Genomic DNA, 144,179 nt, shown 5'->3' on the forward strand with positions numbered 1-144,179 from the left:
ATTTTCGTGACTCTAATTTCCTCTGTCATTTGATTATTCAACGCAACTGTAGTTTTAAAATAAAATATAATAAAACAATATTTTAAAATATTTTTAATTTTTAACATGTTTCCCTTTAAACACACGTTTGGCTTTTGAAGCGGTGTGGATAAATTAAACGAACATTTACAATTTCATTGCTTTCGAGTAATTTAAGTAATGAAATAGAATATTAATTGCTAAGGAATTAAAATGTGCATTCATATGGGAATAGATAAAACTACACTGACTTTTTAAATTATAAATTTAATACAGTTAAAATTCAACAATACAAAACATTACAAAAAGAAACTATACAAGTTATAGATAGAACAGTAACGAACCATAAAACTATTGAAAAGCAAGATATTTGATCACAAATAAATAAAAATCAATTATATTTAAGTACACGAGATGTTAAATATAAAAATAATAACATGAAGTTATTAAAATAGACAATATATCATAAATCTAATAATAAAAGCGTCTTTGTGCTGAGTTTAGTAAACGTCATGAAATGTTCTTATTCTAAAATCTACTGTATCATAAAAACAATATGGCCATGATTTATATCATATAATAATATTAGCAAGACTGCAATTATGTATAAGGTGATAAAGAGGCAGTTTCGTCAATAAATATCCTATAGATTAGAAGTACTAAAATGTTTTTAAATTTACACTTAAAGATTCATCACTCAGAACAGCACATAACACTAAGAGATCTATTTATTGTTCCTCGTACATTACACCATAATTCTAAATTTCTACAGCGTCTGGGAACACATGATCCAAATAAGCTTGATCGTAGCTCTGTATAGGCTTTGGTCTCTCAACTTTTTCTTTCACCGATTGTCTCAAATTTTCACTACTGTTCCTATTAAATCTTGATGCAATCTCTTTAACCTTTCCAGGTCGAGGCATCGAGTTTGTTTTTGTGTCTTGTACTTTTTGCTCCGCTTTAAGTTCCTCAAAAGAACGTTCTTTTTCATTCTCTTGCACTGGTTCATTGTGGACTTCGAAATTTTTAACTTTTTTACTTCCATTTGGAGCTCTTTTAGAGTCAATCCTTTTAAAATCATTATCTTTATCTTGGGTTTTCCTGACAACTTTATTCTTTCTTCCCGAATTATTTCGTTCGTATATTCGACCCTTATTATAAAAACTATTACGAGGGTTGTTTTTATTTTGTGCATCAGTTATGTGATTATTCTCAGAAGCTCTAACCACTCCGAATTGTGGGTTAATGGAATACTTAACATCTTGGTTGCTCTGACATGAGTAACTTTGTTCATTTTTGTTATTTCGTCGATTACTTCTATCAGACTTTCTATGTCTTGGGTCAGATTTAAATGTAGATAAATTATTATCGTTATAGTAATTGTTATTAATTTCATTAAATTTAAAATGTTGCGGATCAAAAGCGTGCGTCCTTTGGTGTGTTAGAGGCTTAGACAGCGATAAGTATTTAGGCGGTTCCCCGTGATTATTTATAGTTAACTCGTACTGAATATGCGGATCGTGTACCGCATAAACGTTTTCTTTGGCTTCTTTTTCCAACGACGAAATTGCTGCCTATTAATCAAAAAAAAAAAAAACTACATTTAATTTTATATATACGACGAAAGAACATTTAAGTAACATCTGAATAACAAAAAAATTACACGTAAGCTTGTCGATTTCGTAGAAGTTATATTTTACGTAATGAAAGTATAATTGGTTGAAAATATCCTTGTGGGGAAAATATGTTATTGCAAAATGTACTTAGTTATAGTGATCTAAATACATAAGCGTGACGGTGCTCATATTGCTCATTGTTATGTTAATACCTTAAAATGCCAAGTTGATTTACATGTCTGCACTCACAGTAATTAAACGTCGTTTGGATGTGAATCATGGTGACAGGTGAATAAACGAAAGCTTGTTTAATAAAAGTTACGATAATGGAATACATAAAGGAAACGACGAATACCAATAATTGCGAATATTATTTGACGAAATTACACTTAATTCGTGAATTTGTTTTTAATCACTCTCTGTTTCTGTTGACGTAAAATAAATAAGATAAAATAATAAAATGTTAAATGATATTTTAAGGATAAAGATTAATATTTGAATCGCATCACAAATTTTTCTATGTATAAAAAGCGAAATACCACTCACTGATTAATCACGAAATCTCAGAAACTATAAAATTTACAAACTTGAAATTTGGCAGATAGGTTCCCTATGTGTAGAAATTCGGATTTTACGAAACTCCACCCCTAAGGGGGTAAAACGGGGTTGGAAGTTTGTGATTTATTAATTTCGCGGGGTTAAAGCCGCAGGTTCAGCTAGTTATTTCATAAATACTTTCAAAGCCCATGTGAGTGTATGGTATGAGTTTATTTATCATAGTTTAGTTATTAATTTGTCATATTTTACTTTATTTGTTATCTGTCGACCATTTTGCCAATGAAAATGCTAATGCATTAATCCCAATCCTCATTTAAATTTATGATATGTTACTGCAAAACCAAGTTCAGAGTCAAAGTGGGATTACAAGAATTTAAACGGTAGGTTAGACAACATGATTAATATTTGAGCGATGGTACCACGAAAACTTGTGTGAAAACAATAGGAAAAAATGTATTAAAATCTACCATAAGGCTGAACTCCCGTGAAGCATCTTTTGATCTCCCAGGAAAGATTTGAGGTATTTTCAACGCAGCAACGTTCGTTTAAATATGTCATGTATTTCCTACGCTACGACTAAGTACTGTTTGATTGCATTAAATTTATTGCGACAGTGGTATTTAGTGGTGCCGTATTATATCACACAAACAGTCAAAATCAGTTAATAGTGAAGTGCATCACACCTGTGCAGCTCACACGGTGGTGGGGGGTTGCAGCACGACGGCTGCACGACGCACTTGTAGCGCGCCAGGGGAGTACCGCGCCCCCGTTCCCCCCATTCCCCCGACGCCTCGCTCCGGACCCCCAGCTCCTACCCGCGAAACTGCAGCGGTCCTTGGCTGGTCGCGCGGCGAGTACACTGCATCAGCGGGTAGCACTGTCTTTTCACTGTTTTTGAAAAAAAAAACTTATGTTATGGATCCTCCATTACGAAAGATTGATGACCTCATACTAGACCGAGTCCGGTCGTGGTGGATTTTCTAAGGAAAACTAGCTATTAGCACATATTATTGTACACAAGTTTGTGCGCAAACACTATTGCTTTATTCTATGCATAATCCGATGCGACGGGAGTCAAGCCTCGAACAGAAATAAATCAGGCGCAGAGCCAGCAACTTCACGTGCTTTCCAAGGCAACAATAAAATTTGAGTTTCCCTTCTGGCGCAGAGTCATTTTTATGGACCGTGGTAGCCACTTATTGTAAATCTGCCAGCCTTCTTACACCTAACGAATTCGGGAAAAGTTTTGGCAGAGTTAAAATAACTATATATAAAAGAAGAACTCACCTATCTAAATCATCAGTCTTGTATTCGACGCTTTCTGTAAGGAAATAAAGAATAATATGTATCTACAAATGAATAAAAGAAACTGTTATGATCATCAAACATCACATCACAAATGAATTAACAATCAAACAATTGGTGTATTTCCCATCCACCTCGACGTCTGTATAATGTCTAATTGTGTTCTCACCTCTCCTTCTCCTGCAGCGCACGACGAGACACAGTATGAGAACGAGCAGTGCGGCTACGAGCAGCGCAGCAGCGATTAACGGCGCCACGTGTGCTGTCTCTGTTAGCGAAAAATTCTCTGCGTGAAGAAATTATACATGGTCATGATATTTCCTTGTATTCCAAATGCTGTCACACATTGAAAAAAACATAAATAAATTAAAAAAAAAAACCCTAACTTTTAATGCTGATAACATAATTATTAGGAGGTAACATAAAAAATTCAAAATAAAATGTATCACATATTTTCCATAATAATGTTTTGCAGCACCACCACCACAAGCACCACCATCATTGTCACCGCTACTCACCATGCACGGTAAGAGCAACCGAATGAGAGGAGAATCCACGTTCATTTTCAACGTGTAGCACATAAACACGTGCGTCCGACATACTCGTACTAGTGATCAGCAGCGTGTACCGATAGCAGCCATTGATGTTCGTAGGCTCCAGAGTTTTGTAACGACCTGGATAGACAGGTATAATAAAATCAGATTAGGACATATTAATATCATCGGTATCTATGATAATTTGCCGAATGGTATGTCTGGAGATATAACAAATAATAATAATCTTATTAACCAATATGTGAGGGAACATCGAGCCTCAAGCTGCCCCAGAGCCATGCAGCGCGGCGAGGAGGCGGGTCAGCGCAGACGGACGCTTGTACACGACCCTCCGCACCGCTCCAAGCGTGCGCCGCACTAGTGTCTGCACCCACAGGTGGGCCCAACACGTTGAGGGTGACGGCTTCCGACTGGTGGCTCCTGACAACGAGTAAAAATTAAATTTGGCGAAATAAGTAGGTAAATCAACAAAAAAAATGTCTATTTTGCAGTTTTTCAAGTGTATATTCAGTGTCCGAAACAACTCCATAATAAGTGCTATTGGAAATATCGTACAAACCTTTCTTCAAGTCCGATGTGGTTGGTAGCGATACACGTGTAACGACCATGCTGAGTGTACGACACGTTGTGAAGCAATAGTTGGGGGGTCGACGATATTGGGTACCCATCATCGAGATGGCCGCTCATTGATGATAAGTTAGGACTGTAAAGTTTACAATTCTTTTAATTCATACCTTTTAATGTAAACGAACTAAGGGAACCGTAATATAGTCACTTCTTGCTACATAACCACTACTTTACATTGTGTGCTAGTCGTTATAATATTTTTGACATCATGCAGTGATTAGTTATATATCGTTATTTACTTATATTTAATTTAAAAATAATATCACGAAAACTTTCGAAGCTATCTTGCTTAAAAGTTAAGCAGAAGTAATTTGACATTATGATACGAAACGACTAGAATTTTGGAACTTTATCAAGAATCAATTTTGAGGAATTTGTTAATAGAATGTAATAATATACTTACTTATGGTACCATTGGTAAGATGGTGACGGGTTTCCTTCCGCTTTACACTCCAATGTAACTTCCGAAAATAGATTTGCTTCCACGACTGTGTCTGGTCCAACCCACGTCACCCTTGGAGGAACTACGAAATTTTTATTATAATTATTTAACACATCCTAATAGTTTGTAAAAATGATTATGAGGACTTTTTCGAGAACCCGAGATATATATAGAAATATAAAGTCTAACTATTATCTAAATATGTTATAAAGATAGTTGAGGCAATAGTAATTTGCTTATCGATAACAATATCGAAAGTTAATTTTTCAGACTGTTCAGGTTTGTTTTTGAAGTACGCCGTAAAATTATTGGAAAAACATTTGGTATTTTCATGAATGTGACAATGAATAAACAAAATTATAAGACACCAAAGAAAACTCTTACAGATAGAATACGCATTTTACAAAATTAAAGAGAACGTGAGGCTTCAAAAAAGATCAAAATAAAGATTCCATTAAGATGGGCATCAAGATCGTTATTTTATTGTCTTAATTACATATTCTGTTACTTACATTTAACGTCAACTTCTATTTTAACAGAATCAGATGTTCCCAGTGAATTTCTTGCTTGACATCCATATATACCTGAAAAAAATATCGTTCTATTAACTTCTTAAAGCAATTATATTTGCGATGTAGAACAAGATCATTTTCTGGTTTCATGATTAAGTAAAATAGTACAACTATTGTCACGATATATAACTTAGACTTCACGGTTGAGAGAACTTGAAATAACAACATTATTTTCCAATCTTCTATATGGTGTAGAGTTTTGTAGATAGTCCCGATGGGTTCAACTTTCTCATCAGTTATGTTGTTGTCAAAAATCAATAATTTGTATTGCTGTGTTCTGGCTTAGAGCGTGAATGGTTCAATGAGTTTATTATCGTCAATTGGCTTGTACTGGTATGTGATCGTTTTTATGACAGTGCCAGGGCATATAGGCAACACTTAACACCAGTTGGTCTTTCGCTTCCTTAAAAGAAATAAAAAATCAAAAAGTATGTACCTGAATCATTCCTAGTTATTGGAGCTCTTATAAGCTTGGCCCCATTAGTGGCGATAACTTGTCCATCTCTAGTCCACCATACGTAAGGACTAGGATTCCCATCAGCTCTGCATTCAAGGGTCAATGCACTGGAACCTTCTTCCAGACTCGCAAGAGAACTTGCATCTGCTCCAACAATGGATACTTCTGGAACAACTACATTGAAAATATTGTTAATAATTTCGATATACTATAACTTTGCACCAGAAAATAATATTATTTAAATATTTTAATCCTATTATTCAGTTAAGTTTAAATTCTTTAAACTTCGATAATAATCGAACAAAAGGCAACTTTGGAAGAAGCCAAGTAAAGTCGCAAAGAATTAGTTTACTTTTAAATTTATATAGCGTCGTCTCATTTAAAACATCGCACAGTCGTCTAATGTTATTTGACAGTAAGTTATGTAAATTGAAGCCTCGGAATAACTAGTTTTATATAACATTAACTTTGTTTTCTGCAACAGACGATCACTAAGTTTTGTTAAAACTTCTCTTTTCACTTAGTTTCTTTACAAAATAATATCTGGCGTTTTGAGTTGACAATATCATATTATCTGCCTCGTTGGTCGATGGTCGAAGCCTGATTTTTCTTAACGTGTCAGAATTGCCATTTCATCGGATTATGTGAGTGAGATAATACAGAGTGCGTGACTTGTGACGCACTCACTTTTGCATTGATTTAATTGGTTGGTTAATCTCTCTTATTTATGATCATTGTTGTCAAAAAACATTTTTATTATTTTGCTATATTTTTATTTTCAAGGTCTCGTAATGTATTATTTCTTTATCATTTACTGGAATAATCAAACGTCATAAAGTAAGCGAGTTGCTGGCGTCACCAAAAACTGTATTGTTGATAGAGAAATTTACAACTGCAAATATAAATTTTCAACATTTTAATTTTAATTTACGCAATTATTGAAACACTTACATGTCACGTCTAACATTGTGTATGAATCTCTATAATAAGGCGATGGGTAGGATGGATGATGAGCTCTACAAGACAGTTGCCTGCCGTGTGCAGATCTCGTCGCTCCCAGCTCGAGCACCGACCGTGCCGCCCACACACGGGGACGTTCCACTTCTGATGAGTTGGTTTGACTCCATGCTGTCAATCGTTCTTTCTCTAGAATTATAAATATTTATAAAATAAATACTAGCTGTACAGATTTTGCACAATATTTTATTTATGTCGCAATTATTTTTAAAAAAAAGAACTACCTCAAAGGATATGCTTTGAACAAATTGAGTTCTATTTTTAAAATTATTTTGAATTTATTGAAGTGTAATAAAGTGTCAGATGGCTGTTTATTTCTCAAACTCATTTCTGGATGGCGCAAAGTCAATTTTAAACGAGCTATCGTTTCAAGAATATGTCTTAATATATGTTTTATTTTTCACCCAGATAATCGCAAATGCAATTAAACGAGAAGATTATTGTTAGTTTCAAGTTTATTTATATTACATATTGGAACAATCTTTTGAAACTTTAAACTAATGAACCTAAAATTGTTTAATATAAAATATATATATTTTTTTAAACTTACCTAAATACCATTCAATATAAGCTGGTGGATTTCCATATCTAGCTTCACAGACGACAGTTGCACGGCCACCAGATGGCACAGTAATATTCTGACCGGGCAACACGTGGGATCCATTGTAAAGTATTCTTGGTGTTTGGGGAGGAACTCGTACGGCGAGAGCTGCAGGTGGACTGGAAAGAGCGTCCTGGAATGTAGAATATTTAATGATTAGATACATGAAGCCTCATTGGTTTAGATTCTAGTGCTTAGCATAAATTTGGCCGAGGATCCTGAGGTTTTGGGTCCAAACCTTGGTTAGGTGCATTAAAAAGTAATTATCTCATTCTGTCCAGAAATAAGTAGTAGTACGTACCTCGGAAAACACGAAAAGCCTTAAATTTACATCACATTCGATTATCAGAGTTTAGTTGTGTTGGTGCACACACTTGTTCATAAGTACAAGAGGTCATGCTATCTCAAGTGCATTGTTTTAAGCGGGACTTAGAATAGGTCCACTGTATCAAATTGGTGTATAATTAGACAACTTGTCTGTGTGTATTTATGTGAGTGTACGTAAATTAAGGATGAGTGTGTGTAATTTAAGGATATCCGAAATCCATAACTGTGATTAATAGATCTGTATTTTCAAGTGGAATAAAATTCTTCTATATTTAAATATATTAGTTGCATAATAGTTATTTTTTTTACCTGAACATCATAATTGCTGGCGGTGACTTGGCATTGCCACTGGCCATCATCTAGCTGCAATGTAGCCGCTCGTACCCATAATGAACAGTCACCACCCATGGGACTGTCTTCGTTGGCCCATTCGTATTTTCCGCGGTATATACCAACGGGCTGTGAACAATACAAATTAAACACTTAATTTATAATTATCTCATTTTTAGATTTCTATTAATTTTATTGTTATCGTTAGTTTTAACATTATCGGCATATTTGTTATTTTTTTGGTAAAGATAATCTATACTAATATTAAAAACGCAAAGGTAATTTTGTCTGAACCAACCACCATACGATGAAATTTGGTGGAAAGGACTTACACTCCAAGGAAGGACGTAGCCTAACTGACGACCAACTCTAAAATACGAGCAAAGCCGTAGGCGACAACTATTATGTATAAAAATGAAAATCATGAAGTATAATAACATTATTGAAACAAAGGTAAGCCAGCTCAAAGAACTCCTCTACTCAAATAACAGTTCGAACTTATCAAGGTGTTGCCTTCGTAAATGTTGCAAGGAACGATAAAACGCTAATACATAATAGTATCAGTAGAAAAGAATAAAAGCTAAAGCGCCAAAATTATAACTTTTGAGAAATGAAGTTTAATTTTAAGTTAATAAAGGTCACTCTCCAAAAGTTGAATACTTCTTTGTATCCGCTGACGATATTATTTAAAAAAAAAAGTCTGCGAGTCTTGCTGGACTCGCAGATTTTTTCTAACATTGTTAACATATTTCCAATCACCTTTTCTAACCACAGGGCCATGTCAGTTCCCTCCTGTTTTAATATTAAGTTATTAAAAACAAATAACAAATAAAGCTCGTAATTGAAGCATCAGATTTAGCCGATATCACTACAATCATGTTGAGTGCACCGCTTTCCAGCAAGCGATTAGGTATATTACATGTTATATTTAAACGCTTGTTGTCAAAGTCAAATAGACCGCAATTTCATGGAATGTTCAAAGCGCATTTCTGTGTCGACTTTGCAAGTCGATTGTGTCAGACTTCTGAATTGAAAAAGCGAGTTAGCAAAGGAAGCGTGTTCTTTGTAGGGATGAATTCGTTTGAGTTGATGCTCGTTTGATATAAAACTTTTGCATGTTCCTTTATTATAAAAAAAAAGTGTCGCAAATTAGATATTGGTGTGACGTATTTATACAGGCTGTTCGAAAATCCCAAGAAATTAATAAATATGTTTTTTAATATGAATGTCTAGAATATTATATCTAGCAAACTTTAACTGTTGTATTTCAGTTTTTAAGTTTCATACATTATGAGCTGGTTTGTGAACCCCTGTATTATTATACGTATTATATTTTGGACAGCTAGTGTCATATATTATAAATTTTAATTTAATTATAGTCAATTACTACGCATTATCGTGCATAAACCTCCGGACTTCAAAACAATTACATAAACGATCCGTATAAACTTTATACGCCCGACATAAAGTTTAAATTACGTATTATATACGTATTTTATATACACAGATTCAACTTATATATATAATTCAGTCTTTATAAATTGCTAATCAATATAATTTTAAAACTATGTCGCATTTAATTTATTGTAACTTATATGCAGAATTATATAAAATATATTTTGTAAATATTCCTAAAATATTTATAATAAATAACCAAAAAATAACCTAGTAAGTGTACGTAAATGAGCCACGGTGCTGGGAAGAGTCCACTCGTGTTAACGAGGCGGCTTGGAACTACTTCCATGATGCGGGTTTCTAGATATACATTATACATATTACACAATGTGATATGAAAGTAAGCTAATAATATATTTTACTCGTCCTGGCATCATAGGGGAATAGTGATAACCAAATTGTAAAATAGACTTTAAAAATAAAATTAGACCCGTAAGGTTCTTATTAAAATCGTGATTTATACTCAAAATCCAAATAGTTAAGTAATCTATGATTGGTATTAAGACTTAGTATTTAAAAATTAAAAATGAATCGTGATTTTAGAGAACTATGTTAAACGTAAATCAACTACCGGTTCGGAATGTAGATTCTACAGAGAAGAACAGGCAATAAATTAAGTAGTTACTCTTTTACAACATTTGAAATACAAAAAGTAAAAAAATATTAAGTTTTATTTTATGGAAAATTAATTTTCATTCATTTTCATTTTGGAATTATTATGATTCTTTTTTCGTAAACAATTATGTATGTTAAAGTTTTGTGTGGTTAGTATTTATATTTATAAATAGCAATACAAATTTGTTTTCGATTCATGCTTTGTGAGCATCTAAATATATTTGCTTTACTGCGTTAACAGTTTACGTGTCTAATAAATATAATTTTTTTAATTATTTTTTATGAGTACTTTGTAATAGGCCTTTATGCAAGCCCCTTCTGGGTAGGTACCATTGACGTATCATATATTCTAAAGCTAAGTAACAATGCTTAGAATTGTTGTGTAAGTCAAGGGTAAGTGAACCAATTTAACTAAATGCATAAGGAACATATTATCTTAGTCTCTTAGGTTGGTGGTGCATTGGCATGCATGAGGAGTGATAAATATTTCTACCAACGTCTATGGATAGTGGTGACCACTTGCCAGCAGATGACTGATTTGCCAGCCCTCCTAATTTTATAGAATATAAAAATAATAAACCTAAATTAAGCACGGCGAAACATAGCCCAGTTACGCGGATATAAACCCGTGATCTTAGTTTAAATTCCACGTGTTCTATTCAATGGAATCTGGCCCAGCTCATTTGAATTAAATATATTCAAATTCCTTTAGCCATTGTTGTGTATTTCTATTCATATAAAATCAATAAAAAAATATACCATTTCGATCTATTATACCAAATATAGAACGGCCTAGTTGACACGTATATTCGACTTAGAAACGAGTGTTACAGCCAAATTATGTACGACATAAAAACGAGAATGGGACTACATAACAATAAATACATTCATAAAGGATTTCTGTGAATAGAGAAGTATTGTAAAGAACAGGAAGCCATAGCAAGAGGTCATGGGTTTGTTTAGTAGATCTTTGAAAAGAGTGCTAAGAATACTTGGTTTAATTATACGTTTGTATAATGAGGTTTAGTTTGAGGTTCATTTATAAAATGGTAAACAATGTTTTGAAAAGTACACCAGGAACGGGATTTACCGCGTCCCCGTTATAATAATACTACTTGATATTAATATTATACAGAGGCGCGATTTGGTTATTTCTATGTGGGGATAATCGTCGTAACTAATACCAACAATTCTAAATACACCCGTACTGTATAAATTGCACCCGTGCGAGGCCGGGGCGAGTCGCTTGTATTATTATAAAGACAATACTAACTATAGCTATTAAATATTTAATAACGCACATACATACGTTAGCAACATATATTTTTGGTGTATATTATTTTCTAAATCAAACATAATAACGTTTACGCCCGTTGAGGGGAGGGGGGTGATTGGTTTCGGTGTGCGCTCAGCTAAGTTTGCAGGTTGTTATATCGTATTATTATATGATCATTTCCGTACACCTTATAAGTTGTAAGCAAAATTTCATGACGATCGATTGAGTAGTTACGACACATAAACGTAACAAACAAACGAACAATCTCACTCTCGTTTTATAATATTAGTAATAATTTCGTCTAATTTTTGGTTCCTTAATTTTTACCAAATTATAAAACTAAACAACAGTTATAGCGAACCCGTGTATTCAACGTGTTTAGAATATAGTAATATTTTATACTAAGACATTCTTGACTATTACAATGTTTTAATATGATTATTGTAAACATTAAAATCAACCCTGTAAGATGTGCTTTTACGAGCCTACTTGTATAAAGAATTATTTGATTTGATGATACGTTTAAGTTCTCATTGTTTGATAAAATATTCACTACAACACGCAATCCCGAATGAATATGAATATATTTCGAGTTAATTCATACTTATTTAGCAGAGGAAACTCAAATGACAAAACTGTACGTCCAATTATGACAGATGCTTTTTTATTTTTGTATTATTAAAGTGAAACTTTATGGTTACGTGTTACGAGTAATAGGCGAAGGTGTGGGCGTTTTATTCATGTTATATATTCTTTTATTATTATATATAATATGTTTTCCATAAAATTATTATACTCGTATATAAGAGTATTCAACTCGCAGAAGTTACATTACTTTTGCTAACACAACCAGTGTTTACATGTATATATTTTATTCGTAATATAATTTGGTTAAAGTAATAAATATTTATCATGATAAGTTTTACGAGCGTATCCCTACCGAGGAGGATATCCTATTTAAAACATGTCGTTAAGTACAAAGTACTGGACTTTTTTCTTTGCTGGCTAACATCAAAGGCAAGGTAATTTATAAACTCCACATTGCTTATATGATCTAATTCATAAAGCTCTAACACTGGCAGAGTCCGACAGTGTGACACGGTCTTAACCTAGGTACTTAACCATGTTTCGTCACGGTAGCATGCGAAAGCAATCCCGTGGCGGAGTGGGTACTGCTGCTTTTTTTAGTAGGTATTTCGGTGAATCAGGGCACACTAGGCGTCCCGGGCACCGGCGAGTCCCATATATGGGGCATAAGGCCACTTTCACGTGGGGGAAACGCGTAACGAGATTTACCAGCGAGATAAAAAAAAGGTACCTAAACATAGATGGTTTTAGTATATCTAACAGGATAACTTGATATAAAAGTTCCTAATAGAACTTATGTGATATATAATAGGAATTTCGAAATTAAAATGGCAAGGATGTTTAAATAAAGTATTTAAGTTTGTCCTTGCTTGCTTACTCGATGTATATTTCTCGGTAAAAAAGAGATTACAAAGAGAATATGGGAACGCCACGCTACCCAATATCTCTATCGAATCTTTCGGTTCACGAGATGTTGTCGATGTAAAATCCAATTGTGAACGTAATTTTATATCAAGACCACAGATAATTATATGTTATTTGTCTCGTTTTGATTAAATCTACCCACACTATCGACTTCTAATTTGAAGCCCCGAATATGATAAGGCGATTAAATAATAAAATTATAAATTAAATCATGTTTCTTGAGCAATTACATCAGACGAAATTAGTATGGAGTCAATGTCTTTATTGACTATATTTAATGTACTACATTTGGCACAAGAGACACCGTAAACAAAACAGAGAATAAGAATTAAAGAAAGAAAAAAATTAACCTTTTTATTGCCACAGATTATAAAAGTAAATATATATATAATTAAGCCTTAAATTTCACGTTCAATGATGTATAGCAAGTGTTCCAACCACTGACCCGTCTTGGCGTAGTAATTATTACGAATTAATTAGTAGGCAAGTAATATTTAACTGGAAAAAATGTTTTGAAAGGAATGAATATTTGAATTTAAAGCAAAACTGCTACTGAAAATGGTTATAAGTCGAGTGCTATTCGCGTTTCTCAGTATTCAGACATAGTACACGAGCAGTATAAGCAAACTGTTGATTTACCAAACATAGCAGGGGTTTAACGAACCTCAAAGTCAGCACCGAATTAGCTTTTCAATCAATGTTCGGCTTTCGGATGATATTATGCGAATCTTAAAGCATGGTATAAAGAGTTTAGTAATTAGTATATTCCTATAAAGTTAATCATACACACACATTAACAGCCGGTTTCCCACTGCTGGGCTAAGGCCTCCTCTCCCTTTGAGGAAAAGGTTTCGGAGCATATTCCACCACGCTGCTCCAATGCGGGTTGGATATACATGTGGCAAAATTTCGTTGAAATAAGACACAAGCAGGTTTCCTCACGATGTTTTCCTTCACCGCCGAGCGCGAGATGAATTATAAACACATAAATAAGCACATGAAAATTCAGTGGTGCTTGCCTGAGTTTGATCCCGCAATGATCGGTTAAGATGCACGCGTTCTAACCACTGGGCCATCTCGGCTCTTAAAGTTGATCATATTCTGATCTATTAAATACATTAATGTCAAATGAAAACAGATTGTAATCATTGATGGGCAAAGATCTCGTCTCCTTACCAGGTTATTATAAGATTTCAATCTTATTCCAGGAATAGAGATTACATTTCTGCACTAAAATTTATGTCCTGCGCAGTTGGGTAGTCATCCAGACAATGATCACTGTGACAGCAATCGGTCAGAAAAACATCAGAAAGCGGGTAAACTGAGGCTCCTATTAAGTTCAAGGTGTGTTAGCTTAATTTCCTAAGCTGTTTCTTTGTGAATTTCCTTAACCGTCGTGCATGAAATGAATTGTAAACACAATTTCCGCACATTAAAAAATCAGCAGTCAGTCAGTTCTTGTCCGGATTTAAATCTTTTAGGAGCTTTGTATTATCAGCGTTCTCTTCACTTTATTATCTCAGATACAAATAAAACTCTATAAATACATAATTAATATGAAACCGTCGTGTCTGCGTATGAAATATTTATTGAAGATATTTTTTGAAATTTATCGTACCGTCTGTTAATAGACGCATCTTGTGGAAACTACTCTGGATTCCAATACAACATCAATATTGTATACTAAAAATACTTTTTTTCCCATACGACTGGAAAATACTTTTATCACCAATTCCAAAGTTATCAAAAACTTTGTATGTATAGAGTTATTGGTAACCATGTTCTATACGTACGCCTAAATTGTTACCTTAATATAAATATGACAGTTCACATTTTATACCGAATCTATTCTTATAAAATCGTTTGTCCTGATCAAAACCAGCCAAATCTAGTGAGTCCCGAATTTCGGAGAATAGTTTATTTTGTAAAAGCAAAAATGGTGGAAAATGGGAGTTTATATGAATATCTCGTAACTCGTACGAAGTCAGGTATGGTAACGTGTACCCATAATAGCCACATATTATGAGAAAACCAGGTATCCATTGAATCACTTTGACAGTAATTTTACTGCCATCATCATATGCCATGAAGAATGTATTATGTTGGCATACTATATATGCCTATTTATGCCTGTAATTGGCATAATATTGGCTCACCCTTCAAAATAGAACAGAGAAGTGATGGTACCTTCCCAGACGTTACACAAAGCATTAAAAAGATAATTACATTTAAGAGAGTACGGTGAGAATTGTTTTCTTATTTACAAAAGATTGTCAAATATGACAAGGCTAGTTCCTGTTTCAATCAGGAAAGGTATTATGTTTTATATTTAGGCAGAAGTAATGATAACCATGACGTATAAAGAGCCCTATAGGGACTACATTCAAACCGAATGTTGATGTGTCCTAAATAATAAATGATGACCTTGGAAATGAAACTAACGGCTCCTGTTTATTTGTTTATTAGGTATATTGAAAATAAGCTGTTACTGACAACAGCGCAGACGTCGAAGCGAACATTGTTAAACATTTCATTGGTTTAATTTTGTAGCACGAAAGCCTAATTATTATTCTAGAATAAGATTAGACTAATTTAATTTTCACAACATCAGCTATCTGCCTGTTAAAATCCTGTCAAAGTCCAGTACGGAAGAAGCAGAAAGACAATTTTTTTTTTTTAAAGATTTTACATATTAACTTTTATAGTACGTAAAAACTGTTATTTTGACATAGCAAACAGACACTTAAATTTTATAAATATCATAGGTTATAACCAATTAGCAAATTGGAACAAAACAAACCTTTCTTTTCCGGGTTCTTTTCAGATAGTTTGTGCTTTATCTATAAAGGGATAAATAATTCTTCTGTAATGAATATTAATTTGAATAAATATCCCCAACGAGATTCAAAATTCGTATCCGAAACACACGTAGTAAGTTGCTAACTGCTTGTGTCATGTTTTAATTAATTACCGAATGGGATGGTCCAAGGTTTTATCTCGAAATCTTAACAATTTAATCACGTAATATAACCGAAATTACTTCAGCTCTTTAAAGGGTTGTGTCACCCCTATATTTACACTGACTGCGAGAGACTGATTACATTAAATCACGCGAGATGTATTTTTACTTTAATAATATATTTATTTTGACTGACCTTTAGCTGATAATCGTAATTTTATTTTGCACGTACAATAAATTATATAAAACTTATGTTTTCGGAACATTTATTGGTCAATGTTAGACATATTCGTTTTTACATAAATGTACTTATTCGGATTCCATTTTTAAGTCAAACATGACATTCCAGTCCAAGTTGGTCCAATAATAGTTAATGGGTTTTTCTATCCACCAAGTGTCTTGTACCAGATTCGGATTTCGGAAGATGACAGTTGATAACGTAAGCATTGCAATGTCTTGAAAGACACATATCGTTGACCCTGCTCCTTATTTCTCCTCGGCCGTGTCCTATTGCCGTTTCATCGGATTATGAAAGTGCACCTGTATTCTATAATATTCCCTGCGAACTTGTCTAGTCATCGTAAATGATCGCTGTAGCCGATATTGGCCGACGACGTTCGTATTTTTTGTTATTAACACGAAAAATACGAAATTAATACGAAAAATATATTTCCATTGTACTGCGTATTTCACTTACGATTTATAATTACGTCAACAAACATATCAATTATTCCTAAAAATGAAATCAATTTAATTGAAAACGAATCCTTAAAAAAAATCTTTCAGAAATCAGATTCTATTTTCAACAACTCCAAAAGTGGTTGCGTAATTTCATCGAACATTCGAGATTTTTAAAGTGACGGTTAAATTATAAATTAATTATGAAACCTGTGTAATTTGGTTCTTTGTTTCGATAATATTGTATATAAACGGGTGATTAATTAAAAAATTATTTCTCTACAGCGAAGTGTAAAACAGCGAAACAGCGTACTGTTATTATTTTGAAACAGCGGCTGTTTACCGAACCTTCCCGTTGTTTCTTAATTAGCCTCCGCCATTCCTATTTTTGCTGAATAATGTCAGAAAAAAAGGGTCGATATTTTTTGTTAAGCAAGTTGGAGTCAAAATTAGGTCGACATGATGCAGACAAGTCATTTATACTCGTATATTAAAACATATAACTTTGATACATTAAAAACACCTCTTAATATTACATAAGTGAAATAAAACGTAACGAATGAACTGAAATAAATAAGAAAATAGAATAGAATTTCGTTAACTGGAAGACAACGAATGTTAAAAAATTAAATTTGTAGTCGTCATCAATCCTGAGATGGCCCCGTAGTCAGAACTCGGGCATCTTAACTGATGATTGCGGATTGACACCCAGACATTAATTACTAAATTATCATGTGCTTAATTTATGTGTTTATAATTCATCTCATGTTTATGCTTGCAAGGGAACATTATTAGGGAACCTACTTGTGTCGAATTTCAATGAAATTGACATGGACGCGTGTCTATCAACAGGTATTAGAGCAGGCTGGTGAAATAGGCTCCTTAACAGGAAAATAGCCCTTAGCCCAGCAGAGGGACGAATACAGGATGCTACTACATTATTTACTTCAATAATTCCTTAAATTGGTAATGGATTCTTGGTAAATGGTTAATATCATAAATCTTAGTCTTACTGTGCTAATGTCTATGGGTGGTGATCACGTATCATGATGGTGCATCTGCCAAACCACTGAACTGTTATAAAAAATAAATAAAAATAAATGTACAACGTTTTATCTACATTTATTTTTTTCATAATCGAAAACTACGAACTGTCACTAGGAACATTTTCATTGCATTTTACTGCAACAAGTTCATTTGACAGATGACAGAACTTATTTGGGCATCGGTATTTTTGGATGGACAATAGCCAGTTGATTAACGTGTTGAAATAAAATCAGCGCGGACAGTCCAGGACACGACTGAATCTGATATTTATAATAGCTGACTTTTATTTCGACTGCGGTTTTACACAGATATATATAAAAGTAATACTTAAGATTTACTTGAATTGCCAAATCTAGGACCTTTTACTTGGTGACAGTGCTTTGTGCCAGCTCCATCAAGCAATCATCAGATATACTAAGGTCAAACAGCAATCTTAAAGTTGTTGTGTTCCAGTTTGAAGGGTGAGTGAGTCAGTGTAATTACAGATACAATGGATATAATATTTTACATTGGTTGTGTGGGTCTTACTGCTCTAATCATCAATTCAGGTGGCCCATTTGTCCGTCCGACAAATTGGGTGCTGCAAAGAATCCTGGATGTGGCAATTCATCTATGAAAATTGTAATTATGGATATTTTCCAGATTCTTAACACAAGATATAGTAAGGCATTCTATAAGCAGTGTTAAGTATATTAAATTTCATTTAAATTTAAATCTTAATACATTTTAACTAAGCTAAAGCAATTATTGATCGATACTTTTTCGATCAATAATTGTATTATTTTGGTATCAGTTTAATTTTTTAACGTTCTCGTTTGATATCTGGACAACAATCAACTTAGGTTAGGTTAGGTTAAAAATGTATATGATCTATATTTTAGGATCCCACGAAGACAAATATCTATCCAAGGACACATTCTGAGTTAATCAAAAGGTCGCCTGGAATCTATGACTTCTAATGCAGACTCATATTTATGTTGCAAATGAATACACATGTAGAAATTAAAAAAATATATCCGTTAACTTCAATTGTAATATTGCCTGGCAACAAAAACACAGAAGTGCACTAAAATAAAACAAAAAAAGATAAGATACATCAATTTTAATAGATCAATGAATTAGAGAATGTAAAAAAAAAACTAAAAAGCACTTCATCGCAATTTTCGTATTACACCGGACAGTAGTTAGTATAAACAAAAAAAAAAACAATTTTTTACCTTTCTTCAAGATGGCGGATAAAGCTCATAGGAAATCTTGGTCGACAATAAGAACGTTAAGTTATTCTAAACTATTATCCAAAAAATCATCCTTCACCAAGCATTTTGAAATTTTTATATAATGACTGGACTATTTATCTTTTAAAGAACGCATTATCTATGATTGCTGATAACGAATTATCACGTTTTGTTTTACGAATAATAAAACGTATTTATTGCTTATCTACTCTTACAATACAGGTAGCATTGACTAAAAAAGAAAAAAAAATAGCATTTATGTTTCGCAATATCACAACGTTTTCGTTTGTAATACCTTTAATTTATAGTCTAAAATATGTAGGTATAATACATATACAATATAACTTAAAGAACAATGGCTACCGCAAACTATATTTTCTTTTCAGCATTTTTATTCAAAGTCGGGTTATAAGTTGATAAAACTTTTAGACACTAACGCTATGACCTATTTCGGCGCTAACTTTAAAAAACTGCGCGCTAGCCAATACTTTATACTCTATACTGGCGTTACGAGCTATCCGGAACACATTTTTTATTTGACATATCACCCAATATGTATTGCATATCAATGTTTATTTTGGATAAAACAGACAGTTGATTAACTGGAATGAACAATGGCGACCCAACATCCTGGGCGAGGCCTGGATGTGCTTTATGAGCCATTGAATATCGATATTTGATACAGTCTAATTTTATTTATCATAAGTTATACAGAAACGTATTGAGATGAGTGAATGGTTGTTTTAAGCACAATCAAATGCTTTACGAGAGAGCATAGAATGAAACATGATTCCTTGTAAAAGATTACATACATACATGTTCATTATACATATATAGTGTTATATTTATATGATGATTTTACCCGCGTTTAATTTGTTATATAATGTGAAATAACTTATAAAAATCATAAACCTTATAACATTAATTGAAGCAACATAACGCTTTTGATTATATTTTGGTATGTCGGAAAACTCTGATAATAATTTTTCGTTATTATATTTATATAAAGAATAATATATTTTTATATCTGTTTTGAAGATTGATTCTGTGTACCTGTTTGTTCCGGGAACAAACAGATACACAGAAAATATGCCATTTTATTAAAAAGGCATATTTTCAAAAGTTTTTTTTTATCTGGTAGACAGTTAAATTTTACTTATTTGTATATCTGTACTTCTAAACTAATATGAATGCGAAAGTAACTATGTCTATCCGTCTAAAGCAAGCTTGAACTCCAACGTTCTAACACCTGGTGATCAACTCAAAAAACACGAGCGCAGCCGCGCTCTAGTAATGTATAAAATATACTAAAAAAAAAAGAAATTGTTTATTGTTTTAATAAAAAAAAAAATGCTTATTAAGTCGTGTGAGAAGAAATATTGAATTCTTAAACGAGCTCATCTTATAACGCCTTAAATAATGATACATAATTATATGTTCTTTGAATCACGCCGTGAAGTCGTGAACATGAAATATGCAATCCTAACTAATAATATAATGAATCGAAAGTAAGTTTGTTCGTTATGGTTTCATGTCATAACTGGTTAACCGATCATTATGAAATTTAACATACACATTAACAGGGATACATACTCGTAAAAGGCGACCTAACACCGCATGCCACACGAAAGTTAAACCACGGACAGAAAATAGTTAAAAAAATTCGATAGTCGTGGCAAATTCTGTATTACAATAAATAAAGGCGGTGTTGACATGTTCGTCACTGAGATTGTATGCGAATGGAAACGAAAATCGTCCCCTTTACGATATTAATTGCTTTTCGAAATACAATGGGAATATTTAAATCGTGTGGTGTATAATAATAATTGATTAAAACGTACTCATTAGAGTCACTATTATTATGCATAATGGCGGATAAATATTGTTTCATATTTGCTATGTGTCAAGTTTATTAACTGGTCAATATAAGATCTTTTATTTTTAATTGTTTAAGCATTCTTTTTCGATTATTATTTGTTAATTTATTTTTAATAATATACCTAGATGATAAAAAAGTTTTGAGCTAATACTTGTTGACTTCTAGGCAGGATATATTGTATACATACATAATTGTATTTAACTAACATAACTTTGTAACTACTGAGTTTATTGCCGATTCTTCTTGGTACATATATTTGTATTTTGATTTTTTCAATCATTTCGCTGTTTTTTATATTTACTTTTTTTTTTTAATTTGGAACAGAGAAACAAATTGGTAACATAGAATAAAATTGTACTCTCTAACTGATTAGTCTGTCCATATTGTCTTATATTTCTTCTTTTATCTCAGATACATGAGTCAATTTTTATTGAATTGTATATCCAACAAACCGTATTGGAGTAGTGTGGTCGCCTTTGCCCAGCGAGACATTTACAGGGATGCTACTGTTGAATAATTGTGTTATTATATGAAAAACTTCAAACACATTTTTATAAGATCTGTCTCAAATTTATACCCTTTTTAAGGTTTTTTTTATGTATGTGCACCGGCAAATGGGCCATGGTTAAGTGGTCATCACCGCCCATACACATTGGCGCTGTTGGAAATATTAACCATCCATTACTTCTCCAATGCGCCACCAAACTTGGGATCTAAGATGTTATGTCCCTTGTGCCTGTAGTAGTGTAATCAAAAATCGAAATATATTATTTAAATCCATTCGTAAAACATCTTTGATTTGTAATTTTTCAAGATTTAACTAAGTGTACGGCTTACCAAAATCGATTCTAAGTCGAAGCTTAAGGAAATGATAAGTGTTGTCAAGTTAACATAACAGCGTCGTATTATTGCGGATTAAACGTTCATTAAAATTAGAAAGTGTAATAAATATCGGCTTAAGTTATGTTAATACGACCCATATTAAGTTTATTCTGTGGATTACTTGATAAAACCTATTGACAGGTTTTAATCCCTAATTTAAAACGAGGAGGTCCTAATCCTTATGATTGAAAATGGGCTGAATACATTTCTTTTCAAACACATTAATTGGGGTATGTTTTTTTAATGAGGTACCATTTTGTATTCAAATCTAAATAAACATATTTATTTATGAAGATACAAGAGGACCAAACGTAATTTTCCACACAAAATACAAATATAATATAATTAGAAAATGTAACAGGAATTCGTTTATATTTCAATGAAAAATTAAACTTATTAATTTCAAATGTATATATTTTTTTTATTAACAGTAATGTCAGTATTGTGTATAATACTTGATTAAAAAAATCATAAAAATTAACAATTAAATCATTTAACATTTTCTACGTTTAAAATTCATTCGTGTTCAATGTATCTAGATCAATAAATAACAAATTATAGGATCGTTAGTTATCCCCTACACGAGCAACGTTATGGTGTCCCTACACGTGGAGTACAATAGTGGGATAGGCCATACGCCAATTCCTCGTGAATTCACAATACCCATTGAATGCTTTACGATGCAATACAAGGACGTGGGCCTGAGTTTGTGAACTCCCAAGTGTTCGAATATACCACTGCATATTAAAGCCAGTTTAGAATTGTTTGGTATTTCACGATAGGTATTTGGTTCATGTAGCTTATGGGTAATGGGTAATTCGGGATTATTGGGGTGGGGTGCTGCATTGCTATGCCTTAGGAAATAACAAGGATGTCTTGAACGTATTAATTGTAAACCTATGCGCATATTATATAATAGGAATGAAAGTTTGAATGAAAATGAATGTTATGTTGTTCGCGGCGATGTTGGATATGTTTCCTTATTTTTATTGCTAATTTATTTTCTATTGCGATTATTGGTTTACGAATTTTATATTATAAAAGATAAAAACAGAGATTCAATATTTGCAAAAGAAATATTTAATAACGCCTGTAACAATAAAAAGTATCTTTCCTTCTTTATAAAAAGTATCTTATCTCCACATCTATTCCAATATTATATCCGGGTAAATTTGTTTGTTATATGCAGGGAGTAATCTCGGGAACTTATGATCAAATCATTATTTTTGTACTAGTATATAGCTTAATTATTCCTATATATTGTATATAGCTTACATATATATTCCTATATAAGTGCTATAGGGTATAAATTCTATTAATATCATATAATCTTTTTACTAATGAATATTCCCGTGCGAAGCCGGGGCTCGCTAGTAAAAAATATTAATCGATTCAGCGACTGCATATTTTTTATTCGTAAACAAATTGATATAACCAGAGGTAAAGCAAATCACGTGAAAATTACGTTGAAAAGTTATATTCTTTTATGAGCAACGTCTAAATATATCTATGTTTGCTTTCTATCTTTTATTCAGATGCAATCTCGTAATATTATTGCTCAAGTCAACAATAACACAAAGCGACGTATGAGGTTTATTATAAGGAATAATATGACACGGGTTTCTTTGTTCGGGATTATTTTATTTTTTAAATAAAAAGAAATTGTTGAAAGTAAGACACGTAAATATATGGGCATGCAGTGTGTTGGATAGATGGAATAGAGACTCAGAAGCGGTGAAACGCGATTTACTGGGTGGTAGAGGTTTGTTTAAGCCCGTCTTGGTAGGTACCATCCACTCATCGTATAGTCTACCATCTAACAGAAATACTTAGTATTTCTGTGGCCCAATTTTCCATGCTGAATAACTATTAAAAAAAAACGGCAAAAACCATTCTTTGGTTTGAAATTTTAGAACTATTTTAAACAAGATCTATATTAATATTAAGAAACTCGGTCTGTCTGTTACGCGTTTACTGCCAAAACACTGAATCGAATTTGATGAAATTTGTTATGAAACAAGCTTTAACTCCATGGAAGGTCAATTGGTCAATTATTTTTTGGCACTAACACCTCCAGCTCCTTAACACATACGGGCAAAGCCGCCGTCGGCAACAAGTATGTATATTATACTCATATGAGTATATATGGTAATAACGAAAGTACCACACTAGGATTCTACAGCGTTTTATTCCAAGCTTTAATTGCTTATATGAATGTACCCCTATAATCCGTTCAACGAGGGTGCGACTCATTATAAACTCTGAGCACCTTGTTCAATCGCGTGTTTTATCTCAACAGACATTCAATTCCTTACAAGTATATATAATCGATGAAACGCAATCCATTCAAATGATTCTCATCGTAAACGTCTCGAGCGCATAAAGAGCTACCCATTCATACTTTACAAAGAGGCTTTGAGTCGATGATCAAGTTGAATATTAACACCGCTAAAGCAACTACCAGACGAAATAACGCATCGCCGCGGTTAACTCATTTCAAAAGATCGACGGCGTTACACGATACCACATCTAGTATTAAACGACGATTGATGTATGAAACGGTGGTTCATAGCGTAACCGTGTAACCGTGTGATACGCTCTTAATATTACAACACTAATGCTTAAGTAAAAAGATCTTTTATTCGGTTGTCGATGAAAGTATACTCTACTATGATAGAAGGGCGCAGCAGAGCTTTTGTTAGGGGACGATTCATATTTTTATGCATTCATACGTAAGGCGATTATGATATTGATTTCCTTTCATATCTCTTGTAATGGATATTATATTCAGTCGTACTTCTTATATTAATTAAACGTAAATTAAATTTACTTATACAACAGAAATAAATACAATAACCGAATTATTAGTGATGTATCCAAGTAATTGATATTGCGGAACTAATCGCGGTTTAAATCCGATCATCACTAATGTAAATACTACTTCCTACTATATAATATGTATATCAGGTAGTTGGTATTCTAACAATTCCAAATCAAAGTGCGGCTGTGTTTAAACTATTTGTATTTTCGAATTACCTACAGATCATTATAGTGGAACTCATGAAAATAGACCTTAATTTTGTGTCTTAAAATACTTTCAAATTATTAAGATTTAAAAGTAAATACGTTTTAAAATGTAAAGATGAACATTATACTCGATAATCCTCCCTTAAAGTAGGTTATAATAATCCCAGAATGAAGCAGGATACTATTCAATATTGATGTATCAAGTCATAGCAACGCGACGAGTTTTGAATATTAAAACGTATAGTCACGAATGCCGAATTAGAAATTATAGCAACGCGTACGAAACGGTTAGTGTAACCCGATGGGAGGTCCTTTAAGCGTGATTATATTATATTTAAATATGAATAGCTCATGCCATTACAGAGGAGAGCTGATAACACATGTGTATTACGACAAAATGTTTTATACAAAGCTGTATTGAATCAATTGTAAATAAATAAATAAATATTGGACAACATCACATACATTACTCTGATCCCAATGTGAGTAGCTAAATCACTTGTGTTATGGAAAATCAGAAGTAACGACGGTACCACAAACACCCAGACCCAAGACAACATAGAAAACTAATGAACTTTTTCTAGATCGATTCGGCCGGGAATCGTACCCGGGACCTCGGAGTGGCGTACCCATGAAAACCGGTGTAAAAAAAAAACTAACTAATCTCGACCACGGAGGTCGTCAGGTGAATTGTATCATTCATTCGAGCTTAAATTGAAGTTCAGTCTTTGGGTACTATTCAAATATTGTCGAAATAGTACGAATTAAGGACTGGCTAAAGTACTCTATTCTATTAAATAGATTTACAGCTTATTCCACCTTACTACGGAACTTTACCTGAGTGGGTGTAAACGTGGTGAAAGTAAATACTTTCACTAGACTCATGATTAATTATGAACCACCAAATGATCTAAACACTCAGTGGTCCTTGCTCGGAATTGAATTGATAGAATCAATATCAAAATATTTTTAGTTACATATTGAATTAAATGTTCGTAAATTAGATTATACCGAGAAGAACCGTCAAGATAATCAATAGTTACTGTTTCCTACGTTTTTAATTACAGTTACCTGGAGGTCAACGATTACTTAGTAAATCCAAGGTCTTTAGATTTATTTAGAACTCAACCAAAGATGTAATCTTTGGATTAGTTCTTCCTCGTCTTCTGTTCTTTTTCATTAGATACTATTATTTTCCAGATTTACTTTAAAGTATATTTAAACATTTACAAAGTATTTTTGTTAGTTTTAAAGTATTTCGTATGAAAGCATTCAATTTTATATAATTATAATATAAAATTATATATAAATATAATATAATTTTACATTGTATACTTACGGGATTTAAAAATAAAAACGTAAAAGACAATTGAATGTTTGAAGGTTGAACGGTTACAATTATAATTACATTGTTCATTTTAAGTATCCCTGCAATTATTTATTTCCCAAAGAAGATTCTCAGCGCTTAAATCACTAGGCTATTATATCTTGCAAAATGCTATTTATCATTAGAACGCGCGGATAAACAGTAAAATACCGATAATTCGCGTGTATAATGACTAGACGCAGTGATCGTGTGTCATGATTGGTCAATCGTGACCACGATGCGTTTGTAACACAAACGATCCATTGCCACATCGTACGATTGATGTACTTGTATTTATATTTATATCTACAAGCGAAATAATACCGACTGACTCACCACGAGATCTCCAAAACTATGTGTCCTTGAAATTTAGCATTACTTTTTTCGCAACGTAGACGATCACTAAGAAAGGATTTCACCTTCAATTAGGGATGTGAATTTTACCTATGTGAATTCGGGACGGACAACTAATTTATAATATACCGGTAATTTTTAATAATCGATTATACACATACAGTATACGTATAACCGTTTACTGTAAACTATAGATTTTCTATTTCTTTCTCTTTACTTGAGTAAATTGACCTGATGAAAAGTGATACCACCCTTTTTACCAGGTGGGTGTGGTGGTAAATAACACTTATACCAGAAAATGAAGAGTGTTTCAAAGTAACTGCGCTTCGTAGTTCCACCAGCTTTTTTTACTATTGACGTGATAAGTGATCATGTCATGTTCGCGTGTTCACTATTTGTAATTCTTTCTAACTTCAAAACGCCGCCCACGATACTAAGATACTCCCCTTGTCTGTTATACTGGAACATTCACTTTCAAAATAAACCAATAAAATGTTTCATATTAATTCAGTGACATACAAAACATATAGCATATTATATATAACGTTCAGTGTCGTACCAATCGATTAATATGATCGAGCGAACCTTTCGCCCGTGATACGGAAAGTGTTAAATTTATCATCTCATTTATGTTGAAAGGGATTAATAGTGTGTTACAAATAAATCCAGCTTACGCCACTGTTTTACTTTATATATATTTCAATTATATTTACATTGTATATGTTGTTTATCGACATAAATGTGGTTACCGTGATCCAATCTATCCATTTAAATATACTTTCTTTTTTAATCCTGGGAGCACTTTTGAATCGTCATTTTACATGATAAAATAAATATAATGCTACTACAGTTATGGAATGTAGATTCTACCGATACCGACAAGAAACTCAGTATATACTATTTTCCGACAGTTTTTCTCTTTGGGGTGGAGTTACGTAAAAACGTTCCCAGCGTATATCTAAACCCTATAAGGAACTTAACTGCCAATTCTCAAGTTTGTAGTTGAGATTTCATGATCAATCAGAGTGGTATTTCGCTTTTATGTAACCCTCATGAAAATCAACGACTACTAACTCCAATTTTTTTATCATCTTCATAATTCATTATCGAGTAATAGGTACGCCATATTATTTAAATACTTTTTAACGTGTGATTAAAAATGATTAATTTACAAAGGCGATTAGTCACCGTAATTTCCTTTATAGATTTGAATTAAAAGATAAAATAAATAAATCTGTATTCGAATAAGTTTTTGTGATAACTCTTTAAATACAAAGATTATACCGAAGAACCGATAAGATTCAGTAGTTACTCTTTTCCTCAAAACGGATCAACGAATTCCGATTCCTAGCTTTGTTTTCCTCAAAAGGCGTATTTATAATATAAAATTGATGACATAACTTCATCCTAGCAAATTATATACCATTCAAAGAAATACGTTCTATATAGTAACAAATGTTGACATATTGACAAGATTGAATCAACTGGAAAGCCATTTCGGTGATAGAATAAATTGAAAAAATAAGCATAATGTTGGCACTTTGAGTGTTATTTGAAGAAAATAACTGATACCTAAGTATTTTTCTTGGTGATTGTCAATAAACTATATATCAACTGATCTCCGAGTAACATTCCGGATATACCCAGATGGTAAAAAACATAGATAGACTTAGTCATACACTATTTATTTAAATAGTATGATAAATATCTTAATGACTTCTGATTAAAATACATTGTATTATCGATAAGATTATTTTTTAAGCTGTATTTGCAAGACTGAACAATGAGTTAAGTATTTTAATTATATATATTTTTTAAATGTTTAATTTCTTTAAATTTTTTTCATGATTCAATAGATTTGAAAATAATCTATACTAATATTGTAAATGCTTGATCTGTCTGTGAATTCGATGAAATTTGGTATAGCTTGACCTCCATGGAAAAACATAGACTTTTTTCATGCCTAACACCTGACTACCAAAACTTGAATCAACCCAAACCGCAGGCGACAACTATTTTTTAATAAACTCAAAACATCACGTGATTGAACGGATGATGTAGAAAGAAAAATAAAAACTAAAACGCAAGTAGGTCACGAGTGTATATTTTAATGTTTACATGTGCTCTGATTTATCTAAAAATGTCAATGCAAAAAGTTACTTTTCGAACAACAAGACCGTAACAAGAAAACTTTGCGATTTATATAGGGTCGTCATAAATTTTAACGTGTGTGTTGCGATATCACAAAAAACGAGGCTTATTGCGGCAATCTCATATTATGTGTAACACCTGACCTCTCACCTTCGTAATAAGCAACATTAACATTATGGGCTCATAGCAAATGACTGGTATGATGATGGTACCATTTGAAGGCGACTCTAGCACCGCGTGCGTTCAATTGTCAAATCAAAAATCGCGCGCTTCCTCTGCTTCCTGTTACACACTTCCGGTCCTTTTCACGAAATTACTCCTAAGGATTCCGGGAAAGTAAGAGGAAAGATGTTACACATGAATATACCATTTATTTACCTCTGAGGTATAAACAGAAGGCTAAATAATGTCTTATAGGGAACCCCGAATATTTTCCTACGAAGCGTTAACGATAAAAATTAATATTGATTCTAAAAACGTAATTCGATAACTCATCTCACTTAATAGAAATAAGTAATACGTTAATATTTTATGTTGGTACGTATTTAATCACCCATGATACTAGACAAGATTGTTCCGCAGCATTGTCGGTTAACTCGGTGTTTTCATTGCCTTGGATTAAGTTACTAGAGTATACGTTAAGTAAATATACTCTGCGTTTACGCTTCTCATATGATGTATATTAACAAAATTTATCGTGTGATACTCTTGTGCATCGACACACATAAAATTGAACGCTGCATCTTTTTAAATGCTAAAAACTTTTGTTACATTTCTGTTATTTAGCATGTTACTTGTCTCCTTAATTTTCTGATGGCGTACACAATGTCTGTTTGTCCAACTATCCTTCTCAGAATAATGTATTGTAAAAGAGCATTCATTTTTATTAACAGATGTTGCATGTACCAGATGTTGGATTAATAAGTACCACTGTACCCCTTTCAAAACAACGTAATGGCTATTTCCATTTACTAGTGATCGGTCAGCGGTCGGAGTTCTATCCTAATTATTATTATTGCAAGATTTGATTTATAATTACAGAAAAAAAAAATTCATGAGCAAATAAAATTGTAACTTTTTGTTTAAATCATTTTTTCTACTCATTTCATAACCTCACAATTTTTTTTTAAATAAACGGCAAATGCATACACCTTTTTTTTCTATCGACTGTAAAGAGACAAAGGAGCGTGACATAAAACGCACGATTTACTAAAAATTAAATGAACTTAGAAATGAAACTGACGTACGCAAGTTTGCATAATTTTCCTGGCAGCTCCGATGCATATGAAAAGGAAAAAGTGCGGAAAAAACACTGCTTTTAACACCTGAGCTGAGTACGGACGTGCGAGGCCCGAAATGTCAGACACATTGCAACGAAAGCGCTAAATCTGTAAAGGCGTGAGGCAAAGGCGACTGTCCTTGTCATAATAATGAAATAAAAAAAAATGCTGGGTTTATTTTTTTTCATTAAAAACTTCGGTGTATTTAGTGAATGACGTATGAATATGATATCTATGATATTTCATACTATGGAAGAACTCACAAATGGAAATAAAAATAAATTTTATTAAAGAAGGCTCTTACCAGCATCTTTGAATCACCATTTAACATTATTGAATTTAAAGTTACCACAGCTTCGACAAGAATGGATGAATAATTCAATTACTCTTTCCCCCGATTAAGTTATACAGGGATGCTAGTTAAACGCAACGTTAATTATTACCTATAGAATTATTTTTGAAATGTACACCAAATTTATAAGCATTTTAAGATATTATGTCAATGTATTTATTGGCGGAGTTAAATTAGGGAGACCTACTAGTTGACATATAATTTTTTCCCAAATATCAATTTTATCGCTATAATTAAATCGTTTTAAGAAATTTATAATTATATATAATGAATATTTCTAAATAAAATTTAGTTAGTAGCTCACAAAAATATGTCACATAGTTTGTCCGATAGTTCCCCGAAGACTTAATTCATTATATAATTCCGGGCTTAAGTCCACTTGGCACAATCGTTGCCACTTGGTATTCTTACTACATATAACATCAATATATCTTATCTCGACTAAAAAACCTCGTTCATTCCTCCATCATACGTGACTATAACAAATAAAATATAAATACTATGACAAATATAAAAAAAAAAGCGAAAGGTCTCAGGGCGTTTCTCCTTTGTACCACACAGCGTACAGTATAATGTGCTCGCACAGCGTGACCGCGAAGCATGACCGACTGCCTGCCGTGGCTCCGTTGTTTACAGCCTAGTGCGATATTGGAGTCGACACGTTTGTACGCCGACATGACGTTCGGTGCCACATTTTTTAATGATTAATGTGAGAAAGTCAAAATACGTGAAATTCTGCCAGAGTCATTGTTTAAACAAAGCCATGTTCCGATTTTAAAAATGACTATAATATTTATTAATGATCTAAAGTGTCATCGGGTCAAGTTAGCTTTAAGTTTAAAATTACTCTCAACGTGATAAACTTCGTCCGTTTAATATTATCGTTGAAATTTCTTTACACCTTCTATCACAAAATCATAAAATCAAAAATCAATATATTCTATATTATTATACTATATTTAGCTTTACATTTAATTCGGTTCGGAAAGTAGATTCTACCGAGAAGAACCGGCCGGAAACTCAGTAGTTATTCTTTTCCAACATTTGAATTACAGAGTATGTCAGTAAAACACAATTAAATTTTTATATGTCCTGCCTAGAAGTCGACAAATACTAAATACACGCTTTTTTATCTTTAACATAATCTTGAATTTAGTAATAGGTCTTATTTATCAATGTTTTTTTGACATGAGCTTTAATTTTTTTAATAGGCCAAGTTAGAAATAATTGTGGAATATTATTACAGAAACGAATACCCCAGGAAATTGATACAACTTTATAACGATACCTATTCATAATAGAAAGTAGGAAATGAGGAACTAATGTTCGATACACTTCTAACAGTTGCAAATCAATGGCAATCTACGATAGGTTCATATCATCTGCCTGTAATTACACTGACCCACTCACCCTTCAAATCGGACCACTGCAACACAAAGCAATATCGCTCAACAGATCTTTTTAATACCAGTAGTTCAATGTTTAATTGTCACTACGAAATCAGACTAGCTATTTATAAATGAAGCCGGAGACGAAATCGAGGCAGGCAAGTTGACACGTAAATCCAAAGATCGATGGTTAAAATCTGGGCAAAGAATACTATATTTTTTTAATTGTATCTCGTTGCGTGAAGTAACGATCGTTAGAAATTGTATCTGATTAAAATTTGTATTTGACTAGTGAAATAAAAGTACCACTGCTGGGCAAGATTTTTTGTCTCTTTGAGGAATGGCTTGAAGGTTAATCCACCATACTGCTTCAATGCTGGTTGAATGTACATGTCGTAGAATTTGTTCGATACGTGCATGATTGCGTGATATAACAAGGCATAAGGGAAAGCATTAGCCCAGCTGGGAAATATTTACTGCCCGTTGTAGCATTTTATATTATACATCCCAATTGAATATTTTATCAAAACAGCGCTTTAATAGCAATAGCAATATATAATGTTTTTTAACATGTAATATTTTATCAGTAATTCAAGCTTGCGTTAAACAATTTAAATAAATTAGATAGGTAATAATAGCTCACGTTAATATATTCATGATAAACTTACGTTATTTGAGCTAAATTATATGGTTGTAAATGGTTAAAATTAATTTCCGTAGTCCAAATAATTGCGTAAACCCACTTTGTATTTAAAAAGCTAGTCGACCATTTCAATGGAATGTCTTTATGTTAACTAATCAAACCTTTTACTTGCATGTTCGTCACGATGGTAATACACACTCATCATATATAATTGCGTCAAACAACAATACTTAGTGTTTTTGTTGTTGTTGTTGTTAGTGATAAAACATCTTAGTTTCCATTGATAGTGAATTGACGTTGTTAGGAATGTTTAAAAATTCTTATGGCGCCAATGTATATGGGCAAAGGTTGATCACTTACAATCAAGTGGCGAATTTCCCCGTCTAGTTATCTATGATTAAAAAACCTTTTGACAGTTTTGTTTCATTTGTGCCACCTATATGAACCCAACATAAAAAGAACCATTGAAATTGGTTCATAAACAAATTTATATCTTGACATAAATAATATCTAATAATATATTTTAAAAACTGCATATTCTTTGACTTTCTTTTATAATGTTATGTAGTGGGTGACTGGTTAATCAATGCTTTGTGTTCTTCTATCGAATGTTAAATTATTAATGACAGAAAAAGACAGAGCAACTTAAAAAATCGAATATGAATCAAATCAGGCTGCCAGTTATATTATGATCTCGTTCAAGTGCTCTTAAGCGTTATTTTTAGATTAAATAGTTTCAATAGCATAACGTTTTTGTAATCATTGATTACATACGTCACAATCGAGTCCACACAACAAAGCGAATTCGTAATATGTGAAATGTAATATTCCCAGTTTCATTTGAATATTAAGGGTAAGCTACAAATGACAAATAAATGTTGAAATTAAATTATATATAAAAAAGTTGCCATTATAAAAAATATGAATGATCGTAAAATCGCTTATTCATTTTGATTACCTTTTGCCAATAAAAATATTATAAATAAATATTATAATATATTTATTAATATGTTTTTAATAAACGGTGTTTGAAATAAATTGTTTAAACAAATTCCTACGTAAATAAAATTTTGTTTTGCAAAAGATAAATGTCAATAAAGAATTCAAAGAACTTATTTTAACTGTGAAAGATCTTGCATTATTTTGTTAGGTATGCTAATTTTGTGAAGACGTCTTTGTTATACGGCGTATCATTTATTAAAAGTCTTCATACAAATAGCAACCTATTTATATATTTCTGAAGCAATGCCAGTGGAAGTGTAAGAACAGTATTTGCAGCATTTGCCTTTAAGAAACTGTTAAGCAGTTGATCATATGAAAATATTATTTGATTTTTAAATTATGATACACTAATTTATGCTGGCAACATCGCGCGAATGTGTGTGTCGGGAGCGGGGATAGGGGGTAGGCAGTTACGGTTGAATAGTTTAGATATGAAAGCGTAATAAACAAGAAAACAAACTCACTTTCACATTTATAATATTAATAATGTTTTTATTTAGTTTTAGTATTTAGATGTCATTTCATTTATATATTTTTATTGTCGTACCCTTGTTCCCCACATATATTTACATACTTATATTACAATTGGTTCTCTACCCGAACTCTGCCTGGATAAGATCGCTGTTTAAGCGATAAGGCCCCTTTTTGTATCATATACAACATTATACATTCAATAGTTTACTGTGGAAATATTTTGTTAATTGGAATGCAATAAAATATAAATAAATAAATAGATTTTAAGCAAAATGTTTGTAACTTCGTGTGTTTGTAGCGTGTTTCCTTAACGCCCCTTAGGGTGTCAACGGTAACACTAGCGTGATCGTTCTGTCATTTAATTAATTGAACTCATAACAAATATTTGATGTGATTACAAATCACAACACTATTCGTAACGATACGATAGTCACGGCTTATCGGTTTCACCGTTTATAAAGGTAACCTAACCTGACTTAGCCTGGTATGTCTGGGTTTTTTTATTTGTAGAATAGAACTAAATAAAAATATCATTAAATCATATAAATATTTAATGATTTTTTTTATCTGTGCGTCTGTCACCTGTCGTATGTATGAACGTATAACGATAGTACGAAATTATGGCTAATTAGCGCGAAATCGTCCGTAGATAGTTATAGACTATTTTTTTTTCCGTTTATTTTTTCCACTTTTTTCATATATTTAGTGGGCTAACAACTAGTAGGTACATATTATATAAAAATAAATAAACATAAATTATCAAGTAATTTTATGGTTAAGTTCACTAACGAAACATAAAAAGTAAAATTCATACAATTTCAACTTTCGCGTTTGCAAATAAAAAACAAAACACACAGTTACTTATTAACTTAAACTTAACTTAAAGAATAACGAAAACTATGCTGGCTATGTGCTCGTACACAAAGAAATTGCAAGTTTCTAATTAACACCTTTAAATAACATAGTACAACCTTTTACTCGTAACTTAATAAATACACACTTTTTATTTTTTTAAATATAAGTAGGTAGGACCGCCTGATGGTACTTACCATCTATATATAATCTAATATATCTAAATATATATATATATATATCTATAATTAACGTTAATCTGAATCAATTCTTCAGATTAGTTACAGTTTTCTTATAATAAAATCTTATAATAATATTATATACTAGCCTAAGCCTATAAAAGCACTTTTAATTCGTTATATTACGGCAACCAACTCAGTAGTTAGTCTTTTCCATTATTTTAATTACACAGTAATATTTCAATAAAGTACTACAAAAAATGTATATATCCGATGCAAATGTATATATGTCTAGACTTCAACAAATGCTAAATGTTTTTTATTAACAATATAACCTTGTATTAAGTTATATGAAAATACCCCTTCTGAAGTTCATTCCAAATGTTGGTAAAAAAATTTAAAATCGGAAGTATTGCTTCGGAAATTAGCTCCTACAACCAAACAAACAAGCCAAACTTAAAAAATGTCGTCATTATTACTTACTATTTCTAAGAAATTTCTATCGTTATCTTTTCCGAGAATATTTTTTAAATTTCGAATACATAGAACTTAATTAAAAACTTAACTGCGATCAAAAATTCAATTTATCATTAAGCATCCACAAAGGATTCAATTTCCGGTGATAAAAATTAAAACAAAAATTATTCGAATTTTATAATTCTGAAGAATTTAATTAAGAGTATTACGCATACATATATAGGCAATAATATTTTATATAATAACATAACATAATCAGCCTGTAAATTTCTCACTGCTGGGCTAAGGCCTCCTCTCCCGTTGAGGAGAAGGTATGGAGCATATTCCACCACGTTGCTCCAATGCGGGTTGGTGGAATACACATGTGGCAGAATTTCGTTGAAATTAGACACATGCAGGTTTCCTCACGATGTTTTCCTTCACCGCCGAGCACAAGATGAATTATAAACACAAATTAAGCACATGAAAATTCAGTGGCGCCTGCCTGGGTTTGAACCCGAAATCATCGGTTAAGATGCACGCGTTCTAACCACTGGGCCATCTCGGCTCATATATTTTATATATTTATCAATTTTAATGTAGTGCAAATGTGATGTACTTATTTATACAAAAATACCAAGTATTACAATTCGGCGCTATAGCCTTATTCAATCGAAGCAGGAAAAACGATAAACAAACCTTAGATTTACGTATTACAAGCGATTTGCTATTAACTCAGCTATATTATGCACTACTAAGATTTTATGATTAATATATATTTATTTATAATACAACACTATTACACTTAACTATTTATATCCACTTTAATTACTTCCAAAATTCTGATAACAGTCTCGTCGACGTTCAAAACGCCATTTTTACGCAAATCCATAGTGAATATCACAGATTAAACAAGCTCTCGACCAATGATATCGCGTCAATTTGCTGTCAACTGTTGTTTATTTGGCTTTACTCCTCTTACGGTTAGAATAGAGTATAGATCATTCAGATAGTCTTGCACAAAGTCGTAGCAACAAGTAACGGTATCAATAAGTTCGATATAAATTGTTTATTTCTGACAACATTAATTAATAAATCACACATCCACAATCATTTGTTGATCCACTTTATGATTGTAATACGTTCCGGTTTACCCCATAAATATATTAGAAGCGTTTGAACTACAAACAGAGAGTTGTAATCAATGTGTTATTACCGTTTCAATAATAGCTGGAATAGTTTGTAGAGAGCTATTTCAGGAGCTATCATTAGTTTTACGTTAATAGAATTTTAATTGAGTCGATCGTTTTCTTTTTTAATTTGAATATATGTAAATTAATTAAGTTATTATACAAAATGATAAGCTTAATATTAATAATAACTATCGGTCATTCGCCAAGTTATATAATTAAGTAATATAGAACTAGAGAAACGAGTAAGCTTGTTAGACAATTAAGTTGGTTAAGTAAGCAAAGACAGTGACGTCTCTGGCTTTGAACGCCATTACAGTTTCAGCTGAAATCATAACTAAAGCTAACCAAATTGTATGTAATGAATATAAAAATATGAAAATCTATCATGGCTACTTGAACTTTTTAAAGATCTCGATTGCCTCGTAGATGATCTCGACGTTCTAGTTTCAAAAATCTGGTCAAGCCGGTATAAAGTTATTGGGTTTTTCTTTCGAAAATTCTCAATAACAGCTCGGTTTCTGGAAGTCGACACTTCCGTGCCTCGAAAGTCGTTGGTCCTGCACCTAAACTTTTTCCGGTCGTGTCCCATTGCAGTGAAGAAATAGGAAGTACACCTGTGTTTGCAGACGCAAAGGCCCAAAATATGTTCCGCTTTTGTAGCCGGTCTCCGTGACCGAAATTGGTCTGAACAACATATACCTATAGAGGTGAGGACGCCTGGCAGTGAAACAATAATTATTGGCACCACTTCATTATTACATATGTCTTCAAACGAAAGTGATAAGCGATCTGGCTTTATTACCATAACTTAACAGCCTTGACGGTCAAACTGTATTGTTCGGAAAGACTTCGAGCGTCCTATACAACGTTACCAGATAAAACGAAGCAAAATGATCTTTAAATGTCGTATAAAACGAGCAGTAGTGAAGTTCAAAGCTGGCATGTATTTGGCAATGGTGTAAAAGGCATCGCGTATTCCGTGGCATCAAGGATTCCGGAGTCTTACAGCATGCGCTGAGGTTAGCCACCGAGGAGGGTTTTAGCAAATAGAAACCTCACATTTTGGTTTTTGTGTGTTTCCGAAATACTCTTCACAACATTTTTCAATATTAAAAATATAAGACGCAAAGCGACTAACAATATATATTTTTTTTTCAAAATGCTTGTTGTCCGTGTCTTTTTTTTCTGCATAAAAATATTGTTTTTTCTACCGTTCAAAATGTCAAAACGAATGTTAATTGGTTAACCTAATAAATAGACACATCTATGAATGCACGCCATACTAACAATATAATTATATACACAGTTCACAGTTCACTTAGTTGTTAAAATCAATATATATCTATCTACGTCAATATCCATAGACAATTTACATTGTCTTTGGTGTATTGGTATTATCTATAAAAATAAAACTGTATAATTTATATCATTTGACACATTTTTTTTCAAAATGAAAAAATCAAAAAAATATCGAATTTCGATTACATGCTACAATAGTTATCTTAAAAAGACCACACTTTGCTATTTAAATTGCTTCACCTACTCAAAATGCACTTTGCTGTTAAAGATGCCACAGCTCAGTAAGGTAAAAATCGTGATAATATTCACAACAGCGAGGCGGCATTGCCTAGATTCTCAAGGCGCATCGGCTTGAATCACGAATGAGCGTGACCGGGGTATTGATGCTTACGATGTCTTGTCCTTTGTTATCGAGAGTTGGTTTAGGAATGCGACTACACGTCATATATCTTTTTTTAAGGTTAAGGCAAAGGGCCAAAAATTGTCACCTAATAATATTGTAAAAAGTATAAATATTTTATGCCTTTAATTACGCTTGTGAATCGATTTCAAAAAAGGAGGAAGATCTCAATTTTAATATTGTTTATAGTTGTTTTTTTATTAATGTTCGAGTATATTTCCATCATGTTTAGACGGATTGAAATTTATGACAGATTATAAGTTATGATAATAATTATTATGAGTTTTGGAGACAGCCAACGAAACTTTACAATAAATGCCGGCATACCAACCGCACTTGCTTCTATATTATTGCTATAAGTTTTTTTTTTATTCCAAACAATTTTTGTTGTAAAATATAATTCTGAATAATCTTGGCTTCTTGATTTGATTTCGGCTACGATGGCTATTTTCAACGTTGTCCAACCAACTACAAACGTAAGTGCTCTCTAATCCTTCATTATTAAATTAAGCCCGAGTATTACGGATAGTAATATCAAGTATTGCATAAGACCCCGCTGTTGTAATTGTTGTTTTATGTGAATCCCAGTAATTTTGAACGTTATTTGCATAGCCATAACCATAACCAGAAATGTAATACAGTGAGTATTGTTAGCGTTATATAATTATTATTACTAATGTTCACATTGTATTCGAAATTCAACGATAATTAATATGGAATACTTGAGGAATAAATTTAAACTCCCAAGGTTCTAATATTACTCTGTTAATTTAATTATTTATATTGATAACAAACACTAAAGCTCATCATACATAACAATCGATTGATAAACACGGGATAAAAAGGTATAGCAGTGTGACTCTGTAAGAATTCACGTCGTAACTCACATGCATGTGAAATGTTGACAGCCGACTTACAGTGATACGCCATTTTGATACATGTGTCCATAAATTATAAATTTATCGACTGGATGAATGGATAATATAATTATTTAAGTCAATGGCGCAAAGCACATTCTGAAGTTTCCTGTTCGTGTTCTGCGGTGAGTATCGAGATTCTTCTTACAGAATACCTTTACTGAATTATTTCGTATTTGCCTATCTATTTATTTAGATAGTGTTATTATCTAGGAATTCATTATAAGGTACACTTTTTACAGTGTAATAATATATTCCTTTTTTAGCCTTACGTACGTTCCTATGATAACGAATCTTTAACAAATGAAAACAATAGGTTTTAATTATTTTATCGATATGACTCACAAATATTTGTAGTAACGATCAATTCCAAAGACACTTCGCGGTTTAACTATTGATTTGAAATTTGAGAACTTCCTTATGAAAACATTTATACGTAGACATTGTTTGGATTACTTGCATATAGAGTTACATTGTTATTGTTAACTAAACTAGATGTTAGAAATTATTAGTAGCTACTGAAATGTTTTAATAAGTTATTCATTATATATGAATTGGGCACCAACGCCCATAGACATTGGTGCTGTAAGGAATATCAACCATTAGTCACATCGCCAATGCGTCACCAACATTGAGTCTATATTAGCCAAGCTATATTATAACGAGGCAGCATGGAATAATCTCCAAACCTTCTCAAAGGGAGAGGAAGTTTTAGTCCAGCAGTGGACTTAACCGTGAGACAAAGAAGTTGGCTCATCTTGTAAATTGTAGCGACACATTATATGATACGATAGCAAATTACCGATGCACTACGAAATACGATCTCAAAGGAGTAGCATATTGCGTCCCTTGTGATTATAGCTATACTAACATATCCTGTATCCCGGAACACAAAACAAAACATTACTGTTTACAGATACGATAATTATAAAGTGGGAGAGGCCTACTCAGATGTCTGTATCTACGAGTATTATTAGTTCGTGTCGCCAACTCTCGTGTTCGTACCAACGCTTGAACGCCCGCGTGCAAGGTCTCTTTAATGCGTTAAATTTAATATTGGTAATATTCCATACATATAATACCTATTTCGAACATAAGGAAAGAATATTTTAATCATTATATTAAACTTTTATCTTTTTAGCTTAGCTGAACAGCGAAATTAAATATAATAATAAATTTAAAAAAGTAAGCATTGATTGGGAAGTCACTGGCCATTAAGACACGGGGTTTCCTAGTTTGGAGGAACAAGGCTTCTTTCATATGTGTAATATTAAACTTTATACACAACCATTCTCAAAATAGTCAATACGACGCAAATCATGAGGTCTAATTGTTTTTAATGAATGTTACTAGATGGCGTTGATTTAATTTTTGGGGTACCTAAAACGCGCTGTCAAGATTTTTTGCAAATAGTACATGTTCTTATGTTAATGTTGTTTTACCATGGACTAGGTACTGGGCCGAGGTGCTCCTCATAGGGCCATCGTAATAAGTATTCCAATTCTATATTTATTCTGTATAGCAATATCAATCAAGGATATTCAATTTCAATGTACTGAATAATGGAATTGAGCTTGAACACATTCACCGTTGTTTGAACTGGAGTAAAATAAACTCATACAACTAAGTTTCCGACTCCGCAAGGTCGGACATCCTTCTTGAACCAGCTTTAAACGTAATTAAATCACGCAAATTGTATTATATAAGGTGATTAATAAATTTCAAATTAAACATTCACCATTAGAAAAGCATACTTACTAGTATAATAACTTTTTTAAATTAAACCGTACAAGAAATAAATAAAATACAAAAGAGAGTTCAGTATAAAAAGCATGCTTATTCCTGGAACAGATTTCTTGTAACATGCTAAAGAAAAAAAAGGTATTTAGCAAATAAATAAGGTCTTATAAAAAAATCTGAATTACAAGTAACAAGCAAGTACATAAATACAATTAGATTTGATATTTTAATACTACCTAAGGGTGCTTCACAGTTTCTTGACAGCTGTTCTCTGTATGGACATTCTGATCCGGTGTAGTGGAAGCTTTGCTAATACAACTTCTAAATGACGTTTCAAAAATGCATTTAAGACTCGACTTGAATAAAGCATATTTTGATTTCCCGCCCGTGCGAGATGCAAGTTCTGTAATGCCTGTTTTTACGTTTTATATCGCTCCGTAGAAACGTCGTTTCGTCGGAATTAACGACTGTATTATAAAACGCGAACACGTTAGACAATCAGTCAAGAGAATTGCGGCCGTGCAATTATATTAAACATAAAAAATATATATATAATACAAAAACGAAACTAGACGACAAGAACGCTAGTCTATGAAGAAATAAATCACTTAAAATATTTATTATACATATGTATTTATTTTTGTTTTTTAAATATAAACATTTCATTCACACACATACATACATATATTTATATTTATTCTTTATCTTTATTCATACATATATTTATTCTTTAATTAAATATGAGATAAATCTTGATATATCGCAAGACTTTTAGCTCTCTTACAATGCATAGTTTTAGTCTTCACATAAGTTCAGAATATCTTCTAAAGAGCGCTCCACGCTCGCCGAAATCTCTTTATACCCAATGTATAAACTTTTAAATAGTTTTCAAGTTTATGTAAAGCGGAATAAACTGAGATACAATTCGATATTTTACTTTTAGAAGGTTTTCTTAGTCTATCCATATTTTTTTCTAGTTAAAAACTTTTCACGGTTCCGTTTCTAGTAATTCTTGTTTATAACTCGACTATAAGTTTATCGAAAATTATTTATAAGCGTAACATTTACTTCATTTTACTTGTTCTATACAAAAATAGACCAAGTAAAATATATATAACCTATGTTATTTAAAACAGAAATGTCTTGTTAATGATATAATATATAAAAAATAAGTAATTATATTAATAACTTATTCAATAATTCGATATTATTATTAAGGTAACTTACCTACATACAAGTTAATTAATATTGGAGTTTCTGATTGTTTATTCAAAGGATTTAACGGAACAATTTCGTTTAAACTTAACCTATTATTAAACTCACAAACTTTAACAAAGGAATAATCATAATTCAAGTACACTACGACTAAAACGCAGTTATAATCTTATAAAAGATCTAAGTATATACAAATAAGGTCACATATATAAAAACATTAAGATCTTTAATAATATAACGCGACACACCTTGCCTTGACTATTTCCAACTAAAGGTAATAATTTATGAATTGTATCCTATATATCGAAATAATTTGCCATTTTTAATACAAAAGAACTTAATTGATTTATAATTAAGGTATTGGAGAAATAATGTAGCGTCAATTAAACTGCGATACTTGTCCATACTTGAAACTACTAATTTTAGATTATAAAATTAGAAGAAGTTGGTACTGGGCTGGTCATATTTATGGTATTTCTGTATTGGGCGTTGGAGGAAATGCTCAGTAGTCATCAAGCCAACCAGTTAGGTGGCCCGATGACCTGATTGGATATTTACACCAAGAACTGAGAGCTTTGGCGAGAGTAGTGGTTCGTTAATCCCAATGCTGTGCAAAAGTTTTATCTCTTGACGAGAAGCTTTGGAACGTATTCTATCACGCATATAATCTAGAGTCGTTTCTTTAAAATACATCAGACAGAATTTCTTACAACACATGAAGGTTACCTCGTAGTGTTAACTTTCACCATGGAGAGACGATTAAAACAATTTAATGCCATGCAAGCTAGAGTTACTTACACGGATTTGTACCCGCGACCGTCGGCGGAGATTCACGGATAAAGCTTACTCGTGCATAAGCAAAAGTCCGAATAGGACGTACGAAGCCTTTTTGGTATGAATAACCTATAAAAACGTGATGATGCATTCATGTAAAAACGTTTAATGTATAGTATATTACTAAATATAATGTGTTACATACTAAATATAGAGGATTAGCCTCGATAAAATTTCTTATTATCTTAAATAAATTCAATTTATAAAAAGCAAATTTTTCATCTTTATGGCCATTGAATTCCGGTTACGCGGAATACGGGTAATAAATCCAATCTTTCCCCTCCAGATGCGGAGATATACCACTCCTGTATTTCATATCGTATAGAATAATTTCCCCAATAAACATTTCGTTATATAAATAATAAATCATCCCCGGTCTAGACGGGCTTGAACGAATTTAAAGACAGAAAAATAATTAAGTTTTACATTGATTGTGAATTCAATTAAAACGTTGGAACCAAGAGGGGAATGCAATTTCTATTTCAATTACGTATTTTACTTTTTTTATAGTATTCCAGAAGTAGAAGACCGAATGGACCACCTGATGGTAAGTGGTCACCACTGCGAACAGATATTGGCACCATGAGTTTTTAGGTTTTATACATTCCTAAAATTGCCAATGCGCCATCAACCTTCGGAACTGAGTCTCTTGTGTCTGTAGTTACACTGGCTCACTCGTCCTTCAAACCGAAACAATACAATTACCATTATATAGTACTGATGTCTGTTATTATACAATTGTTATTATTATATTATTATCCGTATAATATCTGATGAGTGTGTACCTACCCAGACGGGCTTGCTCAAAGACATATATATTTACTATTACTTGAAAGATTTTCTTATTAGTTGCGCAGTTATTTTTGATATATATAATATCTAAGAACAAAGTTTAAACTTACAGTACAATATGATCGTAATTATCAGACGGTGATATGCAATATTGACTATACTAATTGTAATGCTTGAAGAATAAATGCTACAAAATACCGTATCACCGTAAATCCGTTTTCAAAATTTCACAAGTGAGACATTAAGTTAGTTCTTGCAAGTTTTTAAACAACAATAGCTTAAGTATTCTTTAGTTTGTCGGATTATATTCAATGAAAACTGAACTCGATTTAATAAATGCATTCTGAAGGTAAGGCAAACAAACATAGATTTCTTTTGTTAGTAAAGAATACAACATCGAACTCTATGGAATTCAATTTTGGTAATTTTTAAACATAAAGTATTTAAAAAAAAACTTCGATAACAAGAACTTCGAAATTTAAATATTAAAAAGAAGTAACACAATACTTTCTACGTATAAAAAAAAAAAAACGAAACCATTATGATTCAGTACTAGAAAAGGTAAACCACAGTTAAAAGAACGTGACTAAAGTTACTTAAGATTCAAATCTCGTCCTGACGGCTACGATTGTTCATACTAAATAGAGCCTGGTTAAATTTAACCGTCAGATAACCGTCGGCTAAGCGTTTAGTTTTATCTGTATGCTAAATGAGTTCGTTGCACATCACGGAAGACCTTTGTTGAGAAAATTAACTTCCATACACGATATTGCTTATCTTGTATGAATAACTGCTTGAGGTTCAAACAACAAATTATTCCATTCCATTCGAGTCAAGAGAATGTGTTAATCTGTGGTTTATGAAATATAATTTAAACGATAACATTTTTCATACTTTTTTTAAACTATTCTTTTTTTTTAATAATATTATGTTTTACTAGCAAAAGCAGAGACAACAACAATTGTTTAGGTTTTAAACAAGCGTTGTAGACTTCGCCCTTCTATAATAAGACGTTTATATATGTAATATTTCTTAACTATTTTATGCAAATATATAAGCGTTATATACACTGATATATTATATTGACAATAAATGCTTATTAATTAATTTTTATTTTTATTTTTTAGTTATGGGTATAGTGTCCACGAGGACAATGCACACTTGCCTAATTTAATTGCTATATATATATATCGATAATGAAATGACATTATATACTATTCAAAGATTACCTACGTACCCACACTACCGCGACACACCGCAAATCAGGGTTAATTTCCGCTTTTTCAAAACATTTGCGTACAATTTTTATAAAACATTCACTATTTGAGTGTTTATATGGATGATTTTAGTACGAAAATAACAGGTGTAGGTCAACAAACGTCTACCTAGTCTTCCTAGTCTACCTTATTATAAGTGGTTACCATATAACATTGACTCTTTAAGTAATATTAACTATTTCTTACACATAAACCATAAAGAAGTGGGTGCCAATATGTTGTTACTGACTCACTAATTCTTGAAAACACACCATTACAAACTGTTTAGTAGAATAACGTATGAATAAAATCCACAGTATGACTCTATACAAAGACCTAGCAAATGACCACATCAAGAAAAAATAATTTTCAAATGTTTAAATAAATATTTTTATTAATACTTTCAGCAATGAGAATAATAATAAAATAATACCATGCTAACATTGGTAATACGAAGTTATTTAAATGATAAAAAGTAATTATTTTTCTGAGCTAATCCTTCATCTCATCTAGGTTTTGAAGTTAATGCACCTGTTGCTGCAAGTTGATGACATATGGCAATTTTTGTAAAATTTTTGAATAAAAAATTCAAAACAAGGTTATATGTAATATAAAAATCAAATTTTAAAAGATGATCGTATCATTTAGATTTACCGATCATATAGGTATATTATACAAGACTGGTCACTGATCTAAATATCGTCTACTTTTAAGCAAATACGAGCAAACTTTTCCGATCTCGCATACTTCGACGTTATCTAGCTTTGCTCCAATTTTTACTTCAAAATCTGGATCACATTCATTGATTCATATCGAAATTATTAAAATGCAGAAAATATTCCGTTCACTAAATGCAGATAACATTTGGAATGATCCAGAGCGTTATCCGAATATATAATTAAATACCTTTCATCTTGTAAAAACAATTTATATTCTGACGCGTGTAAACGTAGCCAGTCTTTTAAAATTAATATTTCATATTTAGAATGTGCTTTTCCGAGTAATTATTATACAATTTGTATACAAAATATTTTTAAGCTATTTTTTATTTCAACTCGATGATCGTCCGACAGCGAACTGCCAGGTACTTTTGTATGAAATTCATTTGTAAACGACTTTATTCTATTGAGTTTCAATTCATAATGGGCAAAGGTGTGTATTTGTAAACGACTTTTTTTCTATGGAGTTTCAATCCATAATGGGCAAAGGAATCTCCTGTTAAGGATAACATTTTGAACAAATGCCACCATGTGGAAGTACAACCGTAACGAGCCAATTTTTGTGATATTTTCAAATACAATCGAGCACAGATTAATGAGGCGCAAGAAAATCATGGCTGTGCGTTTTTGAACACGTGTTCTCTCGTTAAGAAATGTTTTCCTACTGGGGTACCTCGGCTGCCTGCCACGTCCAATATGTTCTAAACCTACTTTATTTCAGCTCATTATATATGATATAATTATTCGTTACGTTTTCTACCGCCAAACTGCAATACTTAGTAGGTATTATTATGCTCTAGTTTCAAGGGTGAGTTATCTGTGTAACTTCAGGGAAAAGGGATCTCAATTTCAAGTTTTAACGATAAGTTAATATTTCTTGTAATTATATGCAACATACTGTTAATACAAGAAGATGCATCTCATAAGGTACGAGATGAATACTTACATACAGTATTATACATTCGACCTTTCTACCCAATTAGACGGTATTCAGCGGATGCATCAGTTGTACAAACAAGTTTCAAAGATGCCGACTTGCTTACGTAAATGAAACAATTATACCATCATTACATTACTTTACTAAGAACCTCAAAACATGTGTCTATACAATTATGTAGAGAAACAGCCAGAAATGTCTTAAAGTTGGACTAAAGCTTCCTCTAATCTCGACGATAGTTCGGAACTTATTTCAAACTACTACTTTAATTTCGATTGGAGGATACTGAATTTCATCCGGTAAGGGCAGGTTTCCTGGCGACATTTACCTTAACGACCACCTGATCTATAAATACAAATTATGCTTTTGGAATTTCAGTAGTGCTCACTCGGGTTTGACCCGCAGTTTTCAGCTAAGATTCTTAACACTGGATCATCTCGACTCCTAAATATGTATTTATATATCTTTTCAATGACAACTGTCAAGTTTCACATTAAGACACTTATATAACAAAACTACTTCATTTAATTATTATTCATGTATATACTTTGGAATATGGACATTTCAATATTTACATTTATTTCGTTCGAAAAATAATAATCCTGGTCAACAAAATTATTTTTGTGTTTTAAAATTTCAAAATCGAATTTTATATGTACCGTTAAAACTCTCAATCAATAGGACGGTAGTGGGATTTCTAATGAATTAAAGCGTGGAATGAATATCGTGTCTAAAATGATATATATTTTTTTATTTTTCATATTTATATTTAATTTTGTGGCTTTAAACGCAAAAAGCCAATAAATGTAACACAGCCCTAAAAGAATAAAATAATTCAACAGAAACAGAGACAATATTTATTTTTCATTCAAATTAAATTGTTAGCTACATAAAAATGAGTTTACTTAAGTATGATATCAATAAGCCTCATTATATTATTCAAACTATTTCGTACGCAATTTGTATGTTTCATAATTATATATACAGACTACAGATACATCGAATTTATTTAATTCTATACTTACTAAAAACCTTCTCCGGCTTCGCACGTGTAAAAAATGGGTCTATAAAAAAACATATTACAAATTATTATTGTTAATCTTTATACAACTTTTAGATTCAACAACAAACATTATTTTTTTGATAAATCTATTCTCTTTTCCTCCTTGAAAAACTCTATTTATTGATGAAAACCACGTTAAAATCCGTTGCGTAGTTTAAAAGATATAAGCGTGCGAGATACAGTGAAATTCAAAGTCACAACTGATAAAACTAGTTAAGTGCGAGTCGGACACGCACGCGTATAATTCCGTACTTCAACAATGTCCGACGTCCCCAGGGTGCTCATTTTATTGTTATTATAATATGTCACGATAGCGGCTTTAGTTTTACGTAATCTGTGAAAATTTCAACCAAAATCATTTTGACCAGCTATAATGGATCTGATAAATATGATAGACACACAGGCAGATGGTGTAGGCGCAGTAATAGATATCCCTTACCTGGTATCGGTACTCATAGAACTATAATTTTAGGGCATTTCGTAAAAAGTTTTTGTAAGACGTCTATGTTATGAAATTTCGGATCTATGTATACGGACATATGAAATTATTTCGGATTATCCGATTGTTTTGGATAGTTTCAATTAGAAGTTCAGCTTTTATGAAAGATTTGTGTATATTCTTCTGTATAAACATTATATTATCATAAATATATTGCGAAGCAGCCGTTAATAATTATGTCCTAGGGCTAATATTGCAAATAGTTCGGATAGCTCTTTTGTGCAGAATAAGTACTATTTCAATATCTGTTGCATTACCCCATAACAACATTCCATATGATATAAGACTATGAGAATTACTAAAATAAACTAGTCTAGCAGTGCTTACGTGCGTGAATTTTCTAATTGTTTTTATGATAATTAACAATGATACGAATAGAAAAATTGTAGTTTTGTTAAAATAAAAACAATACATGAAAATAGAAAAAATATATCTTAAATTAAAGATAGCGTGGCATAATTATTTTCACGTAAGCCACCTTTGCAGTTACGAACCGCAGTCATATTTACAACAAAATAAGAGCGCGCTTTAAAAGTGCTTATAAAAAGTGTACTTGTTCATTAAAATTGAAAACTTTTATTTAAAACACGAGCGAGATTTACTTTATATTGAAATTATATTATTAGTGGCATAATTTCTTAAATAAAATGGGCCACCTGATGGTAAATGGTCACCATCGCCCATAGACAATGGTGCTGTAAGAAATATTAACCGTGCCTTAAATCGCCAATACTCCACTAATGTAACGTCCCTTGTGCCTGTAGTTACACTGACTCACTCACCCTTCAAAACGGAACACAACAATACTGAGTACTGCTGTTTGGCGGTAGAATATGTGATGATGACGTGGCAACTACCCAGACGAGCGTGTACAAAGCTCTACCACCAAGTAAATATAATGTTTATTAAGTTCGGTATACCTATTTCTTCACTGGTTTAAGTATTTTTAGCTGTGAATTGATTGTGTCGTAATACGTACAACATAGAGAATATTGTTCTAAATAAATATTATGTAAAAAATATATGCAAAGCTGATTTGCCGGCTGTCGCGATCAATTTTAAAACAGCATCAATATCGTAGATATGATTCATTTATACGATATGAAGCAATCATATTTAAGGCATATCTAAGTAGAATTTTGAAATTCTTGGACGCATAGTTGGCAGAGCATCTTGGTTGCAATACTTGATCGAATGCAGCTTCAAATTGTATTGCGTATTTTTCTTCATTTTAATAAATAATTTCGTTCGACAAAAAGTATATCATAATGGGCTGCATTCTAATTAAATAATAAATAAATAAATAAATAAATAAATAAATATTGGACAACATCACATACATTACTCTGATCCGAATATAAGTAGCTAAAGCACTTGTGTTATGGAAAATCAGAAGTAACGACGGTACCACAAACACCCAGACCCAAGACAACATAGAAAACTAATGAACTTTTTCTACATCAACTGGACCGGGAATCGAACCTGAGACCTCGGAGTGGTGTACCCATGAAAACCAGTGTACACACTGCTCGACCACGGAGGTCGTCAAATTCAACAATAATTTCAACAAAATTAACATTCAAAAAAATAGTATTATACAAAATAATTTTACATTAAGATTTTAATATAATGTATTTTGATCACGAATCAAGCCCAAGCAAGCGCGACTATAATTTAATACTTATTTTTTGTTTATAATTAAGTCGAAGAAAAATGTCGTGAGGATACCTGCAAGTGTCGGATGTAAAACGTCACATCTGTCAAAGGCATCACGTATCAAGGGCTACGTTTAAAGGCTATTTATTTTACTACGAACACAGTAATACATAACAGCTAAAAATGGTTAAAGCGAAAGTAACTGTCTGCATGTCTGTCTGTTGCTTTTTCATGACCAAACCACTAAACCGAATTTGATGAAATGTGGTTTGAAGCAAGCTTGAACTCCATGGAAGAATATAGGCATAACATTTATGCATAACACCAGACGACCACCCCTAAAATGCGAGCGAATTTGCGGGTGACTATCTTTTCTATAAAAGGTTTAAGGTAAAAGTTACAAATCTTATTCCTTTTATGAGTCTAAAAATATATATTAATATATATTGATATTATAAAGCTCGATAGAATGTATAAAGGTTGAACGTACTAATTTAAGGAAAAGCCAGGGCGATTTGAGAAATCGTTTTTGTATCATATAGCCCGTTTATTGATAAAGGTTATTTAGGTTCACGCTACGATTAATACGCTTTGTAACCAAACACTTATCCATATGGCAAATTGTATAGAACAGACATGCATGAGTGAAACCGCATAGCATAACTAGTTTATAAAACTATTTGTATTTATTTTTAGTATTTGATATAACAACGTTGTTTGCATAAGAATTATTTACATTAAGGCCTTAATTAAATGCCAATCAAAATTAAAAATATCAATATACGTAGTTAGTATACAAATGATCACCGCGTAGAATGATATGATGAACTCCTGATGAATTTTGAACTCAGCCGCCATGACTAACTGTGCAGACGTGACAAGTGTGTGTGCAATCACAGATTTTATGAAACTTTTTTATAAATCGGATAGGACGGGAATTCTGACAAGAAAAAATTGAATTCAAGCAGAGGACTCAAACTCCGGGCTATTGAGAATTTCTTGATAGAAGTCAAATCACTTTTTACTAGCTCGACTCGGAGCTTAAACGCAGGACATCAGGATCTTTGGTCTTACATAACATAACATAATAAGCCTGTAAATTTCCCACTGCTGGGCTAAGGCCTCCTCTCCCGTTGAGGAGAAGGTATGGAGCATATTCCACCACGCTGCTCCAATGCGGGTTGGTGGAATACACATGTGGCAGAATTTCGTTGAAATTAGACACATGCAGGTTTCCTCACGATGTTTTCTTTCACCGCCGAGCACGAGATGAATTATAAACACAAATTAAGCACATGAAATTTCAGTGGTGCCTGCCTGGGTTTGAACCCGAAATCATCGGTTAAGATGCACGCGTTCTAACCACTGGGCCACCTCGGCTCATCATCATCTCGGCTCCTCATAAATGAGGAGAACATTGCGATAATGCTAAACTTGTACACAATGTAATAAAATAATTGCTATTCTTTTATGACACATGAATAGAAAGAGACAGCAATATGTTTAGTACCTAATGTCGAATTATTTTAAAGAATACGCACAACAAAATTGGTATCATCGTCGTGTTTTAATGCAACAGAACTTGCGGTTTTAATGCAAGCAAATGTGAGGCTTTGCACTTCAATTAATTTATATGTAGGGATGCCTACTTGATTAAAAATAAAATTAACGTGTCTACTCAAATAAACCCAACTGTATAATATAATTAAACTATTTAATTATGTACACGATAATATATTCTGCATAATATTACAGTCTCGATATGTGAATTTCCTATATTAGTATTATTAGTGGAAAATGTTAACAAAACTGAAACTATGAACAAAGTTAAAACACCCGAAAAATCAACCATACGAACGCCTACAAGTGCGCTCGGCCAATTTAATTTATTATTATAACAGTTTTCTATGTATAATACATGAGCAAAATTAATAAATCATTATATTATGTCGAATATCTAATGTTTTCCTGTTTGGCCGAAAAAGTTAACTGGGAGGCATGACATTAAAATTTCAACTGAATAATTTTGTTGCATACTAACATTATACATAAATAAAAATCTGCTACAAATATATAAGTTTACATATATGTAATCAAAAACCAAGTAGGTACATGGTAGGTAGGCAGAAGGAAGTATGAAATTCTACCAACTAGTGTAATAGTAGAATAACAAATCAATATTAGATATCTTAAAGGTGCCAATCATTGTACAGTTTACCCTATTGCTTTTTTTATTAACCGTATGTGCTCATATATATTTTTATGTTATTTTTTTATTTATCTATATTTAACTTCTTTCCGACTAATTCTTTATACTTTCTCGGTTGTGCGATACAGTCAAAATATCTACTAACATAAGAAAATGAGGAAAAACACTACAAACATTATAAATCAAGTACCAAAAGGCGTGGTATTCCGACAGCTAAGAGAACAGAGTTTACGATACAAAAACAGCGCTCCAGCTATTATCAATGATATTTTATCTAAAACTATATCGTGCAAACGACTTTGTAAGTGAATATCAGATAATATGAAATAATTCATCTATTTTCTTTTTTATAGTCTAGGGCGGGATTTTGTTCACGAAAATTATTTTAAGAGACATTGCAGAAGGTACATTCTCTTTTAGTCGAACTTAAGTTAACAGAAAAACTCAAATAACTATAAAAAAGATCAAATACAAGAAAACTAGAAAAAATATAATTGTAAATATGACAAAAATGGGCACACATATTTGTTATAACAAGATGTTAAAAATCATTTAGATTTTTTTTTTTATTTCGAAGCTATTAGAAAGCCTACTATTTAAAAAAATAGCTTCGATAGCTCTACTTTATACGAATTGCAAAAGAATAAGAAAGACAGGATCTATTATAACCCGTATTACAGTCATCCCTTTTAAACTTGACAATCAATTTGGCGGCAAATAGGTTAATATCATTAGTTCCAAAACATTTCCCTTTAAAAAAAAATGCAAAATAGTTTGATCTTTGCATCGCCAATAATATTTGTACCAAAAACACACTTTATATTTCTTTATTTTTATATAAATGTATAGTTGTATTATATTTATAATAACTTTTTATAGACAACAGAAGGCAAGCAGACGTGCCACCTGACGGCGAGTGATCACACCGGACATGTGCAATGTAAATATTAAATGGCAATAGTGCAAGCAACCGTGACAGCTTAGTGGCTAAATTTCATACTTATCTTCTATATTAATAATTTCGTGCAGGTCTACGATAGACCCGATAACCTAACACAATTATAAATCGTTAAAGAATAATGATTTTTTTAGTCGATAACATACATCCGCAAAACCGGTATAATAGAGATATTTCGATATTAAATCCATAAAATTCAATGACATGACAGTTCATCGGGCGGCCATGTTTGACGTTTACGGATGCGTTCAAAACGTGTGTTCCCAGTAATCATTTCGTGCAAGGGTACGGTATACTCGATCGAAACTTATGAACAATAAATAATAGATGAAAAGTTAAGGATAAATCCTATTTGTTTAGTTCGAGCTAATCCGGGTTTTCATCTAGTATAATAATAAATTGGCACAATCATACTTCACACCGAAACCTGTGATATTGGCGTTAGTATAATATAATTTTTAAGACAGATCAAGACAATTTATTTAAAAAAAAGTAATTTAAGATTAACGACCTTTGTCACAATAAAAGAAATCAGGAAATATTGCTTTTGTAACAATAGAATGTTCTAGAGACCCAATTACGCAAAATGTAACATCGTTATTTGATCGCGCTTGAAACCCCTATTCATAGCAAGCCACAGAAACCGCAGCTCTGCGGCCTATTTGTTCTCATCTGTCACTGCTGAGTCCTGATTACCTCCTTTGATTAGACACATTCTTAATTTATCTAACATACATTAATAATATATGTTACTCACTATTAATATATTAATTGTTTCTATAAAAAATAATGCTCGAATTTAAATAATGTATTTTATTCGTTCGTTAATTAATTAATTAAATAATTAAATTGTAACTTTGAAAATTTATTCGCAATTGCGTTAAGGACTTTGGCGATCAATTGTAAGTAAAGCATTGTTAAAAAAAAAGGTGTTACAAAGCAATCTGTGCTTGTATAATTAAAAAACGATATTTTATCGATATCTAGCTACTCCACCCCACTTTCTACAAGAGTAGAATAACGGTCTACAGAAAACATTTATATTGAGACAAATTACAATTATTGATTATAGTTGTTTTTGTAGGGTTCTTTTTGCAGGCTTACGTCGAATAAGATGCCAAAATGTCATCAAAATGATACAGGAACGTGTAGTAGATAAATATAGAAACATTAATTATTATTTATTACTTTTTATATATTTATTATTAATGCATTTTTTTGAGAGCCGAGATAGTCCAGTGGTCAGAACGCTTGCATCTTAACCGATGATTGCGGCAGACCCAGGCAAGATCTACCGAATTTTCATGTGCTTAATTTGTGTTTATAATTCATCTCGTGCTCGGCGGTGAAGGAAAACATCGTGAGGAAACATGCATGTGTCTAATTTCAACGAAATTCATGTGTATCCAATTTACAGGTTATTGAATGTAATTAATTTGATCACAGTTTCATGTATCCTTATTTACAACAGCTTGTTATACCTATCAAAATAATTTCAACTATTCATTCACGAAGGCGCATCAATCCACGTTAAACTGCTGGAGTTATGATAAAATAAAGTTAATAAATATTATCCCATTTGGATGTTTTTGTTGTCTCTACTCTTAGTCATCACACGCACATAGACATCTTGTAAGCGTCGAGCATCACTCACACATACGACGATAAAAAAAATACATGGAGGGGCGTGCCTTCGTGAGTGAATAGATATATATACGTCAGATGAAATGAACTACAGTACCATGGAAAGGTAAAAAATAATATCAAAATCTGGCTAAAACTATCTTATAAAATCGCCTCGTCTGTTGGCTGGAGACTTCATTTTTCGCTCAGAGAATCGGAATTGCGATTCGACGGGGAAATAGTGCTAGCATTTTTGCTACAACTCCGAGCTGCTCTATGTTTTATCAGTACCTTGTCACTACATTTTTTTATATCTACAGTTAAGTAATATTTTAAAAATATAACCTCTGTTTATAATATAAGTATATGAAACTTGGATATACGCAAATAGATCACCTTATTGCTCATAGGCCTGGGGACATTGAAACAAAAAAACAAAAATAATTATTGCCAATACACCACCGACATTTGGAATTAAGATGTTAAGTTTCCTTATGCCTACAATTAAACTGGCTCACTCTCCTTAACAGTATTAAGTATTACAGTTTGACGATAGAATATCTGATGAATGGATGTTACCTGCCCAGACGGGCTTACACAAACACTTATCACGTGACCACAAGTGAATAAGTTAGGTCTTGAATCACTACGTATACTATTTTGTAGCTTTTATTATTTCAGTAAAGATTAACAAAACATTCAATTTATTAATTGAGAAACAAGCCTTCAATGACATTCAATCACACCTGTACAAGTGTACAGGGTCATATTTATTTTTATGTCATGCTTTAAATAAGAATATACTTAAATGTTCCTTAATATTAATCAGTAAAGAAATTGAAAAAAAAAAACAAAATCGCTCGAGTTCTTACTGAGAACATCTTGATCATATTTCTGTATTGTGGAGGCAAAAGAACCTTTCCTCTTTGTAGTCGATTAAAAGTCGGCCATTGTTTAAATATATATATTGGGTCAAAAGATAAAAAAGCAACATATTTGAGGAGTATATTAAACCGTTCAAAATTCATATGAACGTTCCAAATCTTTATTCAATTCCTTATTACGATTTTTTTACCCCTAAAAACTTGCGAATTACGCTAAAATGTATTTTCATAATAATTTATAATATTTCATAATAACAATTAATAAATAATTATTTCTTATTTGAAATGATGTTATATAAACATAGCAGACAATTGTTCGTTGACAGTTCATTTGAATTGAAACTAAATATCCATTGTGTTTACTTAAGTTATTTAAGTGAAACATCGTTGGTATGACAAGCGTTTTTCATTGTAGACATAGGAAACAAAGCGATAAGCGTCGCTAACCGTTAATTTTAAGGCGTTTTGAGTATTTTGTAATTAGTCGACGAAAGTAATGAGTTCATTTACATGTTGTAAAAGATAGTTAATGATTATTGGGTGGAGAGTTTTTAAATAATTATATATTATGTCTCTATTTTCTTGTCTACACACCTATTAAAATTTATTAATTCTTTTCCTAAAGGTGACTTGGAATGTATGACAACCATTCGTATGATATGTAAGTTATATTAATTGTATTTTTTTTTTGTTGTTTCGTGCAAAGAGGTTTTATTTTAATATATTTGAATGATAAACATGTTATAGTTTATAGATAATTATCTAGTTTCGTCTGCGGTTTCGTTTGCTCTTTAAGGTTTGGTTGTCAGACATTATTCACATAATATATTTATAAATTATAACCTATCTGTTATTCTGATGTATAAAGTATAATTGTAAAGTTACATAAAAATCTATTCAGTAGTTTTTGCATGAAAGAGTAACAAACATACCAACTTTCGCCTTTGTAATATAGTTAGTCTAGTTAGTACTAGTCGCATTTATTTTTTAAATTAATATTGTAATTAACATAATTTAATATTTTTAAGAACTAAAATAAACAATGGAAAGCAAATAATAATACTTAACTCTTAAATACAACAAATTATTATAACGATTCATGAAGGTTTAATTTTTAATAAACACTCTGTAGGTTATCCAGATTTCAATACTGTATTACATTGAAAAGATATCTGTGTCGTTAAATATTTATACAAATTAAAAAAGTGGTGTACACTTGGAATTCTCTAGATTTTATCTGTGTTTGTATGTTATTATTATTTTTTACCTGTTACAATATAATAATGTCGAAGACTAACCAAGAAGTTCCTGTTAAGATATACAACGGATTTCAAAATGTTATCCCTTAATCGGGCAGAGCTAAAAATCTGTTTTTCACGGAATGCGAATATACTCTTGGTTCATGTTGGATATCAGTGTATATAAAATCATATATAAATTATTGAAACTGAAAATATTAAGGGTAATAATATTATGAGATTGTAAACACTATTCGCGAAGTTCACAAGTTTATTTAGTTTTCTATTTAAATTATAATCCTAGTATCTACTACTATATAAATATACTACAGTATATATTATTGCAAATAAAATAATTATATGTAATTTGCTTCTCTTTACCAGAAGAGAATGGATGCCTTATGGACACTAGTCATCTGTTCCCGACAAAGTTATCTGCCTGTTCGTATATCACGCGAAAAAATAAACATTTAATTTGAAATAATTATAATTTAAGCACTAAATACAATCATTCACGCAATACCATATAACGTTTGATGATAACGAAAGTAATTTACTCAATTAATAATTAAATTCTGCTCACAACTGACAAAAAATTGTATATCTCTATAATGCTATCAAATTATATCTACACCGTACATTCAATATTAAACATATATATTGCTAACTCCTTCATGTATGTAGAACTATGTATAGGGTTTTAATATTCCCATATTTTATACTCTCCGAGCGGTTGAGAGCCCGTTAAGCCTCCGTTCTCGATTATCAGCGGAAAATGATGAAATTCATTATACGTATCAATTGTCCCTGTATTTATAAAGAGAATATTATACGATTTTGATTATTAATGTACTATCATTATGTCATCCGTTTGGTTATTTTTTTTATGTAATATTGTTTGTGTTGTTGATCGGCAACCACGGCAATGATTCCGGCTTCGGTTTCCGTTTGAAACAGATATTTCTATCGGATATTTTATGTACATGTTTAGTACTAATTGTCACTTGCGGCTTCGCTCATGTGTTAGGGGTTGATCGTTAATATTAAAAAGTATCCTATAACTTACCGTGACGTTCAAGCTTGCTTCATATCAAATTTATTCAAATTCGATTCTGTGTACCGAAAGACAGATTTACTTTTTCACAATATTATAATAGATTAAACAAAGTCGCTTTCTGCTTTTGTCTATACCCTCGCTTTCTGCTTTTAAGCCACGCAACCGATTTTGTGTATGGTTTTCTCAAATGTAAAGGCACATAATGTCTGAAGTAGGTGTGGTTAAGTTTTATCCAATAAACTGTTGTTCGTATGCTTAGGAGAGATGTCGATACAATATTGGTTTTCAATATAGCATGTTACAATCATAATAACTATTTATACATATATATTACAGATTAATAAAACACTAGAGCTTATTTGCGAAGCCATTTTCCACAAGTTATTATTAATCCTTATTCAAATAAATATATAATATATGTTATATAGTTACATCAAACATTTACAATGATAAAAATAGTCTTTTACTGTATATCATTCAAGTAAATATTTTAGGAGATATCATCGATTCCAAATTATTAATATAATATATAAATAAAACTTTGACCTTGACGGTAAAATTACCCGAATAAGGATCTATAAGCCGCAGACAAAGATTGATTTGGTTTACAGTAAAATTACGATTCAAAACTTTTATTATATTATTTATATTCCTCATTTATGATATACTTATGTTTATAATTTAACCAATAAACTTTATTAAATGAATATACCTGCTTAATATTTTTTTGCGAAGGGCACATTTTTTTTTTTTAATAAATTGTAACCCTGGGGAACCGGTCGCTAATGGATGATAATGATACCGCTGAGTCTGTATTTTAATATTATTTAACGAAACATATATTTGTAATTTAAAAAGTATCACCTCCTGACTGCCGATTCTTTTCGGTAGAATCTACATGCGTATCGATGATAGGCATACATTTAATAATATAGCGATTCAAAAGTGCTTGTAATAATAGCCTACTTGAATTTTAATCACTCGGACCCCGATTTTACTCATAAATGCCTATCCTACTGCTGCTCCTCCTTTCCCTTTGTGGAGGAGGTTTGGAGCTTATTCCACAACGCACCTTTGGTAGTGGTGGTTGTTGAATACACGTGTGACAGATTTTAATTGAAATTAGGTGTTTTTCTTCACCGCCGAGTACGAGATGAAATATAAACACAAATTAAGCACTATACAAATAAAATATTACTTTAATCGAATTATATACATATGCTTACACGTATATTTAATACGTTAACCAAAGCCTCTCGTAATGGCGTTAAATAGTCAATGAGGAAGACGTACGTGATCCTTAATTTATAGCTCATATTTTATTTAACAAATCTGGCTTGTGTGATAATTAATTTGGAGGAAATATAATAGGCTATTAATTTCCTGATTTTAAATGCTGACTTGCGTGCAGATCGATAATCTTTTATTCTAAATAGAATTCGAAATTCGAATACCATTCCAATACTAGAGAAATATAGTATCGTTTTTTTTTTAGTGCTAACTACTACCAGTGATTAAGAATTTTTCTATAAACAATAAGATTATGTTTATATATTTAGGACACAAAGGTTAGGTTAATAAAGTTATTTCTTAATTAATTATAGGTGCAACTTTTCTATATTTTTTTTTTATTTATAGTTGTTGAAGTACGTAGTCAGTCAACGACACAAAGTCCAACAGCCAAAAAATATATATTCATATAAAAATATTTGTTACATTTATATCGATTATATATAATTCAATGGAGATATTTCCTAAGTAACATACAAGAATATGGCTCAGGTTATCATCGGTCATTAGTACAATATTACGGTCGCTCCTCGACCATACATCCCGTTTCCGTTGACACTTATCCGTTTTATAAGGGCGTATGTACACTGCTTATGATCAAACGAAATTTTCCTAATAAAGTTCTTAATTATGTAATTCAACAGTGCTCTTTTGGAAGACCTTCTATCGCACACGTGAAATTTTTAAAACCGATTTACGCTATTTTGACGTATGTAATGTACATTTAAATGTTATAATTATTATCGTGTCGCTTAACGCTCTTTGACATTCCATAACCGTGTTCTGCGGTGACTTTAGAGTTTACCCTTCTGTTCTTTCAAAAGTTCGATATTTTATTTACAATTTAATTCTCGATTAGATGATTATTAAAACTATGTTAATACTTATAAGGCGATATATATATTTATTATAAATATTTATGACCAATATTTTTGTTAACATATTTTTTTAGTGATGTTTTGCAGGTTCAAAATTGTGATATCTAGTTTAGTTAGTTAGTTATCTATGATGAATATTAATGCGTCATTTGTTCCTGTACATTTTATTATAATCTGCCCCGTACTCTCTGGCTCAGAAGCTACTTCTAATACAAAATTACTTGATTGCTTGATATGATAATGAAGGTCGAACAAACAACATCAATTACAGATCCATAATATTGATAGGGCTTGTATAAATGAAGTAGATCGTTTAGAATATTATATTTAATGTGTGTATAAAGTATAATTGTTTTTTTTTTTACCTTATTGTCTTTTTGCCACGAACAAACTCCTTTCTTGTCCGATATCCGGCATTTGAGTAATGCATCTTCTCCGGGATTCACCTCAGTGTACGTGGGCAGTTCAACAAAGCGTTGCACAGCATCTGAAATAGAGTGGAAAGTTCAGAATGATATAGTTTCAATTTAAAGTTTGTCCTCATCTACATTTAATATTCAGGCCGCGTCCGTATGTTGGTCGGAACGTTTGTTACATTTCACGGTGACTAATCTCTTTGGCTTCGTGAATGGTATTTCGGGGAAATCGTATTTTTGATTAGCATAATTGCTTAAATTACACGATGAGAATCTACTTATATATTTCCTGATTTTATGTCACCGTTTTAAATGTTTAATTTTTTTAACGCTAAAAGAGAGGGTATAAATGCGATCATAGATCAAATAACACAGAGATTTTGATTTGGATGATTTTGGTAAGGTCGACTCGTACGCCGTGACGATAAACGGCACGCTTTTATTACGCTTTGCACTCTCTCCGACGCTCTCTACTCGCTTATATATATATGTGTATATTTCTACTCTCTAGTCCTTGTTATGTTTATTAAATAATATTTAAAAAAATATATAATACGAATTTTTATTTAGTGTTTAAACTAAACTCAAATATACTAATAGTATGTATAATTCTTCCAATATCGATGTTTCAGATTTGCCGGGCGGCCGGCGAAGGCTACCCTTTCTCATATTAAGCCCCATTCCATCCGTTTACCCGTATTGGTTCGACAAAGAAAATTATACCTGTCATATTTTTCACTCTTCCAAAAGTTCCTATATAAATCCTGCCTTAGAGAATCGAGGTAAAAAAAAATACGAAAATATTCTCGTATGTTTCAAACAAATATAAATCCTCGATAGCGTATCTGTCAACTCACTGTGAACTCGTTCCTGGCTTATTACGTCACAGTCCGTATCGTCACCGTGAACTTCACGGCACTCAACGGCAAATTATTGTGTATTATACGATTCTCCGGAATTCGATTGGTTTAAATTTTTAATGCTTTCAAGCCTGGGATAATTCATTTTTTGTCGTCGACCGTGTAAGCTGGGTAAATATTTGATTTGTTGGAAGCTGTTACGACAAAAAATACTTATTCGTTTCTTTATTCGACGTAATGATGTGAACTGAAAACACTTATAACGTCTTCAATTAATTTAAAAGAGAGTCTTTTACAGAATAAAAGTGAAGTTTTAAGGTCGAATTTGACTGTATTATGTTCATAGATACGATATTAAGTCGAGATAAATCATTGACTTGAAGTCCACCATTATTGATGATATAATTATATACATATTTTTATTAATTTTAAGAATCTGTTATCTAACGAAACTAAAATAGTCGATTAAATGAATCAACAATTAAAAATTACAACGCGGTTATTACGTCGATCTCGTTAAAAATCAGAACTAAAATCAATTAAGTTGCTCAATTCGAAGCGCTCTTAATTAAACTTTTAACCCCTTTCCAGCGGACACTGCGAACTGCGAAGTTTTATAAAGAAATGGCAAGAAAATCAGACATCACTTTTTTTTTATACCATCAAAGTCTCGCATCTCAGCCGGCTCACGAGCGACAACTTTATTCGCCATCTTGGTAAATTAAACTTACTTTGTAACATCTAACTGGCATAAATACGTTTATAAAAGTTTCTTCCGCGTTTATTACTTATTTGGTAATGGTTGCTTGCTTTACACTGTTTTTGTGACGTTTTTTTGACTGGCTTTGGACAATGTCAGTCTTTAATTTAGTTGTAGTTCTTTGCGCAAATCAAAACCCGTCTAAATAGGCGACGTCAATACTTAGTCTTTTTATATTCCAGTTTGAAGGGTGAGTGAGTCAGTGTAACAACAGGCTTAATAATTAAAATCTTATTTTCCAAGGTTGGTGGAGCATTGGCACTATAAGAAATGTTTAATAGTTTTACAGCGCCAATGCTCAGGCGGTGGATGGTGGTGGACATGTGAAGGCTGTTGGCTTACTGTTTTTATAAATAAAAACCAAACTTTTTGTTGACCGATTTTTGGTGACTTATTAAAACGCAAAACGACGTATTAAAACGTACGTACGTAAAAAAGCTGATGAGTCAGTGGTGCCCAAAGTTCTATTCTTATTTGTATATTTATTTAATTTCATGCATTTTCGGCCTTGAATTGTCATTATGCATAATTCATATCGTGGAACACTTATATGGCCCCGTTATACACTTATTTCTTAATGAAATTTCTATAATCATACTATACCATAGGAATTTACTCTTCATACTAAAATAGCAACATTGTTATTTTGTTGAATAATGTAGGAAGTAGTAGTACTAAGTATAGTAAATAAGGCGCTTAGACGAACATACCGAAAACGACAACACGTTGTGGTTTTGTAAGCGATTAAGCTTACAAACGACGTGGTTACAGAATCGTTTATAATCGTAAGGCACAAGTGCACTTTTAATTTCGTATTATTTATAAAATGTATGTAATGAGCTTAGGTCGTTGACCTCTTCTAGTTGTGACGTATGGCAGCAGCCGCGCGAGACATTCGCAAGCCGTGAAGATTAACTGATAAAAAGTATCTATATACACTTAAATAAAACATTCAGTACTGGGATTTTTCTTAAGAAAAAAAAATTCGAACCACTTATTAAATGAAACCGAATGTTGTTTCATTTGAAAATATGTATCAATTATCAGGTTATATATTTAAAAACTTTGTATGATATATTATATATTATATCTTTATGCATCCCGAATGATATTGTAATTATAGAAGTGAGTTTGGTTATTTAATAAGGGGGGAAGATTCGACGGAATTAAAAAAAAATTGCGTATAAACATCTACGGATGATTTCGTCATATTCATAGTCATTGATCACATTCTAATACGTACAGTATCACGTGATTGACGAACAAATTATACAATAATTCGTTATATTATATACTAAATATAGAAATAAAAGTTTTATATAACGTTATACATACGATAAAGGTAATATGCAAAACATATTATATTATATTATATTATATTATATTATACACAACTCACAATAAGCAAATCAGTCAACGGGCACATTGATAAAATTGAATCGTTTTCAATTTCATTAAAGAGTTCTTTTGCAAGACGCCTTTTATTTTGTTTCAAGGGAATTAAATCGACGGGTGAAACTGTGACGTAAGCAGACACAATGACCCGGGTAAAATGATTCAACCGTAAAAAATCATTTAAACCCCATGTTTTAACGACTTCCTGGAATTATACGTATCGATGGGACAAATTGCGTAGAAGGGTCACGAGGGAGGTAAAAAACCGTAGCCAGTGCCCTCAAGTGGAACCATGTGCGATACTTGCGGTAAATATTTTAAAAGGAACTTAAAAACCGTTTAAAAAAATATAACTTATCGTTAATACTTGAATACCACAGTAACATAAATTAATATTCTATACTTTAAAATTTTGCTACGGGTATATTATGTATTCCAATAAACGAAATGTCGTTTTTTTTGTGTTGCCACTCGAAAAAAAGTACTAAGCCAATATAAGTAAAACTTATAACAGATTATTAATTGTATGTTTTTGTATAAAATTCAAGCGAAATTAGCGCTTAACTTATTCAAATAGAGACTTATCCGCATACATGTAACTATAATAATTGTTGAAAAGCAGACGATATACGCAAACTAACAATTTTAATACTCGCATTAAAATTCAGCCCGCTTAGTCTGTACCAAGTGTATACTGAATAAATTGCATATTTTTAATCAAAGATCAGACGAAAAGTTGGAACAAACTTGCACATCTGTCCGACTAAATTATACGAATAGCGTCCAGTTAATAAAGTTTACTAGTGCGCTGATAAACCTGTCTGAAATTCATAAAAGTGATACTCGTCCACTGAAATTGGTTGGATATCAGATCCTTACATGTTGAAGTTTAACTTGGCAACTAAATGTTAACTAATATAATTACGAGTTCACTTAAACTAGCTCCCATTTAAATGTTTAACTTACAAACTCTTAAAATGAATCTTTTGTCAAATTTTATTTTATGTAAAATAGTAGCTAAAGTGAATCATTGGTTACAATGATGAACTTCGAGGGGTTTAATAAGGGGTTTAAACTCGGGCAAGAACCACTGAATGTTCATGTGCTCAATTCGTGTGTCAAAGGTGGGGTAGATTTTAAGCATCCCATGTTCTTTTTTGTACCCATCACAATAACTATGCTAAATTTCATGGCGATCGTTCCATCTATTACATTACAAATCACTAAACATATAATATGATATACATATATATTACATTTTATATCGTAAATCAAACTGTTGTCCATTTGTTCGTATGGCTTACGGTAATTATTAGGTTTGTATGCCTCTCGAAGGTTGTAACCGATACATATCCTAGTACATTATATTATATGATTGATATTGCATTTTTACTGACTCACTGATTCAGTACTTCGATACAAGGCCGCAGTCCCAAGTCTTGGGTTCAAGCCACAGATCGAGCCGCCCAATTATCAGTAGTGGCCCGGATTCTGGAAGTTGAAGGTGTACCGTGTCTCGGAAAGCACGTAAAGCAGATCTGTACCAGAACGGTCCGGTCCGGATGTCCGTTCCATCGGATTATGAGAGTGAGGGAATAGAGAGTGCACCTGTGTTTGCGGACTATAATATGTCCTGCATTAGTTAAGGCAGTTAGGCGGTTAATCCCTAGTCTCCCCAGGGATTAGCCCCGTGGCCGAAATCGATCAAGGCAACATTATTATTATTGTTACATTTAATTGTTCAATTATTATTTTAATTGATGCAACATTTATAATCAACATTAACACGTGTACAATATCGATAATCGCCTAAGATATTTACTTGTACACAAATAATTAAATTATCTACAACAAACAAATTATAATCATTTTACCAATATTAACCAAAATATCAATAATTAAAATAAATAACAAAATCAAAAACAAAACTGCATATTATGTAATCGTAATTATGGGATTAATTCATTATATGTATAGTATTTATATTATGTATAATGTATATCTTATTAATTGTTCTAGCTTATTTATTATTAATAAAATATGTGCCTATATGTATTATCGGTTCAAGCCCATTGGTAGGTACCACTCATTCATCACGTAATCTACCGCCATTATTTATTTTTTTTTCTATCATTCATTTTAAAGAGGGTTTTTTCTGTAAGAAAATGCCACCCTCATAGTGCTTACAAAACATTAAATTTAACAAATTGATTAATTACATCGATTCTTAAAAACACCATCCACTAATTTGTACAAAACATGCGCTGGTTCTGATGTAGGGTCAGCGAGGACGCTATTACATGCCCCCACCTCCCCGCAATAATTGATTAAGCGTAAAAAAGAAATTCTATCAGCCTCATTCCGAGCACACTCCATTATTACATGGTACGTGTCTTCTATGATGTTACATACGCTACAGTTGGGTGAAGGTGTTTTACCCATAACAAAGCCAAAGTTATTTAATGGAATGTACAGCCATACTTAATATTGTCGTGTTCCGAGTATGAGTATGCAGTGAATTCATTGGATATCTTAGTTCTCAAGATTGTAGATTTCCTCACGATCTTATCCTTTACTGCCTTGTACAAGATTGACACAATAAAATCAGTCCTGTATTTAAAGTCGCAATCATCGGTTAAGATGTTGTCTTTAACGACTGGGTCATCTCGGCTCTGTAAAAATATGCTCCAAACCTTCTGCTCAAACGGATTTCTTAACCCAGCAATGGTACATGTACATACTGACACATATTCTTTTGTCACACCAATTCAAATCAATCATATAAATGTAATCCATTCTGTTCTATTATATTCAATAATTTGCTAAAAGCCTCTCGAATGTGACATTTTAGTTTATATTTAAGTCATAACAAGAGAGCTGATACTCAGCGCTGATAGCTTACGATTATCAAATTATTTTAACAATGGAAATTTCACTGGTCCATTACAACTACGATTCTACGCTAGTGTGTAAAAATTGAGCAAAAGCAAAAATATATCTATTTAACTTTTTTGTATCAGCATATCGGTCGCAATGGTTTAGTGGCCAGTTTATGAGGCTGCATATTTCGGGACAGGACATTTTATTTCGAGAAGTGCTTAGTAAGTCCGTTATCTGGAAATTGACAGTGTAACTGAACTGTGTGAACTGAACTCTTTCCGGCCGTGTCGGATTTGCCGTCCCATCGGAATAAGAACACTTTAATATTATGTACTGGATAATTGGCTTTCCTCCCTCGAGAATGGCCACTGTGTCTGCGTCAAGAGGTCATCTTTGGTACATTATTTAAAATATATCCATTATAAATATAAACACCACTCCTTTACACTTATTGGGTTTAGACAAATAGCTTTAAGTTATAATATACAATGTATCTTGTAATACAATGAAAATATTTTCTACAACCAGGCCCGGAGCTAAAGAGACTGGGCCACAACAACCGTATAAATATTCATTTGTATTTAGAAAACTAGTTTCCATCGGAAATATCTAGAATAGACAGTATCTATTATATCTCGAATAATAATCGATATTTTTGCTAATATCGATTTAATACATAATTCTTTTTGATATGATTGACTGTATATTGAAGCATAACCAACTACAATAGTCGGTAAAATTATTTAAAAAATATATTTCAAATAAAAAAAAAAAAATTTTGGTCGTAGGGCTTTGTGCTTGCCCGTCTGGTTAGGTTGATACCTTGTGACTTGTAATGTTATGAGTGGGTGATCCCACTTGTCGGATATTCTACCACCGAACAGCAATATTTAGTATTGTTGTTTTTCAAGGGTGAAGCAAATGTAACTATTGGCACAAGGGACATAAAATCTTGGCTCCCAAGGTTGGTGGTGCGTTGGCTATGTAAAAAATGGTAAGTATTTTTTTCAGCGCCAACGTCTATGGGCGATGGTGAACACTTATCATCAGGTGGCCCAATTGCTTGTCCGTCTATACTGAAATATAAAAAAATGGCATACACTATATATAAAAAATAAAATGTATATATATTTAGCCATTCTAGCAGGTATTACTTTCACTTAAATAATATTTTTGATGGTTCTACCTTATGATATTCGTACGACTAATGTGCATAGCCTATTTATACAATAATGGCTGACAGAACGCTAGCTGGTGTATTTGAATGACGTACAAATTACACTAATTTATATTTCTCGGCTGCAGTGTCACCGAGGCATGACTGACTTCTATAGACCTTTATTAATGTTAACATGATTTAAGAAATCAGACCGTCTATACTTGTTTTTCTCCAAAATTCAATATCTCCTTCAAACTTGATATAGTTGCAAAACTATCCTGGCAACACTAAACTTCTGTACACTTCGGAAAAATGAACACCAAAATTATTTAACTTCCTTATCTTTGGTTATAGCTTACTCTTAAGTTTATAAACCAAAAAATAAATTGTTTCCACAGATAGAACCGATTAAAGTTAACAAAGTGGTTAGTTTAAACTTGAATTATAAAATATAAATATAATTAGAGAGCAAACAAATTATTTTTTATTTTTCAGTGTTGCACATGCAAATAAACAAAGTGATTATTTTTTTTTAAATTTATAATATTAAAACGTCTTTATTTTGGACATACACTACTAATGATAACAAAAAAAAACATAATTAAACACATCCCTTGCTCAGCGGTGAAAAAAATGACATTTTTATAAACTGTTACTCACTAATATCCACTAATGCGTAGTGGAGCACGGTGTAATTATCTCTGAACCTTCTCTCCAAGAGGAGAGGTCTGTGCCCAGCGGACATTAATGGCTTGGTAGGTTAATTACTTAGCAACATGCGTGTAATTACTACGTTTGCACCTGATCGATTTTTTGGGGTTTGTAAGCGGTTGTCGTAACTCAGGCATATCCTGATAAAAGCTTATATTGCTCCCCTGATGCAAAGTTTTACGAGCCAAATTTCCTGAGGCTTTCACGTGCTCATATATTTCTGTACATGTCTACAGATTACAAGCCTATTGCTAAATTTAACTGCAGCACCAAAATCAAAATGTATTTACTATGCACTTACGAGCAGGTTTGGAACATTTTACGAGATTTAATTATATTAAATATAAAGCTATCTACCACAATTTCACCAAAAACATCTGTAGTTACATGTTTTAAAATTTTTTACGTTACGTTTTTGTAAATCTATGGGTATTAATATTACAAAATGGTAAAATTTATTTACTTGTATTAAGGCTTATCTGCAGAACTAATGATCCAATTCTAAAAAACAAACACTGTTTACAAAACACTGAGTGTTCCTGGGTATAAATTATATTTATGTCATATCATATTCTTCATTAATAAATTGCACCCGTGCGAAGCCGGGGCGGAAGGTAGTTATGAATATATATTATTGAAACTTTTTCAAGCCTTTGAATTATTCTTCACGAATATCTCTCTAATTCATCATTTCAATCTAGCTTGCAATAAGATAAATATAATTTAATTAATTGATAACTCCAGAAAAATATCTATCTATCTATGTATAGTCTATAGTAGTTAGATTACCTATACGTAGGTATATTTATAACTGATCCTCCTTTAATACGTTTTTTATGATATCGGTAGGCATCGGCAAATAGGTCACCTTTTAGTAAGTTGTTATCACCGCCCATACAAATTCGCTGTAAGAAATATTAACCATTCCTTAAATCGTGAATGCGCCACCGAGCTTGGGAACTAATATGTTATGTCTTGTGTGCCTGTAGCCAATATTACTCAGACTAGTTCATTCACCATTCAAACACCACACAAAAATACTTAGTATTGCTGTTTGGCGGTAGAATAAATGATGCAAAGATGGGCTTGTACCTACCACCAAGTAAAAACTAGAATTATCCGAAAATCTCTTTCAAATAAAAGCACTAAACGTACTAAATGAATACGACCCTAAATGTCATTAACATGGATAATTGAATGTCGAAAACGCCAGACGTATTCTAAAGCTATACCAGTTCAACTGACAGCCATATTAGATACCCGTTACAGTGGCTGACATCTCACCGACTATGACGAATTCATCTCTATCACGGTTTGGCGAGTATATAATTCTAATAATTTTCACATTCGATAGCCGTCTGATTGATAACACGTTGGGTTTGTGCAAACGCAGAGTAGGTAAACGATTTATGTCATTACATTGTCAAACATCAATACTTTGTTTTGATTGGTCTATTAGAGTGAGTTGAGTTACAAGTGCACCTGTTTGTACGCACACACTTGTACAACCGTTATATGTATGTTAGGTTCCCGCAGTAGCATGTGTGAGTAATGCAAACTTACAAGATGTATTAGTGTGCGTCCCACTAAATGTATAGTCAACAAAAAAATCCAAATTATATTTGTAAAGTTTATCAAACCAATAGTTCAGTTAACGTCGAGGGGCGTGCCTTCGTGAATGAATAGATCTTGTTTGTGAATTTTAGTTATTACTTATATATAAACAATATAAGCCTGTTGTCATCAAAACATTCTGCTAGTTTAGTTAACTTAAAATCCTTTAATCGTTTTATATAAACGTACGTGGATACACGGCGTCTACTATATTTGTCTTTCATGCTTTTGACATAGTTGTATTCTATCATATTTGCAACTATTTCAACGATCACACAATATCAGTATTTCAAATTAGACATGCGATGATTGGTGCAAATATCGAGTATACTAGGAAAGAGCTGAACTAATTCATCTGAACTACTCGCGACAATCGGAAGGTCATTGGAGAGATAGGTATTTTCATCAATTCTTTAGATTATATTTATTCACTTCTCAGTGATATTTCGAATATGTTATATAAAAAAATCGCTGATATAACATTCCTATTAGACCATTTTTGAATGTTTTTAGATAAGCATCCCAAATTTTAGTCAACCATCCCAAAAATGAAAGCCGAAATTACTCCATCAATAGCCGAATCTACTAAAAGTAAATCAATTACGATAATATTTTGAATATTATAAGAAGTTAGAAATAAAGACAAACGAACTAATAATAATAATCCCTCTTCAGTTTTACTGGATTGCCATCCCATCGATCTATAAGTAACTAATTTCTCTGAACATATACTTGTAAGCTATATTACAATACCTTTAGTGTGTAAGTAGTCTTACAGATTAGCCGTCGTACGTAATAATTGGAGAACATTACTATTGTAATTACATCGAGGCGTATTGACGATGGGTTGATTGTTTGATAAAGGCGTAAACCGTGTTATGTCATCAGGCTGTCGACCGTACGATATTAGTTGTTTTGCCCTTGAGCTCGTATTACACTGGCTCACTCACCCTTCACACAGGAAGTGAATAGAACGAGGTATAAATTAACATCTGTTGTGTTGGTATAATTTCCATCCATAGTTAATATTATAAATGCGAAAGTAACTCTGTCTGTCTGTCTGTCTCGCTTTCACGCCAAAACTACTGGGCCGATTTAAATGAAATTTGGTACACAAATAGTCTAGAGCCTGAGAAAGGACATAGGCTACTTTTTAATTGGAAAAAGCTCCTGTAAAGGGTTGAAAATGGGGATGAAAGGTTGTTCGTTGTTGAAAATATTGTCTATTTTAGAACTAGAAGCATAAAACTTATATTTTAGGCTGTACACTTATAAAATAACATATCATGACACCCACTACGGAGGGAATTTTGGAAATTCTACCCCTAAAGGGGTGAAATAGGGGTTGAACGTTTGTATAGAAGTCCGTCATTTTTTTAAGTCTGAATCATAATTCTTTATTTTTAGAACACTGATTAAAAATGAGTTAATACTTATTTAAGCGTTTCTGAATATTCTACACTGAGGGCTGAAATACACACCAATGTGGTATACAAAGAGGTCTTACAATAACGTAATATTTTAAGTTAATTTGTAAACATATTCATATTTTACGCGGGCAAAGCCGCGGGTAACAGCTGGTTTAATATATATTTACAAAAATAGTACGAATACGTTAACAGTTAATACTTTTGATACAACGAACAATGATAATCTTGGTTTGTTAAGTATTTAAAACCCTAATATTTCTCGTAATTTATCCATTTAATCCTTTTAGGGTATGTTTGTTTAAAGCAACGATGTACGACTTACGAGTTCTTTCGTATAATTTAGCTGTCGCTATAAACAATTTTAATCACATTGGTTAAGCGAATTAGTCATCGTAAAAACATAACGGGTAGGTACCTTTACTAAAGCACAAACGAACTTATATTGCCCCGCTTTTAAATTACACTTTTCTCAATAAACCAGAGTCGTTTCGGAGCACCTATTCCGTAACTACTCGAAACGTATAAGTACGTAAATTTTCACGTATAAAATACACAAATAAGAGCAAATCACAAATAGAAATTTGCATACAAAATATACGGGAGGAGTAACAGTAAAGTTGTCGACCCACATGTGTGACGGCTCGCGGTGATTGCAAACAGAATAAATAACAGCACGGAATGAGAATATTTAGTTGTAGGGTAACTCAATTTCAGTTTTGTCGCTTCTCATAATGTATTCCGTGTGATTTACAATACATCGATCTAACAATCGAGGCATTGTTTCGGATTGACGTTGTTTTAACTGGTTTACGTTGTTTTTTTGTGAAGCGCTGAAGCGCTATAAAATACTAAATTTATATTTTGTATTAAGAATAATTGGCTTGAAAGTTACATACGAATGTATACTTATATTAATGTGCATGTGTGTGTGGTCTTGCATATTATATTTGGGTGTGTTTATTATCATCGACCAGTGGTAGGCAGTGAGTCGTTCCACCCATTAGCTAGGATATGTAAAACTGTTCAAAGGCTGCGGGTTGAAATTGGGGCAAGGGTCTTTTGTCTTTTGTGAACCTACTAAATTTCCGCTTTTAACTCACTTTGTTTACCAAATTAGATTTGAAAGGAAAAGAGATATACTTGTGGAAATCTGTAAATGATCGTCATCATCATACGATTGCCTAATATTTTTTTTATTAAGTCAGCACAGTATAACATTGAATATAAACGTCAACAGCACAGTCGTGTACGAACTGCTGAAGAGCTAAACGTGCTGAACTTGGGCTATTGTCGTCCCTCCTAACACAAGTGAAAAGTTTAAAAGGATAATATATGAATATTATTAGTACCTTAATTAATTTGGTTCATTACTACTATTCTTTTAAAAAAAATGATAATAATATAAACATATTTTAGTTTTAGACATTAGACCAATTTCAACCAAATCTCTTTATAGCTTATAACTAAAAAACTATAATTTTTAAATGACCTTGATATGACAATATTTATTTATATTTGTCTTGGTGCGATTAAGCGTTTAAGATGTACATATTGCCTAAGGAATGCAGATTCTCTCTTAAAATCAAAACCACGCAATATGACATATGCATTGTACATAAGCTTATAACGCCAAGTTTCCGATTCCGCAATGTCGATAAATCCCTCTAGGGGCAAGGTATTCGTTTAGACAATAACATTCCGCAGATATATTTAACGTTTCCGATTCATTAATTGAAATCATTTGTTAAAAAAAACATTATTAAAAAAAGGCATATTATTCAACACAAAATTATATAGATAGATGATAAAAAATGAGGAGTGAATACTTGTTGTCTTTCAGACAGAATATACACATGTATAATTGTATTTAACTAACATAACTTTGTATTTTAAATGTTGGAAAAGAATACCTAACTAATATACATTCCGTACCAGTGCCACTGCTTACTGCTACGTAGCTCTACTTAATAAAGTTCTATAAAATTACTATTCAAAATTGCTTGTAAAAGCTTACTTGAATAAATTATATTTTGATTTTATAAAGCGAAAAATTTGATCCGCCGATTTCCTACATCTAAATTACTTCCCAGTATAACTTAAATATAGACGAATTATTAGTGCCTCAATGTAATTTCGTGAGTAATTATTCTAATTCGCCAGTAATTTCAACTGAAACTAAAACCATCGATATTCAAATTAACTAACTTAAGCTTTTTAAATCCGTTCAAAAAAACATTTTCTTTAATTAGTGATATTACTTGCATATAACTTTAGAACTTCGTCGCGTTTTCTTTGTTGTGTTTCTTATTTCATTTCCACAAAGCGCACAAAAACTTAATTAAGAGCAAAGTTTTCCGTATTTCGATTAGAAGTTGCATCCCCCACTGAATCTCGGCGGTAGTTATCGCAGCACTTCTCCGGACCAGAACAATGTCACCAAGAGACGATTCGAGTTATTTACTTCATAGTGCCAATAGTCTGAATTTGAAGATTACACTAAGTTTTCGATTGCTGGCAAAACTAAGTAATCTTTGGAGTTTAATGCAAATGACGTAGTTGGGATATATAACATTTTAAGCACGAATTAAATTGTAATTAAATTGTATTTTAGGTCATTTTAAGAATTTTAAGATTTTTATTGGTACCCATTAAGAAAACGTAACTTCACCCTTAGACACTGGCGCTCTAAGAATTAAATCCCTCTTTACATCATTAATGCGCTGTCAACCATAGAATGTAATGTTATATCACTTGTGTATAATTACTCCGGCTCACTGGCTCACAAGCCGATAAACCTATACTTAGGCTCACAAACCGGAAACCAGCACTATTAAGTATATGTTCGGAACACATCAATACTATAGGTTTTGTGAAGATTATGAGTCACCCAGGGCCTAAAGTAAACACTAAAATAAGTAAGTGTAACGTTTGAGAAAAACATTTTTATTGCAAAACGAAGTTTTACTAAAGACACGTGTACAACAATTTAATTTAAATAAAAATAAAACGCTTGAAACTTACTTCGTACAATTTAGTTTTAAAATGTGTTCCTCTTCCAATGCAACGTTTTAATTGATATTTCCCAAACTAATCTAATCCGAACTCGTACATATAATACAAAATAAAAATATACGCAACTGTTACATTAGTTCGACGAGGTTTTTTTTTTATATAAATAATTATTTAAAGTGTATGTATATAAAAACTGCGATTATAATTTAAAAAAAAAATTAATTTCTTTCGAATAGTGTCCTTTTTTACGACAAAATTGATAGATTTTTGTTACTGTCAACACTGTACTAATGTACTCATCACACTAATTACTGGGTTAATTAAACTTCCATGCTCTTGAACAGCTTCTATCATTGAAATGTACTTATATTACGATGTAAATCATTTGTACAAAAAGTCAGCGCAATTTGAAAGACTAGTAATGCCATCTAGACAATTATAGAAAATAATAAATTAAACTTTTTAGACAGTTATTTAAACAAGATTTAAGTCCTTTTGTGTCAATGAATTACATGACAACACAGAATTACTTTATGATCAGTTCCTTCAAAATACGGAATTAATCTGATTTCTATATAAAGATTTGTTTATGATGGCGATGCGGTGTATTTATCACCATCATGCAACTCCCATTCAACGATGCTGCTACACGAATTTATCTCAGGCAAGGATGTTATGGATATGTAATTTCAGATCTGGATACGGATTTGTGAATAATATTTTACCGGTTTCAAATACGGTTTTGGTTTCGAAATTTCGAATTATCCGATTGCTTCGGATAGTTTCAGTTAGGAATATTAAATTATTTAGTGTAAGATAACGATGTTTTTACAATTTGAGTCAATTTATAGGATATTAATTGAGATTATTAGAAATAGCCACAAAAACCCATATTTAAAAAAACAATTATAATGAAAACTCTTTTGATCGGTTTTAATTTCGGATAGATTTTTATTTCGATAATCCGATGGTTTTGATAACACATCAGATTTTCTAATAATAAGAAAATTTCAAATCACCATTCGACACGTCTCGTTTAGTTTTGAGCCTAATTCTTTAACCGAAAAAAAAAGATAATCTGTAATGATATAAAACTCATTTTATCCTAATTGGATTAAAGGTCAAAAAGGACGTTTGTAGATTTGATGAGAATAAAGCCTATCCCTTGGACCATATTATCCATTTAATTATGATATATTATAATTTAATTTATGCAATGTATATTATATGTATGAACATATTTGCAATTATATTATGCATATATATGCCATAATAAGCCTTATTTCAATCATATGGATAACATAAGGATTTTTTGTTGCTTACCTAATTCATATAGAATAACATCAAAACTATGTATTTAAAATTAACTTCGATGCACTCATTTATATTATCAATTTTAGTATCTATTTCATATTCAAATTAAGACTGAATATAAATTATTATATTTCCATTTTATAAACTTTACATTATAATTGACAACGCACACGTTAAATTATATCATCAAGTAAATTATTCCTCATACTATTCATAAATAGCAAACGAATACTTAACACTTCATATTCAAAATATAAAAGCGTTATTAATTAAAACAGCTTATAATATTAATTAAAATTTCATTTAACAAAACAAATTATCATTTCAATTATATAAAACAATATCTATTTTAAAAATGGCATGGGAATTGCGGTCGTAATGGCGGCAATCAAAGAAACAAACATTGTCCATTATTCAAACTAAAAGCTTCAAATAATACAAATGATCATCAATCATCCGACAAAAGGCCAAGGAATCACAAAGGTAATGATTTTCTTTTTATTTATTCTTTTTATTGTAGTGAAGTGATTTGAATGGAAAATGTAGTGTATTTTAAATGGCTACTATAATGTCAAGTGTCGTAAATTATAATTAAGTTAATAATATATTATTTACGAGCTGAACTTGTGGCTTTATCTGCGCGAAATTTAGAAAACTTTACCTATAGCACGCAAACCATCGACCCTCATTTTAACCCTTATTTAAATTAAAAGAAAGAACTCGTGTCCTTCCCCGGTTCTCGAACTATCTCCATACCAAATTTCATCGAAATCGGTTCAGCTATATGAGCGTGAAGTTGTAACGAAACAGACGGAATTACATTCGCCTTTATAATATTAAAATAAAATAAAATTTTGGAAAAATTAAAATTTATATTCTAAAACATACATTGATTTTATTAGATTAAAAAATATATATTCTAAAACATGCATTGCGATGCCGCCTGGTAATAAAAATATGCAGCGACATTAAAATAACATAAAAATACAAATTTAAGATACACCAAAGGTACGGTCAACATGTCTGTCGCGATACGAAAGTAATAGACAAAAAAATAATTCTGACTTCCCGTTGATGATAAAAGTAAGCTACATTTTTATGTCAATATAATACAGTGCCAATATCTATTGCGAGAAGTGACTATCAGGTAATACCATTTATTCAATATTAACAGCCTGTAAATTTCCCACTGCTGGCCTAAGGTCTCCTCTCCTTTTGAGGAGAAGGTTTGGAGTATATTCCATCACGCTGCTCCAATGCGGGTTTGTGGATGGTAATACCATGCTTTGGCCTCTTTAATAAAATAAACTTAACTTTGCTAACATTAGAGCTCTTTGCAAGCCCGTCTGGGTACCACCCACTCAGCATATATTCTGCCACCAAGGAGCAATACTCAGTATTATTGTTATATTTTGAAGAGTGAGTGAGCCAGTGTACAAGCACAAGGAACATAAAATAAATGCGCCATCAACCATAGGAACTTTAACCATTTCCTACAGGAAATGGTTAAAATTTCTTACGGCGCCAATGCTATGGGCCATCAGGTGGCGTATGCCTATCCACATAATAATGCTAAGAATAAAAAAATATGTTTTTTTCTAGATATCTATACAATGTTGTTTACACCTTTAAAGACGTATCATTTTGTATGTTACCCAACAGATATTAATTTTAAGTGCTTAGTGATATGTTGATGGTGTAACTTTTCCAATAAATAAATAAAAAAAATATCATAAAATTGGAGTGTCTGTTTGTAATATTAAAATAACCGCGTTTTACTAAATGCATATGTATGTATACATGGTACATATACCTAAATAACATTTTTTACAATTTTTGTCTGTCTGTCTGTCTGTTTGTTGCGGCTAATCTCTGGAACGGCTGGACCGATTTTGACGGGACTTTCACTGGCAGATAGCTGATGTAATAAGCAGTAACTTAGGCTACTTTTATTTTAGAATTATATGTAAAATAATAATAAAGTCACGCTTTTTTATTAAATTCAAACGCGCACGAAGTCGCGGGCACAACTAGTAGATTATAAGGGTCGTATAAAATATTTTTATATAAACGTACCGACATCTTTATAAGATGCAGATTCGAAATCCGGCCGACTTATTTGATATTCAAATTCCAAAATTACGTATTCACATTACCATAACATATTTCACCGCAACCCTCAAGTTTACTTCAAATAAAATCATTGAAGTTTAAAACAATCAAATTGTGCGTAAAATTTGTGATGTTGAGGTTTAATTAAAATATTCTACATACAGTTTAAACGTTTGCTTGTAACCCTTGGACGTTTAATAACAATAATATTATTCAAACATACTAACCACCTTTAGTTACCAAATTTCTTTAAGCTCTATCGTAACTGACAATGTAAAAAAGTAACATCTTTTCAATGTCCGGCTGAGCAAAAATCAAAGATAGGCTTAAAAAATAACGTATGTTCTTCCACGGGGTTCAAGTTTGCTTCATATCAGAGTTCATCATATTCGGTTTAGGGGTTTGGCCTTGAAAGAGTAATCCAGTCAATTATAAACTACAAAATTCTACTCATTAAATAGTATCGAAGATATTTTATTAATTGTAATTCTCAAATAAACAAGTTGATATTCAAAATAATATCTACGAATTTTCTCAGTAAGTAAGACAGAACATTGTATTATGAAACAGATCAATTTGCCGACGATTTTGTTATTCCATAAATGGAATTCCATGATCGAGACAAGACATTCTTATAATGGACTCGTGGGAAGTGTACCGCTCGCATTGAATCATGGCTCGGTAGTAGTAAGTCAGTATGTTAGTTTGTATTGTGATTGATTTGTTACAGCGACGGCATGAATAGGTCCACCTACTGATGGTAAGTGCTCACCACTGACCATAGACATTGGCGGGTGAGAAATTTTAATGATTTCTTACATAACGCCACTAAACATGGGAACTTATATATTATGCCCCTAGTGCCTGTTGTTACACTGGCTCATTCAACCCTTAATCCCGAACAACAATAATGAGTATTATTTAAAACGGTAGAGTTTAATTTCTTCATTTCAAAGAATTACATTAAACACCTATTCGAGGTCTCATCAATCGGCTTTGAACCCGTAAACTTCGCTTAACATTCACATTTTCCAACCACTGTGCTATCTCGACCCATACTTTTGTTATAGTATCTGTATTAATCAAATAAAAACAGACGGCCAATGAAAATATAGATCACATATCAGGGGTTATTCAACCAAAAAAATATGTAAAAAATATGCACCGCCGGACGCAAACATGAAATCAAATGTATGTATTATTCAAAAGGTTGCTTCAAAACAATATCGGGTAGGATTATACCCCCCCATTATTGGTTCCCTACCGCATAATTTATAGGAATATAACAATAAATATATCCGTAAGAGCTTGGGCTAACCCTAATTTACTAAAACTGCTATATTTTGATGATATTATTACTTAGTGAGTATTGCTTCGTTAATAATTTATTGCTGGTCGCAGATATCTTCTCCTATTTTATGATATCATATTTTTTAACAGATTTATTAGTAATTACACAAAGTCTACCATTTAAAATAAGTATGGAGTTTCCCAATTTTATTTTACGCAGTGGTCACCTACAGCTAGGTAAAAACCACTGCAATGACCGTCCTCGGCACGCCTCGAAGAGGCTGCGGGATCGTGTCGATATAACGCATTCGCGTGTCCGTGCCCTGCCGTAATCCGCTCGTAACTGAGAAGAATTGAGTTTCCAAACTCAACTTACCGAATAACCGGTGTCCCAAAACACAGTAGAGATATATGCATACTGTTTTAGGATATTATTTAATAATTACGTATGTTTTACATATTATTTATTTTTATTATTTATAAATTGTATGTAAAGTGTTCTGTCCTAGATAAACATATTTTTATTCTCGTTATGGAGTGTACCAAGTTAAATCGACCAAACTGCTTCACAACGGATGGACTGATGTACCTGTTTCAAATACAGGCAGCTTTCTTTACGATGTTTTCCTTCAGCGCTGATACTACTATGAAAACTCGGTACTTAAATTTGCTTTTGCTTGAATTTGAATCTCTACTATCGGTCAGAATATATTTGATTACATTCTGCCCATAGATATCTTAGCTTCTATTTTTTTTTTATAATCCCTTTAATAATATTGTCTATGAAATGTGGTTCTAACTTTAATGTTTATTTCATTTCAGTAGTATTTTAAATCAAATTTATTTCACTACGAATCTTCAGATAAATTAAGAAGCTCTCACTCTATAAACGCTGATATGAAAAATTTAATAAAAAAATCTACTAAAACACGACCCAACTCGAAAGTGTCCCTACGCAGGTCAGTAAAAGAACAATAATTCGAAATATAATTTACCAATTAAATGACGTGAAATAAGGCCTAGTTTTGTGTAGCAATAATCGAAAACCGACTAACCCCGTAAAACATTGCATAGAGCGCAGTTTCGGAATCCAAATGTATTTTTAATGGTACCCCGCGGGCAATCAATTTTGGTTCAGAAAGCCTTCGAGTACGCCTTCCCCACACGCTGCATTGTTCGCCTAGGTACCGTTGTTCTTATTTTTGTTATGAATGTATGAAATATTAATATTTTGATAACGAATTTTATATTAAATTCTGCGAGTAAGATTAAATGGTGATTTTCGTGTACGCTGGTTTTTAATTAAAGTTTTTTTCTGTCTCATTTTGCCGAGGTAGCTTAGTATTTACTAGCGTGCTTCTATCGCGCACCGGGACTGAAGGTCAATGATTCAAAATTTAAAATTAATCTTAAAGAAAGTTTAGTATGAAATCTAAATATTATAATTAAAAAATATTTTGATACGAGCTGTGTGTAAAAAGAGAATCGAATTAAATCGTCAATGCTTTCAACAACAAAATAATCCTTTGGCCAGCAGTTGCCTTTTTATTATTCAATGCAATCAATTACTTAATTACTCAGCGGTGATATCTATCAAGAGGAAAAACGGCCACTCCGAACGCTTTTCAAGCGGACACTGGAAGAACGAAAAAGATAGATAACTAAAGTGTCTATAGAATACTCTGTGGTGGGTAAAAATGTGAATAAATTATTTACTTAAATTCAATTGTTTTTTATTTAAGAAATTAATTAATTTTGTTACTTTAATTAATTAGCCATTACTTGAACTTAGTGAGTTGCAGTAGTTTTAAAGATGTTTAAATAAACGCACGACGAAAAGACAACGTAGACCGCTACAAGAGCTTTTAGTATAATTTGGAGGGAGAGTTCGCTCGATACTGATTGTATTTAAATTTATAAATCATTTTTTAATATAATCACTTTGGTAAAACCTTAATTTTCGGTTTGGCACGGAAAACAAGTTTTGAATATAATGAAATATAAGGTTGGCACCAGCTTACTGCAACATACGTTTTAAATATATCGGTGACTAATTACGTATAATTTTTAATTGAATTTATAGGCCAATAATACTGTTACCAATAAAAGCACGGCAAACCAATGCTAATGCTATGCCAGTCTGAGCTAAGACGGTATAATCCTTATGATGATATTACGAAAAACTGACAGCAGCAAATTTCAGTCTCCATAAATTTGTCCTTGTTTAAGGTGTTTAAGGCGTTCGCTTCTAATAAAGATTCAATAATATTTTAAGCTACTATAGGATTAATAAATTTAAATTACATTATCGTTAACATTATTATTAATCAAATAAGTCTTATCACTCGATAAAGTATTATATGAATATAAATGGAATTTAAATATATATATATATTATATTCGCATAGTAATTGAAAATTTACTAATAAGTGTAGCAATTATTTTATTATCTTAAAAAATAATCAAATTACTATATACTGCTGAGATTATTGGTAGCCCCTGACAATAACATTGAGAGCCATATTAAACAATGATCAAACATCAGATTGCAATGGAACGGTCGTGAATTCGCACGAATTCGTCGAAACATAATACAATCTCGGATCTTTAGAATTTAATTGTCAAACATAACAGTTAAATGTGTTATTCGATAACATCGTAATAATATCGTATCATGTAATGTTGCAGTACCGAGAATGTGTCGCATACTACGTTTTACTCGTGCTTCACTCGATGTTAATGTAACTTTAGGGTCAATCCGGGGAAGCATCATTTTAGCAACTTTTAGAATTAAGAACAATTTTTTCAGCTGGTAACATTGAATTTTTTGGCTTTCCTCTACTATAATATGCATTAATTATAAAAATAAACCTTCCTCTTGAATCACTCTGCTTATGGATGAAAACTGCATTAAAATCCGTTGCATAGTTTTCAAGATGTAATCGCGCAGACGGCGGGAAGCGACTTCGTTTGATTCTATGTCTATTTAAATATCGATATTTCGGTAATCATCAGTATTGGAACGGCGTGAAGGAAAAATCTCCGAACCTCAAAAGGTGACCATTTGCCCAGCAGTGGGTTATCTACATATTATTCTTCCACTAAAAGTTTAATTATTATAACTAAGGTATTAAGAAATAATAGTAAAAGTAACTGAATAATTTCCAAGCGTCCTTATTACATATATAAAGGGAAATTTTCAGTTGATAAAAATATTATTTTACCACATAGATTTTATCAGTGACATAGATTTTAGACATTTTTTTTTTAATTTTAACGATACTAATACAGAATATTTTTACATTTTACGATTGCTTAACTAATGCAGAAAGTTATAGCTGCGGTTTATGTTAAAATTTTACGCGATACTGAAGCACCAACGACTAGAATCTCGTAAAATAAAAATATTCAAAAACAATCTCTTAATATATAATTATTCCTTTGACGTATTGGAAACGAAGTCATGTTTATATATACTGTAATTTATGCTTGTATTATGAATGTCAGTCATCATAGAACCCACGAACTATTGTTATAATTCAGCGAAACTATTCTGTGAGAATCAAATTTAACATTCAACGCTGAACGACTTACGTATGTAATTTTGATGAATGTTATATATTAACTTTTAACACTTCATGATCGAGTTCTACGTCGAGTTTCGATTTTGTTCTTACAGAATATCCCGAGTTCTATGACCTTTCGCATTTAATGTCACAAAAGCAGAAAATTAACCGTAGACGAAAAGTAACCACAGCTTATGTCGTAAACATAAACAGGTACGACGTTACAAACTTGTCTGCACTATTTTAGTAAAACCTAACTAATATTATAAATGGCAAAGTGAGTTTGTTTGTTGCACTTTCACTTCATAAATATTTAATTAATCATCATGAATTTTACTTCGTTCAAGGCCGTCTGAGTAGGATGACCCACTCATCCGATATTCTATCGCTAATCAGCAGTACTCAGTTTTGTTGCGTTCTGGTTTGAAAGGCGAGTGAGCCAGTGTAGCTGCAGGCACAAGGAACATAACTTCTTAGTTGCAAGGAATTGTTAATATTTCTGACAGCGCCATTGTCTATGGGCGGTGTTGACTCATCTTCAGGTGAATCATGGCTCGTTCACCTAACTATATCATAAAAAAAAATTGCATACACGTTGTCAGAGGTACAAAAAAAGACATTAGAGCTGTCCCTATTCGAAACATGCGGACGAGGTCGGGAGCGAAAACTAGTCTCCCATGAATATTTTAAATGTTGCAAACTGCCATAAATAAAATAGTCATTCTCAATTTATGATAATATTGTTGTTATCGTTGTTGTTGAATGTTCAGTTTGTTGACGTTGATGAGTATTTATACAACAACTATAACTTTGCAATTTTCTTGTAACGTTATTGTTTCTTAAGTTGAAATATTTGTAGTTGAATAGTTTTCGCCCGCTATTTCGCCCACGTGTTAGAGTGGATGGGAGGGGGGGGGTTCAGCGTTTAGCTGGTCCTAGTATTAATCAAAAGTAGCCTATGTCATTCCTTAAATTCAGCTTTGTGGTTTAGCTGTGAAACCGCTATAAACAGACACACAATCAGAGTTACCTTCGCACTCATAATATTAGCATACATTAAATCCTACCCTAAGACCGACCCTAAAGTGAGTTTTTGTCTAGGTATTCGTTTTTCATATTAGACATTTTATTTGTTTCAGTAACGTGTTATTGAACTATTAACGGTTAAGTGGATAGACTATGTATCATTAAAAAATAAATAAAGCAACATCCTCAAAATGACTCCCTGCTGGGCTAAAGACGATATACGTCACAGTTTTTTATCCACGTGCAAATTACATCACAAAGGAAAACTAGATGAGTTATAAACCCCAAATAAGCACATGTGGGTATGGACAAAATTATGTGGTGATTGTCCGGGATTGAATTCGGAATCATCGAAAAACATTCACGTCATCTAACCACTGGGCCATTGGCTCCTTGGCCTATTAATTATCCTAACTGTTCATCAGAGATCGTTACACAGAGAGAGAGTTCAAATATACATAGTTTAGTGGAATTGCGGTCAAAATACGATACATATTTGCAGTCTGAAACGGAAAATATTCATTTCAACTGTATAAAAGTGTAACTGACGATATCCTTTTTAATTTATATTTAAAAAGATACGCGACTTTTTCGGACTCCGTTGACGAATATCATTACGACTTTAGCTTGTTTGAAATAACAGAATATTGTTTGAAAGTACTTTACTCCTACTGGATAGAGGTTGTATAATATGTATATATATTTATATTTCAAATTGATATCATGGTTCCTGAGATTAACATTAAATATTGCAGCATTAAATTTCTAGTCCATGTGGAACGTATAAAAAAAACCTCCTGGAGGATTAATGTCTCGCTTACTATAAATGATGATTTCAACTCCAGAGAATTCCAAACATTAAGTTTTCAATCCAATTTCCAATCATCAAGAGAAGGGTCAAACATCAAATTTTCAAATTTCAAAGTCGGTAGGAACATGTTGTAAAAAGTTTTATCAAACTTCATTATAATTATATTCGATATATTTGGTATATCGACTTTGAAGTTAGAATTCGGTGCTCAGGCCCAGGACCGGACCCTTTTTGGTAATTTTGAATACCATCGATACAAACATACAAAATTCGCATTGAACGTGATACGTATTTTGTGGGACATCACATCTACTTGAGAAACCGTCATCATTGAAAATTAGACTCTCGCTGCTAAATTCCACAAAAGTATGTTGTCTTTCTATAATATGAATCTTATATAATGAATGGACTGAAGCACAATTATATTTTTCTTCTCTCTAAAACAATAAAATGTCTAGGATTATATTAATTCAAACAAATATTCAATTTAATAATATATTATTAACATTAACAAAATATACATTTGAGCTTAAATATGAAATATATGCATGATTTATTCACACAGCAAATGCATTGTCATGATCATGGAGTGTAGTTATTACCGATAAAAAATAACAACAAAAACGTCGATGTCACGCCTATGCAGTTCCGACGGTTCTCACGGAGCCACGAACAAACAACCTCTCATACTTCGTAACGTAACGTGATATTCAACGCCCACTTTCTTACGTTCCACATCCATTCTTTACTAAGTTTGTAAGGACTAAAACAACGATCGAACGGGACCGTCGATGTATAACGCGCAAAGAAATGTAAGGGCACTCGTGATGATGGTTCTCGTGTCTTCGTAATACGACAACACAATATCCTATGAACATAATGAAACGGCTCAAGAGCCGCGAGGTTCGACACGTTAGTATGTGAGTTTACAATTTGACCATCCCGTGGGAAAGGTCTGGAGGCGGAGCGATAATTGCCCAGTTTGCGTAAACCCGAAACAAACCCTTCGGCAAATAAGTAATTACAGGGCGAAAGAAAGTACGAGGAGTGAACGATCAAATGATAGGTTTACGGCGCTCGTGAATCACGAGATTTGAATTTATTTTTCTATACTTGGATCGAAGCGGGGTGGAATTTTTTATGAATTCAACGAACTATGGCTAGACGTTTTTTATAAATTCTTTATTTGTGACGGCGTATAAGTTCATACCGCAATAAAAGTAAAATAACATCTTGGAAATGACCCACCGCTAATTTGATTACGTTTATTATTATTTTTATGTTCTATATAACTATTTAAATTGTATCACGGAAATTGGGTAACACTATAGACTTTTTTATTTTCTTCCCTTTACACAATTGCGAACAAAACAGGAGGCAAAAAAGAAAAAATAGATTAGAAATTGTATAAACAGTCTGGTTTCCTGCATAATCCCGCAATCAGCGATGCGAAACCGGCGCACGTCCTTACCACACTCACCACCTCGTTGGTAGAACAAATATTTGTTTAAGCAGCAAGAAAACTACCAGTCACTCAAAAAAAGTGTTAAAAGTGATTATCAGGTAACTTTTTACGTCGTTTTTTTCGTGGAAAAGTTGAAGCCGAGAGCCTTTTTCGAATTATTGGTTATGTTTCGTATTTACGATTTTACGAATGAGTACGAATTCTATTTTACTCCGCGATGACTTTTTGCCACTCAGGCTCAAGCCTCTTGCCGACATTTGCCATTTTTAAATGCGTACAAAATCAACTGAATAAGTGAACATTTTAATGAGTTTCTTATATTCTTCTTCGCGTCTTCGTTTCTGTTTCCTTAGAATGATAAAAGCAACGTGACTTTTGTGGAACATTTTCGTATTTCTAGATATATTTAAAAGCTTTGACTTCTTTGTTGCTTATAATTACTATCATCGGGATAATCTTGCATCAACTTTTTAACTTAACACAAAGAATCTTTTAATACGAAACGTAGAAATTAATATTGCGATATGCTATCTTTAATATGGGTAGGTCACGAGCCTCGGTGGTTGTACTGGAGTGGACGTAACGTGAATCTTAACTGAACCCGGTTCGAACCCGGAATACACCAAGCTTAACTTATGTTTTGAAGTCATCTTGAGTTCGGTGACACAGGAAAACATCGTTCCATACATGGAATTAAATTACTACATGTCCACCGACAACTTTTGAATACTCCCAAACAGCAAAAGAAAGACTTACATCAGTAGTGGAGCATCTACAAGCTGTTCGTTTTGTCATTTACAACAACTAATGTCTTTTTAAGCTCCGATGTAAAAATAGCGGTCTTATACGTTTTAACGTGTTCATCTTTGTGTTTTCTGTGACATCGTAGCTCCGAAACAAATGCACAGATTTTGTTTTAGTTCGTTTTTATTTGAATGGTGACTATGATTTCAAAAAATGTTAAATGTTTAAGGTTTTAAGGTCATCAGTTCTTCTTTAGTTTGTGATCAATTCCGACTGGTTCGACCGATTCAACTTCGACTTTACAACTTGTTGGTAGAGTTTTGTAGTTATCACATTTTCTAATCGGTCAACAGCGATATTTAGTATTGTGTTCCGGTTTCAATATGATTGAACTAGTGTAATTACAGGCACAAGGGACATAACATCTTAGTTCTAAAGTTTGTTGCAAATTAACGACGACGAAACGGTGATTAATATTTCTTATAGTACCGATGTCACTTGTCAACCAAATCACATCAAATGACTATATTTCCAGTCTACCTATATCAAATAAAAAATATCTATAAAAAAAAACAGTTAATGAATATTTTATACAAAAGATAATGTCCCGTGTTTTCCTATCACGCCGTATTTGTACAATATCCATTAGTACTAACATATTTGCTGATCGATCTATCACAACCAATAATAGATAACTACAATTCACCTTTTTCCCAAAGAAGGATATCAAAGACAAACTGACGTTTGCTCAGTTCAATATAAATATTTATTTTCTTTCATTTATCGCCACTTACGTATTTGAACTGTATTTCTTGATATGGTATATTAGATAAGTTAAAGTTTCCTTTGTGTGTTTATGCTCGACTCCATATATTAATAATCAAACATTACATATTTACTATAAGTTTATTTAAGTGGATACTGTAGCAATTTAAAAAAAAATTAAAATTTTTGGGTATATTTTTATGGAATTGAATTGCATTGCAATGTTTAACAATCTTTAAAAATACTATGCGTGTACTTATGTACGCGAATGATAAGTTCTACTTCTTCTACGGCGTAATTAAAAATAGTTTTTAATTATACACAATTATTTATAAAAGATTATATATATAGGGTTATTGGTAATTCGACGTATTCCCGTTAGTAGGTGATATTTGCGATAATTTTAACCCCTATATGCATGATGCAAAAGTGAACCATTTTTGAGGTATCACGTTTTTTAGATTTTTTCAAAATAAGTCAAAATTGCAACTACAAAAATTGATTAAAAATAAAATTTCGATTAAAAACTACTTTTTTCTTCTGATTTATAAAAACGATTAAACACTGAATATTTTTCAATATTTTAACAATAATTATCGGTCCAAATTTAAAAATGCGAGACTGAAAACGATATTATTTCAATATATTTTTTATTTTTTTCCTTCAAATATGCCTGAAAAACAAAAAAAAACATTATGAAACTTGTTCTGCAGATTATTTTAAAAACATAATCGTTTACTTAGCTTTCCGAAAATGTATAAAAACTAGGAATTTATTTCAAAGCAACCGAAATAAAATAATCAGAAAGGACGCTGGTGGAAATTCGTATTCGAACATGACCGAATTCGTACTAAGGTCGCTCTTTAAAATTCCCACAAAATTGATTTAAAATAATAACCAATTTAAAAAATCTTACTTATTTATTTAACTTACGTACTTAATAAAAATTTAAAATTCAATTTAGATAAACAGTTCAGTAGCTAAGTCACAATTAAGATATTATACAAATAGTCACCCCAATCACCTCCTAACGGGAATACGTCGAATTACCAATAACCCTGTATATTAATTATTAATAGTAGAACATTTATTGATATTATGATAAAAAAAATTTTTATTTTTTCACAAATATAGAGACTTACAATTTAAATTTGTAATAAAATATATATTCTAAAATTAAATGGTGTGAAGTTGTCGCGAGCGACTTGATATTTAATTGGCGGCTTAGCGAGAAACTTCAGCATGCAGTTTTTATGTCACCTCGTCCCATCGTAAAAATTCACACTCATATTTCTCATATTTTTTTCATTACTCGTCAAATCAAGAACAACTTCAAAATAACTTCAATAACCTTTATGATATTTAAGATGACGTAACCTACGTCATTGAAAATTATTTATTATTGAAAGATAACAATTTGTATTATTTTTATTGGCAATCATCATTCGATTTTTTTACGTAAGGATCTTGTTAAAACATTAAGTTTGTGTTTTTTTTTTTATGTTAAACTCGAATACGTTGACGGAACAGATAAATTTTTAATTAAAATTAATAAAATTATCCACGTAATTCCATATTATATTCTATTAAACAAGTAATCATGAAGATTGCTACAATAAGCTTCAAACCTCCTTAAGAAGATACGAGACGTTTGCCCAACGTAGGACATTTATTGGCTACTAATAATATATACGATGGCGAAACGCAACAGACGATCCCTAGTGACCCGAAAAATGTTTGATACGAGCGGGTCTTCGTTTCTCACGATCGTGAACTTTTAATAAGTTTATTCGGTTTCAACATCCTATAATTGATTTTAAATACCATTCACTGTGCAATAACTTTGTAATCAATGTTAATTTATAACCTAAGAGGTGATATCGTGACCGAATTTTTAATTGTAATTTATAAATACAAGTGTATATATACTGTTTTTTATATTATTTTAATGAGCATGTATATCGATTTTTTTGATATCATTACATTACATTAACAGCCTGTAAATTTCCTACAGCTGGGCTAAGGCCTCCTTTCCTTTTGAGGAGAAGGTTTGGAGCAAATTCCACCACGCTACTCCAATGCGGGTTGGTGGATACACATGTGGCAGAATTTTGTGAAATTAGACACGTTCAGGTTTCCTCACGATGTTTTTTCCTACACCGTCGAGCACGAGATGAATTATAAACACAAATTAAGAACATGAAAATTCAGTGGTGCTTACCTGGGTTTGAACCCGTACTCATCGGTTAAGATGTACGCGTTCTAACCACTGGGCCATCTCCGCTCTTATATGATTTAAAGTAAAAGTAATTTATATTGCTGCTACGGGTAAAAAAAATTTGTCTGTGCAAACACTGCTCTTCATATAACAAACATATAATGTTTTTGTTACCGCTGCGCACGAAATATATATATAATATTATGTATATAAACGGAATCCCAATCATCACGAGATCTTTATAACTATATGTCCGATTGTATTGAAATTTACCAAAGTTTCACGACGGAGAAAGAATTTTTGGAAATTCCAAATTTAAGGCGGGAACTTGTATGAACTCGTACGGGTGTACGAAGTCCTGCTCCTGACGAACAGCTAATGATTTAGTACAAATCAATCACAGAAACCTTTGTGGTTCTTGTTAGATTTCACGTGTTCTATAAACTACGTCATAATCACTTATACAATCTATACTAATATTATACATTCGTAAGTAACTCTGTGCGAATATTGCACTTTCACGGTAAAACCACTTAACCGAATTTGATGTAACTTAGTATGAAGCAATATTGACCTCCAAGGATATCCATAGGCTACTCATTTTTGCCTAACGCTTGACGATCACCCCTAAAACAGGAGGAAAGCCGCGGGCGCTAACTAGTATGAAAAAGTTTTGTAAATAATATTGTGCTGAATAAGTAAACTAAATAAATATTTGGCGGTACCGGACTGATTTTATTCTGACAATTCTTTTATGCACCTAAACGTTCGTTTAATTTCTTTCTTTATGGATCGCTAATAGTTTTTCGACTACGATGCTATGTAGTTTATATTGATTGGGTTTTATTTACGTTTCGTTCGAAGTATATTTATACTAGCAAGTCGTTTTCGGCAATACTCATATGTTTTGCTACCTAGTGGTTATTTTAATTTTACAAATTCCAGGTACGTGATTTCAACCCGGGACATCAGAAACAAGATCTACTTTCCCCTCTTCTTCGTGATTCCTTTAAAACCTTAACCACAGTCCGTTTCTATTGCGATTGCTTGAGATAAAAACTAGGTAAATCTACAACAGTACTCGTTTGTTTTTCTATGAAATAATCAGATGCTGTACCCAAATAGATATATTGATTAATATAAGTCGCTCAAGTAAGTATCGGATACGAATATACATTGAACGCAATAGCCCACACCTCCTGCGTTTCCTACGATTTAATCTTGTATCTCAGTTTATGCTTAAGAGCACATTAAATTTCCTTTCAAGTAGCTCTTTGATATAGAGCTTGTGTCTCAGGTTAATCTCAGAAAGGTAGACTTTCTATATAAAATAAAATCGATACAGTTTAATTGGATTTGGTTTAAAATTCACTTGCCAGGAATGACCCACGTTTAACAATAAACGCGGTCAGATAAGTTTCCATAACATCTTGATTTACATGAAAATACGATTGATGTTACTATACAACAAATATATTTGAAAAATAACACTATTTACTCAAGCGAAACGATTTATTTTACTTTTAACGATAACGAAGAACATCTATCTAGATATTTAAGCTTAACATTTCTTGAAGGGACTTAAAAGGGCGGCAAATGGAATCCCAAATCGATTTTAAAAGACCTGTCAAATAATATCTAACGACGTTTTCCATCAAGAGAAAGATTTAAAAAAAATAAGTAACAGATTAAACAATTTGCAAGTTTAAATGCGGCTAGAGTACTTAAGCGATGGTTAATTTATTTAGTTTCAAAAGAGCTAAGTCTTACAAATATTCACAAAGCGTGAAGGATAAGAATCGGTAAATTACGAACTCTTGTTTTTCACTGATTCAATAAAACATCTATTTGATTTATATTTACGGGTTTCAAGCACATTACAAAACACACATTGTTTGTGTGTTGAAATATAATAGATAAAGATTATTGTTGTCGGAAAATTGGTATACCTATTCCGAATTTACATATTTGATTCGACTTTCAAACGTGCGTTTAGAATTAAGATTTTATCAGCTACAGTGAGATCATGTGCAAACTATTTCAAACATAGAACGAGTAATTACTTTGTTAAATCAAACTCTATATTTTTCGACTAAAACCTCTTTCATGTAATCTGAAATGATGTAAAAAAAATCTTTGCTTTTTAAAATGTTAATTATATGGAAATAATACATGCAATTATTGAGTTATATCTTGAACCACTGTATAGAAATTACTGGATTTGATTTATTCAAATATTTTAAAACAAACTTTCGTTATTCAAATCTTTAATAATGTTTCGTGAAAGTAAATATGTACGTTTGAGTTTAAAGTTTCAATGGCTAAATAGTTCGCCTTGAAACTTTAGACTCAGCTTGGACATGTGTTTTGAATTCCAAGCGTTTATAGACACAAGAGAATAACACTACATTATTATAATTATACGAAACGACACCGGTTTACGCATCGGTGATATATTTGATATCAAGTCGTAGACTTCAAAATTATTAGTTATTTAGATTTAATGTTAACGTATTAGAACTTTTATTATCGTGTAAAGTAGTAATACATTAATAAGCACTATTGGTTTAGTTGATAGGTTGTAAAGCCGTCGAGTTTTGTTTCAAAGGTATTAGGTTCAAATCTTACATGTGTACACAATTCAGCACTAGAACGATCTCTTGAGAACGGCGGCTGAATGGTATGGTATGGTACCATAAGCAGATTGAGATTTCTTCGTTTATAAAATGACGATTCAAAAGTGCTGTGATTACAATTTATAATTACATTTGATATGAGTGCTCATGAGTTAGTAACTAAGTGAATTAGAAAAAAAAATATTCTTAAATAATATGAATACAACAATCTTATTTCAACTTCTAAGGCGTTAAATTATCTGTGGTTCAAGCTATCTCTACAATATATTTCTTCAAAGCCGTTTCAATGATTTTTACGTTGAAACGTAACACAAAGACAAAGCTATCTTCGCGACTGTGTTTTATAAACAATACTCTTCGAAATGCAATTCGTTACAATCTTAACGAAGGAATATAATTACACGTTAATAAAGAAAGTGCAGGGCCGTAGTGGGTTACGCTCCGAAAAGCAGCGAACTAGAAACTAGGTCCTCGACCTTTGCAACCCGATACGTAGATACTTCACATAGACCACATGATAGCTTTAAATTTAGTATTAGTAAAAAGACGCTGCAATCAATGGTATCGATACATCCCTTGATTCAGAAATGTGGACAAAAAAGAGGAACTCGGTGTTCAGAATTTTTGTTAGGGGTAATCGAACAAGGGACCTATGTACAGTGAAGAAGCCTATAGATAGAAGAAGAATATAGATAAAATAATGTTAACCAGCCCCAACGGCAATTCGATATTGTTTTATTAGAATTTGGCATTACAAGGCATGTCGCCCCTGTGACGTATACTCTCCTTGGCAATGCTCGTTATGGTATGTTTCACGCTACGTTTGGGTTACTGAGTGTGGCTCATCTGGTTAGGTATAACACACTCGTCACATTCTACCGCCAAATAACACTCAGTATTGGTGAGTCAGCCAGTGTAATTACGGGTACAATGGTCGTATCGTCTTAAATAACGCGGTTGGTGGCGCCTTGACGATGTAAGGGGTAACTAATATTTGTGCCGGTGCCGATATCTACGGTTGGTGGGGACCATTTATCATGAAATGGCTCATTAAACAGTTTGCCCTCCTATTATAAATCTTAAAGAATCTATACCATCCATCCAACGATAGATTCTCTTAGCAAATATAATTATGATCTCTCTCTTCAGAACTAAGGTTTAAGGTGCGATAGCTATATTTTTACTTGCCTTACTGGAGGAGACTCTTTTAACAACTAACTAAAAAATATAAAACTAATAAACATAAAACTGACACCAGAAGACACAATACGCTTCGGAAAAGGTTTTATATATTTTTGTGTAGCTGCGCCTCGCAGCTTCATCCGCTTTAAATTTAGACTATTGACGTGACAAGCGTGAATATCATGTTCTTGTTATAAAATATAAGGCTCAGTTTTATTGCTCGGAATAATATTTAAAAAAAAAAACATTTTCCCTACAAACTATACGGATGTTGGAATATTCAAAGCTAAATAAATCGAACATTCAATTATTCGTGTATTTCTTCCTTTCCTTGCAATAATTTCACTACAGCATGAAAAAAATGATTTGTAAAAACAAATTATGTTACTTAAAAATATACGGCCATTTTGTTTCATTTTTATCGATTTTTCAAAGCACAAAATTGTAATGTTAATATACCAATTTGTATTGCGAACACAAACAGATTAATAACATTTTAATTATCTGTTATATAAAACAGCAAAAGGCTTTATATCAGACTATTTACTAATTAAAGTTATCTGTTGTTTAACTTTTCACAGCTAACCGTTTAAATTTTACAGAAATAGTAAAACTTAACTTACGAACTCGCCATTATATAGTGACCTAACTCAAAAAGTAAACTGTGTTCTTGTTTAATGTAAAATAATACTTTATATTAGTACATTTATTACTATGCAAAAAAATTAACTACATTTATTCAACAGGAATACGACGTAAATAATACATTAGAGATTACAAAATCATACTTCTCGACCTGTATGTGTCCAACATCCACCAACCCACATTGGAGCAGCGTGGTGGAATATGCTCCAAACCTCCTCCTCAAAGGGAGAGGAGGCCTTAGCCCAGCAGTGGGAAATTTACAGGCTGTTAATGTAATAGTGTAAAAAAAAATGTGTCCAACTGTTGGGCAAAGTGTACATCTGCTTTTATGTGGCCTGTGAAATACAATCGAGTCAGATTTTATACGCATGTAGGGTTCCTTACGTTATTTATTTAGTTTAATAATAAATAAAAAAAAAAAAAACATCCAAATACACAACATCAACCCCAATTTTTGACGGATCCTCTCGCACTCTACACGAGTACATTAGTCATATACTACAAATGTTCAACACAGTGCAATAATAACAATCAAATATATATGTTTAAATTAGTTATTTTTTTAACATTTCCTCCTACCATAACATCACATAATTATATAACAACGGTTCATGATTCTATTAGTAATAAATATACGAACGATTATTTATACAAACAAAGCTTGATTAAATACAGCAGTCTGCTGTAAAACCGCCTATTTCCATTCAACTATTACACAAGTAAATATTCCCTGTGAACGTAACTAGCTCTATTTGTATTAGCCCTTAGCTTTGTCTTTAAGTTAAAAGCTGAGGTCGAACTATCGAAGCGAATAAACGAAGGATATTCCTATCTCTTAGACAGATCAGATAATTTTTAATAGATTAAAAAATATATTCCATTAAATGTGCTATGGTTTACAATAATTACTTAACTATTGAGTGCAATGGCTAAGAGGATATACTACATGGATTTTAATGGTAGATCGACAGTTCGAAATTTGGTAAACGTCACTGTAATTTCATTTATTTATAATTCGTCTCGTGCTCGACGGTAAAGGAAAAACGTCGTGAGAAAACCTGCACGTGTCGGCAAAATTTTGCGTCATAGGTGAAAAAGATTGTAACGTCTTTCATATATAAGGGAACAGAGAGACTAACACAGTATGACAATTGCTGTTTAATAATATATAATAGAATTTGACATAAAGAATAACCAATTTTAATATTAGTGACAGGAGGTCTGGTTCATTTTTTGTCAAGGGGATCGGAATTGCGATTCAACGTTAAAGGGTTAACATTCTAACTAACATTCCTCGCAATCATGATTTGTACAGTAATTATTTTTAATTTTTATTGACATATAATTAAGGCCTAGATATTAATAACACTTTGTATTGTGTGTATTGTAGGTATTTATTGTTTTCAACTTGAGACTATACCCGGTCTTATTCTATAATAATACATTTTAGGACTATGTTGAAAAAATATTCTCGCGCGTTTTATTTCTATTTCTATTTCGAACCAAACGCTCCGAAATATTTCAGTTCAGTCGATTTTTAAATAACATACCATGAAAATATATTGAATTGCTTTATGACGTATGCCACTCAAACCTAAACGTTAGAAATTCATAAAATTTCAACAGCCGGCTCCGTTTTTTTACTTTTTGGCATCACTTTTATTACGCACTAACTACCCGTCCTGGCTTCGCACGGGTAGAATAACAGTCTACATAGAACGTTTACTTTGAAGGACAAACATTCAACGATCTTTTATTTATTTATTTCTTTTAGGCAACGATCTTACTTGTACAGACCACCTAACAAAAGTTTCAATATAAATAATAAATATATAACTTAGGTACGTATGGACACGTATAAACATTATTTTTTATTAATTCGTATAAGAAAAAGTTTTTACCGTTCCCGTAGCCCGTTCTATATATTTGTAGATCTATATCGCGTCGCGTCTTAAAATATTACTAGACTATACCCTCGCTCTGATTACTACACTACTTAAGGTAATATTGACGGAGTGACGGGACGGCGAATAAGTAAATTCGTTATATTTTCTTTCAGTATCAAAGACTATTTAATATAATCAGCTCCCTTTCAACCGCACACCATCAATCAAGGACTTATTGAGGTAAATTTGCATAATAATCAAAGAGTCATATTAATTAATGTTATATATTATATACCCGACGTTATTGTCTCGATTAAAATAATATATATTTATTTGTCAATATAAATTTTATATAATGTCTTAATCAAAGTGAATTTATAGAAATGACTATTATATTCATAATATTTCCCTAGATAATGTTGACAACTGTACCAGTGTCCAGGATTAAATATGCCACTATCGACTGATATAAAATCAAAAATTATTTTAAGAGTCGAAATGAAAGTCTCTCCTATTTGTAAACAACAATAAACTGTTAACATAGTATTGACTGCATATATATAATATGTACAAATTATTTTATTCTATATATCTAAAATATAAATCGATCAAACAACACGCGCAGTCTAAGTTTGCCGGTCAGATTTTTTTAAACTGCGCAGATTATTGTTTTTATAAACAAAAGTTCAAGCGGTAGAAAGAGACGTAATTATACACAAATTACGTTACAAAAACGTAAATAAGATAATGATTCTTGTTGCGTCATTACACAATGTCTTGTTGAGTCTAACCTCACACTGGTTAAGATACAACTCGACGACGTATGAAATAAAACATTTTACGTATGTACTGCCACTTACCAGACGATTTTAAATATAAATCTTGTTAAAATTACATTTTTAATTGTGGTAGGGCTTCGTGTAGGTAGGTACTACCCATAAGAAATTCTACCGCCAAACAGCAAAATTAAGTATTGTGGTGTTTCGGTTTGAAGGGAAATCGAGCCAGTGTAACTACAGGCACCTCGGACATCTTAGTTTCCAAGTTAATATTTCTTACTTACTGATATCTATGGGCAAAGTAACTTAACATCACGTGACCCATTTCAAAAAAAGTTCTACATCACATAATTAAAAGTAATGAATTTGTTATATAACAATAATTTAATTTAAAAAACATGTCTAATTATTAATAAATCTTTTCGGGTCAAGATGGACGAAGGAACAGACTGCTGAGCCGAAGATCGCGGAAATAAAAGGCTATCAGTTTTCATCCACTCAATATGTGTTTTATTAAATTAATTTCGAGCTCAGCGTTAAAAAATACGTCGTGTAGAAACGTACCTATGTAAGATGTAACTCTGCCACGTATACCTACCAAACCGCAGTAAAGCTGCGCGGTGTATAGAACGGTGGTATGACTTCCTACATCTAAGCCTCCTTAAAAGCAGATGAGGTTATTGCGGCATACATTTACGGATTGTTAAATTACTTTTTAATGATAATACTTTAATATATTGGTAAAATAAAATGTTTTTTTTTATTATATATCTATACTAATATTATAAATGCGAAAGTAACTCTGTCTATTTGTCTGTTGTTCTTTCACATCCACTGAACCAAATTTTATTAAATTTGGTAGGAAGCAAAATTTAAGGAAGTCTCCATACGCAACTTTTTATCCCTAGCATGTGAACGAAGCCGCGGGCGGCGACTAGTACTTTATATATTGATGACCGATTTGCGTGTTGTTTTGTATGAACATAACTTGTTATAATATAGTTATACATATCTACCTTACCAACTTATGAGACATTTTGTAGCTTCGATAGAGGTATAATAAGATACACGCATTGGTTAAATTAGCCGTACAAATACTTGCTATTTTAAAGTCTAAATGTCATTGCAACTGTATTGTGATTGTTATGTAATAATACTCTTATGATAACTTTGTTATGTATTCTTTAAACATGGAATCTTCGCCGGATTATTTTTATATAAAAATATATGTATGTGTGGTACATATCGAATATAATGAAAAGACCATCGAAATAATCAGTATTTAATCTTTTTCTCAAATTTAATTGCACAACGAACTGTAAACATAAATATGATTTATTATAACTGTATGTAAATATATAATAGATTGCTAAATAAATGAATATAATAAAAAATATGAATATCTACGATTTAATCTAGTGTTAAAGCAAAATACAGAAAGTATTGCACAATCTTTATGATGTCTTGTAATTACAACCGCATCACAGAGCATGCTCCTAATATTATGAATAGCTGAGTGCGTTTTTGTCCGCCCACACTATCGGCTCCCCATTTCACGCTCTCGTAACAATATTTATATAATATTTATCTACTGACTAGCTTCAACTACATGGATTCCCATGCGTTAAAATCGAATTATAATTGCACAACGAAACAGTTTGTAATATTGGTTGTGTTGCACAAATTAAACGTAATTTTTTATGACATTTCTAAAATTATAATGCTAAAAGTTTTATTTAATTTGGTCTAAATAATAATCTTTGATATTATCGTATTCGTATAGTCAAACTCTGTATTTTAATATTTAAATTTATATTATCAAAACTTTAAACAAAAAAAAAACCTAATCAGCCTAAATAATTTTAACTACAATACAACACAATTGGATTAAAAGGTTCGCTCCGTCTGAGAAGAGGATTATGGAACATACGTAGTTGGTCGATATACACACATAGCAAACTTAAACATGCAAGACACATTTAAATTTCCACACAATGATTTTATCACTGCCGAACATTAAATTAATTAAAAACACAAATTAGGCACATGAAAATCGATAGTGCTTGAACGGGTTGAAACTCGCAATATATTATTCGGTTAAGAATTACGTTTCTAATCATTGGGCCGTTGCAAGGTTATGGAAAGTTCGCGTCGAATAAATTTAGTTAAGAGTCATCCATGCTTTAGGTACAAACTTGTACGAACGAACATCTGTATAATATGTCATATTCAAACACAGAGATATCCTTATAAACTCACAGAATATAATAATCTGATATTCGCTAAAACCAAGATATTATATAACATACGGATTTTATTGCAATATCAAAATGGCGAACACGAACAATTTGTTTAATATGTAATAATTTTATTGAAAATAGGAAATTAAAATTATATTATACTGTACATATTTCAATACATAATACATGTACATGATAGAATTCAACCCGTTACAATTAGCTAATTTATGCACGAGTCCAGCATAGTCACGAAACGTAATTATTGCATATTTCTCGAAATTGTAACGAGTAACTGTGTGTGTAAATCTCCCACTGGGCTAAGCCCTCTGTCCTTTTGAGAAGGTTTGGAGTTTTAAATTTGGGTTTGTGGACACGGTTGTCGATTTTCTTACGACATAAGTTTATAAATACAAATTAATCATCAAAATTCAGTGATTTTAGGGATTGAACCCGCAATCTAAAGGTAAGATTTACTTGTTCCAACAACTGTATCATGTCGGCTTGTTTAGAAATTGTAATGTACTCCGAAAATATACGCACATATTCTCTGTGAGATACACTTATATTAAATGTAATCGTCTTATATTCTTGATTAGAATTCTATTAGAAAACTGATTTAAAGTAAACCACGATGAAAGAACAGAAAAAAAAAGAGAATTTTATAGATGACTAAAACATTACTTAGAACGGAACCCGTATTTTCAATTGGTATTTGCAATACCAAATATAAAATTTTCCAAACTGGTAAACGTCGGAATTTGCCTACGAACATTGACTCGACGAATCATAGCACAAAATCACATGAACATATAATTGATTGCATATAATAATATTTTGTTAGATATTTTTACATATATTTTGTTTGTGAAAACTTTATTGGGTACATAAAAAACATTTTACGTGATATTTCTGATGACATACCAATGTTATATTAATACATCTTCATATTCGAGAGCAGTTCCGAGTAATATAAATTAGATTATTTTTATATTTTATACGACTTTAAAATGAATGTATAAATGTGTTCCTATTATATATTTCTCTACGTGTTCCTAACATTAATCCTATTGTGATGAAAACTTGGTGAGTGATTCTATATATGCCCGTGGAGGACAGAGAATTTGTCCTTGTATGTTTCTTCAATATGAACGTTATAGAGCCTTATTCAAACCGTGCGTAGCCGGGACGGATATCTAGTCGTAAATAATGAGTTCAAACGTTGCAATGCTTCTTTAAAGTTTTAGTAAGACATTTTCCTATACAGACTCGTGCTACCTATTGTCCATTGATGGTGCTTTGCCAGAAATATTCACACAAGTGCCAATAGCAACTGTACGAAGTTTGAACTGAATCGAATGAGCAATGCGCGAACGTATCGAACACGAACAAAAAATCATTATTTTTTTAACGGATCTCTGCTTAATATTTCCAGTTCAATACCATGTAACCTCCTTTCTATCACGTCAAATGAACAAACAAAGGTAATGATTGAAACATATGCATAATTACTGCTCTATGGTATATTTATTGCAAGCACAAAAAAAAGCAACATGTGTTCTTAAGTTTATTTTTAATACAAATAGTTTGGTATACTGGCAAATGGTCTTTGATTGATTTTGTTGGTTGGTTTTAATTAATAGAATGAGCGATAAACGAGGACTGTGTATGTGGATATTCGATTTATAGGGTGGTTTCTATATACATATAATTTGTATAAAATGAGTGGGAAACAGCGGGATTTGTGAAACGCGTTTTGTCAAAAAAAATGTTGATGTATGCTTATATGGCTCATATGGCTCACGCTGGCTTAGCCTTAGGAGATACATCAAAACAATGTACTAGAAAATTGGTCTTAAAAGGGTCTACAGTAACATGTGTCTGTCTCCTAAGATACACTCATGATAACTATTTACATATATATATAGATAACTAAAAAGCTAAGTATAGATTATTCGCGAAGCCATTTTTTTTTTTAATTAAAAAACGTAACGGACGAACAAATGTACCATCTGTTGCCCATAGACTTTGGTATCGTAAGAAATATTAACCGTCCATCACCAATGCACACCGACCACCACCGAACTAAGATGTTAGGCCTCTTATACCTGTATTTAGATTAGCTTTTAAATATGCAAATTAATATTTCAAATTAAAATATCTTTAACATATATAAAATATATTTAAATATAACATTCAAGGTTTCGATACAGGATAAAAATTATTAAATTAGCTTTGTAGTTTTAATGGACACTTTTTAAACCTTTTGTCAAAGGCAAAAATATTGTATAAACTAATCTTATTATACAATATTCTTGCCTTTGACAAAATGTTTAACAAGCATAATAGATAGTTACTACTCTAAAGATGATTAAAAAATATAGAAAGCTGCTCGATATTTAAATTTGTGTTTACAAAGGTTTTTCATAAGGTGATGTAATATATATTTTTTTTAACAATTAACAGTTATTTGTTTATTTATTTAAGCGAGTGAATAATTTACTCCCCTTTTAAGGAAGACTTGATTACACCATACATTACTCAAAAATAAAAAAATCTTAATCTTAATCAAGTAGTATGGTATGTTAGTGTTGAATTAAATTTAAAGCTACCACCGGTTCGGTGAGTAGATTCTACCGAGAAGAACCGGCACGAAACTCAGTAGTTACTCTTTTTCACGAATTCAATTACAAAACATATTAGTAAAGTACAATAAAATGTTTATATATCCTGCCTAGAAATCAGTAAATACTAAGCCACGCTTTTTTATCTTTAATCTTGTATTGAGTAACATGCCTTATTTATAAATGATTTTTTTTTTACCATAAGCTTTAATTTTTTTTAATAGACTAATTTAAAAATAGATAATTAACTTTTTAATTGTAGCCTTCGTTAAATAGTCATGAGAAATGGTATTTATAGCCGTCAATAATATTTTTTTTTTCATTAAATATTATAAGCATTTTGACGAAATTGTTGCTGAATTCTGTTATGCTAATAATAAATATTTGTTAAATTTATAATTACATCGTCCTGCCGCAACTTCTTTTGAATACAAAACGTTGTAGAACTTGTTAAGGATAGTTCCGGATCTTACCATCAATAACTTTAGCAGTATAATTTCGTTTATTGCCCCTAAAGTCGCACAAAAATTGTATACACAATGTTCAATAAAAAAAATATTTTATTACGTATATTCTAGTATCTTTCTTCTAAGACGAGTTTATCGATTCAGTCTTTCTTTATTTTATTCGGAATCAGCGCTTATTGTTAATATATGTATTTAAATTTTCCTATTTTTAATTAACGGTCTGGTTTGTCTTACGTAAAAACTAAGCCTTGTAACTTAGCTTAGTTATATTTTAAAACATTTAGTTATAGGCATGTCTATGATTGATGAAAAAGAACCCGATATATTATATAATTCATCGGTATTTCTTTCTGATAATAATTTTGGGGTTTACAATAAACCCCAAAATGCCTATAACCTTCATAATGGAGTTAAATACAAGCTAAATGTTTTTATTCTATAGAAGTATCGAATTATTTTTATTAATTTTAATTAAAAAAATATATGCTATATTTTTGGATTAAATCTAACATATAGGCTTCATTAAAATACTATACGGGTTTATTATAAAACAAATGTTTGCAAATATAGATTCTGTATACGATGCTTATATGCAGTTATATACTCATGGGAGTGAAACGCAAATCTAATAATAGATTACTGAGTTACGTTGGAACACCATGAATACGTTGACTACGCAGAAATGTATCGTCGATAAAGTGCTCTTAGTTACAGGACTATTCGCACGACTGACTGACGTGACATATTGACAATTTATATAAGCATTTAGTCAAATACCAATATTATAACTATATTTATTATAAAAATGAACTTGGAAATAATTATTTACAACATATTTTATTGTTTCTAACTCACTTTAAGTATTTAAAATATATTACGTAGAGTAATTATTTGATTTTTATTATTAAAACCCTTTTTTTTTTATTTGAAGTCTATGATTTTTATTCTTAAATATAGAATGTGCTTATTTTAAATAATATTATATTTATGTACTCACCAACGATGGGCAAAAGAAATAAAATCTTCCATAAACAATACATATTATTCTTCATTTTTTAAATATTATCTCGCACTAATTTCGTATGCTGCAACTAAACAAAAACTCCTTTTGTCTATTTAATTACCGCCAAATATTGGCGGTCTAACGTTAACTTCGTTTTCATAATTAGAGTCAATTCACATAATATATCCTGTTCCGAAACCTAAACACACACTGGCAAGTTTTTTTCTTAAGAACGAAACCTTTTTGATATTCCCGGTGTTTAAAAAAATAAAGTTTTGCGCGCGTCGTGCGCCGTACACACGAACGAACTTCGAAATAACGACGTAAAGGTACGCATACACTACGCTCGGTGATCGACCCTACCGGAACCACACTCGATAGCTTCGCGACTGCCGACTCCATGTGCACCGCACCGAAACGCGCTTTCGACCAACTTATCGTTTGCTGTCATGTCGAACTTTACGTAACCGTATTATTAAAGGCATAAGGTTTAAATTACAATGCGCTCTACTTTCGTAAAAAAATAATGTTATGTTAATGCTTCACGCGTAGTTTTGTGGAGCGTACGCGCATAGAAAAGCACGTTGCTCCATTGTTAGTATTGTTCGGCAAAAGTAAAAACAGAACGGTAAAAAAGGACACCGATAAAGACAGTTACGCAGGACTAAGGAATGTGGATGTTTGTGTAATAAATCATAATAATGTCGTACTGACGTGTCGACACGTACTGCGTATACAATAGCTGTTTTTTTTAACCAATCACATTATATGAAATTATACATATATTCCCTTTTCAAAAAGGAGTTCCAATATTATAAAAGTTTGTATATATAATATAATCTGTTGTTTCTTTTCGTATTATTTTTCATTGGTCTTATTTTTTCATTCAGCGCGTTTCAGGCAAGTGTTGCGGCTACTCTGCCAGTCGGTCATCAATTTTTCGTTTCTCGTAAGAAGTCCTGAATATAGAGTACCGATATCTCAAATATATAAAGCACACTTTTTATAAGTGATGGAAAAGTAATTTACCTTCAATTTCAGAAATTATTATGTAAAACACGTTTCTAGATGCACATTTAATAAGAAAATTTATTTACCTACATATGTAGGTACTAAAATTGTTCAGACGGTATAATTAAAAAGAAATTAAGGTGGCGACCAGATTTGAACCTCGGTTAAGATCAAAGTATCTAACCGCTGGGCCACCGCGGCCGTAAAAGATGCAATTGGACATTTCTTTTCAACTTTATTTTTATACTACTCTTTAAAGAAATTGTGAATCCAGAAGTTAATCCTCAAATATCACTTACTTCGCAAATACTAACTGTAATAATTTGTTTTGTTTTAATTTCTCTATAGGTACATAACGTATGGCTGTTACTGAGAACTTATTGCCAAAAAAAAATTTAAAATATTATATTCGTCGATTTTTTTCTTGACATATACATATATACATATACAGTACTCACTAGGAAAATAATTCAGCTAAGTGTTTTTTTTGATAATATTAGTCACTATATATTATATTTTATACGCACTACCAATTTTACTAATACATTCCGTTTTGAGTAGGAATTTCGTTTAGATTTCTCCTAAGCTTCGAGTATTGACATAATCAGTATTTTTTTCCAAAAAGTCCGGGCTCAGTTTCAGAGATAACGCTGGGGTAAGGCTCCCTTTATATTCTCCTTTTCCCATAATGATTTTATAATATTCCATAATAATATGATGCGTTTGATTTTTATTTTATTTTATCTTAGTCTATTCTAATATCTTTATTTATAGTACGAAAAAATGTCAATCAGAAATCGTTTATTCAACTTATACATCCGTGATTGGGTCACTGAACTCTACAGAATAGCAAATTTCACCTGTTTTATTCCAGTAGGCTCACGGAAAATAGACTGTGACACGCGGACAGACAGACACGAGAGTGATTCTACGAGGCTTCGTTTTTAATTTGCTTTCGAAGGATGAGAAATTTTCAGCGGATATGTAAACAGCGTACAAAAATCTTTACTGGAAAGCCAACTATTTGGGTAGAATAACAGAGACTTGTTATGATTGTACGGGTAAGAAATCTTAACGTGAACGGTTGAAGAAAAGCTGTTTAGACAAGTGTATATATATTATATAGTTATGTCAAAAAGCGCGTAAACCGAATTTTCGCGCGTTCAACGTTCGCATATTATAAAATTAATACAATTGTCAGAACACAATTGCCTGAGCAAACATTTCATCAAATTTGTAACATTTTCGCGCGAATATAAAATATATTAATATTCTCTGAGGCCTTCGACATCCGATTCATACGGATTTTAATATCTGATATTTGATTAGTTAAATATTTATTATTTATTACTTATCGAACTACCATCAAGAGTAACCATATTTTAATAGATAGAAATAGATAATAGTAAACTCACTATAGATTTAATATTAAAATAAACATTTAAAAGATAATTAGTATACACATTTTAGTTATCAATACATATGCCAGATAAAATATGCAGGTCAAAAATCGAAATTACATTATCAAACAAATAAATGCAAAATTTTGTCTGCCTGTCTGTTTCTCTTTCACGGTCAAATCATCGAACCGAATTTGATATTTTTTTTTGTATGAATCAAGCTGGAACTCCTAGGAAGAACATAAGCTACTTTTTATGCCTAATTCCTGAAGATCAGCCCCTAAAACGTGACTGATGCCACGGGCGACAACTGATATATAATATGTTCTACGGACAAAATAAATACACGGAGGTAAAATAAAGATTTTATTCCATGCTACTTTTTAAGCAATGAGATGTAAACAGCTAACCGATCACTTTGCCCGTACTTTGCTAATGCATCGTACAAAACGCCTCGTGTATTTTTCCACGCGTTTATATACCTAAATGTGTCGAATATTTCTAAAACAACCGGTTCGCAAAGTGTAAAGGGCAATATTTATCTACGTAAAATGTTTTAAATTAATATGTTAATTGTTTTGATAAGGAACATTGTGACGAATTAACAAAACTAAAATTGCTTATGACTTTTAACGTTTATTAAACTTATAAATTATTGCTATGACTCCTATGTTTTGATTAATATTAGTACTATAAGTGGGTATTATTAATATTTACACAATGCGAATAGCTGATTCTACTCATTTATAATTAAGATCTTCGGAGTGTTTCCGAGCTAAAACCACCACACCACAAAGCTGCTGGTAGGCTGACTTGTAATATGATAATTATACTTTAGTCACATAAATTAATATTATTGGCAATCTATATAAATAAAAATGAACGTTTGTATGTTTGTCCTCTATAAGTTTCAAAACCATTCATTCGAATGTCTGTCAGAGCTGTCCGAATTGATGTCACGTCCGAGCATCCTGGCTCAATTAAGCCAGGAATATAAAATTTAAGGTCAAACATAAAAAAAAAAATGTTTTTATGTTCTACCTACCTTTACCTTCACGAGACCCATTTGCCAGTCTACCTACCTAAAGGAACAGCCCGTTAATGCCGGGAAAAGGGCTTCTCTACTTTTTGAGGAGAAGTTATGGAGCTTACTCCATTACGGGTAGGTAGATACCCACCTACAAATGCTATAAAAAAAAAAAATTGATTCACTAAGACTATATTAGGCATGCAAACTACTGAGAACTAAAGAAGCAAAATGTTACAGAAATAGCGACTACGTGTAATCCCTGTGAATACAAATCAAATGAAAAGTGTGTCTGGGCTCGGTCTGCCCATCCCGTTCATCGTACTAAATGACTATAATCGTCTGCTACGAATATTATGCATTTTTTACTTACAAAATGTAGCTTCGGAATCGAATTTAATTTAAACTTGATAATGTGTTCATTATTGCCGTTTGCAAATGTCGAAGGGACGAATATGGACAAGACAAAAAGTGGAATGATTTTCTGATATCTTTGTTTCCAGAGTAAAATCATCTTTTATTCACGGTATACCTACAACCTAAGCAAGGTTGTAGGTCTTCTAGGCAAGTGCTGGAACTCCTTTATTCTTAGACTACATCATTACTTACTATCATATAATTGGGGTCAATATGGGGGGGGTGTGTCAAAGATACTACCCACCAGAACTCAAAATATAAAAAGTTATCTTCCATCTCATCATATATTCTACCGTCAAACAGCAATGCAGTATTATTGTGTTCCGGTTAGAAGGATGAGCGAGCCAGTGTAACTACCAGCAGAAGGGCATAACATCTCATTTGCCTAGGCCCTTTGGCGATGTAAGAGTTGGTTAAAATTGCTTACAGCGCCAATGACTTTACAACAATTACCATATAGCCAAATTATGCTCCAAATAAAACTACAATTTATTATATAGATAAATTGATATATCTTAGAATGATGACTTCATAAACAAGCTACTAATTTACACGAGAAAAATAAACAAAATACACGAACTTTAGGATTCAGAACAACTTTCCGACTTCTGGTTGTGCTAATGTCTATGACTCTTAAGAAATTTGTACAGTTGAATCGACATTTAATAACATAAATTATTATAATTAAAAGAAACTGCAAAATACATTTTTGTTTTTCTATGTAGCTCTCACGCCTTATTCATTCGCCAGCTTAATCGTGCCAATTACAATTAGAAAACAATAGTACCATTTAAACTTATTTATGATTAAAATCGAATTAAATACTGACTTTTAAAAGACTAAAAATATACATAATACTTAGATGCTAGGTAATAAATAATTCACGTATATTCAAAAATAATAATATAATTGTAGTGGTGTGACCAGTGTAATTATAGGCAAAACGGTTCTCAGGTCTTAAGATTGGTGGCGCATTGGTGCTAATCTTCATCCAGGTGGCCCAGATGCCAGTCCGCCTACTAATTATAAGTTTTTTTATTTCAACGAATATTTCATTCGTCGTTTCATTTTAAACGTTTTTACAACAGAAAACAGTTTTTTCTAAAACGGAAAATCCCTTCTGACTATAAAAATGGAAGATGAAATAATTCAAACGCAATGAAAATTATAATTCTAACAAATATTATAAATGCGAAAGTAGGTTTTTACATTACACTTCAACTTCTCAACTGAGCTTCATGAAATATTGCGCAAATGGTATCAGAGGTAGAAAAAAGAACATACCTAACATACATATATACGAATCTAATACCTGATACCCCCCTCCCCTTTCTTTACCACGCGGGTAAAGAAATGGGTGAGAAGTTGCGTACTAGTGTTACGCTAGTCTTCATATAGTTAATAAAACCAATCGACCATGCTATATGATTTTGAAAAAGTTCAGACGAATGTTAGACTTTACATGATTTCCGAAGCACTTTTTTTTTTTTTTTGCATTGGTTGGCGGACGAGCTGATGGGCCACCTGATGGTAAGTGGTCACCACCGCCCATAGACAAAGGCGCTGTAAGAAATATTAACCATTCCTTACATCACCTATGCGCCACCAACCTTGGGAACTAAGATGTTATGTCCCTTGTGCCTGTGATTACACTGGCTCACTCACCCTTCTAACCGGAACACAACAATACAGTGTACTGTTATTTGGCGGTAGAATATCTGATGAGTGGGTGGTACCTACCCAGACGGGCTTGCACAAAGCCCTACCACCAAGTAAAGCACGTGATTGGAAACACTGCAAAATTCGAAATTCTCGCTGATACTGAGAATTTTTGGACACACACAAACCTAATAACATTTTTAATAAAGTATTGGAGTTTTATATCAAAGGTTTAAAATATATTTTCAAAACCTAACTAATACAATTCTAAAACAAAATGAAATAAATAGTTTTTTGAAAATTAAAATATTAGTACCTAAGGTATAATTAGCAAATGGGAGCTAAATTACATAATCCCTTTGAATTTTATAATCTGTGGATATTCTAAGAATTAAATGTAATATTAATATACAATATATATTTTTAAGCAAGTGTCTGAACTACATATAATTATTAAATTTAATATAACTGTAATATTATTGCTAGCGCCAAAAACGTGTCCAAATATTCAGCGGATGTGTGGAACTAGCTTTAAATATTTATAAAAGATTTGACTCATTATGTTTTAGTAGAAAACCTATGCCTATACCTATGCCATAAAAAAATATTGCTGTTTGATACTGGTAAATTTGTAGAGTGAATTTTACCTACCTAGACGAGCTTGCACAAAGGCCTACGTCGAATTACCCTATAATACCACGTAGGTTAATAATTTACGGTAAAATAACGTTATTATTATAAAATACTAGCTGTGGTCTGCAGCTTCGCTCGCGTTTAAGGGTTTTTTCGTCAGGTATTAGGCATTTCTATGCCTATATATATCATTCCATAGAATTCAAGTTTGCTTCATACCAGATTTCATCAAAAAGAAAGAGCAAAAAATAGACAAACAGACAGAATTATTTTTGCATTTATAATATCAGTATAGATATCGCTTAATCCATACAAACTATGAATTCGGTAACATAGCTCATTCAAGAAAAGACTCCATGTTTTTTGAATTCGAATAAAGTAAATTACATCGCTTAAAAACGTTGCTTTTTTCAAAGTGGGCACTAGCAAGGAAGTAGGCGTAACAATGAACACGGCAATGAAATTTATGTCAAGATGGAAGTAAAATCCAGCCACGTAAAGCCAGACTTTCATACACTAAGTGCCTAATTAGTAGTTAATTTTTCAGAATTTGCGGAAATAAAAAAAGTCATGTCATTTTTTCTTACAATAAAACACTTATCTTAATTTTTTATCTAAATAGGTTATTAGGTTGTTAGTGTCTAAGTAAAAAGTATCGACTTCATAAATTTTACTTTTGCTATGATATTTTTTTTTTAGTAGGCATACAAGGACGTATACCATCTGATGGTTAAAAAAATTAAATTCTTATACCATAAAAAAACCATTTGATCTAAGATGTTACGTTCACTATGACTAACTCTGGCTCACATTACCTTTCAAACCAGAACCAAGGAATACAAAGTCCTTGCTCTACCACGTGAAGACTAACATTGTTTTAATACAAAAAATACTTTTATTACATTTCTTGCTTGCGGGGTATACATTCACACAATCTCTTTCTCACCTGTTCTTTCATCATTCCCATCTGATGGCGGAGTCTGACTTCCTGGTATTTTGTGTCCACTTTGCTCTATTCGACGTATTTTCTGACCACATCTGTTTTAAGATCGCCTCTGGGTTTGGACTATGTTATTAAAATGGGTCGCTATAATTCCTATATACTCCAGAGACCTTTTTTTGGTGTTCCCAAACCAGCTCACTTTCTTGGAGCTTGTCAGCGATAACACTTCCTCCTAAACTACCACGAACGTACTCGTTGCGAATAGGCTATTTGACAATACGAAAAATAAAGTGTCAATTATTGTAATCAGTATATATTATGAGATTAAAAATGGTTATTTACTAACGAAAGTTGAAAATAATAATTAATTTATTGAAAAATCCTTAAATAAAAATGCATTTTTTTAAACGTTTGTCAAGTGATACAAAACGCTCCTGATTGGTCGGGCTGACGTCACTTGCTGGTTAACCTCTTTTGCCTACTGTATGTGGATTATATGTGCAACAGATTACAATACAGGAAAGTGACGTCACCGACCCCATTGCAGCGCCATTTTGTCAAAGTAACGTTTTCGCGCGCTATATAAATATGGAATTTTTAATTTAATATTTTTCAGCAAATATGTACTAGAATTAAAAAAAACAACTTTACTGGGTTTCTTAACCTCTACTAAATAATATAAAATGGATTTTAAAAACTAGTCAAATAGCCTATTATGTCAAATCTGGTCATTGCGCACATCTACCGATGCATCTTCATTTGTGCAACTTGCTTGAACTGGACATGGCGATGAATCAAGGCCCATGTTTCACTACCATAGATGAGGACTGGTCTGATGATACTTTTATATCTAAGTATTAAGTTTCACAGGTAATCTTTGGGTATATACTCACCTTGTAGGAAAAATAAATAATATGAATCAGAGAACAAAAATAGAACTGCTTGGTAAATTAAACTTTAATTCCTTAATAGGTATTTACGTGGTAGAAGGACATGACTGGCTCCTCACTACTACAAAATGCTATTAGTCGATTAATCCCTCTAAATTTAGATCAGTTGCCGACAGTATCGAAATCGCAATACAAATGTATAATAAAAACTCAAACTCTATTCTTATCAAGGATATATAATAATAAGACCAAAACAAATCTTCAAATTATACATTTTATACCGAACTAATGACGGTTATTCACATTTATTTAATAACAACAATATTTTAATTTGGGTATACAGTTTTTATGTGATATAAATATTTTAATCGAAAGATCAATATAATTATATTAAATTGTATTAAAACTAGTATTTTTATACTGCAGTATGTAATTAAAGTTTCACGATGTTTACCAAATTATATGTTTCATTCGTTTTTTCATGAAAAACTGCCTGTTACAACAGATATTTCTGACACTAAGAATTTTATAGTAATCAAAATAAACCACATCTTTACACTATATTTCGTTCGTATTATTACATATGAAAAATTTAATGGTAATCTTGAAACATTCCGAAACATTTTTTTTTTAAATTTAAATTTTCATACTTGTGTATGTTATTAACTAATTTTATTGAAATAAACCATAAAATATTATTATTTAAACTCCGAACAATCGCATAACATCACTCATTATACAAACTTCGCACAGTAACATGATTGCGTAGTATTTTTAGTCTACTCACTAGTGGATTGATCGCATAGATCTTTACCAAAGATTATTGGCTCGATACCTGCCGGCCAGGTTCAGCTCTGAGTTTATATATACTTAATTTTTTATAAATAAAAATCATATTGTTCACACACAAACACATCTTAAAGAAATGGTATGCACATTTCTTTAAGATGTTTGGATCAAGTTTTGCCTATTTTGTGTTCATGTTTTCAGCAATCTTTTTGTCCTTTTTAAAAGATTAGTCGCAATGCCCTATTTTATGGAATTACTAATCATTCTATTTATCCCTCCAATTGAGTTTAAAGCTTGAGGTGTCGGGATGAAAATAGCCTAAGGAGTCAGGATTGAACCTGCGACTCTTTACATCGTTAGGCAGCCCATAAACCATAGCATTATTGACGCTTAAATTTATAGCAGGGTTACTTAAAGTGGAGTCAATGAACCCCATAGAGATCCGTATCATGTGTGTTAGGGGTTCACAATGGCTCTAATGTCGATAAAAATTAAAATCGCAAACAAAAGTCAAGGATCATTCAAGCCTCCGGAGAGACGTTGGACTCTATGTATGAGTTCAACCATCTGTACAGTGAGGAATGTTCCACGGAATTATTTGTCTTGGTACCATCATCACATTTTCGCCACGTATTCTGGAGCGAATTTCATTCATACCACATCGATGCTTATGCTTGATGCTTTGAATTCCGCCAATGTGCGGGCCTCAAGGACATTATTTACACGCACGTATAGGTTGTGGAATGATCTACCGCTGTGATTTTCCCGGTGCGCTATAATATGTATTCAAACATCGGATATACAGGTTCCTTCTTGGCTGAAAACGCATCAGCAACTCCCCTAAAAAATCACTGTTTTAGAGCTTATTTCATTAGCAGGAATTCTCTTCACAAAAAATCTTCTCCACAAGGAGTGAAGGCCTAGTAAGACTAGAATTGAAACATTGGATGTTAGGTAGATTTTTTACGTCATATTGGATAAACCTATTTGTGTATTATTATGTATTGAAGGAACGACACCTATATTTATGAAATTGTCAGGATGCTAAGAATTGAATAAATATAACAAAAATGTAGAAGTTTGTATGTTCGAGACACTATCAAACGGCTGAGCGGATCAAAAACAAATCTTGACATCAAATATTTGTCATGTCATAAGATTATGGAAACTTTTTAAATGATTTAATTCATAATTAAATCAATCCTTAGTATTATTTTATTAATTTTCATGCGAACATTAATAGATGACAATTATGTATTAAACACAAATATATTCAATTATTCTCGCACTTGTAACATATCCTAATAGCGGACTGGAAAATGGGTCACCTGATGCTGAGTTGTCGTAGTCATTGAAGGCTTATGAAATTTTAACGATTTCTTACATAATCAATGCGCCACCGACCTTGGGAAAGAGATGTTATGTCCCTTGTGCCTATAGTTTCCCTGGCTTACTGACTCTACGAACCGGAACACATAACAGTATTGCTGCTGGTAGTAGAAGAAGAATATGCGATGAGTGATTGGTACCTACCCAGACTTGGGCTAGCACAAAACCCTACCAAATTAATTATTATTTTATTAGTATTCGCCTACAGTATTATTACTGAGCTAAGAAATTATCTCATACTTATCAATTCATCCTATTGCAAATTGAAATTTGATATATTTTTTTAAAAGAGGTTTTCAGTTCGTTTCTAACTATTTTCCTGTCCGAAGCGAAGCGTGATTTATTTGTGGTCCTTTTTCCCCGTATGTTATAGACTTACCGTAGACGTGCTCAACCCAATAGTACTGTGCTATGGCAATTTTTGCAGCCACAACTTTCTTGTTTTGAAACGCAATGCAGTGTTCCGTATGTACGATGTAATCTATTAGCTCAGCAGTACATTCTATTTCATATTGACGAGTGAGTTTGATGAGTAGTGAATTTTATTTAACGATTTATAAAATAACCTAGTACATGTAAATAAAATTTCTAAAATGACCTAGTGCTTGTAAATAATACTTTAATAATTATAATAATTTATCATACTTTTCAGTTACTTTTGCAAAACAGTGGTCATTTTAAAACTATCACCGATGTCCGATTTTCTATATTAGATATAAGATTAGTCAACGCGTTTAAACCATAATAATAATAAATCACATAAAAAAACTTCCTGTTACATTAAATATCATTATTTAAATATTGCAAGCCGAATATTGAACTATATATAGTCGTACGACAGATAGAATTATTCCAGCAATTTCACATAGAAGTAACATTGCCATAAAATATTTGCGAAATAAAACATAACAGACTTTTATCTTTCCAGTATTTTGTTTTACTCGTGCAAATGTTGTAAGCTATATATCTAACATACCAATATAATAGAGTAGATTTAGTATTTAGGAACGTAGTTTTTTTGCACCTTTCTGGGTGAACTTTCCTTATCTTTCTCTATGACACTTTCTAGTATGTCAGTTGTAAATAACATTGTTTTAATTTATTTTTGTTAATACTTTAATTTACTCAAGATTTTTAACGACAATTTTATTTTTTGACATTAAATTTATCTCAAATGTCCTTATTTTTTTTAATTGTGTCTGTTATATAAAACATAATATATATCATACTTCGTTTCACCCGGGTCACCACATCTCTTTTTTTTTTGGAGTCAAAAACTACATTCCGAATAATACTTAACTTTCTCGTTTTCATATAGGAAGTTTCAGAATGGACTTGACCTATATTATACAGTCCAGTGCAATTGAATGAATAATTTAAAAACTTTAATAATATTGTTGTGAATGAGTTGATTATAAATTATATATATTTTATCGATGTAACTAACGGTGTATAAGGGTTGTTATGTTTTCGGTTGTCAAGGCGGCCATTAAAAGAATAAAATTAGGCGTACCCTAACATTACAAACAGTAAATGCATTATATAATTTAATTGATTTAGATTTTTTTACATATACCCGAGACGTATTCATGTTTTCTTTCTTTGTGTAAGACCATCTCAGTAGGTACGAAAGTATGACCATGACATAATCTACCCCTAAACAACACTATTATTATTAGTATTGTTGTTTTAAAATAATTGGCCGTACAGACCACTTTAGATGAAAAGGAATGCAATTTAAACAAATTAAATGCAATAATTCGGAATTGACTCTTGTGTAGAAAAATACAATAATATTAAATTAAGATATATTTTAAGCGAACCGTGTTTTTAAACCATTTTAGAAGATTAGTTGCACCAGTTTTTAAAATAACTCACCATGCCGCTATAAAAACAATATCTATGATAGATAGAAATTGATTGAGTTACAAAGTTAGCTTAACCTAAGATCGTTTAATAATTTTGATTTAAATTTGAAATAAACTATTTCTAGTGCGTTAGGTAGATTTTCAGTTGTATGTTGTGCTTTATTTGAGATTGTAACTATGGTAGGGTTTATTGGGATATAATGTTACATGACATCATCATCATTAAATATTCTACCACCAAACAGCAACATTCAGTATTGTTGTGTTCCGGTTTAAACGGTGAATGAGTGAACGACAGGCACAAGGGATATAACATCTTAGCTCCCAAGGTTGGTGGCGCATTGGTGTATTGTAAGGAATGGCTATTATTTCTTACAGCGTCAATGTCTATGGGCGGTAGTGACCCCTTACCACTAGATGGCCCATTTGTCCGTCTGCCAAACTATTACATAAAAAAACATAGAAAAGTAATTTGTAATTTATAGCTATCATGATGTAGATAATGATGTCCTCCTGAACGATTATGGTCACAGTGGACAATCTCAAGAGACTTGCGAACAATGCAGGACATACGTGCCAATGTGTGCGCAAACATCGGTGCATTCTGTCTTCTCTCACTCTTGTAATCCGAAGGCACGGCAAATCCGACGCTTTCGGAAAGGCGGACCGAGACAGTTCCAACGGAGTCCTGCGCCTGAACTCTTTGTGCTTACTGAGGCCCGTAAGTGTACATACCTACCACTTCCAGACTCCTACTACTTTTTTTTTTCGACTGAAAAACGCAATAACTTTTATCGACCCGACCTTGGATTTAAAGCCAGGGTCCCGGATTCTGCGACCTAGCCACTAGATCAATAAAGCAGGTAGCTTTCATAAGCATAATGGTAACCATTTTTTTTTATTTTAGAAAATAAAACCTTAGCTTATTTATATCTTGTTTTTAATTTTGCCCTAGATGCTCTATATCCTGAATTAAAATATCTATTTATATCTATTTTATAAGTTATTATTATTAACAAGGTGTCATCGTCTGCGCTCACGATTTAGGGGCTGGTCGTCAGGAGTTAGATATAAAAATGTAGCCTATGTCCTTAGGGTTCAAGCTTGTGTCATACCAAGTATCATCAAATTGGAATGTCTGACAGACAAACAGAGCAACTTTCGCATTTATAATATCAGTATAGATAAGATAATTAGATACACCCACTCCCGAATTCGCACGCAAAGTTATTAAATAATTGGCCTTTATTTTTATTTTATTTGAAATCATCCGAGTTCGAATCAGCTTTCTATTTATATTATATAAAAGTTTTATTTAAGTAACAGCGCGATCTCTTCCTTATCCAATTACCCAGACTGCTATCAAAACACGCTCTATTTAATTTTTCTTGTGTTTTTATTCTCCATTTAATATCTGCGGATCCGACTCGCGTCGCGTCGTAATTATACAACGAATATATTTTTTTATCAAAAGATATCAAATAAATTAGTGCTTAAAGTAACTGTTATTTTTTAACTCTTTTATAATATATATATATATATATATATATATATACTTATATTTGTATATAAAAATAGATGATTTTTTAAAAAAAATAATTTGTGCCCCTAAATTTCCAAAAGCATATCACCCAGTATTCGTTGAAACAACTCGCTTAAAGCAACTAGAAGTGATGGACGTCACAATGATTTGAAATAAAAGGAAGTTACATTTGAAGCGGGATGTATATTTATCGGAGGAAGATATTTGTCGGGTTGATTGATGTTTGCATGTATAACACACAATATTATTTGTTTAAATTAAAATTCTTGAGTTAATTATATTTGATTTGTTACACTGTTTTAAGAAGTTATAAACCGTATTAATTTTATAAAAGTTATGAATATTGTATTTCTTGTAACGACCAATCAGAGCGAAGCATTTGCCTCGAGCGGGGTCGAGGCGCCATCTTCTTGACAGAGATTGAGACAGTTTTGACGGATACATTTTGTTTAATTAGAAAAACGGACAGATCGAGTTGGATCTTGAAAAGTGTAGAAGACTGACTATAAAAGGTCAGATCGGTGCCCTGAACCCGCAGCTCGGTGTTGTTACTCGTTAAAGTGTTAATTTGTTGACTTTATATTAATTAAAATACTGTAATTACGTGATAGTTGTGTTTTGTGCTTGTTCTTTACCCTAATGACGCCCACTAAGCCCGTAACCATTGACGACGATGTCAACAAGAACGATATTCTCCGACATATATATATATATTTATATATCTATGAATACTAGCTCAACATGCTTTACATCAACATTAACAGCCTGTAAATTTCCCACTGCTGGGTTAAGGCCTCGTCTCCTTTAAGGTTTGGAACATATTCCAGCACACTGCTCCAATGCGGCTTGGTGGATACATGTGGCAGAATTTCGTTGAAATTAGGCATATGCAGTTTCCTCACGATTAAATAGATTTTTTTACTTAGGCATTATAAAAAAAAGGTCTCGATTAATTAGTATAGACAGATAATAATAAATAATAAATATTGTACAACATCACATACATTACTCTGATCCCAATGTAAGTAGCTAAATCACTTGTGTTATGGAATATCAGAAGTAACGACGGTACCATAAACACCCAGACCAAAGACAACATAGAAAACTAATGAACTTTTTCTACATCGACTCGGCCGGTAATCGAACCCGGGACCTCGGAGTGGCGTACACACCACTCGACCACGGAGGTCGACAACGATGCTTAGCATCTTTTATTTATTGGTACATATAAAATGTAATTAATTTAACTTATTACTAATGGCTTTTACTATCTCGAACTTTCCTCCACTTCATTTCTGTTATCGGATACAATAACGATTCTTTCATATACATTTTATCAGCGTTTCGCGATGGAAGCGCTCGGACCGGAAATTTTCTCTCTGGCTGCGTTGACACAATTAATTATTCTACGTCCATATAAACATTAACCCTGATGATCGGAGTTAGTTCAGCCAGGCCACGGATTTGTTCCGCTGTAGAATAATATCCGCTCGTATAGAGAATCGACCCGCGATTATAATTATTACTAGATGAAAACCCGACTTCGCTCGGGTAAAATAACTAAAACTAAACCAATAATATAATAACTACCGTTCACCTGCACGGTTTTTGGAACACACTTTCTGAACTTACCTGTAAACGTCAAACATCGTAGCCCGTTGAACTGTCATGTCATTGAATTTCACGGACTTAATATCGAAATATCTCGATTATACGAATTTTGCTTATATATGATATATGTTATCGACTAAAAATCAATATTTTTTAATGGTCTATAATGCTGGATAAGTTTCGATCGGGTCTATCGTAGACCTGCACGAAATTTTTAATATAGATATCCCCGCGCAATCTATATTTTGTAAATTGTAAACTTAGTCGATTCATAAATTCAAATCGTTTATTGAAAATACATGAATAAATAAGATATATTATTCAACACAAGATTATATAGATAATAAAAAAGCATATTATATGAATTTTATTGTATTTAATTGACATGAATTTGTATATCAAATGTTGGAAAAGAGTAAATACTGAGTTTCTTGCCGGTCCATCTCGGTAGCATCAACATTTCGACCCGGTGATAGTGTACGTTTAATACAATTCTGTAAAATAATGATTGAAAAGTTCTTATAAAAGCCTACTTGAATAAACTATGTATCTATTTTGTATATATTTTGATTGATTAATAATTTTTATTTTAGTGCATACAAGATATATTTTAGACTCAGGTTATACGGATTGTCTGTATTCGGTAACAGAAGATTATTTACATTCCTTTATATGCTCTACGTCGAATAAAGAAATAAATACGTTTTAACGATATATCTTAGCTTGACTGTTAAAAAAGGTTAAATATTTTGTAACGTAGATTTATGGAGGGGCAAATGTGCCACCTCTGTGTCATTATATTATTACGATATATTATGACGATAGTAAGTGGTCACCTCTGCCAATATACACTGGCGTCGTAAGAAATTTTAATCATTCTTTATAGCTCCAATTCAGCACCAACCGTGGAAACTAAGATATGTCCCTGGTACATGTAGTTACACTGGCTCACTAACTCTTAAAATTGAGCACAAAACAAATGTTGCTGCTTGGTGGTAGAATATATGATGAGTGGGTGGTACAGTGGGGGTTAAACCAAGGAAATACACCAGATTTTCACTACAATATTTTTGCATTTTTAACTTTGCCGTTTCATAGATTCAAGTCATTTGTAAAAAATACATTGGTAAAGAAGGCATATTTTATTCGATACAAGTTTATATAGATGACAAAAAAGCGTGGAGTTAATGCTTGTTGACATCCAGACAGGAGACATAACATACATATATAATTGTATTTAACTAACATTACTGTATTTTTAGATGTTGAAAAAGAGTAAATACTGAGTTTCTTGCCGGTTCTTCTCGGTAGAATCTACATTCCGAACCGATGGTAGCTTTTCTTTAAATAGTTTGTTAGATGACGATTCAAAAGTGTTTGTAAAAGCCTACTTGAATAAAGTATATTTTAGTTTTATTTGATTTGATTTGCATTAATCATAAAGATGTATAATGTACCTACAATGTGAATGTGTTAACGAACAAATTATGATAACGGACGTGAGCCGAACGGGATGAACTCCGCCATCAATTGAAGGATCACTCGACCCGAATTCGAAGTAATGAGAAATCATTCATTAAAATAACTACGGTAATAAACACAAACGTACACCCGAAATAGTTAATTATATAAAGGCACATGAGCCGAAATAGGTCGGTGATTAAAACACGTTTACCTAACCCAAAGACTGCGAGTTCGAATCTGCAAGCACCATTGATTTTCGTGTGGTTAATTTGTGTTCATAATGAAATACATTTCGTGCTCGGCGGTGTAGGTGAACATAGAAAAACCTGCTCATGCAGGATAGGATGCATCCCCCAGGTTCCAATTCGCATGGGTCGCATGCATCGCGCGACGAGGTATCCGAATCTGAACATTCGCTAAATAACTGTAATTTTATTTTAACTTATGAATACTAGATGGCGTTATGTCAAATCGTAGACATTTCTAACCGCGATGGCAAGATTCGCTAATTGTTTTATATAGCCCTATGGAAAGATTCAAATAAACACACCCCACCGACTACGTTCTGAGCCGAGATGCGATCGCATAGGAGACACCCTCGGGACGAACGTCACTCTTGAGGCGAAAAAGGCTCAAACTTCAAGCCTGAGTCTAGTACTCGCCCCAACGTCCGGTGACACTGTGCCAACAGCACGACTACATACAGACACAGAAAAAAAAACCAAATAAACATGGTTGTAAGTGGCACCTATGTTTTATTCGTATACATTAGTTTCGTGCAGCATCCTTAGGATCGAGTGAGCTAGTTATTCAGTGTTAAACTGATTACAACTTCGAAATACATCACTACAATACATATTATGAAATCTACCACCGGTCGGCAGTCAGGGTGCTTAATGAGGCTAGGGTATAGGTTATTATAATATATAATTATGCTTTTTTTTGTAAATTGATTAAAGTTATGACGATCTAAATATCACACATAAACGAAAAGTTATTTCGATATAAATGTTATATGTAAACGCTTATTCTATCCCTGAGAAGTTGACTAGCTAGTTGAAAATAATAAAAAGTGACAAGAGTAATTCATATTTCGCCCGGAGGGAATTGCTGCTAGCATTTTTTACCACAATTCCTCGCTTTCGTAGTTTATACAGCCCCTAGTTTTAATTTTGATTTGTATTTAAATCCGTGATGTAAATAACTATTATTCAAAAATGTTTAGACATTTTTGAATATAGTTAAAATGTTTAAATATATATCCGAACTTCATTCGTCCGTATTTTTCTTTCTAGAATTTTGTTTCGAATAAACCTAAATAAACGCCGTTAAGGCTGACGACGTAATATTTGAAAATAGAATATGCACATAATATATACGCACGGTGATCAAACTAGTGAAAATGGCTTCACTAAAGCGTTGGAAATTACATCACTTTTTAACACTTTCAGAGAGAGCGACGACGTGTGTGGTAGGACTTTCTGCAAGCCCGTCTGTATAAGTACCACCCAGTTATCAGATTATCTACCACCAAACAGTAGTATACAGTATCGTTGTATTTCAGTGTTTGAGGCAGTACTATAGGCACAAGAGACATAACATAATACTAAATAACTTAGATCCCAAGTCAAGCGCATCGGCGATATGAGGAATGGTTAATATTTCTTACAGCGACATTATCTATAGGTCATGGTGATTTACCTTCAAGTGGCCTATTTACTCGTCCACCTTCCTATATCATAAAGGTTGTGTATCTCAGCAGCACTAGTGGCAAATACAAGCAATTCTATTTATATGCAATGATATCTAAATGAGCTTCATAATCAGTGACTCGGAATGATTCAATTGCTGGAACGTAAAACTTTATCTTTAAATTTCAGTGTCAGTAAATTACTGTAATTAATAAATCGTATATCAAACTATAAACCATTTACAAGACATTGTATGTTAGCAATGTAAACCAATTTATTCAGAGCCATGTTCAACAGCAATTAACGTTTGATTATGATGTCAAGTACAATCTTTTGCTCACAGTAGTCTATACAAGTTTTGTATGCGTTTATTGGGCGGGTTACTCAACATTATATAAATTAACGTCCGAATCTCGTCAGAACTGATAAGTTTTCTAAATGAGAATTATGTACTCGTATTAAGTATATGGTTGATACCAAATGATTAGTATTATAATAGCTAGTAAAACCCCCTAGTTTGGTAAAGACTTCTACCTTGAGAGAAGATATGTTTATTATTACCAAAACCGTCTCAAGCTATGCTGGGGCCCTTGGGCACTCATGAATTTGGGTCTTAATCTTAAGTATAGTTTCAAATAAACGATGCGGTAATTTTCGTATATTCGTAGGAATCTGATTGGTTGTACAATTTTATAGCCTTTTTTGGTAAATATGTTAGTTATTTACAAATATATCACTTTCGAAAATATAAATAGCAACGTGAGCACAAACGTCTGAAGGAAATAGTTGGTTCTTCGGAGCCCTCTCAGGATGGGGGCCCTGGGCACGTGCCCCATGTTAAAACGGTAATGATTATTACTATAGTAATAATAAACTGGTATTCACACAATTTCTAGTAACGACCAGATCAATGTTCATGTTAATTCAACAGATAAAAATATATTGAAAATTAACTGAATAACTTTAATTATTTTGTTTGATCTTTTGTAAAGTTTTAACTTTGTAGCGTATTAAACTGGAAGCACAGTCTTGTTTTTTCCATGTGGGCGAAACCGCAAGGAGACAGTTTGAAACAATATTATGGTTTTCTCTTTGAATTATTTTGTGATATTTTTAAAGACTATAAAATCTACTTATTTTATAACAAGGGACATAACATCTTAGTTCCCAAGGTCGGTGGCGCATAGGTGATGTAAGGAATGGTTAATATTTCTTACAGCACCTTTGTCTATGGGCGGTGGTGACCACTTACCATCAGGTGGCCTATATGCTCGCAGCCAACCAATGCCATAAAAAAAAATATACTTAAGATGATTTTTTAGTTTTCTTTTAACTGTCTTCATACTTGGTGAATATACATCTTTATTCCATACAAATGTATTTTATTCAAGTAAACTTTAAAATAAGGTATTTTTGAATCGTCAAGATTTCAAGTCTACTACCGTTTCGGTAAGCAGCCTCCAGCGAGAAGAAATAAAACGAAACTCGCCTAGTTACTCTTAAAAACAGTTACTCTTATAAACAACCAGGTTTACAATGATGATGATTCACAATTATTGTTTAATTAGTCCTTTGTACCCGAGTCTTAATCCAGGCGTCATTATCTAAAAACTATTATTTTGATGAATAATATGATTTATTAATTATATTTTCCGGTATCTTTTACGGATGTGCGGATATACAGCTGTATATAATTGGATTATGTTCTCTGTACCGTATGTAAGCGAAAAGCAGTTTGTTTGTATATCATAGATCATATCTTTTTTTAAATATTTTTGTATATCCTTCCGTAAAAAAATAATATAATAATATAATTATTTATAATATTAGTACCTTCCTGGAACTAATATTATAAATAAATCGAAGAGTTATTTTCTGCAGAGTAAGAAAAATTTCAATATATGCGACCCCATGACAACATTTCATATGACATAAAACTATGGAAATTGCTAAAATTAATTAGCTAAGCAGTACTTATGTCTGTGAGTTTTCGATTTATATATTATTATTATACAAAATTCTATGTATTTCGGTAATACTATTTGTTTGGATAACATAAATCTGCTGTTAGTATCTACTAGAATAGAATTTTTTGGCATGAACATGTTGTAAGAAACTAGGAAATTTTATAGGTAATTATGACATATGATTGTAGACGAGCCTGTATAGTGTGATGTCATTGTTTTTAGTCAAATTGAAACTAAATAAAAAAAAACTTATCGATGTTTGTAATTACAGCATGAAATCATGATCATATAAAAAAGTTTAGTTACCGTAAAGTCAGTAATTTATTATAGAAATGAAAGGTCTGGGTATCTAAATTCATACAACACTTTTTACGCAAGTCACGCTTGACAGCGAAAATCTGGCAACAAAACACAAAACTACAGATTAAAGTCAGGTTTTGTTGCAAACAAAAGTTTGAATGTATATATTTAAAAAGTTAAAAAATAAAGGATAATACGTCGATTGTTTGTGTCCAACGTTACTTGAGTCTTTTTTTCAAAAACTGAATTCATACCAAATTATTCGTATGCGAGTTTTATTTAAATTTATGTTAAAACAACTTCATTCGCTATCAATTTAAGCATCGATATACCGTTTTTATCTATTCTGTGATTCTGTGATTAGTAATAATATAGGTGCTTTATACGAAACATCATAGTATAGTTGAATTTTCACATAATTTAGTTACAGTAAAGGTTTAATATATAACACTCGTTATAAGTTAGTTTAATATTTAATTAACAAAGCTGTTTAGGTAAGTAGTAAGTCAAATTGAAGACAAATTTTCTTTTATTTATTAATATTTACTTATTATACTATTTAATGGAAGCATCTTCTTTTTATTCTTCCGCATTCACGCCCAATACAGATATTATAATAGATCGATATTAAACTTGCACTTAAATATCTTATCTCATCTTTAATATCAAGAAAAAAATATAAATGTTTATTATAAATTTTTTTGAGAACCACTTATTTTAATCGCCGGTTCAGAAGCTATTTAAATCGTCTTACTTCATTAACTAAACAATACCATAATAACAAAATATCTAAACAATTATTTTTTACCACATACCACGTAAATGATGATAAAATAATAGCGTTGTAGTGGATTTCACTTGATTGTGCTTTATCCAAATTATTTAGAGATAAATGTAGTTAATTCCTAATACTGCCTTTATTCAGCCAATCATACGGTCTGTTAAGTTCCTGTTGATCTGCGGTAGTAGGTGACAGCGATCCCGTAACGATCCCCCAAGAGACGAAGATAATCCTGTGACACTCCCCAAGAGACGCGGGTACCGCTGGTTTCAATGCGTATATAATAGGTGCCAATTTGTACCATACCTGGTTCACCTGAGGGTAACACGTACTTGGAGGGAAGGGTGTACGCGTTTCCCAGCGGGATCAGAAATACATTTTAGATTACCCATTAAAAACAATATCGTAAATAAGTATAAATAAATTGAAAAGACGTATATATATATATACACATGTAGCCTCAATTCGGTTTTACTACAGTGTAGGTAGGTACATATGTCTACTCATTCTGAAAGAACATGTCGATTCAAAGGTAAACTCGGGTAACCGTGAAATACGTTCTCGATACACGCTTTGGCCGCAAATCAGGACCACCTTTGCTGCCGCCGGCGTTGTGGGAATTCATATTTTGTTATATCCGGGATTCCGTCGGCGCGACGGAGTTCAACGTTCCGTATGATAAGTATATTTGCATATAATTTTAATATAAACATTCGGATTTCAATCCTTTATGTTATTTGGGAATATTTGTAACGCGACCGCGCTCGTCGCTTAGAGATAGTGAAAAATAACAAATTATTTTATGAGCAATGTTTAAAGGTCTTTTTTTTAAAGAAAAGTAGTAATGCCAAATTTTAAGAAATTACTAAAATACCTCTTTACCCTTCCAATTAAGTTGAAAGTTTGTGCTAGGAGTTGGGACGACAATAGGCAAAGAGGTCAGAATCGAACCAGCGAATTTTTACACCCTTAGGCAGCCCATAAGCCATTGCGCTATTGACTATTATTAGTTTTTATGTCTGTCAGCTTCTTATTCTATTCCTTATTTTTATAAATTTCCTAGCGATTTATTTTCAATCAAGTAGTACGAATTTTTAGACCCCACTCAACATTAAAACGAATTTTGTGATTTGGATTAAATAAAATCTGTACCTTTACGTAAAATTATTAACAGCTTTCAATAACGGTACCTTGACTTGGTGGTAAGGCTTTGTGCAAGCTAATCTGAGTAGGTAATACCAACTCATCACATATTCAAACGCCAAACAACAATACTTCGTAATGTTATATTCGGGTTTGAAGGGTAAGTGAACCAGTGTACAATAGAGTCACAAGGGACATCTTATTTATTAAAATCGGTGGCCATCGGCTATATAAAGAATATTTTTAACAATGACAATGCTTATGGGCAATATTATTATAATGAAAATAGCTATCCACTTAAAAGTATATATAATAGTAAATACGATGATATATACTGTTAAGTATATACGAATCATATTTTGAAGAAAAGAATGTACGATTTTTTTTTGGAAATTGCTGCAGGAACATGATTAGGTGTTTTGATAGCATGTAGTTGATAGGTAGGAGATAAAAGGCGTATAAGTAAAAATAAAAATACCTTCATTAATAAAAAAACTATCTATTTCAAGCAATGAATCATAAAATAAAAAAAAAACTTATTTAAACATACAAAGTGCGAGGAGTCCGATAACATCGAAAATATAGATGTCTTCTGTCGAGTAAAAGAAGGTTATGCAGTTCAATTCACCGCGCTACTCCATTGGGGTTACCGGATGCGGATATACATGGTTTTGAATTTCTTAGAATACATACAGATTTCCTATTGATACGACCCAACCATAAGCTGCATAGTAAACACAAATTTAGCAATTGAAATGTCTACGGTCTCTATACGATCGAAATATTTGTTATATTATTTTATTCCGCTCTTTCGACTATTTGATATTTCCAAAACATTTATCAAATCTTACAAATAATACTTAAAATTTTATTACTTACTATGATAGGTGTTTAATGTTCAGATGAAAATGACAAGATGTCTCAGTAAGAACACTCTCTTCGACTGTGGCGGATTATTTATAGAAAACTTACCTTAGGAGAAGTTGCACAACTCACTGGACAGCCCTTACTAAAGAGAGAGAAATGAGGCTAGTAAGGTTTTATGTAAAGACGAGGAAATAAAAGAGCGATGGAAAGTTTATTTTGAAAAGCTTATGAATGAAGAGAATGACTGGAATGGTATGCTTCAAGTAAATAAGGCATTAGTAAGAGAAATAAGCATGGATGAGGTACTGACAGCTGTCAGAAGCATGAAAAATGGGAAGACTTTGATTACCTCTGATTTTATTCCTCATTAAAGATTTAATAGAAATACATAATATGATATGTTTTTCATAAATATATTAAATTTACATTTATACTTAGGAAATAAATTTATTTAATTAATTATTTTATATTAATTTATTTATTTAATCGTGTTTAATCGCGATTAAATATAAATTGAAATAGATGAGTGAGAAATACATATATATTTATATGTTATTTCGCTCAAGCGTGGTAAACCATAATTATTTATAAAACATAGTTAAACGAATTATATTTTAAATAAGGGTTACCAGGTTTTACTTAGTACTTAATTAATGGTCTACTTTTTTATTGCGGATTTTTTTTTAATTTTCAACATGACAATGGTAAAAAAGTATATAACATTTATAATATATTTTATTTTTCTTGCCTTCTGGTACTTAATTAATATCAGAATAATATCTCGTAATAGTAGGAGCAATCATCACTATACCACAGATTATTAACAACTCAACCTATTATTTATTTCATATCGATTCAAGGTCAAAGTTGTTTATTCATCGTTACTACTCCTGTCATTTTAATAGACAATATCTACTTCAAAATTGTAATCAATTTAACTTCATAATAAGTATCATCCCTTTTGTACGTGAGTCGTGACATTGGCAAAATATATTTCTCTCAACCAACGTAGCTATACACGTCAGAAAAGAATTTGTGGCGCGAACTATATTTTTGTTGGTTGTTTTAGTCGTGATAAGAATTTGTTTTTGAAGCATAAATTGTTTGAAAATAAAATACAGTTTCAAGACACATATTTATTTCAGTTTCAGGGGAGTGTGCATTTATATTTAATAATCTTATTTATTACATTAAGTACAATAATAAAACAGGTATGGTATTGTATACGAACATTCATAACTTATACGTAAACACTTTCAATAGTTGCTTTCAACCATCTTACCTATATAATCTAACTGTTAAAGTGTATCAATTAAGTTTCTTGCCGGTCTCAGTAGAAACTACAATCCATACCGGTGGTAACTATAAATTTAAATTAATCTTGTAAAATTACGAATTAGAAGTGCTTGTAAGAGCTTAGTTGAATAATATATATAAAATTATACTGGTTCACTCACATTCCAGAAACACACTAATACAAAGAATTGGGGTCCGGCAGTAGAATAAATATAGTATAATAATAAAAATATCTAATATTGCATTGAATGAAATATTCCTTATTTCGAATAAATAAGATGTCAAAAATTGTTCGGATGTTAAATTATTTAACCACCATACATTAACAAAAAACAAATATTTATTCTCATTTTGTCGACGAGACACATTTCCTTTAATGTCAATAACAACCACATAAATTATTTAACTATAAAAATAATTGTCCCTTCAATAGTTTTCTTAAATTTAAAAATATTAAAATAAGTATTCTAGTCATAAAAATGTAGATGTAAATGATGTAAAATGTAAAACTGGTATTATTTTTATTATGACAATTGGATGTTTTGGACTTCTTAGGGCCAACACATCCAATAAAGCTTTATAAATCAAAGAGAATTTATTTAAGCTCTCATTTTGTTTATTTTTTTTTTTTGCTCTACCAAAGTACTATGGTTTTGACAGAGTAAATCTAACATTAAGGCACAGGAAAGTACACACTGGCAACTTTCAAACACCAACCCCGCATTTGCCCGACTTGGTTTACACCCAGAACCTTGGGATCTGCATAACATAGATACAAGGTAACTGAAATATATTAAGAGGTCATATATACTGGAGAGCCGAGATGGCCCAGTGGTTAGAGCGCGTGTATCGTAACCAATGATTTCGGGTTCAAACCCAGGCAGACACCACTGAATTGACATGTGCTTAATTTGCGTTTATAATTCATTTCGTGCTCGGCGGTGAAGGAAAACATCGTGAGGAAACCTGCATGTGTCTAATTTCAACAAAATTCTGCCACATGTGTATTCCACCGACCCGCATTGGAGCAGCGTGGTGGAATATGCTTCAAACCTTCTCCTCAAAGGGAGAGGAGGCCTTAGCCCAGCAGTGGGAAATTTTCAGGCTGCTAGAAAAGGGTTCACAGACTTAAATTTAAAAATGGAATTATTTTAACTATTTTTTGCTTAACAATGAGTCATACAACTGTTTCAAGTTTTAATCTATCCCTGAATTTAATGCAACCGAGCTCTGATGATCCGACGAACAAAGACTTGATTTAGTATTTCACGCACTCTTATGTAATGGCCGGAGATTTCGATGATTTTGTAGACATTTTATCGAACAAAATTTATAATTATTGTATTCAAATGGAGCCTTTGGTAAATTCGCGGCGCACAGGAAACATTTCATGACTTCGGCTTTCATCTGGAAATTAAATAAATATTATGAATATTCGTATTTAATACATCAATATATAATGAGGAATTATTTAGTATACTTGCTACTCAAATACTAAAGAGAAGAGAGCGGCGGCGGCGTGTCACGTTTAAATAAACAAATTCTTTACTACTTTCAATTAAGACAAGATTATGCTGATTCAGTTGTTCACAGTAAATGTCGATCTGCCGAATACTTATTTATATAGAATAGATATTTCAAATAAATTTGCGTACAACGTAAAATATCTGAATAAACCATTGTTTACATAAAATATATTTATTTATTAACAAATAATCGTGATTCTAAGGAATAGATTACACTTCTAACATTACTGAGTTCTATGGAATTGTAGTGTGTGGTCTACTTACTATAGATAAAAAAAATAAGTTCACTCTTGAAAAAACTATATGTAATGGTAACATCAATTGTTTTACTGTATTTATTGTAGAACTATGATAGTTTAGCAGCGTTTACTCTACAACTCACATTACATACATTATTTATTTATTTATTTTATTTCAATTCCCAGTTCTTTTAATTTTGCATTTCTTTAACACAGCATTACCTTTTCAGAGTCATTCATCTGCAAAAATTTATTCATCTTGCTTTTCTCGGCCTGCTTCTCCTTCTCTCGCTGACGTTTCGCTCTCTTCTGTTGAGCTTTCTTCTCTCTTTCTTGCTCCAACTGTTCGGGTGTCACGGGACCTGGTATTTGTGACTGAAAAAAAAATATATAAACACATTAAATCCCGGATAATATTAAATGTATGTTGAATTATTTAATAATATTTCGTACTGGTAACACTGTTCTGTAAGTGTTGCTGCCACTAAATTTGATTTTCCACCGAAAATATTTCAATCCCACTTTAACAACATTTTATTAAGGCATTGTTTTATGAACGTATTTCTTTTTTTACCTTATCTTTTATATAACAATAATGCTTGATTTTGAACATGCGTGGTGAGTGTACCTTGTTATAGTTGTACTTGTCCGGGAAGGTGGCCTGGAACAGCCGGAAGGCGACGCGCGTGTGTGCGTGCGTGGTGGCGGCGTACGGCGTCTGCAGCTGCGCGTTGCGCACGCACGGGTCGCTGCCCGCTTCCAGTAACTTACTAGACATAAGTACAAAATACTATTTCATAGTATACATTTTATAGTATCACCAGGAGTTTGAAACAACCCATCCTGTTTTCTCGAATATTAAGCATTACTATTAACAAATTGCTTTTGGAAGTAAATTTTAACAACAGACTTTATTTTAATCGTTGTATCATATAAAACATTGATCGTTTTAATACTTTATTTCGATCAGATCAAAATATATTTATCTATCAAGACAAGCCGTTTACTAATCATTAAACATTTATTATTAGTTACACAGAATATTAAGATAAATAACAATATATATCTTAATATTCTGTGTAATTATCTATTACAGATAATAACAATATTTATAATTAATATAAAAAGTTGCTAGCTAACAAAAATATATATAAAAAAAGGTTAAACCAGTATAATGTAAGGTCAGATATTAATTAACATAACAAACATTTCTTAATGCTTATTGTTGAACATAATAATATTACACAAGCAGAGATTAAAAATATGTTAAATAGATTCTTAATAATTGCAACACTCACGTAACCATATCCGGCTTAGCAGCAATGGCGGCTTTATGCAGCGCGGTGTTTCCGTCTGCAGGATCTTGTATGTTACAAGCGGCTTCCAATTCATTCTCTTCGAAACATTCTAGGATAGTCTCTAATGAGTTGAGTTCTTTATCTGATATCATTTGCCACATCTGCGACGTAAAGAAAAACATTTTTAGATGAGAACTCAAGAAGATACATAACACAAATCTAAGAATTACTTATATAATTAAAAAGTTGTAAAATTGTCTGTCTAGATTGTTCTTATTGTCTTTTATTAGTACGCATGGATCTAAAAACTGACATAATAATTAATTAATAACATTGATCGCTACTAAAATTCGAATGTAAAAAAGTATCTATGGCCGAGCCTGATTCACCAGTTTCTTATTTGTTTAAGCTTAAATATAGGGCAAAATTATTATTAATCAAAGAGATTAAGATGATCCCATAGATACTTACAACTTTTTAACTAAAAGATAATCCTATCATTTATATTATTTTACTAGGTCAATTAAACTATAGTATTATTGTCATCGTAAATTTTCGCCACTTCAAAAGATAGCCTATTCCAATGGAAGAAGAAAAAAATATAAACAAACTTTAAATTTACGTTTTTCATGCAATTTGCAAATCACCTATATTGTGCACTATAAAGAGTTTATGATTTATTTATAATACAAAAATATTACACTTAACTACTTATTTCCACTTGAATTTTTTTGCAAATCCATAGTGAATATCATATGTCAAATGTTGTTTATTTGGCTATTTTCCTGTTATGGTTGCAATAGAGTATAAATAGATCTTTTCACTCACGAAAGAGCGCACTCCTCGCGTAATTAACGGCGTGAATTAGTGTGGGTAACGCTTGTGCTTACAAGACGCCTTAGTGTGTGTGAAATGACTAATGTAAGATTAATATAAAATGAGAAGTCGTGGGACACCCGCTTTGAACGAAGTTGCTTTCGCTGCCCATAATGAATTAAATAAGAGACAGAGAAATAATAGATAGAGACATAACGCATTTGTCTTCAGTGACGATTTCCTTCAGTATACTCCTCTGTGGCCTAAAGAAGCTTGAAAAAAATCGTTCAAAAATAGCAAAAAATAAATTATTACTATTGTGACAAATAAAATTTCTATGGAAAAACTAACACGTACTAATAATAGTGTTATTTAAATAAATAATTATTTTTAATGTTATCTAATTGTATCCTACCTTTCTAACATTCGCAGATACTTTGGACGAGACGTTTTTAAGCGGCTTGCTATCATCCGGTTTCTTTTTCTTCTTCTTCCTTACGAGATCTTTCACCTTTGCTGCTCCACCTACATTCTCCTCTTCGCTATCAGACGAATTACTTTGTCCCGAATTGTGTAGAAGATCTTTTCTCGAATTGCTAATGACGCCATTGGTACATTGCTCTGAAAGAGTTTTTATCCAGCCTACAGGAGTTTCTTGATCTATGAAACATGGACCTTCATCTTCGCTCGATAGTAATTGTGTTGGCAGCTCGCGTGGCGTGCGTTCTCTGGGAAAAAATATATTATTTAAAATTTCAATGAAATATAATAAATATTACATCCTTATTGGGTGCAACCGTGTTGATTACACCCGGTGACTATTGTACTTCATTCTTTTTATCGGCCCAATCTGGATTTTGAACACAAAACCTCCAAATCTGTGGCCTTATATCTAGTCACTAGACCAACGAGACAGTCAAACAGTTGGACAGTTTTATTATACTAATATCACTTATCAGTGTTTAAATGTCTAAGATATATTAATTATGTATTTTTAAGATATTAGCGTAGACAAAAAGAGGAGATAGCAGACAGATAGAATTTAAAATAAACATAGTACCTAGACTTAGCTCTGTCAATTGGTTTGCTTGGAGTCTTCTTACTGCGGTCAACAGTTGTGTCCGAGCTGGATTTTGTGGTTGTCTTACTTGTAGACGCAATTAGTGCTTTTTGGAATAACTCCATTGTATCTAAAAATATAATCGATAGCAATTAATTAATTTTATAGTGAAAAACACTATAAAATTAATATACTTTAAGATATTTTCTATGCCTTTTTATGTCTACAGCATATATTATCCATATTTAATGAATATCAATATAACATGACGCTACGCAATGCTAAGTAAAATTTGCTTTGTTTGATGTTTTTTCTCATAAAAGTCAAAATGAATGCTAAGACATTAGATTTTTTCATATTACTATCTAGAATAAATTGTAAACAATAATTTGGTTATGAAAATTACAAGTTTATAATACAGTCTAAGTATGTATTTTCTTTAAAATACATTTTTTTATAGCTAACTGTCTTAAATTTTATTTGGTATAATTAAAATGTTCTATTAATACATTGAATATGTTTAATTCTTACCATAAACCTCAATACTCGCAACTGTTTCGTGTACCCTCTTCACTTCCTTATAAGTGGGTTTCCGTGTAGGGAATGGCAGGACCCTTACTCTTAAATCATCTCTATTCAAAGGAGAATTCTTCCCAAAGAGAGCAGCTTGATTTGTAGGTCCAACAGCTCGGTATAGAATAAGAGAACACCCTTTCAAATCTTCTGTCCATCCAGATATAATTTCTTGAACATGCTAAGAAATTTAAATAAATTAAAAGATTATAAATCAACCTCCAAAATTTAAATTATACATCTCCCAAAACCCAATCGAATAGATTAACATACCTCTAAAAATTGTGCTTGGTTGTATCGCCTCAGACTAGCACCAGCAGACCGAGGTGCATTGCTATGCTGGTCCCTTGATATCTGTGCCTGACCCTGGCCTCTACGAGTCACGTAAGAATGCATAGTTTTGTGGAGAACAGCAATACCACCGGAAAATATTGCACCCGCAAAATGTCCACCGGATACCATTAGAATAGCCCATCGTTGGTAACCAGGTATAGTAAATCGTTGACATCGTTCTACCCAAGCAACTCCTTCACCATCAGTTGAAAGCTCCTCCTACAAGAAAACATGAGCATGTTATGATTTTTTTTATCTTAAAATATAAATAATAACTATCCTAATATAATTAACAAATTTTACCTTCTTATGATGCAGTATGCATCTGTATATACAAAAAACTTGTTTCTTTTGATTGGTAAAGAAAGCTTTGCAGTGTCTTGTAGCCGCTGCAAAGAGATCACTTGCGGGATTGGACCCACTCCACTCAGTTTCGGAATCACTGCCAGATACACTTGAGTCATCTTAAATTAATATCAGAAGAAAAAATGAAAGCACTCAAGATGAAACCGATCTTGTGAACATTATACAATACTTATTAAAACATATTGGATACAATTATTGATCATTAACACCATTTATATAAATAACCAATAAAGGATAATAGGTTTCACCCTTTGTAAGTGCCAAACTACATGTAAATAGAGTACTAAGATAATAATAATATCTAATTAATGTCATACTTAATTTGTAACAAATTTTAATTATAGTAATTTTTGTAACATTTGATTCTTGCAGGAGTAAATTATTATTATATTAAATTAATTTTAATAGTAAAATTACATATAGCGGAAGGTCTATATAGGACGCAGGAGATAATCTCAAAATATATAATTGTAATTTCAGCATAGACATAGCCTTAGACTATAATGTACCCTGCTAAAATAAAGAGGTATTTCATAAAGATCAATTTTGTAACTAATTTAGAGTCCAATTGTAATATTTACTTTACTCAATCATTTTTAATATATAAATAATTAAAGATGAATAGAAGAATTTTGATACAAAATACCGAGTATAGTGTAAAAAGGTTACCTATATAATTTTTATTATTACCTTGTTTTGAATTAAATTGTCCTAAGCTCAATGGTGCTTTTCCAAACAATTTTCTCTTTAAGTTATGTGTATGCCAATGTTGCTTATAATGCGCAGTCTGCTGTATGCGAGATTCAAAAGGACCAACTCCACAGCAGGAACAGCTGTTACCATCGGATGGTCCATTGATGGTTAAGGCTCTGAGACGCTTGAGCACACTCGCCTCATCCACTGTTAAAGGTTTAATGATAAATTAATAAGTTATTTCATATTGGGGTTGATGAATATTTCAAAATATTAAGTACAAGAGGATAATGTACGTAATAATTTTTACCTATTTGATATATTTTATGGCAGACTTACCAACTTGATGTGATTCAGTCAGCATGCATGCCGCAACTTGCAATCCATTGAGCAATTTCTCAAAATTATCCGATTCAAAAATTCGAACAGTTTTAGGTTTTACTAAATTATCAGTTTTTGTAGTCATTATTACATACTTATTCAACTATACGTTTATATAAAATTTATTACGGTCCGCGTTACGTCACGTAATTACTGAATTTAAAAATGTTGTGCAATGTAGATAATTATTGAATAATTTTTGACAAAATATAACCCTAACACTCACGGACAAAATCTGTTTTGACTTTTGACAATGTGAAGTATGAACTAGTGTTGCATATCGATAGTCCACTACCAATAGACTATCGATAGTTAAGGTGTAGCGATACTATCGATAGTCTATCGATAGTAATGTCACGTGTCAATACTGTCGATAGTATCGATACTATCGATAGTCTATCGATAGTAATGTCACGTGTCAATACTGTCGATAGTATCGATACTATCGATAGTCTATCGATAGTAATGTCACGTGTCAATACTGTCGATAGTATCGATACTATCGATAGCTTCCCATGAGCAATACTATTGATACTATCGATAGTTTTGCAAAAACCTTTACTTTTAACCTAAACTATCGATAGTTTTGTGCTATCGATAGCCAGTAATTTCCGATAGTATTACTTTTTCAAGATAAGTAATTTAGTAGGCCAAGTTAGTGTTTATTTAAATAAATGAAATTAAATTTACCACAATAATTGTTTTTAGAATTAAGACATTTTGTGCGGAATAAGGAATAATGAAAAATTTAAATTTGAAAAATGTTGTCTATATTTTTTGTGTTTGATTTATGAATAAACATTATAAATACTCATAACATTAAAATAACTTTTAGGAGGACGGTGGCATTACAATGAAACTTTTTTGTAGTAATCTTGAGTGTAGCGATTAGAATACATTACGAATACATTACTTACATTAAAAAACTAATACTATAAAAAAATCGCTGGCTATCGATAGTCTAAAACTATCGATAGTAGCAATAGTATCGCTACTACCAATAGTATTGATTACAGAGAGCTAGCGATACTATCGATAGTATCGCCACTATCGATAATATTGTTCACGGACAGCTATCGATACTATCGATAGTATTGATCAATACGATACTATCGATAGTACTATCGATATCCTGAATAGTTTTCGAGGTCAACTATCGATAGTCAAACTATCGATAGTTCTGCAACGCTGGTGTGAACTGTGAAGTGTAGTTATGCAGTGTCAAATCAAATGTCAACTTTGAAGTTTGGAGTCAAATGAGTGATGAACGTAATGTCATGTTCGGTAAATAAATCGATTTTCATAACAATCGACTTGAATCGGTATAACTATTCGATCCAATCCCATAATACGTTTCATAGAAGGAGAAGTAATGATAAACGAATCTTACAATTTATGTTTTTCGGTTTAGCTGTTAATACCTTTTATACAATAAGTATTTATATACAGAAAGTTCTTAAATAATATTTCTTTAGATTCTATACAAAGCTATTTCACTGCGCTCGATGCGAATCTTATTCAAATGACATTCAAAACTCATTTTTATTAATCCATAATGAATCAGTCTTTCAGAACCATCGATAGTTTGACTATCAATAGTTGACCTAGAAAACTATTCAGGATATCGATTGAACTATCGATAGTATCGTCTTGATCAATACTATCGATAGTATTGATAGCTCTCCGTGAGCGACCCACATACATTTAGAGTGAACTATGGTTTCAAAATAAGAACTCTTATATACAACTGTAGCTACTGGCTGGGAAGGTAACCACATAAAACAAGCACAACATGACCACTGTACCACTACTAAAACACAACTACATTACTTGTATTAAAAAAGCAATACTAACAAAAATTACTGGCTATCGATAGTATAAAAAATATCAATCTAATAATCAAACTATAGATAATATCGATAAGTTTGGTTAAGCCTAATGGTTTTGCAATACTATCGATATTATCAGTAGTAATGCTTACGGGGAGCTATCGATACTCAAAGTCAAAGTCAAAAATCTTTATTCAATATAGAAGCGTTTACACTTGCTTATTTATATATTGGGTTGGCAACTAAGTGATTGCCGATTTGTGGGTAGGTAGACTTTACACTTTCTTTTGTTTTCTTAACGTGGTCAAAACATCTAACTTACAACCTTTTTTTTCGTATTGTTTGGACTCTACCTTTAATTTAGTAAAAAAATATATCGATTAGTGCTTTAGTTTTGTTTTTATCCCATTTAAAAGTAGTATAAAAAATTGAAGAATAGGACGTGCACTTCAGACATATTTTATTGTATTACTTCCGAAAAGGCAAGAACGCATCGCAAGCACAAAATAAGTTATGTACCATATATGGAAATGAAGCCTTGAAAGAAAGGCAGTATCGAAATTCGTTTGCCAGATTTCGTTCTGGTGATTTTTCATGGAAAAAAGCTCAACGATCTGGCCGTCCAGTCGAAGTCAATGCAACCCAAATATCAAGGCCATTATTGATTCAGACCGTCACTGTACAACACGTGATATTGCAGAGAAGCTCAATGTATCTCATACATGCTTCGAAAAAAATTTAAAAATGCTTGGTTATGTCAAGAAACTCGAGTTGGATTTTCCTTCTTATTTGAAATCGGCAATCACTTAGTTGCCAATCATATATTTCAGAAAGCAAATGATCAAATAAGACTCTTTGACATGAAGTGGTTATTGTCATCCATAGACACTGTTTTATAGTATATAAGGCACCTACCAAGGAACAAGAGGTATAATAGGGCAGGGGTAGGTAAGTAAGGATGACGCGGTAAAATTCGGTAGCGATATCGTAACGTACCGCTGGTTTTTAGTATTGCTGTATTCCATATTGTATTTGAAGGGTTAGTGAGCCAATGTAACTATAGGCCATTAAATCTTAGTTTCTAAGGTTGATAAGGTTTATTATCAAGGTGTTGTAAGATTTTATTTGTAAAGAGATTTTCTTACCAAAAATTGCATTTATGTATTCCTAACACTGTTAGCGGATTGATATGGAGTTATGGACTATGGACATGGTGAACTTCTAGATCCTAGTATATAATAAAATAGAGCCAATAAGCAGGTCAAGGCACTAAAGCAAACACGACGTGATTGGTTGCTTCCGAGCGGATATTTTGCCGCGACGTCGCGTCGTGACACAAGAATATTAAATCAGGAAATCTTTAAGCGAACTCGTTAAGAAATAAAATATGCAGAACGTGTATAATACATATTTGCTTAATAATAATATGATTTATTATGGTATAATATAATTTATTTTAACAAATCTAATATAAATACATTAAGACATGAATTTATATAAGATGTAACTTTTTTAATTACTATACAGGGTTATTTGTAATTTTATTTTAAATTTGTATTAAGTAAGTAAGTTAAGTAAATATGTAAGTTATTTTACATTGGTTATTATTTTAAATCAATTTTGTTGGAATTTTAAAGAGCGATCTTTAGTAAGAATTCGGTCATGTTCGAATACGAATTTCCACCAGCGTCCTTTCTGATCATTTTATTTCGGTTGGTTTGAAATTTTTAAAATAATCTGCAGAACAAGTTTCGTAATGATTTTTTTTGTTTTTCAGGCATATTTGAGGGAAAAAAATAAAAAATATATTGAAATAATATCGTTTTCCGTCTCGCATTTTTCAATTTGGACCGATAATTATTGTTTAAATATTGAAAAATATCCAGTGTTTAATCGTTTTTATAAATCAGAAGAAAAAAATATATTTTAATTGATACTTTTTTTAATACGTTTTTGAAGTTGCATTTTTGACTTATTTTGAAAAAATCTAAAAAACGCGATAGCTCAAAAATGGTTCACTTTTGCATAATGTATATGGGGTTTAAAATTATTACAAATAGTCACCCCTATTACCTCCTAACGGGAATACGTCGAATTGCCAATAACCCTGTATAAGTATATTATATTAAGGCATAAGATTTAAATGTCTATTTTTTCAAAGTGATAGCAAAAAAAGAGGTTCGGAAAGAAATATATTTAAAAATAACAACTATTGGTTGGTCGTCAGGTACAACAGACAGACAAAGTTATTTTCGTATTTATAAAATTAGTATAGGTAGATATGTATTTGTACAAATTGTAATAAAAAAAAAATAAGATTTTGTAATTAATTGCATTCATAAAAATAGTCATTTCATTAACAAGACTGACTGTGAGTTAATCAATGAAATTTTACAGCATCGTACTGTTTATTATTCACAATAATAAAGCAATGGAACTAGAGAAACTTCAATTTTGTAAAGGATTGCAATGTGACGGTGTTCAGGATGTAAACGTGTGCGGATTACGCACGGAAAAAAACGGTTTCAGGTTGAAACTATTCAAAAATGAATGTGAACTCATGAAATATGGTTGCACCGTAAATGACGAACTTGGTTAAGTAACAATTAACAATAATTAGCCTTACTTTTAAATGTTGTTTAGCTGGTCTTTGGTTAAGTCTTTAATTATTTAATTAGCATATTTGAGTTACATTACAAGGTTTTCCCGGTAATGTTTAGCAAAATATCTTTATGTAGAATTATATTCGATCTCCACAGACAGTCGGTTTCGTGCTTTTTTAAATTATTTCATTTTCGCTTTTTTTATATACAGCCGTGTAGATATTTTGTTGTCGAGGCAGATACTTATAATTTCACTATGACTTTTGTTTTCTTTAGTGTCATCTTACATCAACTATTATCAGATTTTTATTTTTGTATTTCTTCCATCCAATCCATACTAATATTATAAATGCGAAAGTAACTCTGTCTGTCTGTCTGTCTCGCTTCCACGCCTAAACTACTGGATCGATTTAAATGAAATTTGGTACACAAATAGTCTAGAGCCTGAGAAAGGACATAGGCTACTTTTTAATTGGAAAAAGTGCTGTAAGGGGTTGAAAAGGGGGATGAAAGGTTGCAAGTTATTGAAAGTATTGTCATTTTTAGAATAAATATATTTTAGAATGAATATGAATAAATATATTCATATTCTACGCGGGCAAAGCCGCGGGTAACAGCTAGTCCAATATAAAATCAACAACCAATTACTTTATAAAAAAATAGTTTATAGTCATATATTGATATTATTTTTTTTCCTGCCATTGTATCGAATGCTAATCTGCCAAATGTATGAGTTTCTTGCCGGTTCTTCTCGGTAGAATCTGCATTCTGAACCGGTGGTGGCTTCACTTATACCTACTCATATAGTTTGTTAAATGGCGATTCAAAAGTGCTTGTAAAAGCCTACTTGAAAAAAGTATATTTTAATTTTTTTTTTATTCACCCGATCATATTTTGGCCAGGTGCACGAATTTAAACAGTGCCTTAGAAGCCTTAGCCCAACATTTACAGACTTGACTTTTTTTAATTAGAATATTAATTTAATTAATTGTGGATTTTGTTACATTCAACCCTTTTAAAAGCTTATAGAATTAATCTGATTATACCTGTTTCATTTCCATATAACATTTAATACTATGACAGGAATATTATCGTAATGGACTATTCAATATTACAGCTTACGGATTAATTAACAAAGAGTATTGCGAGCAGTCATTTGCAGATTTTAATGATGGTCTGTACAGTGTGGAGAATAATGATCAAAAATCGAACAGTATTTTATTTCATGCTAACAGAACAGACTGCCCAGATTATAAATGCATTAACGAAAATGTACACGAAGTGTGCGGCATCAGACAAGATGGCGTCGGTTACGGAATTAAATTATTTAAGAGTAAATGCGAATTAGTTAAAAATAATTGTGAAAATGATCAGAAATATGATGAAACTGATCTATTTATTTGTAAAGAATCAGATAATATTAGTAAAGATGTATATAATGTAAATTTTACTAGTAAAAAATATGATGAAAAAGAAGATAAAAATATAAAAAATTTAGTAGTTATAAACGGCAACATGCTTGGACTTAATGGTGATATAAATGACACAATCGACACTTTCTTTGCTGCGTCTCATGTATTTGATTTACCGTTAAAAGAAATACGACCTTTCAATACTAGGAGGAAGCATTTGAAATACGCTGGACCGGCAAAGGTATTCGTACCTTGGATTGTTATACCTAAAAATATTAGCAACGACACATTCCACAGACCTACGCTTTCATCGTGCTACCACAAGTGCCCAATTGTGAGTTTAATAATGTAAACTTTTTGTTACTTAATTAAAATGCGAGACTTTGAGGATTTTATGCAAGACCATAATATGGGCATATGATATTATCTCATCGGATATTCTACCGCCAAATAACAACACTTAGTATTATTGTACCAATTTAAAGGTTGAGTGTGGCAGTGTATCCACAGGCACAAGATACATTACATCTTAGTTCCCAAGTTTGGCGGAATGGCGTTGTGAGGAATGGTTAAAATTTCTCACTGCACCAATATATATGGGCCGGTGACCAAGTCCCATCATAAGACCTATATGCTCGTCTAACAATGCATATTATTTTTTATTCGAATGGTTTCCAATGGTATTGAAGACCATACATTCATGTTATGTACTTGGAATTGTAATACATTAAAATTTTTCATCAGTTCTAGTTGTAATCTAATAATTTATTCATTCTCATCCCTGTAAAATAGTGATGAATATTTCTTTGTATGTACAAACATATAAATAATATAATAAATAGTAACTAAATCATTCATCCGATTGTGATAATCTCATGTTACAGAAATGTCCAGATACCTATGCACCGGTGTGCGGAGTCCCTGGCATCGTGGCGCGTGAACCGGCTTTAATGTTCCAGAACCACTGCTTCATGGACGTAGCTCAGTGTAAGATGTTTTGGGAAGGAAAAAGCAGTACATCACACAGCTCCTGTTAGTTAATGAATATTAAACCATATTTTATTAGAATAGCTATTTTTAGTTAAGCCTCTACGTCACTATATAGCTAGGTGAACCTCTATAATTAAAAAAAAAACCTAAAGAATAAGCGCGGGCTTAACTATTTTCTCCTCCAGTTAATAGTAAAATGATAAGCATGGGTACGACAATAGTTAAGGAGTCATGATAGAAATTTCGAATTTCAAATCACCGAGCAGCCTCTAGTTCATTGCTATATTGAGGATTCAAATATCCTCTATGTAATATTAATATTACAAGTCAGAATCGTACCATAAAAAAGTGCGAACAACCGAGTAAATTTAGATTTAGACAACAATGCACATACTGTCAACTGTTGCTATGTCAGTACCTGTATTCACCAAACTATCGAACTACATGTACCTATTTGCGTACATCGATGGCTTCGTGATACCTTTGTTTATATGCCAACTGTGATGGCTACATCAAAGGCTTAGGGATGGGAGGGTGAGTTCAATCAATATGGACGCCCAAGGCACTTGTTAACGTCACAGTGAAATCAAAACTAGCGCATCTATCGTGTAGGTATTAGTTACAAATTAATGTTATGGTTTGGTTCGTAGAGATACGCATCGGTGCGCAGAATGTGCTTTTGATTAACTAATGTACGCGTATGCAAGGTATATTTGAACGAAAAAATATTTGTGTTTCAAATAAAGTATAAGGAAATAACAAAATGGCGACTATAATTAGTTATATTAAAACAATAAAATATTTACAAATTATGAATATTTTGACAAAAAAAAAATATTTCCATTATCGGAACGTCAAAATTAAAAAAAAAAACTTGATATTTGATTACAAAATTATTAGTAGGTTGTTATCATGACCTTTTATTCCTGGGCTATCTACCAAAAGTTTTTATTTTTATTAACAATAAAATATGAAATAACACAATACAAAGTGAATATATTTTTTTTAATTTTAATGACTTTAAAGATTTTAAAAACATAATGCGACCCCTAAGTCGCCCAATAAATCAGTGCAGGACGAGACGTTGTCGTGAATGGTCCCGTGACACTTTTCCGTAATTACAAGGCCCAGATTAAGAGGTTTTGTTTATTTCTGCGTATGTGTAAAAAAAAACAAAGATATGCTCTGTCTCTTCTTATTTTATAAGTAGGAATTATGGAATACGAAGCATTTCACTACAAAACGTAAAATAACCACCATTGCTTCATAAACACAGTAAATCAAAGTTTAGAAATAAGAAACTCAAAATATTTTTATACTTACATATTGAACTAATTAAATCCCTAATATTTTAAAGCGTACGTTGAGGCTTCCTTTTTGTTCTGCATGGGAGATGAAATGAACGCCGTCTATAGGTTCTTACCCGCTATAAGGACGCTCCAACACATGGGACGTCTAAAGAAGAAGGGAAAATTCAGAGCCAAATTAAGAAATTTTAGATATTTGAGTGAGTTCAGATCGGGACGTCCTAAATTTATGGGTTGAATAAAAACTTTTTTGTGTAGTATTGATTGTGTCATTTATTTGAAAACGATTTTTTTATGAAAAATGGCAAATATTTTGAACTACCTACCTACATATATTTTTTATTTATATTTATAATTTATATGTATTAGGAATGAGAAGAAACTGAAGAAAATCAGAAATTGACTGGATTGGAATAAAAATTAATAATAATTTTATCAAATGCTATCACAGTGACTACTCTATAGGTCACACTAGTATTTTAGTAAAACCATTTTAATTATTTACTATGATTAACTGTCTCTAATTATATTAACTTTTACAACTGAATTTTCAAATTTAATCGTAACTTGGCTACCCACCATGGCTTGCATCAATAAATTAACTCAAGGTACCTGAAGTTCATAATTTTAGTGCAAATTTGATTAGTAACAAAATGTTTAATAGTAAATATCTTATATAAAACAACATATTCATAGTATTTTAAACACAAACAATTGGCTTAATTTAATAAATTTAAAAATAACAAAAGCAAATAAGTATCCTTAAAATGATCAATAAGTTCATTTGAAAATGCAAAAAACGTATAAATAATATATTTTAAACGCACAAATTTCTAAGTAAACTCCATGTAGTATAAAAACTGCTAATTATACAACAAACCTATAATTTAATAAACTTAGTGATTACATAATAC

At 32.0% G+C, this 144,179-nt stretch overlaps 3 protein-coding genes across 3 annotated transcripts; 1 reads left to right on the forward strand and 2 right to left on the reverse strand.

Annotated features, from left to right (window-relative positions):
- Positions 1-269: 269 nt before the first annotated feature.
- Positions 270-60,625, reverse strand: LOC113393694 (uncharacterized protein). The gene is made up of 14 exons (XM_064216756.1): positions 60,509-60,625; positions 8,404-8,553; positions 7,717-7,900; positions 7,101-7,295; positions 6,129-6,323; positions 5,633-5,704; positions 5,082-5,202; positions 4,611-4,754; positions 4,287-4,471; positions 4,016-4,171; positions 3,667-3,783; positions 3,480-3,513; positions 2,876-3,080; positions 270-1,592 (listed from the first exon to the last, which is right to left on the reverse strand). Exons 2-13 carry the CDS (start codon positions 8,500-8,502, stop codon positions 2,885-2,887), a joined length of 1,698 nt encoding a protein of 565 aa, XP_064072826.1. The 5' UTR covers positions 8,503-8,553; positions 60,509-60,625; the 3' UTR covers positions 270-1,592; positions 2,876-2,884.
- A 68,123-nt stretch (positions 60,626-128,748) lies between these two features.
- LOC135193598 (tRNA endonuclease ANKZF1-like) lies at positions 128,749-135,349 on the reverse strand. The gene is made up of 11 exons (XM_064216714.1): positions 135,083-135,349; positions 134,741-134,950; positions 133,988-134,148; positions 133,625-133,903; positions 133,310-133,532; positions 132,779-132,908; positions 132,134-132,446; positions 130,903-131,063; positions 130,233-130,374; positions 129,827-129,979; positions 128,749-129,246 (listed from the first exon to the last, which is right to left on the reverse strand). Exons 1-11 carry the CDS (start codon positions 135,207-135,209, stop codon positions 129,106-129,108), a joined length of 2,040 nt encoding a protein of 679 aa, XP_064072784.1. The 5' UTR covers positions 135,210-135,349; the 3' UTR covers positions 128,749-129,105.
- Positions 135,350-140,753: 5,404 nt separating this feature from the next.
- On the forward strand, positions 140,754-143,504 carry LOC113394928 (uncharacterized). Its single transcript, XM_026632400.2, has 3 exons — positions 140,754-141,302; positions 141,853-142,000; positions 143,316-143,504. The coding sequence occupies exons 1-3, from the start codon at positions 141,072-141,074 to the stop codon at positions 143,501-143,503; spliced, it is 567 nt and encodes a 188-aa protein (XP_026488185.1). The 5' UTR covers positions 140,754-141,071; the 3' UTR covers position 143,504.
- Positions 143,505-144,179: the final 675 nt, after the last annotated feature.

Source organism: Vanessa tameamea, chromosome 13 (genome assembly GCF_037043105.1).
Source record: "Vanessa tameamea isolate UH-Manoa-2023 chromosome 13, ilVanTame1 primary haplotype, whole genome shotgun sequence".
Lineage (NCBI taxonomy): Eukaryota > Metazoa > Arthropoda > Insecta > Lepidoptera > Nymphalidae > Vanessa > Vanessa tameamea.

Excerpts from the sequence above, each read along its gene's own strand:
- LOC113394928 (XM_026632400.2), top strand. The coding sequence starts at position 141,072 with ATGCTTGGACTTAATGGTGATATAAATGACACAATCGACACTTTCTTT. Across the intron at positions 141,303-141,852 it reads GCTACCACAAGTGCCCAATT|AAATGTCCAGATACCTATGC; the intron begins GTGAGTTTAATA and ends CTCATGTTACAG. Across the intron at positions 142,001-143,315 it reads CAGTACATCACACAGCTCCT|CGTACGTTGAGGCTTCCTTT; the intron begins GTTAGTTAATGA and ends AATATTTTAAAG.
- LOC135193598 (XM_064216714.1), bottom strand. The coding sequence starts at position 135,209 with ATGACTACAAAAACTGATAATTTAGTAAAACCTAAAACTGTTCGAATT. Across the intron at positions 132,447-132,778 it reads ATTGACAGAGCTAAGTCTAG|AGAACGCACGCCACGCGAGC; the intron begins GTACTATGTTTA and ends ATTTTTTCCCAG. Across the intron at positions 129,247-129,826 it reads AGATGAATGACTCTGAAAAG|ATGAAAGCCGAAGTCATGAA; the intron begins GTAATGCTGTGT and ends TTTAATTTCCAG.
- LOC113393694 (XM_064216756.1), bottom strand. The coding sequence starts at position 8,502 with ATGGGTGGTGACTGTTCATTATGGGTACGAGCGGCTACATTGCAGCTA. Across the intron at positions 7,901-8,403 it reads CCAGCAATTATGATGTTCAG|GACGCTCTTTCCAGTCCACC; the intron begins GTAAAAAAAATA and ends TCTACATTCCAG. Across the intron at positions 6,324-7,100 it reads CACAATGTTAGACGTGACAT|TTGTTCCAGAAGTATCCATT; the intron begins GTAAGTGTTTCA and ends TTTTCAATGTAG.